The sequence below is a fragment of the Suncus etruscus genome, chromosome 3, assembly GCF_024139225.1.
Source record: "Suncus etruscus isolate mSunEtr1 chromosome 3, mSunEtr1.pri.cur, whole genome shotgun sequence".
Classification (NCBI taxonomy): Eukaryota; Metazoa; Chordata; class Mammalia; order Eulipotyphla; family Soricidae; genus Suncus; species Suncus etruscus.
The window spans coordinates 91,793,163-91,913,732 of record NC_064850.1 but is presented as its reverse complement, the minus strand read 5'-3'; the positions used below and the strand labels follow the sequence as shown (position 1 = coordinate 91,913,732).

The 120,570-nt window shown below is 48.8% G+C and overlaps 6 protein-coding genes and 1 pseudogene across 7 annotated transcripts in view; 1 reads left to right on the top strand and 6 right to left on the bottom strand.

Annotated features, from left to right (window-relative positions):
- Window positions 1–257: 257 nt before the first annotated feature.
- Window positions 258–364, bottom strand: LOC126005431 (uncharacterized; annotated as a pseudogene).
- A 16,025-nt stretch (window positions 365–16,389) lies between these two features.
- On the top strand, window positions 16,390–31,743 carry BIN3 (bridging integrator 3). Its single transcript, XM_049769501.1, has 7 exons — window positions 16,390–16,432; window positions 22,243–22,283; window positions 25,069–25,209; window positions 25,491–25,538; window positions 29,482–29,639; window positions 29,725–29,859; window positions 31,357–31,743. The coding sequence occupies exons 2-7, from the start codon at window positions 22,268–22,270 to the stop codon at window positions 31,501–31,503; spliced, it is 645 nt and encodes a 214-aa protein (XP_049625458.1). The 5' UTR covers window positions 16,390–16,432; window positions 22,243–22,267; the 3' UTR covers window positions 31,504–31,743.
- An 868-nt stretch (window positions 31,744–32,611) lies between these two features.
- Window positions 32,612–49,166, bottom strand: CCAR2 (cell cycle and apoptosis regulator 2). 2 transcript variants are annotated; one of them, XM_049769437.1, is made up of 21 exons: window positions 49,051–49,166; window positions 48,147–48,242; window positions 47,805–47,896; window positions 47,350–47,441; window positions 47,059–47,173; window positions 46,756–46,885; window positions 46,478–46,574; window positions 40,800–40,919; window positions 38,047–38,269; window positions 37,852–37,965; window positions 37,334–37,497; window positions 36,770–36,941; window positions 36,457–36,684; window positions 36,162–36,386; window positions 35,421–35,565; window positions 35,218–35,300; window positions 34,493–34,639; window positions 34,250–34,361; window positions 33,976–34,164; window positions 33,631–33,836; window positions 32,612–33,429 (listed from the first exon to the last, which is right to left on the bottom strand). In XM_049769437.1, exons 2-21 carry the CDS (start codon window positions 48,202–48,204, stop codon window positions 33,385–33,387), a joined length of 2,757 nt encoding a protein of 918 aa, XP_049625394.1. In that variant the 5' UTR covers window positions 48,205–48,242; window positions 49,051–49,166; the 3' UTR covers window positions 32,612–33,384. The 2 variants fall into 2 exon arrangements, with proteins under 2 accessions (XP_049625394.1, XP_049625395.1); XM_049769438.1 differs by having other exon boundaries at window positions 35,218–35,297.
- Window positions 49,167–50,302: 1,136 nt separating this feature from the next.
- Window positions 50,303–54,666, bottom strand: C3H8orf58 (chromosome 3 C8orf58 homolog). The gene is made up of 7 exons (XM_049769476.1): window positions 54,607–54,666; window positions 52,805–53,292; window positions 52,392–52,529; window positions 52,180–52,285; window positions 51,958–52,061; window positions 51,651–51,733; window positions 50,303–50,803 (listed from the first exon to the last, which is right to left on the bottom strand). Exons 1-7 carry the CDS (start codon window positions 54,653–54,655, stop codon window positions 50,692–50,694), a joined length of 1,080 nt encoding a protein of 359 aa, XP_049625433.1. The 5' UTR covers window positions 54,656–54,666; the 3' UTR covers window positions 50,303–50,691.
- Window positions 54,667–60,538: 5,872 nt separating this feature from the next.
- Window positions 60,539–70,348, bottom strand: PDLIM2 (PDZ and LIM domain 2). The gene is made up of 8 exons (XM_049769484.1): window positions 70,256–70,348; window positions 69,607–69,758; window positions 67,907–67,976; window positions 67,694–67,818; window positions 67,477–67,546; window positions 63,362–63,459; window positions 63,108–63,235; window positions 60,539–60,693 (listed from the first exon to the last, which is right to left on the bottom strand). The coding sequence occupies exons 1-8, from the start codon at window positions 70,346–70,348 to the stop codon at window positions 60,620–60,622; spliced, it is 810 nt and encodes a 269-aa protein (XP_049625441.1). The 3' UTR covers window positions 60,539–60,619.
- Window positions 70,349–74,342: 3,994 nt separating this feature from the next.
- SORBS3 (sorbin and SH3 domain containing 3) lies at window positions 74,343–93,585 on the bottom strand. The gene is made up of 21 exons (XM_049769445.1): window positions 93,329–93,585; window positions 91,464–91,599; window positions 91,109–91,226; window positions 89,876–90,069; window positions 88,900–88,963; window positions 86,728–86,766; window positions 86,267–86,378; window positions 84,618–84,708; window positions 84,308–84,391; window positions 84,180–84,233; window positions 83,355–83,447; window positions 83,060–83,145; window positions 82,733–82,872; window positions 82,612–82,661; window positions 82,485–82,531; window positions 82,250–82,364; window positions 79,866–79,991; window positions 77,669–77,977; window positions 77,126–77,238; window positions 76,658–76,764; window positions 74,343–75,079 (listed from the first exon to the last, which is right to left on the bottom strand). Exons 2-21 carry the CDS (start codon window positions 91,560–91,562, stop codon window positions 75,018–75,020), a joined length of 2,103 nt encoding a protein of 700 aa, XP_049625402.1. The 5' UTR covers window positions 91,563–91,599; window positions 93,329–93,585; the 3' UTR covers window positions 74,343–75,017.
- A 22,590-nt stretch (window positions 93,586–116,175) lies between these two features.
- The window catches only part of PPP3CC (protein phosphatase 3 catalytic subunit gamma), an 85,498-nt gene continuing 81,103 nt past the window's right edge, over window positions 116,176–120,570 (bottom strand). Inside the window, exons 13-14 of the mRNA XM_049769453.1 lie at window positions 118,294–118,323; window positions 116,176–116,660 (exon numbers count right to left, since the gene is read on the bottom strand). Of these exons, the coding sequence (XP_049625410.1) occupies window positions 116,476–116,660; window positions 118,294–118,323 (215 nt within the window). The 3' untranslated portion in view covers window positions 116,176–116,475. The remainder of the gene's footprint in view (window positions 116,661–118,293; window positions 118,324–120,570) is intronic.

The window sequence follows — 120,570 nt, the reverse complement described above, 5'->3', positions numbered from 1 at the left end:
GCACCAATCCCAACACCAGTGTAACATTCTCTCTACCCTTATCATCAGTTTTCCAACCTCCCTGAAGCCTGCCCCTTGTCACGTAGGAATAATTTACTTACTATTGCTTGATACAAATGAATGGAGTGGTTTATATTTTTAAAACTTCATTAAAAGAAATTTTGTGAAAATTGTCATAGCAATTTTGTCTTGCAATAGAATCTTTTGTCATTGTCTAAAGGTCTTCTAAACTGAATGTTGCTAGTTGAACATTATGTTTTGGTTTTGTTTATTGAGCTGTGTGGCTTCTATGAAAATTTTACAGATACTAAATTGATAAGAACAGATGCTACATTTGATCTTAGCCAAAAGGCCGAGAGTGATTGGTCGATTTACTTTTTTTTTTTTTTTTTTTTTTTTTTTTTTTGGTTTTTGGTTTTTGGGCCACACCCGGCGGTGCTCAGGCGTTACTCCTGGCTGTCTGCTCAGAAATAGCTCCTGGCAGGCCATATGGGACACCGGGATTCGAACCAACCACCTTAAATCCTGGATCGGCTGCTTGCAAGGCAAACACCACTGTACTATCTCTCAGGGCCTGGTCGATTTACTTTTAACAAGGATGCCAAAACTGCTCAAAGGGAAAGGGAAGAGTCTTTTTCACACCTGGCTCAGGAATCACTCCTGAGAACATATGAGGTCAAAGCCGGTACCTTACCTGTTCTGCTGTCTCTCTAGTTTCTGAAAAGAAATTAAGAATTAAAACTATACAACTCTCAGAAGAAAGCTTATGGGTGAATCTTCTGTAATCTTAGAATGACTAAGAACTTTTAGATATAATACGAAAAGCACAAACAATGAAAGAAAAAAATAAATCAGAAAAATCTAAAACTTTTGTGCTTCAATGGATCAATAAGAAAAAACAACAGGATGGGACCAGAGAGATAGCTTGGAGGTAGGGCATTTGCTTTGCATACAGGACAGTAGTTTGAATCCTGGCATCCCATAAGGTCCCTCGATTTCTGAGCATAGAGCCAGGAGTAACTCCTGACCACTGCTGGGTGTGACCCAAAACAAAACAAAACAAAACACTAATGAGAAAAAAATATTTGAAAGTCATGTATCTGATTAGAAACTTAGAACCAGAATGTATGGAAAAAAAACCTTTTATGGGGCCGGGCGGTGGCGCTAAAGGTAAGGTGCCTGCCTTGCCTGCGCTAGCCTTGGACGGACCTCGGTTCGATCCCCCAGTGTCCCATATGGTCCCCCAAGCCAGGAGCAACTTCTGAGCGCATAGCCAGGAGTAACCCCTGAGCATTACTGGGTGTGGCCCAAAAACCAAAAAAAAAAAAAAAACCCTTTTATATAGAAACTTAATTAAAAATAGCCTATTTTTTATTAGGCAAAGAATATGAATAGTTGTTTCTTCTTTTTGTTGTTTTTTGTTTTTTGGGTCACATCCGGCAGCGCTCAGGGGTTACTCCTGGCTCTATGCTCAGAAATCACTCCTGACAGGCTCGGGGGACCATATGGGATGCCGGGATTCAAACCACCGACTTTCTGCATGAAAGGCAAACACCTTACCTCCGTACTATCTCTCCAGCCTCGAATAGTTGTTTCTTATAAGCAGGAATTATGAATGACTGAAGAGCACATGGTAAGGAACTCATTATCACTTCTCAGTGAAATTGTCCTCAAACTCTTTAATGACAAGTAATGGTGAGGAAATGAAAATTTTGAAACTCTCCCTTTGTTGCTGGTAAGAATATGAAATGGTGCAGTTACTATGGAAGAGGGCCTGGCAGGCCAAAGTCAGCATATGAACTACTGATTTTTCTCTTTCCAAGAGCTATAAAAATATATATCCTCATAAAAAGGTATACATATATGTGAATTGCACTCATCATGGCAAAATTTGGAAATAACTCAAATGCCCATCACCTAAAGAACTAGTGAGCTAAATTAAATGTAATGTGCCCATACAATGAACAATGTCCCCAAATGAGTGAAAACATTTTGCTAAGTGAAAGAAGCTATCACAAAATGTCTGTACAGTTGTCCACCATGAACTGTGATTTTGATTTTCAAAATTTCAGCTGCCCATCACCAGTGGTGATTCAAAGATATTAATGTACAACAAATTTTGATGAGTGATATATTTATTGTACCTGATTTATAAGTTGTTTCCTTAGGGAAGTATGTATAGGAAAAAAAAGAGTGTATCCAGAGCTTGGTACCATCAGGTTCAGAGATCCATGAAGGTTCTTGGCCACCTGCCCTGTGGCACTAATCTACTATTTGTATTAAATGATCAGGATAGGCAAATTCATAGAAACAGAATGTAGATTAATGGTTTCCAGGGATTAGAGGGTGGGAGGGGAGGGAGAAATATAGAATGACTATGATTAGATTATGGGTTTCTTTTGGGGGTGATGAAAATGATCTGAAATTAGACAGTGGTGGCAGTGGTTGCACAACACTCTGACTATACACAAAACCACTAAAGTGTACACTTTAAAAGAATGACTATTATATTTGAATTAATCTCATTAAGGCTGCTTTTTTTAAAATTTATTTTGGTTTGGGGGCCACACCTGGTGACACATGGGTTACTCCTGGCTCTATACTCAGAAATTAGTCCTGGCAGACTCGGGACCATATGGGATGCCAGGGGGCAAAACTAAGTTGGTCACGTGCAAGGCAATCACCCTATTCGCTGTGCTGTCACTTTGGCTCCTTAAGGCTGCTTTTTAAAAGAAATAAGCCAGACTCTAAGTAAGAATGTCAGATTGGGGCCAGAAAAATATAATAGAGTAATAAATATAGGACAGGGTACTTGCCTTGCATGTAGCAGACTGGGATTCGATTCCCAGCACTACATTTGGTCTCTGAACCCACCAGGAGTGATCTCTGAGCATAGAGCTTTGAGTATTATCAGGTGTACCCCACCTAAAAAAGTCAGATTGATTATATACATATACTTTATCTCACACACATCCTATAAAACACACATAAACAAAGAGGAAGGCAAACTTCAAAAGATATGAATTCACAAATGGAACATCAACAGCAGCATTTGGGAAGTAGATGCTCTCCCCTGACATCTCTGACCTAGCAGTTCTGAGAAAGTCACATCCTAAAATGACATCTGGGTACACCACAAACTGACCCAGCTAAATCACAGACTCTTGAGAAGGCAATCGGCAACTTGGGGACCTGCAAAGTAGTAGAAACCAAGTGTCAGCTTCGGTGGGTTGGCTACAGCTGTTTTGGAATGAGTTCGGCACTTTTTATCTCTTCTCCAACTCCATTTTACTGGGTCACTGTCCCAGCCTCACCCAGGCAGAAGAATGTAAGTGCCTCACCCCGGGGAGTGAAACAGGGAGTTTTTATAGTGGGGCACACAGAGGTGGATTTACTGTGTGAAACTAATAAAGCTTAAGCTTCAGGGCCTCTTGCTTACATGGAGCTTATCCAGATCTCTGGAAGGAACTGTAGTTGTGTGTTCACATGTGCCTGTATTATTGTGAACTTGGAACAATGTATTTAAACTATGCTAAGTCAAAAAACTTCCATTGACCATACCTCTCAAGCTGTTTTGGTGTAGTCTGGCCCATTGGAAGAATGGGGCTAGAGGAGAACCAGGGAACAAGCTGTTATAACTGGGTTGTAAAGAGACAGAAAAACATTAATAAAACAAGTGAAAATTACAGACTGTATATAGGAATATGTAGAGGCTAGCTGCTTTAGTCATCTTTTAATTTGTTTAAAACCTAATGGAAAAACTAGATAAATATTAATGGAACAAAAAACAAAAGGGACAAGAGTAGTGAAATCAATAGGCTATTCTGAAAACAGGTGCAGTGTTACAAAACATTACCATATTGGGGATGGAGAGATAACATAGCGAGCGGTAGGGTGTTTGCCTTGCATAGGGACAACCCAGGGCTGACCAGGGTTTGATTCCCGGCATTCTATATGGTCCCCCATGCCTGCCAGCAGATTTCTGAGCACCGCCAAGTGTGACCCAAAAACCAAAAAAAAAGACCAGATTGTACCAAAAGGTAGGAATTCATAAGAGAAAGAGGTGGGTTTTCAATAAGAGTGATGAGTACCTGGTAATCTAGTTAATGAAGAAAAGGAGCAAATCATCTGAAAACATTGATAAGACATTTAAATTTCTAGTGAATTTAACATGAATAATAAAGATACCATAAAACACACAATATACCCTCCTACAAGGACATCACTGACAAACCTGTTATTTTCCTTAATTCAGGGAGCATTTAAGATTAGTCATTGTATAAAATATCTTGACGTGTGCCCTGAATTTTGCAGTTGGTTTATGAAAGAAGCATAGGATTTTCCTAAATTTTATATTAATCCTAAAATTTATATATTAATAATAAAATAAAAAAATTTCTGTCAGTAATTTTTAAAATTCAATCAACTACTCAAGGAAAGAGTAAATTATCTATCTTTTCTCTAAGAAAATTGTGTTACCAGCTGTCATAGGAAGAGGCAGTCGGCTAGAAACTGGGGGAGAAAAACAGAGGAGGTATGGGAGGCAGCTGATTAATAAAAATATTAAGTTATTCTTGATTCTCAGATGTCCAAACTATTGTCAGTTTTTCTAAGTTGTAATTTGTTGTGCTTTTTCTCTAAACATTAATTTTCATGCCTACTGTCATATTTGTAATTGTTTATTCTTAAAGTGTTAAACTTACAAGGTTATGCAAATGGCATGAGCTTCAGGCATCAGAAAATGGAGCAGCCTAAAGAATCATTAAGGGCAGAACTACCACAGAAAAGCAGGAGGTGAAAGGGGAAGAACACCTACACACAGCACACAGCGCAGAGACATATCCCTCCCTTCTGTGGCCAATCCCCACAGACCTATTCTATTTCAGAAGCTAGAATGCTGAGTTGGGCCTTAGTCCTGCAGGCACGGGAGTAAGAAAAGTCTTGAGATTTTTGAGATTCCTCAAAAAATTGGAAATTGAATTCCCATATGATCCAGCTATACCACTCCTAGGGATATTCCCTAGGACAGTGATGGCTAACCTTTTTGAGCCCGAGTGCCCAAACTGCTGCACAATGCCCAGTCCTCCCCATGGCCACTCCAACCCTGTTGCCAGGTGAGCTGCAAAGCAGACATAGGCATACTCGCCTTCCACCTCGCCGAATATCTTAATTGTGGACTCCTTCCCGCGTGCCATAGGTTCACCACCGAGGCCCTAGGAACACAAAAATGCAATACAAAAATCCCTTCCTCACACCTATATTCATCACAGCACTATTTACAATAGCCAGACTCTGGAAACAATCAAGATGCCCTTCAGTAGATGAATGTCTAAAGAAACTGTGGTACATATACACAGCTATCAGGAGAGATGAAGTCATGAAATTTTCTGTACATGGATGGACATGGAAACTATTATGCTGAGTGAAATAAGACAGAGGGAGAGAGACACAGACAAAATAGTCTCACTTACCTATGGGTTTTAAGAAATTGGTGGTGGGAATGTTGCACTGGTGAATGGTTTTTTTTTAATTATTAATAATTTTTATTTTGACCAAAGTGGATTACAATCATTCACAGTACTATTTCAGTACATAGTGACATTGAATCAGGAGCATTCCCTCCATCCCTGTTCCCAGCCTGCATCCCATATCACCCCACCTTTGCTCCCTCCCCCACCCCCTGGGCTGCTAGTGTAAGTGGTCCCTTCTGTGAATTTGAATTTGGTGTTCAGGTCTGATCATTTTTTATTTCTACTCGGTGTTCATATGACTGTTTGGTCTTGGTGCCCTCCATTTTATCCCCCCTCAATTTGTGAGGCAGAACAAGGTGGTTCAAGTTATGTGTTTCTGTTTGAAGGTTAAAAAAAAAAAAAAAAAAAAGAAGGGGGCCGGAGAGATAGCATGGAGGTAAGGCATTTGCCTTTCATGCAGGAGGTCATCGGTTCGAATCCCAGCGCCCCATATGGTCCCCCGTGCCTGCCAGGAGCAATTTCTGAGCCTGGAGCCAGGAATAACCCCTGAGCACTGCCGGGTGTGACCCAAAAACCACAAAAAAAAAAAAAAAAGAAAAGAAAAGAAAAAGGGGGGGCAAAAATTTGTGACTAAGACCCAACTACAGTTATGTTTGTAATCACAGTGTTTAAATAAATATAAAATAAATAAAGGAAGAAGCAGGTGAGAATCTCCAGCTATTCTGTTAGGGTTGTGGGAGTTGCAAGCAATGAGGCTTACCCCTGTGCTTGTAAAAAAAAAAAAAAAAAAAGGAAGGAAGGGAAGAAAAAGAAATAGAGAGGAAGGAAGGAAGGAAGGAAGGAAGGAAGGAAGGAAGGAAGGAAGGAAGGAAGGAAGGAAGGAAGGAAGGAAGGAAGGAGGGAGGGAGGGAGGGAGAAAGGGAGGAAGGAAGGAAGGAAGGAAGGAAGGAAGGAAGGAAGGAAGGAAGGAAGGAAGGAAGGAAGGAAGGAAGGAAGGAAGGAAGGAAGGAAGGAAGGCTCTTGAGGGTCTTCCCTTCTCAGATAGTGACTTCAGGTTCCCCACAAAACCACTCAGCCATATTACCAAACCTAGGAATACAAATTTCCCTCTCATATACGAGCTTCTAGTCAGTTTTTCATTTCCATTCACTTATCTGAATAGACAGTTGAGTAGTGACACTTGCCCAAAGAGGTGTTTTGTGTGAAAAGTGGAGACTAAAAATGAATGAGGAGAAAGGAAAAGGACAACTTGAAGGGAACTCAGATTATCAAGGAAAAAAAGTTAGTTTAGAAGTTCTCATTAAAATTCTCTGATAAGGGGCTGGAGCAGTAGCACAGAGGTAGGGTGTTTGCCTTGCATGCGGCTGATCCAGGACAGACACAGACACAGGGATCCCCAGCATCCTATATGGCCCTCTAGCCAGGAACTAGGAGTAACTCCTGAGGGCTGCCAGATGTGGCCTAAAAACAAACAAAAAAATTCTCTGATAACACATTTGTGAAATTGGAGCCAGATTCATAGTATAGCAGGTAAGGCATTTGCTTGCATATAAACAACCCAGCTTTGATCCCAAGCATCCCATAGGGCCCCATAAGCACTACCAGAAGTAATTCCTGAGCACAGGGCCAAGAGTAACTCCTGAACATCATTAGGTGGACACCCCCCCCCCAAAAAAATGACATCCATGAAATTAAACCAGGTACCATAGAAGGACATCTATCCTGAAAATAAAAAAACAAAACAAAACTCTGAAATGAAAAGAATAATATTCTGTAGTATTTAAAGATAAGAAAATGTTGAAAGGAACTGTAGCAATAGCACAGTGGTAGGACATTTGCCTTGCATGCTGCTGACCCAGGTTCAATCCCTGACATCCCATATGGTCCCCGAACCTGCCAGAAGTGATTTCTGAGATCAGAGCCAGGAGTAACCCCTGAGCAACACAGGGTGTAGCCCTAAAATGGAAGGAAGGAAGGAAGGAAGGAAGGAAGGAAGGAAGGAAGGAAGGAAGGAAGGAAGGAAGGAAGGAAGGAAGGAAGGAGTGAGGAAGGGAGGGAGGGAGGGAATGTTGAAAAAATAGACAGCTTTAGCATTATATGAATTTTATAAAAAGAAGGAAGGCGGGACCGGAGAGATAGCATGGAGGTAGGGCGTTTGCCTTGCATGCAGAAAGATGGCGGTTCAAATTTCAGCGTGCCAGGAGTGATTTCTGAGCATAGAGCCAGGAGTAACCCCTGAGTGCTGCTGGATGTGATTCAAAAGACAAAAACAAAAAAAACAAAAACAAAAAAAAGGAAGGGAAGAAGTCAACAAAAAAAAAACACTAATATTTGTTTTGATTTTTGTTTATCTGGCAAAACCCAGCAGTACTAGGTGTGCGAGTACAATAAAAGGGATTTTAATTGTGCCATCTCAGAAATTATCACCCACATACACCTTTTCCCTGCCCAGATGAAAAAAATAAACCAAGAAATAGGAAGATATCGAATTCAGGTGTGAAAAACATCTAGGAGAAAGGTTCCAGGAATCGGTGTGAGGATATTGGAAGCAGCTGTGAACCACACTAGGATAGTGGCACACATTCAGACTGCAGCAGATCAAAATACCTAGCAGGCACTACTGCCAAAGTCATGAAAATACTTGAATGGTGAATGAACACATCAAAAGTAGCCTTAGACAACTGAGACTAAATTAGAGACCAGTACATAGAAAATTGAACTAATTTAAAGAGGTGAGGTTGATTCATTTTAGGCATAGGCAAAGCCCGGCTTTCTGCATTGTTACCAGTTTTGTATTGCTGCACAACCAATTTTACGCACAACTTAGGACTTTGGGCTTGGTAGTGGGGACTGTGATGGGTTATGTACTTGTATGTGTGTGAGAGTATATGGTTAACTTGTGGACCTGAGACTGAACAAATTGTATCCCACAACTTAGAACTTTGGATTTGGCTTGGTGTGATGCGCATTGTGGGTTGGTAGTCTTGGGTTCTCTCAGAGGCGGAATAGTCTGCTGGCTGCCACATGCAGAGAGGAAGGGAAGCAAATCATGTTCTGCTTCTGGTACTCTACTCAGTGTTGAACTAACCCAAACCCAGCTGAGTTGTATGTAGGTTATGCCATAGTATTATCAGGGTGAAAACCAGGAGCCTTTTTGTTTTCTTTAAATCTTCATCTTCTAGAATAAAAAGCCAAAGCTAGTGCCTAAAACTTAACAGTCAAGAAGTAGTAGTGCAAGAGTTTTATTTAGAGGAAGTAGGTATCGTACCCTCATCCTTCGAAGATACAAGCAGAGTTGAAAAGGCAGTGAAATGGGGCCTAAATAACCTTGTTTTATTAAGATATGGGTAACTTGCCTGGAACAATAGTATAGTATAGTGAGTGGGGTATTTTGCCTTACACACACTGGCCCACGTTCTATCCCCAGCATCCCATAGAGTCCACTGAGTTCCTCCAGGAGTGATTCCTGAACACAGCCAAATGTAAATCCTGAGCACTGCTGGGTGTGACCCAACAAGAAATGTGAACCAACCAAAACAACAAGAAATATGTGTAACTTTGATAAAATAGCAAAACAGATTACAAAATCACAAAACTAGCAATGTAAGTAGGAGAAGTTTAATATGTTGTGTGGAGGAAGCAGTAAAGACGCAATAACACACACAAAAAAAGAAATCATAAAAGGAAAGACTAAATTTCATACCACTGATAGCATCTCGAAGTCCCCATCTACAAAAGAGAGAAGCAAAAGCTAAGCCAGGAAAAAAGCCCAGACAGGGTTAGAGAAATATAAACTGTTTCAAGCTTTTGGAAAATGTAAACTGATTTAGTCTGCCTGTGGGGCAGTTTCACAAAATGTATCAAAGCCTTGAACATACATACATACATATACATATATATATATATATATATATATATATATAATCTTTTGACCCAACAGACCCCATTCTTAGAATCCATGATTAATCCTTGAAATGTGCAAAGTCTTAGCTATCAATTTTTGTTTATAATAAGCCAAATAAGGGCCGGGCGGTGGCGCTAAAGGTAAGGTGCCTGCCTTGCCTGCGCTAGCCTTGGACGGACCGCGGTTCGATCCCCCGGTGTCCCATATGGTCCCCCAATCCAGGAGCAACTTCTGAGTGCATAGCCAGGAGTAACCCCTGAGCGTTACCGGGTGTGGCCCAAAAACCAAAAAAAAAAAAAAAAATAAGCCAAATAAAAACCAGTTGAAATGGGGCCGGGAAGGTGGCGCTAGAGGTAAGGTGTTTGCCTTGCAAGCGCTAGTGTAGGACGGACCATGGTCGGATCCCCCGGCGTCCCATATGATCCCCCCAAGCCAGGGGCGATTTCTGAGTACATAGCCAGGAGTAACCCCTGAGCGTCAAACGGGTGTGGCCCAAAAACCAAAATAAATAAGTAAGTAAATAAATAAATAAATAAATAAATAAATAAATAAACCAGTTGAAATGAACACCAGTAAGTTCACAAGAATAAAATTAGCACGGGTGTACAAGAAGATATAGTAAGGTAACTCTAGTCAAACTGAGGAGCCAGAACCATAGCACAGAGGAAGAGCATTTGCCTTGCACTCCGCTGATCCAGGATGGACGTTGGTTTGATCCTGGCGTCCCATGTGGTCCCCCGAGGCTGGAGAGATAGCATGGAGGTAAGGTGTTTGCCTTTCATGTAGGAGGTCATTGATTCGAATCCCGGCACCCCATATGGTCCCCTGAGCCTGCCAGGAGCGATTTCTGAGCGGGGAGCCACGAGTAACCCCTGAGCGCTGCCGGGTGTGACCAAAAAAAATAAAAATAAAAATAAAATAAAACAAAAAACCCCATGTGGTCCCCCAAGCCAGGAGCAATTTCTGAGCTCATAGCCAGGAGTAACTCTGAGCATCACAGGGTGTGCCCCCCCCCAAAAAAAAAGTCAAACTGATTGGGAAACTATTCACATGTAAAAAATCATGATGTAGGGGCCAGAGCGGTGGCACAAGCAGTGCCTTGCACGTACTAACCTAGGACAGTCTGAGATTCCATCCTCCTGAGTCCCATATGGTCCCCCAAGTCATGAGTTGCGTTACCGGATATGGTCCAAAAATTAAAAAAAAAAATCATGATCTGTGTAAGTACCCTATTTTCCGGCGTATAAGACGACTTTTGAAACAAAAATGTCAACTGAAAATCGGGGGTCTCTTATATGCCAAGTATATCCCGAAAAATGTTTCAATATGCCACTAAACGAAATTGTCTGAATATTGCCACAAAACGAATTTTCCAACTCGATCCTGCACCAATCACAGCAAGGCTGCTCGGACCGCCTCTCTAACTCAGCCAATCCAAGCAGGCTTTTTATGCATGCAAATTAGACAGTGTTCTGGACCCGAATCTACACTGTCAAAAGCCTGCTCAGATTGGCCAGAGTCAGAGAGGAAGTCTATTACAGTATAACCTTTGAACCTTTGCTTGTTTGATTGGCTCACTGTGGTACATACAATTGCAGCACAGGAATGTTCTGTCTGATACAGCGAATATAGGCCTAAACCTATGTTTTAACTGCAAAAATTAGGGGATCGTCTATACGCCCAGTCGTCTTATACTCTGGCAAATACGATAGGTGACATAAATATTTGTATACATACTGTACACATACATACACACTGATATGTGAGCATTAGTATTTATTTTTCTATGTGTTTGTCTTTTGCGTTTTCCCATATTTTTCAGAGTTTTTTTTTGCCACTAATCGGGTTATTATTTTTGTAATCAAATAAAAAAGGGATTTTTATAGCTTATTTGAAAACTATGGAGAGTGCAAAGAAGAAAACATTTATTCTCACTACCCAGAATTAACCACTACTAATAGTTGGCATATTTGCTTCATTTGGTTTTCTTCCTGCAAATTTTAAAAATATAATTAACACCAATGCAGTTAACTTTGGATATTTTTTAGGTATAAGGCTCTAAGTTATTTTGGTTATATTTTTTCCTCTCTTTATTTCTCAAGTTTTCTCTGATGAGCATTTTTTTTAACTTAATGCTTTTAAAGAGATAGACTTTAACTTGCTATAAAAAGGTAGATTTTTATTTAAAGTGTTAAAAGATTTTAATTTAAATTGCTAAATAAGGGGCTGGGCAATAGCACAGCAGGTACGACACTTGACTTGTACATGGCTGACCTGGGTTCATGTGATCTCCCATGTAATCTCCCATATTATCTCTCATATAATCACTCCCATATGATCTCCCAGGCCCTCCAGGAGTGATTCCTCAGTGCAGAGCCAGGAATAACCCTGAGCACTGCCTGTATATAGCCCAAAAACTCAGAGGGAAAAAAGTGTTAAATAAATCATGGATTTTTTTTCCTCACCCTATTGTTTGTTGATAAGTTCTGTAGTCCATGATCAAATGTTTGTCATTGTCCTATACTATCTCACTCCCAATTTTGACACCCCAAATGCTGACTTTAAAAGATTCTTCGCCAATTCTAGAACTGGAAATTTTTTCTTTATGGCTCCCAAAAGTAAGGAAGTACAAAATAAAAAACAGATATGATGATGTGATCTGTCCTAATAGGAACCCACTGAAAGAGCTTCTGGTGGCAAAAGCTGGAAGAGTTAGACCAAGAAAATAAGTAATTCTGGATTATAACACAAAATATAAGATTAGTATTTGTGAGTTCATATTGGGATTGAGAATAAGTAAACAAGGAAGAATAGACATGAAAAAGAATTTAATCTATGTAAATTCTAAGAATTTTAACTTTATCCTTAAAGAGGCTAAAGTCTAATTCCTTCACTCAAAGTGTAGGCTCTACCAGTGACTTCCTCCCAAAGAGGGGAAACTAGGACCCTTGCCCCACTGATCAGGGTTAATCTGCACAGTCTTAGTGAAGCTCCATGTTATGATTGATCACTCATCCCCTAAGTACTCAACCTCTTTTCCAAACCCAGTGAGTCATGAAAATATATACAATAAGCAAATCTCTACTGAGGCAAATTCTATAAAATAATTGATTAACTTCCTTAAAATGGCCCAGGTCATCCAAAGCAAAGGCTTTCAAAACTCTGAGAGAGCCCATAGAGACTAATAATGTAACAACATAATGGCATGGAATGTGGTAACTTAAGCGAGGTTTTGGACCTGAAAAGGGCATTAGGAAGAAGAAACTAAGAAACTCTGAATACATACAGACTCTTTTTTTTTTTTTTTTTTTTTTTTTTTTTTTAGTATTTTTCCTCTTTGACGTGATGTGTTTGGGATGTTTCAAACCTCAGTTTTCATGTTCTTGGGTCACTGGAATCTTATCCTGTGCAGGGGCTCACTGTGCTGCTTACACATGTGCTCACTGGGGGCTCACACTCCAGTCAGCTGTTTCTTACTCTGTTCTGATAGTTCTTCAGCCTGGATTGCATGCTTTAGTTGCACATTGGCTATAGTGCCTAGAGGTCCAACACTGAGCTACAGCCCTGAGGTCATTATAGCTGCCAGGTGCATGTAGGTGGCACTGGAACTTGAACTTGAGGTCACATGTTTGTGAGACAGGTACTTTTGCCACCAAGCCAAAGTTCACTGAGGGTAGACTTTAATAGGAAATGTTAATTGGTTCATTAATGGCAACAAATGTACCTTAACTAATAGAAGATTCTAGGAAAGGAAACAGGATGTAAGAAATTATGTACCATCTTCCCAGTTGTGCTATAGAGCTAAGACTTTTCAGGGGGTCAGACAAGTAAGTCAGGGGTTAGGGCACTTGCATTGCATGCAGTGGGCCCCATTTCTATCCTAAGCACAACAGGTCCCTCACTGTTTGGTCAGGCCTCAAGTACGGCTGGGTATGACTCCAGCCCTCCCCTAAAATCTAAATAAATGAACATATTTACTCTAAATAAGTCAATCTAAAAGGTTTTTCATTTAAAGGTTTTTGTGTTTGTTTTGTTTATGTATTTAAGATTTTTGAAAGATGACTTTTGAAGAGGCAAGTTGAAAAATCACTAGAATAATGAAAGAAGTTGCCTGGGCTGGTCAGTGGCTACGGCACAAGCTCAGGGAGGGAGAGAGCTTGTCTCAGCCCAGGACTGGCGGCCATCCCCTTGCTTGAACATCTGCTCTGTGCTCCTGATGCTCAGCCTCCTTTATGTATCCAGGCTCTTAAAGAATAGTGGAGCTCTACAAAGTTCCATAGACATTTTATTTCTTGTGATATTTTTTCTAGTTCCTTCAAATATATATAACGAGGTCACATAGATGCAGTTTAACCATTGGTCCCTAGAGCAGGCGGGTCTCAAATTCAATTTACCTGGGGGCCAAGGAGGCATGAACATTGGGGGGTTTGACCCAAACAACTAAAACAAAACAAAATAAAAAAAGATTCTTCTAGGGCAGGATCACAAATGTTGTATGGAGGGCTGTTTTGCGACCCTCAGGGGCCGCGAGTTTGAGACCCTTGTTAGAGAGAAGTGTAAATGGGAGTTAGCAGGCCTGATTATCCGAGGTTCTGAATGACCCTGGACTAGTCACTGAACCACTCTGTTCTGCTTCTCATCTACAGCTCAAGAGGGGTGGAACTGGGAAAAATTTCTATGGTAAACTTGCTGTTCTAAAAATACTGTAGTTCTAAATTAAGATTTTTGAGAGAGTCCTGTGTGCACCATGAATAATGGAATCTATATCCTGACTTCTCAGTACCATTGTTCTGTAGTACTAGACTCCAAGTTAGTTCATTCTGAATGACCACTCAGAATCCTCTAGAATTTCCCATCTTACTTTCAGTGGACTTGAAGATTCCTTTTGGAGCTCCTATTTTTAGACTACCTTTGTCTACAGCCTGAGAAGCTGAACTCAGAATCTAGGGATATGGGCCCAGCATACATTCCTGCCTTGCAGTCTGAGGCCCTGTGTTCAATCCCTGACACTGAAAAAGTCAAAACCATTTCAATGAGAAACTGAACTTCAATGAAGTTAGAATTTGTTCAAATCAGAAAACTAGTCCATGGCAGAAACTAGATGTACTGATTCATGATTGAACAAGCTGATCTTACATCCTGCTCTATAAGGCACATGCAGGTCTCACAATGCCCACCTGGACCTCATTTGCTGCCATCACCCAAAATGGTCCTTGAGGGCAAACTGTCCACTGTCTAAAACCATTGTGTCACTCAGTTCCAATCCCTGATTTGGGGAAAGTGACTGGGGGCCTGGGGGGCAAAAGTGGTAGTGCTCATCCTCCTCATAACCCTTGTTTCCTCTCTAGGCCTGAAAGAGGTCCATTTCATTTCCTTTCCTTTTCCTTTCCAGATTTACCTTTCCCCATAGTAATTATATGGCCAGAGATTATTTGTTTACAGAAGCCACGTAATCAGCCAATCCCCAAAGGGTTAATTGCTCCCAAATTATGGGCCTGGGTTAACAATAAACAGGATGTCCTCCAGAAATTAAATTTTAAACCCCTGTGACTCAGCGCAGCCCATCCTCTCAACTGGAGTAGTTTGTCTGGGGTTTATTATCGAGTGGTTAATTATACCACTGGGTTTTAGCAACACGTTGGTCAGTTTGGGCCAAGAGAAACCTTGGGGGCTTTGGGGAAGGGTGGGGTGGTTGTGTGTGTGTATCTGGTCTATGGCTGAAGAGCTTGGAAAGAAGGTGAGAGAGAGGAGTGACTGCCATTCTGGACCCTCATATGCCCCAACTCTGCCTTTTCCCCAGGCAACCACTGGGGTGCTTAGCACCCTTTTCCTACCCTGCGAAGTCTCCTAGAGCTTGTGGGCAACTCATTTGCTCTCTAGTCCTCAGTAGGAACGGTAGAATCCTGGCCTTTACTGTGCATCAAGGGAGCTTCTATGAGCATTCATTTAAAACTAGACTCAGTGCACTGAAGTGGGAGGTGGTGGAGGTGGTCCAGCCCGGAAGTGCTCAGTTGGCTCCTGGCCCTCACCTGTCATTCTAAACCTGAGGCTTCCCTAACCCTGGGAAGCTGAGTTGGAGTTTCCCTCGAAAACTTTGGTGGGTTCCCCTTCCTCTTAGTTAGCCACATTTAGGTATTGTTTGTTTTCCTGGCTAGTCCTAATTGCCTCTTGATTTGTCATCTCTCATTAGCCACCAGAAAAACCCATCAGATCCAGTATGTCCATGGCAGATAAGTTTATAAAGCACCTAATAGGGACAGCAGGTGGCTCCCGTAGTGCTTTTCCCCTTTGCTGCTGCCCTGCAATGATGGTTCAAATAGTCCTGGGTGGACTGAGGTGGGGCTATTTCTGTGCTCATTGAAATATCACATCATTCTGCTCCTGCATTGGAAATCATGTGCATTTGAGACACCATGGATTGAACTTGAATTTGCCACCTCACTCTTATGAGTAGGTACTCCTGGCTGCCCAGGGCCCTTCCCAGTGGTTTTTTATTTTTTATTTTTTGTTTAGGAGTCACACCGGGCGACTCCTGGGATTTCTCCTGGTTCTGCAACCAGAAGTCAAGTTCGGGGGACCATGTGGGAGGCTGGGATTTGAACCGCGGTTTGTCTGGTGTTAGCTGCATTCAAGGCAGTCGCCGTATCCGTTACACTACACACACTCTCCCAGTGGTTTTTAAAGGCAGGTTTTCCACTATCCAGGTGAGCTCGTCACTTCATACTATAAGGTTGTGAATGTCTGGGTTCCTACTTTAGTTCCTCTTTGCTTGCCTCCACTTTTATAGTGGATTTGAAGAATGAACTGTTAGTGTGGAAGCTGCACAGGCCAGAGGGTGATTTCCTGTTTGGGAGTCCTCAATTCCCCTGCAGCCCACCCTGCTTTGCTGTGGCCTAGGCATTGAGGGACAGGCCCTGGGTTTAGCTGCTCCCACTCCTCCTTTGCTGAGCTGCAGAAGTGACACATCCTCCTCATCTCTCCTCACTTTCCCTTTGTCTTTCTTTTGTAGATACCTTTCAAGCTTGGGCAGCCCAAAAAGCAGATTGTCCCCAAAACAGTGAGTATCTGACTCTCTCCTTCCAATCGCTTCTTGGGCCTTTTGGCTAAGATCAAGTTTGATTTCACCTCCTTCCAAGGCTCAGTTCTGTCCACTCATTGCCTTTGCTTCACCAGAATTTTGACTGAGCTATAAGGTTATCTGTAAGGAAGGCAGCACTGGGCTTTACGGATCCTGGTATAATCAGTAGATCTGTTACACAGAATCCTCCTCTCAGACCCTCACTCAGCACCCACCCCCCTAAGATAATTTTCTCCCTCGAATCTGCCTGAGCTCCCCATTCTCTTCTCACAGTCAGATGCTAATGAGGTAGATTACAGGGGCAAAACAGACCTGCGTCTGAACTCACGACCCTGAGAACTGCTGTTGCAGCCTGAACTGTCCTGAGAGTCCCAAATCCTTGGAGCTCTCTACTAAGGGATATTTTCCCAGACCACTTCCTTAGCCATTCAGCTGTGAAAGATGCAGGCAGTGTCTCCAGAGTCCAGATCTCTTTCTCTCCAATCCCATAATTTGTAGCATGCAGGTTTGGGTTGAAGCCCCTTTTTTAGGCACACAGCTTCATCGCTGCTTCTTCTCCCAAGGGATAGAGGAATAAGAAGATAGAGCATCATAGAAGGTGAGTGCTGAAAGCTCTTCAGAGGTTATTGAACTAGCCTCCTAGTTTTTCCTAGAAGAGAAATCAAGTGACCTTCGAATCAAGTTGTGGTGACCTTCTAAAAACTTACCAAAAAAACCTTACACCCTCAGAACTAGCATTTAGTCAGGTTTGAGTCCCTTCCTGTTCTTCTTTTCATTGCTCTGTGGTTATCTTAGCTGCCACATTTAGGGGGTCCAAGAAGGATGGCTTCTTCAACCAACCCTTTTCCCTCATAGACCAAGACTCATGCTACATGTGAACCAACACTTGCATGATGTCTCTGATGGGCCCAGTGGCCATAAAGAGCTGATGGAGAGTCATGTCATTCCAGCCCTGACAATCCTCCTTTGTCTTTCCTTACCTCAACCGTCCGTGGCTCAGGGCTCAGAACTGCAGGAAAAATGTTGTCTTCAGTTGGAAAGACAATCCACACATCTGCCCATTGGCCTTCTGTCTCTGGAAATCCGTTAAGCCACTGAAAGGAAATGGGTGCGGTTCGACAGAGCCCCCCCCTCCATGTTCAAGGTGGAGGCATGCAGACACACTCAGCAGCGTACCTCCCATGCAGAGGCAGACCATCTGCAAGGCTCTCGGCCCTCTGTGTTCAAGACGGCCGGTATTTGTTGGGCTCTGGCCACTCCAGGAAGTGGAAAGGTGTGGCTTTGAGTCTCCAGAGTTTAATCCAGGCAGATTTAAAAGGGAAGTGGTTTTGAGACTGGTCCTTTATTCCCCACACTCACTCACCACTTAACCAACCAACCAACCAACAAGCTTCCCAGCCCCACACCCTAAAACTTTGATCAAAATGGCCTTTGTTCTCTGCAGAAAAGTATTAGCTAGAATTGCTCTTTCCAGCTTCAATGCCAGTCTGTTAACAGAAACATCTCTAGATCTTTTAATCTGAGGGTGATTAATCTGAGGCTTCAGATCTAAACTCCGAGAGTATAGATGCGCAAACCAAGCAAACCGTTTGTGCCTGTGGATGATCCTCTAGGGACCCCTTCTTCCCTTGCTAGCATCTAAGTTCCTCATAGTCTGGGGATCCCCACCTGGATTTCTCTCCTGGTTCTGCCAATCTCATTTCTGTCTACCCTCTCTCCAAACCCTTCTCTGTGTGAGGCAAGAATGATCTAGTGCCTGCACTGATGTGTGATGTCTTGTGGGAGGCAGTATGTGTGAGGGCCCCTCCAGGTGCATTAAATTGTATTTTCAGAAGAGAGTTGAATCCAGTCAACCACCTAGGACTTGGCCTGTCCCAGACAGCTAGATGAAGTGGCCTCTGGGCCTTTGATCTCTTGCCCGTACGCGAAACGCAACCACTAACTTGGACTACAGAGATCCTGCATCCTCTGTGCTTACTCCCCAGGGCCCCTGCAGTAGCTTCAGCAAGACCCAGCCTCCTCTGTGGAATCTCATTCCAGGTGCCCCCTCCTGCTCCCCAGCCCAGGCTAGGACCCGGTGATGCATGCTTGCTTCTTGCCCCAGACACCTTCAGGGAGAGGAGCAGAGTTGGCTTCCAGGGTTACTCGGAAGTCAGGGCACCCCTGTCATGGGAAGAAACGCTCATGTTATCTTGAGAGAGTCTAATCACAAAGGAAGCATTGTGTGTCTCCTGTGCCCAGTTATTGGCATAGGGTCCACAGTGGGCAGGCTTTGGTGGGCAGGTTTTCTGCAGGAACTGACCATTGAAGTGGAAATGGAAGAACAAAAACTCCCACCTCCCAACCACATTCCTTCCTGCTTTTCCTTTCCAAAGAAGGGAGCACTGAGGTGTGGTGAGAATCTGGGGGGTTCTGGAGAGCTCTCAGAAGTCCTCATGCCCATGTTTTAGGTAGCTGTGTGTCCCCCAAGAGTCAGAGGATCCCCCCACATTGAGCCTCACCTGAGTGAGCCTCATACCCACACAGTGCAAGTACCCTCAATCCACCTGTGCCAACCAAGAAAGGCTGTGAGCCTCCCAGCAGCCTTCCTTTCTAAGAAGGAAGTACAAAGGCCCAGGACTCCCTCTGCCTAACTCCAGGCTCAATTGGTGTGGCTTGGGATTCAGGCCCTGTCCCTGCCTGTCCTCTCCTGCCTCACTTCACCGCAAGAGTAAGGTGTGGTGGAAACTCAGTCTGCATTCATTTCACAAACTCTGAGCTTCCTACTGTGTGCCAGGGCCTGAACCAGGTCCCCTGGGACAAAGCAGGGAATTTTCAATGCCTCTTTTCCATCAGGTTGGGAGCGGTGAGTCAGCCTTCCTACATGACCCCCTGGCCCTGACCCTCTGCTGCCGGCTGTGCACATGTGTTTACACTTGCATTGCTGATTGGGGTCCAACTGCCTTCTGGCAGAAGCATCAAGCATCCAAACTGTTCAGATCTTCTCTCTCTGGCTCCATCCCTACAGGGATGTGCCCAGGACAGAGACCTGGGTGTCTCTGAGGGGCTGGGACCTGGCGATGCTCCCCAGTGGAGGACATCCCCCTCAAACCCAACAGCTGTAGGAGCAGCCCACGCCAGGCTAGGGGGAGGCTGGCTTCCTGTCAGGAGCTGACTTGGGGCATGAAGTAAAAGGAGCATGCGCCTACCCTCACCCCTGCTCAGCTGCCAGTGTGAGTGTGCGGGTCCTTAGCAGTGGTGTGGCTGCTGGAAACCTGCACCCTCATCCATGCAAGTCCCAGCAGTCCTGGTGGGGACCAGGTGTTTGCTGGCATCCCACACACAGCCACACACTGCTTGCGCAAGGCACAGGCAGCCCAACCGGGCTCCCCTCTCCTCCTACAACACCCGCCAGGGTCTGGATCTTCAAGAGAGCTGGATTCTGGCCAATGCTTCTTCATGATCATTTCATCTGTTCGGAGATAAATACCTTCATATGTAAAGACTCCACTTCCCCAAGTGGGATAGACATGTGTGCCTCTCAGGGAGCAGGCCTTGGAGGATTACAAGCAGAGCCAGAATTGGCTTCTTTTGGCCTCGGTTGACCAGGGCCACCCTCTGAGAGAAGTGCTATGTGTGTCCCTAGCACAGGAGAGGGATAGCAAACCCAGTCCTCATCAGCCCTCTCTGTGGACTGTTAGACAAGCCAGTGAGGTTAACTCTGGGTCTCTTCACATGGGTATGTGGAGGGGGGGTGGAGAAATTGTCAGCCTCAGCCTATGACCCAAAGAAGAAAACTGATAGTCCCCCAGGAGGTCAGCATTTTGGCAGGATTGGGGGAGCTGTGTAGCACTGTTGGGGGACCGGGGACCTGGCCGCTCCTGGAAATATTAGAGTTGGCAGTTCAGTGCTAGGACCTGGCAGTTTGGGGGGCCATGGGGCTATACACAGTGCTGGGCTAGTCCTTAGGCCCTCAACATGTCAGCCTGGCCCCACCTCTGCATACTCTCTTCGTTACACTCCACAGGAGTCATTTCTGTCCAGCCTTGTCTAGAGCTGCTTCTGACATTGCTGTGAGCAGGGCTGGGCCAGCACTTCATTTGGATCAGACAAGGTCCCCTGGTTCTGAAGCAGCTCCTACCTCCAGGCACCGATTTCTGTTCCCCTCCAAGGCCTCTCAAAGAGCCCACACTCAGTTTTTAGTGGTGCAGTCTTCGACTTTTTGCATAAAATCAGCTTTGGGGCATCTAAGGAAGGAGATGATGAGGTTGTTGAGTTCTGGGTGGAGAAAGTCTTGCAGAGGGAAAAAGGTTGTCAAAAGGTTGGGACACATACCACCACCCCCATGTGAATTTCACACCATAATTGTGTCCAGTGCCAGAATCGTAAGGTAGAAAAATCTTCTATTTCCTGCCATGTGATCCACAAAGCCTCCATGACTGCACCTGGAGAGCTGACAGTCCCAGGTTGGCAATGAAGCATGGTCTTCTGCCAGAGCACCCTGATTTCCAGTAGAAGCTGTGGGTCCTCACAAGGTGCTCGCTGGAGGACCAGGGCATGAGAGGTTTTGTTTGTGGGAACTGGGGATTTGGGGGGAGGCCACACCGGAAAATACCCCTGAGCCAGAGAGATAGCACAACAGTGTTTACCTTGCAAACAGCCAATCCAGGACCTAAGGTGGTTGGTTCGAATCCCGGCATCCCATATGGTCCCCCGTGCCTGCCAGGAGAGATTTTTGAGCATAGAGCCAGGAGTTACCCCTGAGCACTGCCTGTGTGGCCCAAACCCCCCCCCCCAAAGAAAGAAAGAAAGAAAATACCCCTGAGCAGTGCCCAGGAGATGGGCCTTGTTTTATTGCTAACTACCCTTGCCTATGCCACTCTGGCTTCCTTCTCCTTGCAGCCTCATCAGCCTGAGTATTGGGCCGAACCAGTCACTGTGCTGAGTTAGGCTGTCCAGATGGTCAGCAGGAGGAAGTTGGGGCTGTGTGTATGACTGATATGTATGCTGATGAAGGCAATGGGACTTGGACTGACTGACCTTCAATCTGTAGCAGAGTGAGAGGCAGAATTTGGGGCTGTCACAGCAGGTGTCTTGGGATAGTAACCGAGGAGAGGTCCCTTTTCCTGAGGTCATGAGCAAATGCTGACTTCCCCGGCTAGTTGAATGACAGGAATCGGCTGTCACCAGGTTGCCTATGTTCATATCCCAGCCTGAATTAGGTCACTGTACAGTGAAGCTAACACCCCTCCCCTAGATGGGGCCACATGGTGGAGGCAGTGGCAGAGACTACGAAAGAGAAGGAACAGATGTCCTTTCCTCCCCCACCTGCGGTGCCCTTGCCCTCAGTTGCCTTGTAGGACCAGGTGTGGCTTGGGACCCCCTACAGGGTGTCAGAAGGCACAGAATTTAGCCCTGTGGCCTTGTGGCCCATCCTAATCCAATCTAGGCATCAGCCTCAGAGCCACCTAGTGGCAGAGTTGGTGCCCCTCCAGAGCTCGGCCCCCTGCCAGAGGTTTCCATGGTACCATTTGGACACCTGCGATGGGAGGAGACACAGGGAGACCCACTCAGCACCTCAGCTCCTCACAGGAGGAGCAGAGCTGGCACCTGCCCATTTGGCCCAGCTGGGAGGGCCACTCTTTACCCTAATTAATTGGGAACACAGGGATTGTATGTCTTTAATGAGCCGCCACTACCTGTAGGAACTGGACAGTGCAGAGTCCCGTGGGGAGAGCTCTAGCAGGCTGGCAGGCTTTTTCCAATGTGCTGTCATTTCTGTGATGACTGAGTTATCTCTTTGGTTGCAGGTGGAGAGGGACTTTGAAAGGGAGTATGGAAAACTCCAGCAGTAAGTAGTATACCCCAGAAGGAGTTGGGGGAGAAGGGCAGGGGCCTCTGCCACTTCACCATTCTTCATTTCCCATGCTTACCCCCAGTTTCCTGGGTGGACTTGCAGCCAAGAGCCCCTGAAGGAATGCTGAGACCAGAAATTGCCCTGACCTATAACTGAGGCCATCATTAACTTGAGGTGCTTGGCTTCATGAGAACTAGAAATATTCCTTCAGTCCAGGAGGGAGCTTCCCACAAGAGAGACTTTGTCTCCCTTCTGCCAACAGAGTATCGGGTTGGGCTTACTTTGGGGTGCAAAAGCAGCTGAATGCAGGGTCTCAGGTCCACACCCTGCCTTGCAGGCTGGAAGAGCAGACCAAGAGGCTCCAGAAAGACATGAAAAAGAGCACCGATGCTGATCTCGGTACGTGGTGGCATGCACACGCACACACAGATTCATACTTAGACTCACACACAAACTCATGTGAGTTTTCACTTGCACAGACACAACATGGACTTGCACATACATGGACTCACGCACATGCATACATGGTCTTACGTACGTGACTCATGCACATATACACAGAATCTGACTCACTGAGTCATGCTCATACATACTGACTCACACATACACAGAATCACATGCAAGGGCTCACATGCACACATACATGGATTCACATGCAGAAATACCGACACACACATGTGTCAGGACTCATGCAAACACACATATACATGCATGGGGTTCTATGTACACACTCCATTGCCACCAGCCTTGCTAGATTGGGCAGAGCTGACTCCTCCTTGATCATCAGTCACCTGAGGACTGGCTGTGAAGGGAGTGCCTGAGTAGGTGTCTGGCAGATGTCCCTGAGAAAGAACATAGCACATCACCACTTCTGGGAGCAACACCCTGCAGCCAGGCTGCCCAAATCTAGAGCTCAGTGGTGGGCCCAAGCCCCCCAGGCCCACCACAGCATTTGTTCCTGGCTCAGGAGATCACGGTGGCCCCAAAGACCTGTCAAGGCTATATCAGGGCTGCTAGTTTGGAACCGACACTACCTAATGGAAATGAAGAAAAGTCTTCCCTCCATTTTGCCTCTGGGTTTTTAGTGTTCTCCGCCAATATAAAATGTTTAATAGAGGTAGGGATGGAGATATAGTAGCATAATGCTGACACCCATTTGATCGCTGGCACCTCATATGGTCCCCTGAGCCAGATCCAGGAGTACCTGAGTACTTCCCATCTCCTGAACATACTGGGGCAGCCATAGAGAGAAAGAAGGTAATGAAGAGTACCTTCAGCCGGTGTGACATGCACCAGCTCTCTGGTGCCTACTTACTGCTCCCAACAGAACAACCACTAGACAATAGTACCCAGTGGCTAGTCTTGGCGCAACTCTAGTATCTAACTCACTTTTCTGAGCCTGAGGAGATGCCTCCCCTGGGACGCCTAGGTCAATACCAGCACTGCACAGTCCCCCCAGCAGTAGGCCTCTGAGAACCACCAGGTATGGAAGCCCCCAAAACTGAAAACAAAGAAAATTACCCAGATGTTTCTGGTTGTTTGAAGCAGTGGTCTCGAAACTATGGCCTGGAGCCAAATATATTGGGCTATATTTGTGCCTGTTTTGTTTTTTCACTTCAAAATAAGATATATGCAGTGTGCATAGAATTTGTTCATGCTTTTTGTTTTCACTATAGTCTGGGCCCGCCAATGTCTGAGGAACAGTGAACTGGTCCCCTGTCTAAAATGTTGAGAACCACTAGGCTTTGAAGCTTAAGCAGGAAGTGGGAGTGTAGCATCCCTGGCAGAGGCAGGATGCAGATTTTTAGCAGCTTTTGAGTTCTGGATTCTTTGAATTCTAGTTTAAGTTTCAGGTTGGAAGCCAGAAAGAACTCAACAAGCTGAGTGCTCACTTTGTAAGCAGGATACTCAGGGTCAGTCTCTTGGCACCATGAGGCCCCTAGACATCACCAGGGAGCAGCCACTGAGCACTGAACCAGGAGTAGCTCATGAGCATCATTCAAAAATAAAATGAAAAAAAAAAAAAGTTCTCAGGTTCTCTATATTTGCAAGCCAAAGTCTGGAAGGAAGAGAAATTAGAAGGGCTGAGCTTGTTTGATGATGTCTGGAGTCCAGGGGGAAACAAGTTGGAAGTACTTCCTAGAACTCTGGCTCATTGAAACTGGGGTGGCCAAGCTCTGCCTCTCTCTGCCCCATCTGGCCACAGCTTGTCAGTGAAGTTCTCTTGTAGCACAGCCACGCCTGTTCTTCAGAGTAGTCTGTGGCAAAGCGAGTTGTTCCAACAGAAACAGCTACAAATAAACAGCAAAGTAGGAACTTTGGCTGTCGCCCTTCACAGGAAGTTTGTCCTTCAGTCCCACAAACTGTGCTGGCCCCCAACATTGGCCCATACCAAACTTCACTTTCCAACAGCCTAGAGAGTTTGTAAGTGCATTTTTTTTCTGTAAGTGTATTTTTTTTAATTCCAAACTTTCTGAATTTAAATCTTTGGAACTAAATTTGTATATTTTATAGCTTTCCTCCTGATTCTGTTAGAACCGGAGTTTAGAAGATTAATTCATTGTTACAGGTAAAGCTGCTCCAAAAGAATTACTTAGAGCCACATCAGAAGGCCAGGAGAGGACTAGTGTTTGTTACTGTCACTGATATCAGGAATGCTTTCTCATTTCAATAGCCTGTGATCCTGGGTGAAGGTTCCCATGTATAGGTTGTGGGGAGGGTGCTGAGAAAATCTTGAGGCCTCTCCTTTTGCCAACTGGCCAAGCTTTGACTTCTGCAGCCATGTCCAAATCTGCTGTGAAGATATCCTTGGACTTACTCTCCAATCCACTCTGTGAGCAAGATCAGGACTTCCTGAGCATGGTGACGGGAGGCCCTGGACACTGCCATGAAACGGGGATGGATGCCTTCAATCAGGAGAAGTGACTAGGGCCTTGGCCTTCTTGTTAGTGTTTTCTGAATGGGTGGAGCAGCACACAGCCCTAAGTAGGACACATCCCGAACACCTCTTCCCTGGCACCATCCTGAACGCTGCTATGTCTATGGCCATGAGCTTGCAGCTTTCTCTAGTTGGAACCCAACAAACCACAGGTCCTCACTGGCTTAGCCAGTCTCAGTCAGCAAACCATCTCTCCTCCAGAAATTGGCCTCACTCCCCTTCTTAGGAAGATTCTAATGTCCTTATTGGGTTTTATTTTTGTCAGGTGAACCAGATTCAAAAGACCGTAATTGAACCCTTTGAAAAGGTGAGTAAAATCTCAGGAAACAGTAGCATTGGGGCACTGGAGTCACTGTTCTACCTTGCAGGAAAGGTCAGCTGGCAGCTGGGGCCAGATCTCTTCTAGGCAGTGTCTGGTCTGACAGGAAGCCCAGTAGAAGTGCCACCTGACACCAGCTCTGACCTCATGCTGGCCATGCCTGGCACTCAGGCCCCTGTGGTCCAACCCTGTAGTAAGTGGCTGCAGGGTGCCCCAGCCCTTCGGCAACTGATGTACTCCTTTCCCTCTGTTCCCTCTTGAGGGGGCCCTCAAGCAAGTATGCAGCGCCCTAGCCAGCCCTCTACTGAAAAGCAAGTCGCAAGACTTTCATCAGCCATGGGGTCCTGCTGGGGGGAGGGGGGGCGCTCTAATTTGTGACCTATTAGGATCAGAAATTCTGGGTAACTCCTTGATGTCAGGGCAGGCTCTTGGTCAGCGATCAAGGGTCAATTCCTATGTCTCTGAGGAGGCGAGTGTGAACCCCTTCATCTCCTTCCCTGCCTCTCCCCAAAGGCTGTGACCTCGGCAGCCGCACCGGCAGCTGCACTTTATTACCTCTTCTTGGTGGTCCCATCTCTTGCCTGGTGCTGGCAGCTGATGAGGCCTGGACAGGACCCAAAGGGACAGGCAGGGGGAAGGGGCTGATCCTCCAACTCAGATCCCAGGGCAGGGGCTCAGGAAAGTTCTGGAGGCTACACCCTGCTGGGAGTGTGACTGGTGCAGAAAGAGAAGGGGCCTCCACCCACCATGAGGTCCTGGGGCTGGCTTCACAGGCCAAACTTTCTGAGCCCATCTCTAGGGGCACAGGACTAGGGCTGGCAGATGGATCTATGTCTGGGACTGCCTGCCATGGCTGCTGTGGACACCTGTGGTGGGCAGAGCTCGGCAGGGACACCAGCTCAGACTTGGGAAGATAACTTCTGTCTTGATTTCACAACCAGCAAGGAGGCCTTGAAATCTGATGCATGGCTTCTGCCACCAAATGGACAGAAGCCTAGGCGCTTCCCACCACTGTTGCCCACCACCTGCCAGGAAGGGGGGCGTGTGGCACAGGGGGCGGCCCCATCTTCACAGCAGATCCAATGACCTCTGTTTGAGCCCCCGGGCCGCCTGGCTCCCCAGCCAGCTAACATGCGATCTCTGACCACATAAAACCAGCCCTTCTGCAGTCTCCTTCTGCCAGAAGAGCAGCTCCCAGGGACCCCAGTACCGGAAACAGGAAACTGCAGCTTTCCTGTCCTCTGATGAAGAACATCTCCACATGGCCACCCTGCCGCCCCCAGCCTTCCCGAGGGGCTCGGCCCCTAATCCCATCTCTGGGTTGTGTTCACATGGCGGATGGGGATGCTTTCAATTTCCTTTTCCTGGTGGGTGGAAGATCCCGGCTGTGTGGGCAGGCATTCCCCAGCAGGCCGGCTGCTCCAGCCCACCACCCAGCCAGCCCCACACCCCACCTCTCTGTTCCACACTCCCAGAGGCAGCCTGTGTGCCCCATGCAGAGAGGGCTGTGGCCTTGCCTGTTCCCCTTCTTTCAGGCTACCTGGGTAACAGACCAGTACCAAGCAGCCTCATAATGTATGTATGTGTAGCATGGTCCCCAGCAGTCCCTGGCCACTGAGCTGCTGGAAATGGTGGCAGCAGTACTCAGTCTGGGGAAGATGGCTGGGTGGAAGGCAGTGTGCACTCCAAGAACACTGAGAGCCAAGGGCAGGGGGTTCCACAAAACTTGGAGGGGCTACAGGGGCTATTTCATGCCTGGTTACTGTGCCTCCACCCTCGGCACCTTCAAGAGTGAAGATGCTGAGGAGACAGGCTGGCTTTCCACCCTGCTCCTTCCTCGTCTGCAGGCCCCAGGAAATGGGAGTGGGACAGCACTGCCGGGTGAGCCTCCTCTGTCAGGGTTCTTCTGGAGCTTCTGAGTAGAGAGCGGGGTTCTAAAGACTTCTCCCCATACTCTTCTTTAAACTCCCAGAAAATACTGCGAACCCAGTATCCCTATCTTGATATGAGGAAACTCCACAGTGGACCCTTACCCTCAGGATGTGCTTAATGACCTGTCTGGACCTCTTAGTGTGACAGGGACTCAGGCAAGGCTGCGACTGGGGGCTCAGGTGAGGCCTTGATTAGGGACAGGCCATTACTGGAGGCACAGGCAAGGCTGTGATTATGGTGGCTCTCAAGGGGAGCACTTATTCTCATGGGAGATCTGAAGCTGTGGGACCTGGTGGTCTTGCTCCTGAAAGACTCCGGAGAGCAGAACTCAGCTAGGTTGACTGCTTACTCTTTGGGAAGCAGCAAGGACACCCAGCCCCTCATTGTTCCATCCATTGCACCTCCCCACTGCAGCTTCTAGCTACCTCCTTCCAGCCTCTCTGCCTCTCACCTAGACCTAGGAGGTGTCTGTACACAGGCTGGTCTTCCCAGGAATCCAGGCTGGTACTGGCACCTCTTTCTGGGTTTTGATGCAGGGGTGTGGCCACCCCTCAGCTCAGCTGCACCTGCCACAGAAGCCACAGGCATCTTAGCTGCTTCCACCAGCCTCAGAGGGAGGGGGCTGGGAAGCATGGCTGGGATCCTCCAGCTGCTCGCCTGGCTCGCAGCTCATGCCCACCCAGGGCATGTGTCCTGAAGGTGGCCAGGACCCCCAAGCCGGCCCGACCCCCAGCTGAGTAGTCAGTCAAGTGCCGCCTAGTGCTGTGTATTGGTGAGTGACAATCTCTGGAAGTCAGGGAAGGTTCAATAGTAGTGGTGAGCAGTTGGGGACCCCGGTAAACTCAGAGCTGGCTTTAGTGGCTTTTCTTGAGACCCAGCCTCCCATGTACCCAGCTCACTGCCTGTGCCTGGCACTGCTTTGGGATACCAGAACTTGGGTGGGGCTCTTCCTCTCACCCTTCCAGAGAAAACTCAGTGTCATGGGTGCGCTGCACTGGTTGGGCTCAGGAAACCAGAATCATAGTTGAGAAAGTGCTGTGGGCTCTGGGCACTAGGGCTCTTTCAGAGAAGCTTGGGGGCCATCTTTGTCCTCTTGGACTGCTTGATACTACATGGGGCTCAGGGTTCAAGAGGAATCTACCTGTCCATCTCTACCTCCCTGTGATTCACACATCCCAACAAGCATGGCCCTGCTCCGTGGCAGACAGCATTGCCCTTCTTATTCAAGCCCTGGGCAGCCCCCTGAGCTCTTTACTTTATAGGGGTCTTGGAGTCTGCTCCCTCCTTACAAATGTGGAGTCAGAATGTGCTGTCTGGGAATGCCCAGGGCCTGGCTTCAGCTGTGCCTGTCACTAGAAAAGCTTCCTGAGGGATGTGGGGTCCTAGCAAAGGTCAGGGCACTGAGTTCTCTTTGCCACAGACTGACCCCAGACAAACCCTGTCGTCCTTTGTTTTGATTTTGTTTTTCCTCTTAAAATGAAGATATAGAGGGCTGGAGAAATAGCACAGTGGTAGGGGGTTTGCTTTACATGCGACTGACCCAGGACAAACCTGGGTTTGATTCCCAGTATCCCCCAAGCCTGCGATTTCTGAGCACAGCGCCACCAGTGTGGCCAAAAACAAACAAAAAAATATATATAGAAAAAATATATATAATGTGGCAGATGTAGCTCAGTGGTGTCTGCTGTGTGTGCAAAGCGCCGGGTTCTATATCTATTGGCACCACAAAAGGAAGTTTGAGATGGACGTGAGGGGCAACAGACCCAGGCCCACATAGCCTGTGTGCCAGTGTCCCTGTAGTCACCTCACTGCTTACTTTCCCCTAGATAATTCCCAAACAGCCTGGACCTAGGGGGTCGGGGCCACCTCTATTCCTTTCACCCTCACTTATTGGGGGCTCAGTGTGTCTCTCGCTGTTAGCAGGTGGGAAAACAAACCAGGCCTCCTGCATGCCAAGCATGTGCCCTGCTGAGGTCCCCAGCCCTTGGCTGCAGGGACTGCAGCCTACTTGTCCCTTAGGTTCGGCAGTGTCTTTCCCAGCCTTCACATGGCTGTGAAGCGGCGCGAGCAGGCCCTACAGGATTACAGGAGGCTGCAGGCCAAGGTGGAGAAGTACGAAGAGAAGGAGAAGACAGGGCCTGTGCTGGCCAAGCTACACCAGGTACCGCAGAGAAGGGAACAGAGGATATGGGCCTGCTGCCCCATGAGCTCCCCTTCACCTAGGGGCCACCCGGACTTCTCTCTAGGCCCGAGAAGAGCTTCGGCCTGTGCGGGATGACTTTGAAGCAAAGAACAAGCAGCTTCTGGATGAGATGCCGCGATTTTACAGCAGCCGGCTTGACTACTTCCAGCCCAGCTTTGAGTCCCTGATCCGTGCACAGGTGGGGCACCCTGGCCTGTCAGAGCCTCTGTGGTACCTCCTGCTGGTCCCACAGCTCTTTCCATCTCCTGCTCCTTGAAGACACTAGACATTTCCCACTGAAGAACCTGAACCTCTCCCATGCACCAGATCTCTTCTCCCTGCAGCAGTAGACAGGTGGGGTAGTGAGCCCATGTTGCCCAGGCTGAGGAGTAAGTGGTCCAGAGGAAGCACCACCCTCCCCTGTTCTCCACTGTCAGTTCTCCCCATTGCCCATGCCGGCCTCCTGTTCCTTCCCACTCCCAGTAGGTGACATCTGGCCACTGCCCATAGCCTGACCAGCTGGCCCCTCCAGTGCTTGTCATCATCTGAAGCATCTGCTGTCGCCCCTGGGGCAGCAGTGCAGCCTGAGAGCAGGCTGAGCAGGACAGGGCTGGCACTGTGGTGACTGGGCCACTTCCTTGGTGCTGGGCATGGGACACAGAACTGCGAGTAGGGGATGCAGTAGGGCTCCCAGACTTGCCCTGGAGTCTGGAGTCCTTCCACTTTTAAGGAACTCTGCCTCCCCACCCCCCATGCTTCAGCTCCCAGCTGCTGTACTGGAGGAAGCTCCGGGCGGGCGGGCGGGCACCTAGGCTGGAGCAGTCTGGGGGCGAGGGATGCCCTGTAACCAGGCAGCAGGGAGGCTGGGGCTGTTTACTGCCGCCTCAGCACCAACCTCCCCCTCCTGCGGCTGCTGCTGCATTAGTCACTGGAGAAGTGAGCATCCCAGTGACTCAGCTGCCTCGCAGTGCCACTGGGCACCATGGGGAGCTGTGCTCCTCCCTCAGCACCAGCCCTGACCCCAGATGCTAGAAGCCCACTAGCAGCCTGGCTGAAGGGTTAGGGGGCAACACTTTGTCGCCCTGACCTTGATCCAAGTTTCCAGAGGAGTTTCTTCTGCAGTTTAGGATTTGAATAATGTGGACTCCTTGTATTTGGCATGCAGTGACACTGTCCGCCTTCCTTAGAAAAGCCTCTGGCACAGGTCTAAGCAACTCTGGGTCATCTCAGTCATGTCTCCCAGTGCTGAGCTGGAGGTTCCTCACCTTTCCTCTAGGAACCAGTTGGGTCTCCCTGTCCTCTTTCTCCTAGCTGGGACAAAGCAGTGAGCTGGCTAGCTTGACTCCTTACCTCCCAGAACTCCCGAGCTCTGCACTCCCACGCCAAGCACACTGGACTCCCCAGCCTTGCTTCCCTGTTTGGAGAGCCCTGAGGCCAGAGTGTCCCAGCATCTCCACTCCTCTCCCACTTTCCTCCTTCCTCCTGGGCAGGGATGTCTCTGAAAGGCTTCAGGCGATGACTTCTCTCCTGCCAGGAGACCACCGTGCATCAGATGCCGGGAAGGGGGGGGGGGCAGAGATAGAGGGCAGTGAAAATCATCCCTTGTGCAATTGGTAGGAACAGCAGCATGTGGGTCTGACTCCTGTGGTACCGAGATTCCCAGTTCCTGTAACAGCACCTCCTACCTCCACTCTAGGTCGTGTACTATTCGGAAATGCACAAGATCTTCGGAGACCTGACCCAGCAGCTTGACCAACCTGGCCAATCAGATGAGCAGCGGGAACGGGAGAACGAAGCCAGACTGAGCGAGCTCAGGGCCCTCTCCATTGTGGCCGATGACTGAGCCAGCCCCACTCGGGGATTCCTGGGACATGCCAGCTATGCTGATGATCTTGGCTCTATCAGGCAGAGCCTGAAGCAGGCTACGAGTGGCAGTGGCACCAGGAGCCTGTCCTCTTACAAGGGCTGCAGGGATACAACTTGCTTTCATCCTAGAGAAATGGCCAGAGGTGTACGTGCTGCTGTCCTCATCACTCCTCTGGAAATGTACTTTCATACTTTAATACCAAGTTTTACTTCTCTACTCTGGAGAAGCCCACATTCTCTCAAGCTCTTGCCCTTCCTCAGAACATTCAAATAGGGCCAGAGTGATAGCAGAGCAGTAGTAGGTCAGTTGTTTGCCTTGCACATGGCCAGCCCGAGTGGACTCAAGTTCAATTCCCAGCATCCCATATAGTCCCCCAAGCCTTCCAGGAGCGATTTCTGAGTACAGAGCCAGAGTAACCCAAGTGCCACCAAGTGTGCCCCCTACCCCCACAACATACACACACAGGTCTTCCAAATAAAACCTGGTTTAACAATTTTTTTAGAAAACAAGAAAGAAAAAGAGATGGCCAAAGTACATCCTGGGCAGGGCAAGAGCAAGCTGGCCTCCTTTTAGGTCCTGGTCTCACTGGCTGGAGTCCTTTACCGCCTAAAGAGCCATCCTGGGGAGCCAGCCCCACCCTACTTCAGATTCCCCAGTCCTGACAACACAAGCTCCTAGCTCACTTCTGTCCCTTAGGTCAAGTGTAGTCTTAACAGGTTGCCTAGGAAACAGGACTCAGCATTTACTCATGGAAGTGATCTACTCAGTGCATCTGATTCACAGGTCTTGAAGCAACAGTAGTGGGTTTGTGTCTCACCCGAATAGCTGGAATTTTATTTTTCAAATGAAGTTTTCAATAAAATTTCCATAAATTATTGTGCTATAATAATAGGAGACGGAAGAGAAGGGAGGGGCAGGCCACCATTACTTCTGAGGTTATACTGCCCCCTGTCGAGCGGGCAGGAACTGTACAGCGTACAGCGGTCTCCAGGGCAGCCAGCTCCACCTTCTGGAGGTGGGTGGAGCGAAGAGAAAGGGGTAGGCAGGCCTAGAAGAGAAAGGAAGAGCTATGGAGGACACTTGATTTGTTTTTGACTTTGGTTTATTTAAAAAAACAAAAAGAAAAAAAAAAAAAAAAAAAAACAACTTTATATACAAAGTCAAACTGAAACCACGGATCATGGAAAGAGGTGAGAATTATGGGGAACTGGGAAAAGGCTGGGCCAGAGCCAATACCACATTCTGAACGCGGGGAACCAGGGACAAGGGGCAGGTTTCTTCCTGCAAGCCTAGGGTGGCTGGAACACAGCATTTGCTAGTAGGCACAGCCCCACAGCATAGTGTGCCATCCTGCCAGCCTGCCTCAGTCCTATAGGGGCAAGGGAGGCCCTCCCCCAAGACCCTGCTCTTGACACTGGCAGTATGCACCTTCTAGAGGAAGGGCTCTTACCCCAGCCAGAGTCCACATCTGTTTCTTCAGTTTATTGGCATCACACCTTATGACATACTCAAAAGCCTTTTCCTCCCCCTGTCTTATTCTAAACTGAGAGAGGACAGGAGAAAGTCAGCACAAGACTAAAGGGGTCCCAGGAGAAATCCTCAGGTAGAGGGCAAAATGACATTCGAGGGGTGCAAAAGATGTTGTATTTAGCTGGACTGGAACCAGGGTTCCTCACTTGTCCATCCCATGTAGCAGAGACCCCCCCCCAGCCTGGCCTCCCCCTAGACTGAACACGGGTCAGCCATCCCTGCCTCTGGCTCCCAGTCCTGCTCCAGCTTCTTTCTGGGACCGAAGGGCTGTAACTTCTGCAGGCTCCATTGCTGACCACCCAGGCTGGCAGCTCCTGCAGTGGCCCCTCAGTTGCTAGGTGCTGGCTCTTCCTTCTCTACCCAGCTGTCAGCCTGTTTAAACAGATTTAAAAAGAATTAGGACTCGAGGAAGGTAGCCCAAGCGCCAAGGGCCAATAAGCCCCTGTTCTCGAGGACTGGGAGGCCAGCTAACTTAAATTCCATGAGGCAGTCATGGGTAGAGAAGGTCAGGGAGCCTGGAGGGGCCAAGTCTCCTGATGGGACAGGATTGGGACAGATTCCCGGGGGCCTTACCTTCTCAACCATCCGCTGCATCTCCAGCTGCAGGGGGTTCAGACGCCTCCGGAACTCCTGTAGCAGCCGCTGTAACTGGCTCTTCTGGCGTTCGGCTGTGCGGGCCGTTTCCTCAGCCTCAGCCAGTCGCGTGCGCAGCTCCTGCATCTCTGTTGCCAGTGTTTTATTTGTCATTTCAGTGGCTGAGAAGCGGTTGTGGCTCTCCTCTGGGGGTAAAACAGTAGAATGACTGCTGGTGAGTCAAGAACTGGAGCAAGAGGCAAGCACCCAAGGCGTAGGGCAGCAGCTCCTCCACTCCTCTCGACAGACCCTTGGACCAGGTCCCTGTGATTGCAAGCTGCTCACCCAGCTTCAGTTCCAGTGTGTGGATCTTGTTCTCCAGGTAGAGCCGCCCACTGTCTTGCTGCTCTGCGCGTTGCAGCAGGCTCCCCACATTGATCAAACTGCCATTGTGGGACACCAGGCCTTTGTGCTCCACTGGAGTGGCACTTGGCTTTGTACTTTTCTCAGCAGGAGGTAGCAAGTCCAGGTTTCCTAGAAGGCACCATGGAGGAGATTGAGGAAAGGGAGCCCCATGCCCACTGCCCTCAGGGAAGACTTATGTGCAAAGAGCACACACCAAAGAGCACGTCCTCGGGGAGGCTATTGTCCATGCCCTCCTGGCGGCTGTACTGAAGGCTCCGGTACTGGCAGATGTTCTGGGTCACCACCCTACTGACCAGCTGCTTGGCCTGGAGAAGACAGACATCCAAGATACCCCTGGGATGTACATGAACTAAAGCTATTAAGTGCATGCCTATACACTCAGGTGTTGGGTGGGGCCACTGGAAAAGGGCCAAGGGGCCCAGGGGAAGAGGGTTACCTGCTCTGCACTGAGCCGGAGTCCAAGGGTGAGCAGCATTTTCTCCAATTCCCGCCGGTGCAAGTAACCACACCAATTGGAATCAAAGAAGACAAAAGCAAGAAGACAGTCCAAGGGAAGCACAGCAGAGGGGTCCAGTTCCTTGGGCTGCATGAGAAGAAACCAGGATAAGGAGGATTTAAAAACACCAAACAGGATTTGTCATCATCTTACTGGCCAAATCACAAGAGTCAGAAGGACCCTCTGAGGCCCACCACCTAAGAGTGACCCAAGAAATGGGTGTCCATTTGAAGCATGACCAAGAGGGCCCAAGCCAAAGGTCTGGCCAGAGGCAACCACACACAGGACCCGGCACCAAGTGTCTTGCTCAGATTCTCCATCATCTAAGGAAAATGTCACTTTGTGAGCAAAGAACCACATGATGTCATATCAACTGAAGGATACCAGGGGGCCAGGCAGCAACTCAAAGGGTTGCAGCACTGCACGCACCGTCCCTAGTACCACTTCATGATCAGCAGCTTCAGAACCAACCCTCAAGAAACAAACTGGGAATACCCTGAGCCCCATCAACTGTGGCCCAGAAATATCGAAAGCAGCTCATATAAACTTAAACTTAAAAGTTAAACCCCAGAAGTCATATGGCAGAATCACTCCTTACCCAGGAGTGAGAGACCTTGCTACATTCACTCACTATCACGAGAACTGGGGGAGCAGAGCCACCTCACCATGTCCTGAAGTGCAGAGAACTCCATCTCCGACTGATTTGAGGCAACAGACCGGACCTCTGCTTCTTCCAGCTTGGCTCCTGCTACAAAAAGCCTGAGATAAGCTTGAAGCAAGGACCACAAAGACCCAAAGTGACCCAACACTCCTGGAAGAGATCCCAGCACAGAGCCAGCCCTCGGCTGAGGCCTGAATACAGACATACCAAATTCCTCCTCCCCATCATCTCTCAGGAGCAGCAGCTCAGGGTCAAGGGCCATCTCACAGAGGTCCTCAGACGCCTCCCCCTGGGCTTTTTCCTCTTCTTCTCCACCAGAAGACAGGGGCTTGGGCAAAAGCCCATCTTCCTTCTAAGGGAAGCAGACCAGGGTGATGAGAAGGCACCGTCACCTGCAGTGACTGTACTGTAACAAAAGAACAGGCATATTTAGTATCAACCATGTCCCATGCATCACGCTGGGCTCAGCACACAGCGTCTTGCCATTCACTAATGCCTTTCATTATACAGCTTTAGAGCATACCAGGGTCACGGCCAGAGACCCAGGGTCTCCTTAGGAGTCAGTCACAGCTCCATGGGAAATGATTACTTTTAAAAGTGCATAGGCAAGGAAATGCATGTACTTTAGGAAGGGTTTCGGAACTTCAGTGTTCTAGTTAACGCTCTGATAATATAACACCTTATTCCTCCTCAGAGAACCTTAGGAAGAGATTTTTGTGCTTCTGTGGCATGTCAGCTATGCCTCCTTCCCTTCCCTTCTCCCAGGTATACCACTGAGTGACTGCATGGCAATGCCCAAGGATGTAGCAGGGTCACAAGGCACATGCAGTAGAGGTGCAGCCAAAGAAGACCCATAAAGCAGAAGAGGCCTGCTGGGACCATGCAGCACCCAAGTTCTGCTCGGCAAGAAGTGAGGCCCATGCCTAGGCAGGGCGCTGAGGTACTCACCGGTGGGGCGTCTGACTCGGCAGCTGTGCCCTCACTCTGTACCTCATCCTTGGACTCCTTGGCTGCCTCTTCCTTGACTGCATCTTCCTCCTTGGCTACTACCTCCTCCTTCTCAGGTTCAGGTGGAGCCACAACCTTTTCAGGAAGGCTCAGCAACATCTTATAGATCTTATAGCCAAAATCCCTCTGCAGCATCTCCAGAAACAGCTCAGCCAACACAGTCACCTGGCAGGCCAAAGGAATGCTAGGTCAACCCGATACCAGCGACCCCACTGTCCCCCACCCCTATTCCTACCTCAAAAGAGATCTTCTGTTTGGGCCTCCGATCCTCTACAATGTAAGGAAGGGACAGGCTGACACAGCCAGGGCGCGCCATGACAGCAGGCTCCAAAGGGGGTGGCGGAGCCTCTGGAAGCTCAGTGTCCATTTCCTGCTGGGCAGTCACCTCCGGATTCTCTGCATTCTGTTTAGAAGTCTCTGATGCCTGTTCTGATGCATTGGCCTGATCTGTAGGCTCTGTTTCCTGTGACAAAAGTCAAGGCTATGACCAGCTGGACCCAGGGCTCAGGGCAGCCACATTCCAGTTTGCTTATGAGGCTCAGCCTTACCACTGGCACCTCCTGGGCCGGAGCAGCTGCCTCCGCAGCTTTCTGCTGGCACAGGGCCTCCCACTCCTCCAGAGTGGGCATGATGGTCCACACATCTGGCAAGTACACCACTACTGTCTGGAGCTGCCTTGAGGGTCCTGGCTGTAGGTACTGAAACTCGGCAAAGCGCCACCTGCTCACAAAAAAGGAATATAAAGTGGTCACCCAACAAGTGCTTCCATTTGCACTAGCATTTACTCCTATGTAATGCATGTGAAGCATTCAGAGCACAAAAAAAAGAGACCAATTCCTCAGGAAACAGTAAGTTAATGAGGAAACACAGCAAGCAGATGGTATGTAACTACCCAATGCATTCGGGCAATGATGAGATAGCACTGAAGGTGGTCAGAGATTTCATGTGAGGAAAGTAGAGGGTCAGAGGGTTTTGCACATATATACCATTCCTCCTCATGCTCAGGTCCAAGATGACTATATATTTGCCAAGACTGGAGAAACGGATAGAACTAGAGACAAAAGGGGCGTGGTCTCCTGAACTCCAGACTGCAGCTGAGAATCTCCACTCACCATTTTGTGCAGGCGCTCAAGTCGATGCCAGTCTGGGCTTGTACACAGCGGATAGCAGTACGCACCAACACCTGCGGGTCCCCCTTGGGGTCGAGGCCATCCAAGGCAGGAGACCACTCACCCCCTACCAGTACTGCCTCCTCTTCTTTCTGGCCCAGCAAAAACTGCAAAAAGAGAACAGCAATTAAAAAAAACTAATCACCTTGGTCTCTCACTATAGGCACCCTATCCTCGTGTGGAATGCAGAGATCAGGGTTATGTCTGCTTGTAACCGGGAACCAAATTCACAGCTTCTGCTGCAAGGAGAAATATGTCTGAGCTCTGCTGTCCTCTCTGTTAAATAAGTAGCAATTCTGGGGCCATATCAATAGAACAGAGAAAAGAGCATTGCCTTGCAAGTGTGCACGCACACACACACACCATCATTATCATCATCATTCCTAAAATGTCTCACTTGAATTCATGAGCAGGAGAACCATGTTTTCAATGAATGCACCAAACCTCAACTCAGCTCTTACCTTGATCTGCTTCAGGGGGTGTTGTGGCGTCTCCCTCGGCTCAGCCATGTCATCCACAAAGAGCATGCAGCAACGATACAGTTCCTCCAGTCCTGGAGATGAGAGCAGCAGAACCTGCACAGGGTTGGGAGTGGGGAGGCTCAGTGCCTTGCCAGCAGCCACGACAGGACAGCAACATGATTTCAACCAACTTACCTTGGAACTGTAAGTGGGGTCACTGTCTGCAGAGCTGGGCTCAGCACCAGTGTTAGAAACTAGCTCCTTCTCAGAAGACACTTGGATCCGGCTTGGATAATGCAGGGAAAGGGGTTGGCTCAGAGGAAAAGCTGACAGCCAGCTCAGATGAACGGCCAGGAAACTGGGGGGCACCTGGAGGTTGCGGTAACGACGCTGGAGTTCTAAGAAGTCACAGGTGGGGCTACCGAAACAGAGCAAGAGATTCAGATTAAGCAAAGACTAAATTAGTTTTTAAATAAAACCCTAAGTCTTGAAATAAATGGAAAAATAATTTCATTATAAGAGAGAGGATATTTTATGGAAAAGAAATGACTCGAGCATCAAAACAAAGTCAAACTGAAAAAGAAATTAAAGGAGAATTTTTGAGGGATGGAGGGGTCTCTACCAGCTGTACTGGGGATTTACACCTGGCTCTGTGCTCAGGTAACTATATGCAATCATGAGAGAGGAAAGGGTTGTTATCTCAATATAAAAAGAATCCACCTATCTTTTTTTTTAAAGTTATACAGCTGGATATATAGCTCAAAGGACTAAGTACATTATTTGTATGTGGGAGGTCTAGGTTCAATACCTGACACCACATGGTCCCTCAGCACCACCAAAAGTGAACCCCGAGAACTGAGTCAGGAGCAGCCTAATGTGAATATTGCCTGTTGTGACCCCACAACAAACAAAGAAAAAAGGTAAACTGAGCAAAAATAAATTTTAAAAGATGGTAAGTCTGAAGAAAATTGAGTAAACTGACATCACTAAGCACTTCACAGAGAAAGAAAAACTTTTCTTTTAGCTTTTGGGCCACACTCAGTGGTGCTCAGTGATCACTCCTGGCTTTGCACTCAGGAGTCACTCCTAGCAGCTACAGGGAACATATACGATACCAGGGATTGATCCAGGATTGGCCATGTGTAAGACAAGCACCTTACTACTCACTATACTATTTCTCCCACACAGAAATGAAATTTTTTTAAGGCAAAAAAAAAAAAAAAAAAAAAAGGTCAACTTAGGCTGGAGAAATAATTGGGAAGTTAAGGAATATACTTGGCCTTGCATGCAGCTGTCCTAGGTTCAATCCTGAGAACCCTATATAGTCCTCAGAGTCCTGCTAGGAATGATCTCTGAGTGCAGAGCCAGGAATAAACCCAGAGCATAGGCAGGTGTGGTTCAAAAGCAAACCAAAATAAACAAACAAATAAAAGTAACAGCACTTGCACTCCAGGTATGAGACTGCTAGTACACAGTCCCATATCCCATTCCACATGCAAGTGTGATCCCTGGTACAATAAAATGTGGCATAAGCACAGTGACCAAATATACAATCCCAGGCAGCACCATAGCTCCAGTGTGTGACCCCGGTCTTCAGTTTGAGAAGGGCATTGAGAAAAGACACACAAATCAGAATATCATTTTTCACCTATCAGCTTAACAAAGATCAAAAGTTTGATAAGATGGTGTTGGCAAAGGCCTAGGGAAACAAGTACTTCATGCCCCGTGAGAATGTAAACTGATACAGTCTCTTTGAGCAAATTGACAATATCTATCCAAACTTACAATCAACCACTCCATTCTAGGAATATCTTGGTAAAATGCACTATACTTTAAGATGTACGCAAAGATGTTATTACAACAATATTTAGGATAATTAAAGACTAAAATGGCTAAAGACTGATTAACTTAATGATTCATCTATTCAATGAATACACTGAAGTTGAGAAAAAGGAAGTATAATAAATGTTACCAAGAAACAAAGTCTAAGAAATATAAAGTAAGGGGCCGGAGTGGTGGCGCAAGCTGTAGGGTATGGGCAAACCTAGGATGGACCATGGTTCGATCCTCCAAGTCCCATATGGTCAGTCCCCCAAGCTAGAGCAATTTCTGAGTGCATAGCCAGGAATAACCCGAGCATCACCAGGTATGGCCCAAAAACCAAAAGCCAAAAAAAAAAAAAAAAAAAAAAAGAAAGAAAGAAAAGAAAAAAAAGAAATATAAAGTGGACGGAAAAGTACTAAAGTACTAAAAATCATGTACAGTTGGGCTTGAGCAATGGTACAGCAGGTAGGGTGCTTGCCTGACACATGGCTGACCTGGGTTTTATTACCTGTTTTATTATATGGACCTCTGAGAACTGCCAGGAGTGATTCCCGAGCAGAGCCAGGAGTAAACCCTAAGGACCACCAGGTGTAACCTGAATACAAACTGACAGCAAAAAAAAAAAAAAATATATATATATATATATATATATATATATATATATATATATATATATATATATATATATATCCAGTATGTACAACAGGCATCCTTCCACTTGTGTTTTTTTTTAAAAATCAGAAAGGTCAACAGGGGCCAGGGCTGGCTTAGTAATAAAGAAAGGGCTTGCCTTGCAGGCATGAGATGTGTCGTTGATTCCCAACTCTACTCTATGTGACTAGTACCACCCAAGCAGAATAGCCACTTGCAATTCCCAGCACCATAGCCTAGTATACAGTCTTTGGCTTACATAACAAGTAGATAAGCACTACAACTAATGCAGAACTCTGTACCCACATGTGAGAGCAACACAAGCAAGTACCTGTGACACTCAGTTACTGTGACAACAGAAAAAAGGGAGGGTATGCACAGGCAGGCATTCACCATGCATCCTAGAAGATTGTTCTCTCACGTATAGAACTGAGACCAGTTTTAAGTCTCAACCTGCCCACCTTTCAGCTCACCTGTCCACCGTATAGGGAGTGAGTTGGACCCTGTAAGAAGGTAGCTCGTGCCTTGGCTTCTTAGCACCCCAAGGCTCTCCACCAGCCCGCTGTTTGCGTTTCTTGGAGTCATAGTCATCACTAGAAGTTGATCCATCACCAAAAGAGAAAAAAAAAGTTATATACAGATTTGACAGACTGGCAAAAATAGAACTATAAATAAGCTGAACCCACAACATTAAAGAACCAAAAGACCAGAGGATCAGTGTGTGTGATTTGCACATAGAAGTTACTTTTTTTTTTTTTTTTTTTTTTTTTTCAATTTTTGGGCCACACCCGGTAATGCTCAGGGGTTACTCCTGGCTATGTGCTCAGAAGTTGCTCCTGGCTTGGGGGACCATATGGGACACCGGGGGATCGAACCTCGGTCCGTCCAAGGCTAGGGCAGGCAAGGCAGGCACCTTACCTTTAGCGCCACAGCCCGGCCCCCAGAAGTTACTTTTAATAAATGGAGGAAAAATACAAATGCAAACTAGTATGCAACAGTATACATTGTTTGCCAAAAAAGTTTTAAAAGTTAAAAGCAGGGGACAGAGAGAGAGTGCAGTGGGTAGTAGTGTGCTTGCCTTGCACGTGGCCAACCACCCCATATGGTCGGTCCCCTGAGCCCACCAGAAGTATTCTCTGATCACAGAACCAGGAGTAAGCTCTGAGCATTGTTGGGTGTGACCCAAAAACAAAACAAAAACAAAAATAAATCACTAAAGGTATGTTTCTAATGAAACTTATAATTTTTCTTTTTACATAATTTGGACTTTACAAATTAGTTACCATGCAAAAAATTTTTAAGTGAGCAAAAACAACAAAAAAAGAATAAAACATTTTAAAATAAGAGACATACAGAAGACAGGCACATACAGAGCTACTGAGGAGTCAGGGCAATGTGCCCTACATGAACAAGGACCACCCAAGTTCTATCTACAGTGTGACACAACCACTGAGCATCGTTAGATGTTTTCCTGGAGGCTTCTCAATATAGGTGCATGGGGTCTAGCACAATCTACAGATTGGCCTGATTGGCCTAGTATTGCTGGAAACAACATGGAACCCTAAGTACTGTTTAGGAATAGCCTCCCTCAGAAAAGAAGACACATACATAGAATAAAGATACATACATGGAAGATACAGGCTGAAATATCTAGAAATTCAGACTAGTTGTTTATTAAGAACAAAAACTTGGGCCAGAGTGATAATTCAACAGATAGGGCATTTGCCTTGAATGCGGCTGACCTGGGTTGGAACCTCAGGATCCTATATGGTCCTCAAAGCATGCCAGGAGTAATTCCTGAGTGCAGTCAGGAGTAACCCCTGAACAATACTGGTTGTGGTCCAAAACAAAAAACAAACAAAAATAAAAACTTCTCCTTAACACTACACATCAAAGTTATAAAAATGCTCAAATCCAGGGCCAGAGCTGTAGCACAAGCGGTAAGGCACCTGCCTTGCATGTGCTAGCCTAGGACAAACCATGGTTCAATCCCGGCATCCCGTATGGTCCCCCAAGCCAGGAATGATTTTTGTGTGCATAGCCAGGAGTAACCCTTGAGCATCATCAGGTGCGCCCAAAATCCAAACAAAAAAAAAAAAAAACCCTCAAATCCTTTGATCCTATAATTCTTTTTGTTGTTGTTGTTTTTGGGCCACACCCATTGACGCTCAGTAACCACTCCTGGCTATGCACTCAGAAATCGCTCCTGGCTTGGGGGGACCATATGGGACGATGGGGGATCAAACTGCAGTCTGTCCTAGGCTGGCAGTTGCAAGGCAGACGCCTTAACTCTAGCGCCAATGCTTCGGCCCCTGATCCTGTAATTCTACTGTGAAAAACTATATAAGAAGAAAATGAAGCAGCATAACCTGAGAGCAAAAAAAAAAAGTTCATATGCAGTAATACTTGACTTTTTATAGATATTCAATCATGCAGTCATTAAAACATCACAATGAAGGCTGGAGAGACAGCTCACAGGTATAGACTCATGCTTTCCATGGATGACCCACCCCAGATGCAAGGTAGAATAGCCCCTAACACCACCAGATATGGCCCCAGAACGGTAAGATACAATTATTAAAGTATGCATGGGACAGAGTTCATGCTTGGAATGTAGGAAACCTAGTTTGAGTCTTAGTACCCTGAACATCACCAATGTAACACCAAGTAGTGTCTGAAGCGGACTCCAAGTACTGCCATGTACGGCACAAAACATCCCCAAATTTTAAAATAATGAATGAAAGTAGGCAGATATGTAGGGTAAAGATGAGAAAAAAAAACAGAAAAGTAGCAATGGGCTGGAGAGAGAGTAAGTAAAACAGGTAAGATGCTTGCCTTGCACGCAGCTGACCCAGGTTTGATCCTCAACATACCATATGATATGGTCCTCTGAGCCCAGTCAGGATTGATTCCTGATCACAGAGTAACCCCTATGCACTGCCCAGAGTGGCACAAGGGGAAAAAAAATAAAAGAAGTAGCCAAGTAAGGCCGGTGAGGTGGTGCTAGAGGTAAGGTGTCTGCCTTGCAAGCGCTAGCCAAGGAAGGACGGTGTTTCAATCCCCGGTGTCCCATATGGTCCCCCCAAGCCAGGGGCAATTTCTGAGCACTTAGCCAGGAGTAACCCCAGAGCATCAAACGGGTGTGGCCCAAAAAACAAACAAACAAAAAAAAAGTAGCCAAATATAACTTCTCAAAATTATTATCTACCAGTTTTTAAGAATGGTTACAACTTTCGGGGCCAGAGTAATATTACAATGGGTGTTGGCTGACCCGAATTTGAGTCTCACCACCCCATTATCTCTAAGTTCTGCCCGTGTGGCCAAAAAACAAAACAAACAAAAAGAATGATTACAATTCTAAAAGGATACATTTTTCTCACACATATAGTGTGGAATGACACATTTTTACATTATTGTAACTTTAAATGTAACACCACTTCATACATGTTTGTAAGTATCTTCTATTGTATACTAAGGTATGCCAGAAAGAAATAAAGTAAAAGAGAAAAACCCTAAGGCCATTACAAAGTGCCAGACTGATAAAGTTGGAAAAAGCCTGTTATTTCAAGAGAATAAAATCAATAGCAAGGTAACTAAGATGATCATAGCTACGAGAAGTGCCTGCTCTTAGTTACTACACCCAAGTGATTAAGCTGATTAGTTTAACACTGTTTCTATTCTTTTTGCTTCTGTAGGTAATTTCTCCATTTATAAGTCTCTTCGAAAAACTGCCTTATCATCTATCTCATCCTTATAGGATGCCACAGCCACCACATTTATGAAAGAGGAGCTGTTGTTTGCCTAGAACCGAATTTAGTAAATACTGTCAACTTCCAGTTAAACTCTATGTTCCACGGAATGCTGTATATTCAACAGCCAATTTTCTCCTTCTGGTTATGGATCAGCACCAGAGGAAGACATCTCAAAAATCTCAGCAAGTGTTGCTTACTAAGGTGCTTCTGAGAAAGCACATCCAGCTCAAATGACTAGTCTAAACCTCATAGTTTTCACATTCATAGTTAACTGGAGACACTGTTCCCTGTATCCCTAAGGATACAAAGATTCAAAATAAAACTTGGCATCCAGTAAGAATACTAGCATGGCCAACTCATACATTAAATTGATCTCTCCTCCCCAATCATACCTACTTCCCATTTTTTCCTTTTCTACGAATTCAACAAACTTATTTCCTGTCTTACTTTTTTTTCTGTTACCTCCTGTCTTTAAAAGCTCTAGCAGTAGGCTTGCTCTTCAAGCCCAACTTTGAAGAAGACCGTGTTTTCTTGAACATGATTTATATATTTCTTCCTCTTTCTCTCCTCTCATATCATTCGAAGCAAGTTTCATTTAGTAAAAATTATCTTTCTTCACACACACATTGCGCATGCACACAATAAGCCACACTGTGACAGTGAAGCACCGTGGCCAGAAATGTAACATAGGGCTCGGCATATCCAGAAAAACCAAATACAATGGCAAACAATGTAAAGCTGAATATGAACCTGTTTCCACCCAGACCATGTTATCTCTAAGTGTACTTCCAATGATATTTGTAATAAGGCCTAAAATACACTCAAAACATGAGAGGTGAAAAGACCTTACAACTAAGACAAAGAAGAAACACAAGTTAGAGTCACGTAAGTCTATCTAAAATATTTCCCAGTGATTTAGGAACGGGAGAAATTGCTTCTAAACATTTTGGCAAATAATCCCAAACAATGAAAACTTCAGTTATTCCAAATTCAAGAAGACCTGTATCTGGCCTGAATGCCAACCTTTGGCAAAGACAAGCTAGCAATACTTAGCCTAAACTTTTTCTAAACTTCGAGGAAGTTTTCACAGCATTCTTAGTCCTTCCCCATAATCTACTATTGGTAAAGTGGGTCATTTTCTTCTCAGGACAGTTACAATTTCAAAAGAAAACTACTCCATAAGAGATCTTCCTGAAACAATGAAAAATTTTTGTATCTAAATAGGAGTAAGGGTTAAGTAGGGTATTCCATTTGTCAAAACCATCCACTTAAGATTTATGAACTATACACCACATATATTTTAGCTTGGGGGGAAAAACAATCTAGACTCGGAGTAGATGGAGGTAAAGAAGAATGGCAGGCAGATGTTGAAACTATACACTTATCACTTGTTTATGTTTACTTTGCATATATAATTATAATGCTACTATATAACAACAACCCACAGTTAAAAGTTAAAAGACCAACAAACACAGCTAGGATGAGTCTTAAGCAAACTAGTTTAGAGCTCTGCTCCTAGGAATAGGAGTAAATGCCTTTAAGGAGAGAGTTGGGTAGAATGAAGAGTACGTGAGCACCAGAGAACAGTTCTGAGTATGCAGGGCATATGGTATGGCGCACCCCAGACTGCAGTCTCCAATCCTGCTCCACAATGGGCAGAAATGCAGTCAATATCAGCAAGGGACACTTGAGAAGCGAGTACCTCATCTACATTCTAAGACAATGTACTGATTATCCAATACATATATATATAAACATGCTTTCTTCTAAGAATTAAAATTATGCTGCAAGTTTACTTTTAATGATTTTTTTTTCTTTTTGATTTGGGAATCTCAATCTTAGGGACTAGAAATAAAAAGGAATAACTCAAGATACCAGAGCGATAGTACAGGCGGTAGAGCATTCGTCTTGTATGCAGAAGACTCAGCTTCAATCCCTAAGCATTCCATATGGTCCCCCAAGCACTGCCAAGAGTAATTTAGTGCAGAGTCCAGAGAACCCTTGAGCATCGACAAGCATGACCCATAAACAAGCAAAAAAGATCAAGAAGTTGGTTGGTTGCAGCAAAAGCAGCATCTCCAAGAAAAAAAATCACAAATAAATAATCCAAGAATGATTAAAAGGACCTTTCTTTGGGTAGTATGCACTAATACTTTTCCTTCTAACCTCAATAAAGACCCAAATTCATTCAAGAGAAATAATTCAAAATATTCTGACAGATGAACTACACATAAAATCCCTGCTTTCTGAGCAGTTCATAAAGTCCCTTTAGTTGTACAAAAATCTCACCATATCAGCTTTTTTTGTAGCAAAAATGTTAATGTCAACATGTGACAAGGAAAAGAATGTTGCTCCAAGAGGCAAATCAGTATGTCAGTCCTGCCTGATCATCCTCTTACCTTCGACTCTGATCCAGTCGTCCATGAGGACCCCGAGCAGGGAATCTGTTCAGGTGGCTCAGATGAAGTGTGTGGGATGTTTGGAAGAGACTCAGAGCTGCAGAGAAGAAATGGCAAGTAACTCAAAAAGACCTAGAACTCTTTGTCCAACCTGTTTCTTTCAGGGCACACAAATACCCATTTTTCTTCTAAAACAGCAATTACAAGTCTGATAATTACAAGTCTATCAGAACACTCCAAAAAAACCACACCCCAATATCTATGTCATTGGTACTCACGCTTCTGAGGAAAGAGGGGGGGAATCCGGTGAGGCTGGAAGATCAATTGGGGCTGAGCTCCCAGAATCCCTTGCTTCTGGCCCAGGGCTGCCACATGCAGAAGGGGAGGTGCTGGGGATTTCAGTAGGGGCTGCAACAGTAGCCAGGGCATTTAGGGTATTTCATGGTTAATATATTCACTACTTTAGAAACAACCTAACCCTGCCCCCTGAACAAAGGTAATAAGGTTCTTGCCTAAGTTTCAGGGCCCAGGGGCTTCCCTCCCTCCTTGTTCCATTGCATATGCCAAGGAGACATGAATACCTGGTTGGAGAGCGTTTGCACCTTGACAGCATTCCAGGGTACTGCCTGGCCTGGGTTGTATGCAGCCTTCACCAGCACTTTCTCACCCAGCTGGGGCAGCCGACCCTTCACCACACTGCCAGCACATAAGCCAAGAGTCCAATCAGGAGAGAGGCTCTGGCTAAGCTGTCCAGACCATCACTGCGAGGCCATTCGAATTTCTCACCCCTTGCATTAAAACAGCAAAGCAATGCCCCACCAGCATGGTGAACCCAATAAGCATTTCCAGAAGAGGACCAGCCCCAAGCCTACCTTAGTTGAAAAAAGACCTCTTCATCCACCACCCCAAAGTAGTCGTGCAAGCTGGTAACAATGCCAGTGAAGACCCGCTGCTTCTCCCCACCCTGAAAAAGAGGCATGCAGTTTCAAAGGAACAGGACATAAGCTGGGCAAAATTCACACTGCATCTCTATTCACCCTAAGGAGAATACTACTACTCTGACAATGATAGGAAGTAAGCACATGTGTATAGGGGCATTAATCAACTTTATTGTAGGTGAAGCTTTGTGACCATTATTGGGTTACAGATTTCTTCTAGGAATTCCTGTATTTTAATTCCAAGAATGATCCTCAAGAGTTCCCTTGAGCCAGAACTAAAGATTCCCTTGTCAGAGGTGTCTGTGGTGTCAGAAATGAGCATATCAGGCATCCAAGATGCTGGGGCAGTCCCAAGAACTACAGCTCACTAGAAAGGATGCCCGACCTACCTGCAGGTGCCTGGCATTCTGAGACAGGTCTGTGGCCACAGGAGGAGTGAGCAAACCAGGAGGAGGACCCAGTAGCGAAGTTGAAGCTGCACCTATGGGACAGAGACGTCAAGTCCAAGATCGGCACCTCCCATCCTGGCTGCACTCGAGGTGCAAGTGGCTCCAGACAAGGTCTCAAGGGTTTCACTGGCCACCACTATGGTCTTCTCTTGGCTTGTTTTAGACAAAGCAGCAAATTACCCTCTGCCAGGGAAACCCTGAGCGCCCTATTTTCTTTTAAGAGGCCAATTCCAAAGTACATACTTCCCTGCATGAGGCCAAGTAGGGGTTCAAAGTGTTCACCTGAGAAGTTGCGTCCCCCTGGAAGCGGGTTGATCCGCTGGCGCTTAAACTGGGACATTGGAAATGCTGTCCTCCTTCAGAGTCTTAGGGAAAAACCTTCAACCAGAAAAGACGAATTAACAGCTCAGAGGGAAAGTTTCCATCTGTCCCCTGCCCCCCAAAGGAATCGAGGAACTTGGATCCTGGGTCCTGCAAATGAGTGGAGGTGATGGATGGGGTTTAGAGAAAACTAGGTTGTTTCCCCATTGCCAGGCCAGTCACCTAATGGTACTAACTAGACACTATAGGCAATATTCCCAAAGACAAATAAAAAAGAAAACTGACGTTCAGAGACAGAGACTTGCCCGAGGCCACACCGTGTGTCAAAACGGGCATTCAGACCCGGTCCCCCCAACAACTCAGGGAGGGCTCTTCTCACTGGACCTGGCCAACCCCAAGTGACTGGAAAGTCTTGGGAAGAGCCTCGGAGATGTCCATTCATTCAAACACCACCGCCCAAAAATAAAGCTCCCACGCAGGCCCGGGAAAATGGAGGAGCAGGAGCCAGGCGCGGCTGGCGCGGGTTCGAATCCGCGGAGGCCCGGGCCCGTTGTGCACCGGACGAGCTGGTGGGGAAGGAAGCTCCGGGGCCCGCTCGCTCGTCCTCCCGCCCGGCCGCAAGCCCAGGCCCTCCCGGCGCTCCCGCCCGGCCGCGGCGATCGCCCGGCCAGAGGACGGAGGCGCGCGGTTCCTCCTCCTCCTCCCGCCCCGGGCCGAGGCCGAGGCCGTTGCCAGGGAGACGCGGGCCTGGCAGTCCGGAGGGGGCTCGGCCTCGTCGCTGCCCGGAGCCCGCGGCCGCGGAGGGAGAGGCAGAAGGGGAGAGGGCAGAGGGCAGCGGGGCGGCGGGGGGCCCCCGACCACCCACCTGCGGGCCAGGGCCGCGACACCGGGGGGACAAAGACACCCGGAACCACCGCAGCCGCTGCTACCGCCGCCACCGGAAGCGCCTCTCCGGAAGCACGACCACTGGTCGGAAGCCGCCGCTCGCCCGGATATGGTCCCCTCCCTCGCCGCCACCGGCTCCCCTTCCCCCCCGCACACACACACGCACACACTCGGGCCTGGCCCCCGTCGTCAGGCGCGGGGCGGAAGTGAACCTTCCCCGAGCCAGTGCGCCTGAGGAAGCCCGGCCCCCGCGGTGTGCCAGCTTAAGGAGCCCCATTAGAAACGTTGGCTCCAGGGCATTGGTTCTCGGATCAAAGCTATCTAGAGCTGGACCTCTAGCACCCCCACATTGCTTCATCTGGGCACTTCCTCGCAGGGGAGGATGTCTGAACTGTTCCAGAAGATATTCCAGGATCCCACTCAAGCCCTAGCCCGTCCCTAAAAATCTCCCCTGCAGGGATGAACTCCCCCGCCCTTCTCAATTAACAAAGAAATAGGGCCCTTAGAGACTACAGGAAGACATTATCCTAACAAAAGTTTAAGACTTTCCTTTAGTCTTCACCACACTCCTTAGAAAGAACTAACAGGTCAGGAGTTAGTGCCCTAATTCTCAGAGAAGAAAAGTGAGAGACCTCTATGAAATCATTGCCCAAAGTCTAGACACTGTTCTTTTGTCCTCAGAGTTTCCATTAGCGATTTCAGTCCCCCATTAACCATTGATCACTCACTGCCTTCGGCTATTCAATCTAAGCTTTTCCCTCTGAAACCCTCATCCACCACTTCCCTAATTCATTAATAAATCCACAATGCATTTTAAGACAAACACAAAGCACTTTGAATTTAATATCATTTTATCCTCATAACAAGGTATGTGAGGTAGATAGGCATCATTACACCATTGGGAGATTAAGTAGGAAGCCAAGGTTCAGAAGTTAAGGGACTTTGTTGATGTTTAAATACTAGTATGAGCTTCTGAATACAGTTGATATACAAGACTTGTAGGGAGCAAAACAACTGAGATTCACTGTGAAGGTTACTCGTTTTTCCTATATTGTCTGTAATCCTCCCATTCCTATGAACAAGACTTTAAACATAGCATCAAGACCCCAGAACAGAAACTGAGGAATGAAAGCCAGTGTATTGTTCTGCACTAAAGGCAACACACTTTTGAGCGGATGATTCAGGAAATGGTTGAATTCAGCCATTTCACAATGGAGTCTCACTGTAAAGACATGTACACACACACACACACACACATACACACACATACACAAGCACACACACAATATATACATGAATGTAACTTTGCACAAATATACACCTGCAACATGCTGGGCCCAGACAGATCACCACACCAGACACTCTCCATGGATGCCTGATAAATAAGTTCACATTGTCTAAACCCAGGGATTTCTAGCAACAAAGGAGGAGTCTGGGAGCTGTAGCACCTTGGAACCTATCAGGAAAGCAGGGCTCCTGTGCCAGGCGGCTGGGAAGACTCGGCCCTCACTCAGAGGCAAGGACAGGCAGTGGCAGCAGCTATTCCTGGCAGTGATGAGAAGCAGCAATAGGGCAAAGGGCAAGGGTGAAGATTTCACAGCACACCAAGCACCAGGCAACTTCAGCATACAGACAGATTTTTTGCTCGCTGCTTCTTAACCACTAATGATGGCATAAAAGTCTTCCGGAGAAGGCGGTGTGGTGACCTTGAAGAGAGGTTCCTTGATTCAATTCTGTGGGAAAGGATAAGAAAAGGTGTAGGGTACCTATCTGAGACCCACCCATTTCTGGGAGGGGTCTTGGGAACCGGATAATAGGTGTGACCTTACTTCCAAGACCCGGCCCATTCCTGGGAGGGGTCTTGGAATAGGTAGATAAACCCGGAAGCCAGGGGATTAAAGGTCTTTGCCTTTTGGCCCTGCTGGGCTCTCGGAGGAAGATGACTGAATTATAAGATGCAGGGCTAAGAATGGCCGAATGCTTAAAAGGTTATGAGATAGGCCACACACACGTGGTGGCTAGGGCCTAAATAAAGATGATTCTTCCTGAAGCCTGCCTGTGAGTGAGTGATTTCGCGTTTCACCTGGGCCTGGGACTCGCCGGCTGCATGGGGGATGAAGCCACGTGGCTGGGGCCTAAGCACAAAGGCCTCCATCCATCGCCATCCAGCCCCATCCTTAATTATTTCATGCTACAAAAAGGAAATGATAGACACAGCTGGCAGCGCTCTGTTATCTGCTATTGGGCAACTTGGGGTAGTAACTGACATGGAGCTTTTTCCCCATTAAGAATCATTCAGCTCAACCCCCAAACATGATGGAGACACACTGTAGAGTTCCCATGTGCCAGTCCTGGCTCTGCCACTAACTCACTAAGTGGCCTTAGGTGAGTTAGTGTGACCCTCCCCAGACCAGCCTCCAGCCTCACCTCTAAATCAGGCACTTAAACCATGTTTAGTGTCTTCCAGCACCTACTCTAATACTATGTCTTCCAAATATCATGGGCACAAAGACCAGGGTATTGCAGTTCAACCTTAGCCTCCTCCCTCTGTCCTACCCTGGGCTGGGCCATAGTACTCACTCAGGTCCATGGTCCTCAGGAGGGGCGGGGGGCTCTGAGTGTGGAGGATTCTTCCAGCGGATCCGGCTAAACAGGACCTTGACCTGGTTCCCATGGGAGAGATACAGCTGAGGAATTGCTGTCTGGGGGTGGGGGGGTGTCACTACAGACACTCCCTACAGTATTCCCACAGACATGAAATAGCACAGCTGGAGAGCCCGCTGCTCCAAACAGCAATCCATTAACCTCTAAGAATCTGGCTTTCTGGGCCCTGTGAGTGTCTACCCACCCCCACCTGCCCTGGCCCCCACATGCACCCATTACTTACCCTGTGTCCCTGGGAGGGAGGAGAGGGGCACACTGGGTTCTCCAGCAGCCTGGGAGGGTCGGCACTGGGTCTCTCTCCCTCCAGCAGTGATGCTGCTGTCGCCCCTTTAAAAAACAAGTTAAGTTACCCAGCAGGATATGCACACCTTCAAGTCATAGGGCTCAGAGCAATATTGATGGAGCTCAAGGCAGAAAAATAAAAAGAGGTAAATTGAGTCCTCACCTGTCTCCACACTTTTGCTCAGGCTAAGCAGCTCCAGGGTCTTAGGCACTTCACTGCCAGGGGCAACAGAGGGCAGAGCTGGCTTGGCTGCCTCACCATCTGGATCCTGCAGACAGGAGACAGGAACTTAGAGCTTGAACAGGACCTGGCTGCTCTGAAGGCAACCTGGGTCCAGGCCTGCTTTTCATACTCCCTGCCCAAGGATCACTCACCACTGCAGGCCTCTGAGGCTGTAGCTGAAGGCAAAGCTGTTGGAGCCGTGCCATCTGCTCCAGCACCTGGCAAAGGTGCTCCAGGTAGCGGAGACCCTGCCCGGGGAGACAGGCCCAGGCTTCGGGCCAGCTCCCAACCTGTAGGACAGAGCAAGGTAGGGGAGATTCAGGCAGTGGAACCGAACAGGCACAAAGAGGACTGCACACCCATCTGGCCTTTCAGTGCCCAGCTAGGCATTGTGCCAGATGGGGCCTGTGCCTGCCCACCGCACGACTGGGAGTGGGATGAAGCAAGAAGTATGACACAGCCAGTCATTTAAGGGCCAGTAGGCCCCACCCCGAGAGAGCTTCAGGGAGAATGGGGTGCCATCTCCCTGGGATCCACTTCACCCAGCCCGCACATTGGCACTCACCAGCGCTACATCTGCCAGTCTGCCTTCAGGGTCCATGCCTACCTCCAACGTCTCTTGTGCCCTTGCTCCCAAAAGGCACATTTCACATTCAGGCTTATGTGATGGCTCCAGGGAGTGAAGGCATCTTGATGCTCGGGCAGTGGAAGCCGGAAGCTGGTGGGAGCGTTCCAGCATCTGCTCCAGCTTCTGACTAGCCCGGAGTCGACCAAGGTGGGCAGGAAACCTGGAGTCCCTTGTGGGCTCAAAGTCTGAAGAGTCCTGGCAAAGCCCCATAGAGGTGGCCAGGAGGCTGTCCCCAACAGCCATCTCCACTCCTGAGTCTCTAGAGGCCAGCTTGACAATGGGCATCTGCCTCCCAGGGTCTCTCAGAGCCTTGTCCCCCTGCTGGGAGGCCAAATTACTGCCCTCAGAGGTGTCTGGAATCCGTCTGTAGGTGCTGCTGACTCCGGACACCACACAGCCATGCGCCAGGTCCTCGCCAGTCCCATCTGCAAGGAGAGTCAGCATCAGGCTGGCAGGTACCCCAGCACCCCCAGCATTCCTGGCATGCTGGCGCAGCCAGGAGATGAGTGTCTGGGGTGATGGGAGGACACGGGACCAGGGCTGGGTAGTGTCTCCAGTCACCCATCAGGAGTGGGTTCCTTTCTAGCACTGGCTTGGTCAGCACAGTTACAATGAGCTGTGGACTCCTTAGGGGGAGTGCTACAATCTTGGGAGGGGTAGCTTTCTTTCTGGGGCCTGGGGCCCTGGAGGATGGGATGAACTTCAGCTCAGCGTACACAATGCCTGGGTGGCATCAGAAAACAAGAAGAAACCTCTTCAGAAGCTACTCCCAGCCTGTTCCTCCTGGCACCTCACCTCCTGAGCACTGCTGGAGCCCTACCTGACACCCCCCCCCCCCCCCCCCGCCCACACACACACACCTCAGCACCTAGTAATACAGCGTCCTCAGGAGCTAGTCCTGAGAACTGCCTAGGAAGGCCTCACCCACCAAATTGTAACTGCTCCAACCCAGGACCTTTGATTCTTCTAAGTGAGAAATGGAGAAAATTTTGTATACAGTTTAAAAAATAAAAATAAAGGTTAGCAGGCGCGTTAGCACTGCACATAGGGCACTTGTCTTTCACACTGCCCACCTGGGTTCAATCCCTGGCGTCTGAGGAGAACCGCCAGGAGCAATCCATGAGCATTGCTCTGTGTGTGTGTGTGTGTGTGTGTGTGTGTGTGTGTGTGTGTGTGTGTGTGTGTGTGTGTGTGTGTGTGTGCAGGAGCAATCCATAAGCATTGCTATGTGTATGTGTGAGAGAGTAATCATGAGCATTATTGCTGCTGGGTGTGTGTGTCTGTGAGAGAGCGAGAGAGCGAGCGAGCGAGCGAGAGAGAGAGAGAGAGAGAGAGAGAGAGAGAGAGAGAGAGAGAGAGAGAGAGAGAGAGAGAGAGAGCCACAGAGAGAGACAGAGAGAAGTAAGAAGAGAAGCAGCCACCGGCCCACCCCCTCTGAATGCCACCTCCAGCATCTCCCCCAAGATCAGCCGCCTACCTGTTCCTTGGGGAGCTCCTTGGGGTGGGGGAAGGGAAGCGCTGCCCTCTCTAGCCCTCTGGGAAGAGCCCTCGCGGGGAAGACCTAGAGGGAGTGTCAGGGGCACCCCGGCTGAAATGGGATGAGCGTGCTGGGGGACCCCCAACTTGCAAAGAAGGGTCGCGGAAGAGGGGCGGGAGCCAAGGCGGCTGCACCCGGGGATCCGGCGCCGCAGTCGGGTCCAGGGGACGCGCCCCGGCCGGCCTGGGAGTGGTCGACTCACCCCTGCAGCCGAGTGGCTCCACGGTGAAGACGCGCCTCCGGCCCAGCATGGCCCGGCTCCTGGACCCCGGCACGTTCCGGCCCGCGGGCGGCGGCCAGCCGAGCTGCAGCGTCGCGACCCCGCAGGGCGCGGCCGTCGGACCCTCCCCGCGGGGTGGAGCGCCAGGTACGGCGGAGGGCCGGGGCCCGCGCTCCGGCGAGGACGGCGCGGGGGACGCCCTAGGGCTCAGCGCGCCGAGCCACCCCGCCCCCGACTCTCACGCCCATCGCCCTTCCTGCCGCCGCCAGAAACGAGCGGGAGGGCCGGGCGGCGAGGAAGGAAACGGAGCCCCACGTGCCGGCCGGCCGGGGAAGCGGCGTCAGGACCCCGCGCGCCTGGCTCGGCCTCCCAGCGCAAGTGTGGCTTCGGGCTGAACCCCGCCTGTGCGCCCCGGGAGGGAGAGCCCGAGGGAAGGGGAGAGGTGGTCAGCCTGGCTACGCTGAGAAAGCAGAGCAAAGCAAAGCGCGCGCTTCCCCGGACCCTGCGCCCCACACTGGTCCGGGTTCCACCGCCAGGTAGGCTGCGAGCCTCGAAACCGACTCCTCTGGCCGACTAAGTCCCTGGCGCTGGGGCCGGCTGGGGGCGGGAGGGAATCTGGCGCGTTGGCGGAGGGGAGTGGACGCGGGCGCTGACCTGGTGTTAGGACATTCTACGCCTTGAACATCTTGAATGAAGTCACTTCGTAATGCACGGTGATTCAATACATGTTTAAGAGACTTTCTTTTTAAGTCTCAGGATAATGATCTCCAAAATTGTTTCTGCTGTTCTTGAAGATGTCTCGGGTCCTTTTTTGTTTGTTTGTTTGTTTGTTTGTTTGTTTTGGGCCACACCCGGCGGTGCTCAGGGGTTACTCCTGGCTGTCTGCTCAGAAATAGCTCCTGGCAGGCACGGGGGACCATATGGGACACCGGGATTCGAACCAACCGCCTTTGGTCCTGGATCGGCTGCTTGCAAGGCAAACGCCGCTGTGCTATCTCTCCGGGCCCTCGGGTCCTTTCATTGGGAAATTGCCCATAAAATATTCGTAGTGAAACTTTCAAAAAAAAAAAAAATCTCAGCTCCTCCTCCTCCTCCTCCTCCTCCTGGGATAGGGGTTCCGGAATTCCCGCTGCGGGCCCGACGACGACCAGAACCATAATAATGGAGCTGCTGCGGACGTGCAAACTTGCACCTGAGCGGATTGGGCGGGCCCAGGCGGGGTGGAGGGGCTACTGGGAGCCGCCGACGAGGATGGATCTTGGGGGTGCTCAAGGCACTTCCCACCAGGCCTCGGACCCCGGGTAGGGCTGCCACAGAGCCACTGACTCCGTTTCTAAGCGATGAGGCATCACATCTGGATTTTCAGGTGTCCCTTCCTGCCCTCTTGTGACCTGGGGCTTGTCCCTTCAAGACCGGTCTTCCGCCTCCCCAGCCTCTTCCCACGCGGGAACCCAGAAAGCTGGCCTGGTGCAAGTCCGACAGGATGTGGGGCGGTCTGGCCGGCTGCCCCAGCCCCCCCTGCAGCGGACTGGAGGCCTAAGGAGGCAGCCAGCCCGAGGCTTCCTCCCAGGGAGGGTGGGGAGGCCAAGGGAAGGAACCTGCGCCAGACCAGCTCTCGGCCTGAATTTAGAGAATGTGGGGCGGATTCCATGCGGTCTCCTGGTGACTGCTGCAGGAATGCATGTGGAACCGGAAACAGGGCCAGCAGGAATGCAGTGTCTCAGCACAAGGCTTTGTGTGGACTCCAAAGAACCGTCTCAGCACAGATTCCCTTCACCCCTGCAGAGTTGTCTGGGCTTCAGGGTGGTCTGGGAGAACCATGTACCCTCTTCAACTGGGCCCTCTCCAACCAAGGAGGCTTTGTGGACGAGTGTGACCACCCAGACACCTGGCCTTCACCTGGGAATGCCTCGGTGAATGGAGGAGTGTTTGAGGCCTTGTAGGGGCTACACTGCTCCCTGACCATTGCCTAAGGCTTAACACTGAGCAGATTCACCCTTCTGGCCCTCGTTTCCACCTCCGCTTCTAGAAGTGCATTTCCTGCAAGCTTCAGGGCTGATTGGACCCTGTGGGAGGAAATTAAAGACCTAGGGATAGCTCTGCCAGGCTGAAGGGGATAGGGACCATGGTGACTGTCCAGTGGCCTGGGAGGGAAGCTGCCTTTGACTGAAGGGAACAGCACCCCAGGTATGCCAGACATCCTGCACTCAGGTCCCTATCCCCTGCTTCTTATCCTGACCCTTCTCTTTCCTTACCAGCTAGCAGCCTCACCTGTATACCTGTGACCTGAATTTCTTTGTCTCTCCACAAAACAGCCTTTCTCAAGCTACTTCAGAAATCCAAGGCTAGGGCTGGAGAGGTCAGCAGGCTAAGGGCAGATTTTGCCTGGGGAGACCCCAGGTACAATTCTTGGCACCATATGATCCCCCAAGTAGCACCAGGAATGACCCCTGGAGTCCTGAGCTGGAAGAAGCTTTTTTGTAAAATCAGGTGAGGTCCAAAAGCCAAAATAATACACATAACATGAGCATTAACCTTAAAGCACTTAGAGGTATTCCTGCTACAGATTTACCAAGCTGTGTGTAACTCGGAAAGAAACTCATTTTTATTTCGTTTTGGTGTTGGGGTCACACTGGTGCTGCTCAAGGATCACTCCTGGTGGCTTTAGGGGACCATCGGGGTTGCTAGGGATCAAACTTGGTTTGGCTGTGTTCAAGGCAAATGAAATGCCCTACCTGCTGTATTATTATCTCTCTCAGGTCAAGGCTTTCTCATTTGTAACAGAAAGGAAAGATGTTAGATGGTCACTTGTAACTCAAATCTGTCATTTCTAAAACCATTTCCTCAAAAAAGGAAAAGACAACTCTGTTGGGTAAATGCCAGTTGCATAACTGGGTTATCTGTTCATCCCCTCCCAATCACATCCAGATGGGCACTCACTACCGGTTTGGGGGGGGCTTGAGACTACACCCAGTCTTCTCCACTGGCAAACAGCTTTGCCTAATAACCTAAAATAATAAAGTATGACTGCAGAGAGTTCTAGAACTAAAATCCTCAGAGACCTGGACAACCGCTGGAGAGGTAGAGCTGCACTTAAACACATCCAGCTGTCAGCAACTCCCGGCATGCTGGCTTATATGTTCCCCATTTTTAACAGTGCTGGTTTGTTACAGGTGAGATCTGGACACATACATACCCACTGTCCATATTCAATGGTTTTAGTGTCCCCAGTACCTCAAGATAGAATTCAAAAACAGTTCTCAGGGCCAGAGTAATAGCACAACAGTAGGGCATTTGCATTGCATGCGGTCGACCCAGGACAAACCCGGGTTCAATCCTCAGCATCTCATATGGTCCCTGAGTCTTCCAGGTGTGATTTCTGATTTCTGAGGGCAGATCCAGGAGTGGCCCAAAACCAAAACACCCTGCATTTCTCTGCTGAACCCACCCAACCCTTCCTATTCTGTACAGATGTGTTCCAAGTTCATAGGACACTCTATGTTGGGTTTTAGCATTGTTACAGATCATGATTACAATTATGCTGACTCAGTCCCACACATTTGGTTGTGGTTCAGGAAAGCAAGAAAAATGCTCCCAGGGCCAGAGCGGTGGCTTTAGAGGTAAGGTGTCTGCCTTGGAAGCACTAGCCTAGGACAGACTTCGGTTTGATCTCCCAGTGTCCCATGTGGTCCCAAGCCAGGAGCGATTTCTGAGTGCTTAGGCAGGAATAACCCCTGAGCATCAATAGGTGTGGCCCCCCCCAAAAAAATGCTCCCACTTTAAGTTTTCTCCACCGACTGACCAGGATTTTTGTTGTTGGTGGTGGTGGGTTTTTTGGAGGGGTCACACATCCAGCAGTACTCAAGGGTTACTCCTGGCTCTTCACTCAGAAATCGCTCCTGGCAGGCTCGGGGGACCATATGGGATGCCAGGAATGGAACCAGGGTCTGTCCTGGGTAGGCTGTGTCCAAGTCACATTCCCTACCAATATGCTATCATCCGGCTTGACCAGGATTGAGAATGAGTGGCCCTTTTTAGAACATTCTCCTGGCCATGGGCCACTTCAGACACTAGGTGGCGTCAAGAAGTCTATCCCTTAAAAAAAAAAAAAAAAAAAAAAAAAAAGTCCATCTCTAAGGGACCTTGGACTTCAGGCCTTGACTAGTCTGGAGTCCCAGAAAAACTTGCTTTTTCGTCTGCTTTATTTTTTAGATTATACCCAATGGTTCTCAGGTCAGGGATTACTTTTTCCAGCCACATGCAAGGCAAGTGCCCTACTCAATGTATCATCTCCCCAGCTCATACCTTCTTTTTTTTGAAAGGAGGGGCGGGGAGGGCATACCCAGGACACTCAGAGGTTACTCCTGGCTATGCGCTCAAAATTGCCCCTGACTTGGGGAACCATATGGGAGATCAAGCCGCGATCTGTCCTAGGCTAATGCTTGCAAGGCAGATGCCTTACCTCTAGTTCTACCGCTCTGGCCCCTACATTCCTCTTTTCTATGAAAATCAAGGCAGGTGTCATGGCAAAGTAAGATTAACTACATCAGGGGCCGGGCGGTGGCGCTCGAGGTAAGGTGCCTGCCTTACCTGCGCTAGCCTAGGAGACGGACCGCGGTTCGATCCCCCGGCGTCCCATATGGTCCCCCAAGCCAGGAGCGACTTCTGAGCGCATAGCCAGGACCCCTGAGCGTCACCGGGTGTGGCCCAAAAACCAAAAAAAAAAAAAAAAAAAAAAAAAAAAAGATTAACTACATCAAGGTGGAAGTTATACCAACAGATGACTAAACAGACAATAGTCTACACCAGGATTCCTTCCCAATCTGTGTGAGACCACAGAATTGCTGGACTGGACCAATTGAAAAAAACTTTGTTCTTTCCTGTAAAAATAAGAATGGGAGCCCTTATAAGAAATACTACAGCAGGTAAGATACTTGACTTGCACATAGCTGACCTGGCTTCAATCCCCAGCACCCAAGCATTGCCAGGAATGATCCCTGAGTGTAGAACTAGAAGTAACTACTGAATATGGCCCGGCATGGAACAAAAATCAAACAATAGTGAGGGTGGTGCCTACGCCTGAGGCTAGGCCTTAGACTGGGCTCAGATTGAGTCTGAAGTACCCCTGCAACTTTCCAAAATGTCCCCAAGATTAGGACTTGGGTGGTGGATAACTTGGACCCAAAGCAGGGCAGAGACAGCCCCCCTAGGGTGAGGGTGCCTAGCAGGAGTTCAGCCTTGCGTTTGCTACAAATCAACCAAAAATGAAGCCATGCAGGACCTACTTAGCCACAATGGATGGGGTGCTCTTGGACACTGGACCAAGGTGGCAGAGACCCTTCATAATGGGTGCTCCTAAGTCCAACCTGGCAATATTGCTACCAAGCAGAGCGAAGGATCCACCCTGCCAGCCCAGCAGCTGCCAAAGCCTGGCTTACCCAGGCAGGCCTGATAAACCGGGTGCCAGGAACATGCTGTCTTTGTGCTGCCATCTCCAGACCCCTTCCTCTGAGCACCAGTTTAGCTCAAAGGGTATCTCTAGCCAGGATCCAGGAGAGCATGACATGGGCCTAAAAGGAAGTCCCATCAGTGCAGTGTCAGTAAAAGCTCTGGGGAGGAACTGGGAGAGGGAGGAGAGGAGAAAGGACTGTAGCATCTACTTTATTTGCTACACATATACAAGTGCCTAAATTGAAAACTTTACAAACACTGTTTCTTGATATCTTGTCTCCAGCCCTGGAGCTCCCAGGACCCCACACTTGGAGCAGTCCTGTCCCTCCCAGGATATGGGACCACCTCATTGAGGCCTGAAAAGTTCATTGTCCTGGTTGCATTCATCCTCTCTCCTCCTCACCACCCTCGCCTCATCCTGCCTACAGGCTACTGGCAGGCTCAGGTCTGGGAACTGGAGGGGCTGGCGCCACGTAGCGCTGGCGGGCATGCTTCTCACAGTACAGCTCATCACCCACCCAGAAGTGGCCCCGCATCTTCAGGTTCAGGCCGCAGTCGGTGCAGGTATAGCAGCTGGGGTGGCGGAACCGGCCCTCCTGGATACGCACAGCCTGGGTCCTGGAAAGCAGAGCAGGGCACCATTAGCAAGATTCTGGGTCTCAGTGCAGCTACCCAAACCCTAGATATCTCAAACCCTGCTTGCCTCAGGAGCCTCCTCTCTACCACAAACCCAACATGGTAGGGGGGAGTTGGGGTTCAGGGTTTGCCCCACCTAGCAGCACATCTATCCTGAGTCCAGTTCATTCGTCTCAAGACCAAGACTGAGCCCTGGGACAACTTCTGGGCCCAGAGATTTTTGACTGGGGAATCCATGGGCCTGGCCCATGCTCTTATAGATATCCCTCAACTTCACTCTGGTGGCCCCAGAAATGACGGTTTTATTTCGGTAAGTGAGATTGGAGGATACATCTCTGACTTCCACATCTGGAGCAGAAAAAATAGACTTGGACCGTGGGGTTGGGAAAGGCCTTTAGTTTCCAGAGCCCATAGCATCATTTATCCTGCTCTGGAGACTGATTGCCTGGCAGAGGGACAGCACTCAGCACATGGGGGGTGGGCGGGTGGGGGGAGGGCTTGTCCTAGAAGGTAGCTCCCAGGTGAGTGACAGAGCTGGTGTGAAAGCAGGGACTGATCCCAACACTGCCCTCAGCACTGAGCCAGGTGGGCCCTCCAGGAGCTGGCACATCAGCAAAGTCCCCATAGTACACACCAATCCCTGGCTGGCAGCTCTCTGCTAAGCCTCCTGAAGCAACCCGCATTCCCATTACAGGACCATGTACTCACGCAATGCTGGTACCACACTTCTCACATGTGTGGAGCCTGGGTGGGGTGGCCAGAGCTCGGGGAGCAGGCAGGGAGGATGGGGGGGTCAGTGAGCTGGGCAGGAAGGCAGGCGTGCCACCTGGGGGTGGGGATAAACAGATGCCTTAGATCCCCCAGCTGCACCCTGCAGTGTCTTATTCATTTCTGGGGCCAGATGCTGTGCTCTTGGAGAGCCTCGGGAATCCTGAGATTGCGGAGAGGATGCTAGAGGCTGTGGCCCCCTCTGTCCTCACCCCACCACCTCTCTGCAGATATCTTGGTTTGGGGGCAAATTTGTTTGAATCTAATCCTGCTGCCTTAGCAAGCCAGAAGCACCTTTCAAACATGTCTCTGGCCTCTCTCTCACCAACACCAACACCAACCATTGCCCTGAACATGACTACCCCACTAACAGTCTCTCCTACCATTCAACCCAACATCTCCTATACCGCCTGCCAAAAGGGCACCTCTCATCCTTGCACCTGCCAGGACTCATCCTCAAAAGCCACAATACTCCCTGCCACCTTAAAAGGGATCTTTGTTAGAGTCTTGAGATTCTTTTCAGGTCAAAGCCAATTTCTTCTTCTTCCAGGAAGCCTTCCTTCAAGCTCCAGACCCCACAGGTTCTACTATCTGCCTTTGTCTGGTCCCTGGCATTTTCCTTTTGGGTGCATCCACATCCCCAGACCTTAATATTTCTCTCTCTCTCTCTCTCTTTCTCTCTCTCACTCTCTCTCTCCATTTGTTTTAACTTTTTAACTGTTAATTGTGGGTTCTTATGCAAATTATTCTAACATGCCCTCCCTCACTCCCTCCCTCCCCCAAAGACCCAATACCCATTTCAATACCTTCCCTTACCAACTCAATTGTGTGTACTGGTTCCCCCTTTATTGCCTTTGAAATCTTTGTTGCTCCCTCACTGGATAAGATCATTCTGTATCTGTTCCTTTCCTTATGACTGACTTCACTGGTTTTCTGGCCACATCTGGTGTTGCTCTAGGCTTCCTGGCTCTGTGCTTATGGATCACTCCGGTGGGACTTGGGGGACCATATGGAGTACTGGGAATCAAACCCAGGTGAGCAGCATGTAAGGTTCCCTGCCCACTGTGCTATATCTCCAGCTCCCAGACTTTAACCTACTGTGGTGCTGGACTTGCAACCTCTGTGAGGGCACTTCAGAAATGCCATATTTAGGGGCCAGAGCGGTGGCACAAGAATTAGGCATCTGCCTTGCCCACGCTAGCCTAGGATGGACTGCGGTTGGTCTCCCTGCGTCCCATATAGTCCCCCTAGACAGGAGCGATTTCTGAGTGCATAGCCAGGAATAACCCCTGAGTGTCACCGGGTGTGGCCCAAAACAAAACAAAAAAAGCCATGTTTAAAAGCATTCCAAAGCATGTTTAAAAAGTTTGAAGCATATCACTCCATTAGGCCAGAGGGACAGCACAAAGGGTAGGACGCTTGCTTTGCATACAGCTGACCCAGGTTCAATCTCAGCACCCTATGTGGTCCCCAGAGTATAGCCAGCTGTGATCCTGAGTGCAGAGCCAGGATAACCCTTGAGCGCCACCAGGTGTCCTCAAATCCAAATCCAACAGTTATAAATAACTAAAATTAAAATTAAAATATAGCCCTGGAAGCCACAGTGGTGTCTGACTCCCTCCTCTCACCTTTCTCCTCAGCCTCCAGAGCTTCCTGCAGAAGTCGAAAGGAACTGGACTGCCGGGGGGCCCCTCGCCCCTCTCTGTTCTCCTGTAGCATCTTGAAGACTTCAGAGTCCTCTTCCAGAAGGTCCACGCTGAGGCAGAGGCAGTTAGGGGGGCAGCAAGTAGGGTAGCAGCAGAGAGCAGCAGTTAGGGAGGATGAATTCTGGGACTGGTGTGGACCCTCCCTGTCCCAGAGGCCAATATCTCCCTCCCAGAACCCCCGCCTGCCCTCCAGGGTCCAGTACCTGAGCCTGGGGGACCGGGACTGGGGTGGTAATACCAGCACAGCCGAGTCTCCAGCGCGGCCCAGGCCAGCCTGCAGGGAGAGGCACAGAGAGGAGGAGTCAGGCCAGCCTCAAGCCAGAATCCGCCCTGGTCACCAAGTGCAGCTCTTCCCCAAGTCTGACGCCAGAGGGCTCTCAGCTGTCATCCGCCCTGCCTGCCGGGCTTCAGCGCAAGGGTATTGGGACCAGAGGGGACAGGCAAGGTCTGACTGAAGAGATCACAGGCGCAGGCACTGCTCCTGGAGACCACAGCTCGGGCTTGCATCCAGCAGCCTGGTCTGTTCTTGGCTATGACCCCACAGAAACTGCGGAGAGGAGTAAACTGACCTCGTCTTTGAGGAAATGGACAAGCCTGGGACAAAGCTTTCCCCCTACCCCCACTGAACAATGTGCCCCACTGGGGGCAATCCAATCTGCTCCCATACTCTGGGGCCCTGCTCCCCAGCAGCAGCACCCCGTCATGGGCAAATCTCTACTTAACATTCTTACTCTGGCTCCAACAGATCATGCCTTCAGTCTCACTGTTGTTCCAACCTCCCGCTACACCTCCTTCCCTGCACTTTGCCCAAAGCCTGAGGCAGCCAAGGGAAGGGGGTGATTTACAGATGGCTCTTCCAGAGACTCATGGAAGACCAAATTGTCTCCAATTTGGTCTCCACTAATGATGAGATAAAATGAAGAAAAGAAATAAGGCAGGATTTTTACAGTAAAAGCAGAAAGTTAAGGAGCTGAAGAGATAGCACAGAGGGTAGGGTGTTTGCCTTGCATACAGTCAACTCAGGTTTGATCCCCTGCATCCTACATGGTTCCCCAATTACTTCCAGGAATGCCCCTGAGCACAGAGCAATGAGCAACCCCTGGTGTGATGCACTCCCAAAAGGCAGAAACTTGGAAAGTTTAAGACAGGGGCCCTTATCTGCATCTGCCAGCCTGGTCTTGGAGCCCAAGTTCACCAGGCAGTGGGAGGCAGGTGAGAGCATAGGCCTGAAACCTGAGTGCCCACTGATGCTACTACAGTTAGCTGAGGACCCGTGAGCAGGTTCTCTGGGAAGGAACCATGTCCGGGTGCTGTCCAAGCCATGTGCTAAGGGACCTAGGGAGAGGGGGACTTGGCAGCTTTCCCTCCAGGCCACATTCTAGGGCAACCCCATGTGAAGTTCTGCCCCAAAGGTCTGCCCATGCAAAGGGACCAGCAGCCACATTCCAGGAGGTGCCACCAGGGCTGGCACTATGCTGTGTCCTGACCCATCTTCACCAGCTCAGGACCTAGGGGGTGTGGGGCCTCATAAACACTCACCTCTGCTACTGCCCCCCCCCCCAAGAGAACATGCCCTGTTCTTTACCCTGAGAAGAGGCCCCAATACCCACCAGTCATAGAAGCGACCTGGACTTCCGAAACCAGAAAACCTGCTTGCTAAGGGTTCAGCTATGCCAATACCTCCCAGAGTGTGTTCTGGAAGCCTAGGGATATTGTCAGTGATAATAGGCTTGGGGGGGGGGGGAGGGTAGAAGTCGGTCCTTAATCTTCCAGGGCATCTGATGTCAACAGTTACTTAGAACACAAACTAGTGACTTCCTCTCAAGGAATGGAGCCAGGGAAGGGAGATGCTGAGGAAAATTTTGCACTCAGATTAAGGAAATTAATAAAATTCAATGTATTTTTTTCTCTCCTTTTTTGGGGGGGGTGGGAAGGGAATATGTGGCGGTGCTCAAGGGTTACTCCTACTCTGCATTCAGAAATTACTCCTGGGATAGCACAGCGGTGTTTGCCTTGCAAGCAGCCAATCCAGGACCTAAGGTGGTTGGTTCAAATCCCGGTGTCCCATATGGTCCCCCGTGCCTGCCAGGAGCTATTTCTGAGCAGACAGCCAGGAGTAACCCCTGAGCACCGCCGGGTGTGGCCCAAAAACCAAAACAAAAACAAAAAAAGAAAAGAAATTACTCCTGGCAGGCTCAGAGGACTATATGGAATGCTGTGGATGGAACACAGGTCAGCCACATGCAAGGTTGCTGTGCTGTTTCTCTGGCACCAAAATTCAATGTATTACTTTCTCGTGAAACTTCTCAGAGCCCTTAAGGTACAGAAGTGAAGCTGTGCATGCACCTCAGAGCTGGAGCGCCTGCCTACCTCAGAGGTCTGAGGCTGTCCATTCGCTCCCTAGCGTGCCTCACACATCCCTGTCTCCCACCCAGGGATATTGCCACCTGGCACCATCACCAAGTGTACAATCCCCAAACATCACAAGAGTACCACATTGGGGCTGGGATATGAATGATGCATGGAAGCACCCAGTGACCCCCAGGAAGGAGCTGTGGGAGCTCTAACACCCACATGTGATCACAGTGCACAGAGACCTGGAATACCATGTGACCACAGCACACATGGAAACCAGGACATGCTATGTGACCATGGAGCACACAGACCAGGACATGCCACATAAACACAGAGAATAGGGAGACTAGGACACGTCATGTGACCACAGCACACTTGGGGACCAGGACACACCATGTGACCATAGCCCATGTGGGGACCAGGACACGCCACGTGACCACAGCACACTCGGGGAGACCAGGCTGTCGACCTCCTTGCATTAGGAGCATCTCTGCTTTCCCACAGATGTGTCTCCAGGGCCTGGACAGTGCCTGACACCAGGGTGCTTCTAGGTAAATATTGTCCAAAGCTCAGCCACAGGGATAGGCTTGTAGTGGAGGGCGAGACACTAAGCAGGTGGGAACTGGCTGGAGGGGTGTAGGGAGGGCATCTGTGCAGGTCCACAGCAGAAGAGGGCCAACCCTGGGGCCTCACTACAGTGCATGAATTGAGGGCATCCTCAGATCTCCCAAAGCACAGAGACTGATAGTTCTTCAAGAGTTCTTCAAGGCACAGGCCAGTGCCCCCCCCCATCCTCAGGAAGTCCAATCTGTGAACACACAATCTGCTCCCTTGGCACCTCCTCTCTCCTGCCTGATGGAGGAATGACAAAGGCCAGAAGCCAGAGAAGTAGGCGCCCACCACCCCTCCAGCTTATTCCCTCTTGTTCTTGGGCCTGCCCCTTCCCTCATGGTTTTCCCCCACCCACCCACCCCCGTTCAAGCCCACTAGGGCTTGTTGTGCCTTTACTGGGTCAGCTCTTGGCTCATTGCTCTCAGATCCAAATCGTACCCAGCCTCTGATGTCCAGCAAATTCCTGCTGAAACCTCCCCAGGCCACCCCAGCCCACACTCGCTCTTCCTCCCAGAATGCCACTGCTCTCATAATCAAGACCACACTGCTTAGCACTTAATTGTTCCAAAACCATTTTTGCATGTTTGCTTTATCTCCACAAATACAAGTTAAAATTCTTAAAAGGCTGGGAACTCGTCTAAGACATCTATGCCCCCATAGTCTGGTTGCCAACAGACCCACCCAGGGATCCTGCACTACAGAGGCTCTTGTTCCTTCCCTCTCCAGAGCCCCAGTTTCCAGAACCCCCCACCCCCACCCCACCCAAGCAGCCTTTCTGGAATGCAGAGTCAACCCAGAGGTAAGTCTTCAGCAGCTGAGCCTTATCCCCTTCACCCCAAACACGGAGAAATACTGCCCTCAGCAGCTGTGGCTCAGGGCTTTTGGTGGCCTGGCCAGCACCCTACCCAGTGCTAGAGGAGAAGCAGTGACAGCCTGCTAGTGAATAGTGGCTGCCCCTGGGAAGGGGGTGGGGGGAGGGCAGAGATAAGGGTCAGTGTGAGCGGTGCCCTTGTGCAGCCCCCAGGCCTGTGTGCGCTGAGTCAGAGAGGAAGGAAGGGACAGACACTGGAGCTGGGGGCAGGCAAGGGGAGGAATGTACTCAGGAGATGCCGCCAGAGCCAGAGGGAATCATCCCAACAACAGCAGCACAACTATGTCAGCCAGGCCCAAGAGAAACACGTGGGAGGAAGGCCGCTGGCAGGGAGGGGGCGCCATGGGGAGGAGGGCTGGGGACACAGACATGGCACCCCATAAGTGCTGCCCACAGGCACTCCCTGGCACCCACTAGAATGGGAGTAGAGTAGGAGCCACCGGGGAGCCTTACCTGGCGACTTCTGGGGCAGCCCTCAGAGGAGGCAGCCGGGGGCCCTGCAGTGTGTGCCAGGCTCTGGAAACTGCAATAAGGGGAGTGGATGAGGTGTGTGCTGGGACCCACCCTGCTGCACCTACAGAGAAACACAGGTGCTCTCTGCCCTCCCCTGCAGTTACTGAAATGTCCAGGGGCCCAGCACAGACCTGGTGAGCCGTGCATCTACACTTACCTGCGCCCAATCGCTGCTTCTCCAGGCAGCAGGTTCGGGCTGCCAGCGCGGGGGCTGTGGGGGGTCAGGCTGGAGCAGGAGGAGTTCAGGGAGGATTGGCTGCCGGTGTGGGTCCTCGCAGAGCCCTGTGGGTACAGGAGTCAGAGGAACAGAGCTGTTGTGCCCAGCATCCTGCCCATGGGCCCTCACAGAGCACAGAACACACCATCCTACCTGGAAACGAGTTGCCCTCGCCTCCATGGAACCATCTCCATTGGTACACCCTGGAGAGGCAGCTCGGGACCTGTAGGGGAGGAAGCAGAATGGGAGGGTCATGGCGCCTGTTGGCTTTGCCCAATTCAAAAACCAGCCCCGCCAGCCACACATCCAAAAGTAGAAAGGCCTCATTCCAGCGAAAGGTTCAATTGTCCACTTTATGTTGAAAGAGTTTCTGGTGTTGCCCTCAGCCTATTCAGGAAGATGGTTGATTTCATATAAATACCCCCCCCCACACACACACACATTTCCCCTCATCTTTCACCCATGGAGAAACTGAAGCCCAGATAAGAGAAGAAGCTTCCCAGAGAGATGCTGCCCAGAGCCCCAGACAACAGCTGGCCAGGTGCCTGCACTGTTGCTAGCTGGGATGCTGGCTGGTCCCTCCAGGCCTGCTGTGAGCTTTGCCTTGCTCAGACTTCTCTCTGCTTAACTCAGCAGCCACAGGACTGACTAACATGCAAGCCCAGCTCCCCTGACAAGCCCCGGGAACCAAGGAGAGGGTCTTGCCTACCCTCCTCCTAAGGTTCCCCGGTATGAGGGGCTGAGAGCTGACTGAGGCTGGGCACAGAGTCTCAGCCTCTGGCACTGCCTGGATGTCTGGCAATTTCTAGAAATCAGCAGAAACTTTGGCCACCACATAGAAGGCCAGTCCCAAGGCAAGGGTGCGAGGTCAGGGGAGGGAGCTGGGCTCTGGCTCCAGCCCAGACCATTGCTTCCTGCCCTTGGCCCTGGGGTGGTGACAGTGACAGGAAGGGGCTGGATGGAGGAGAGGCAGGGAGCCCAGACCTTCCAAAGGAGCCACTGCCAGACTGGTCCTGCCAAGAGGGAGTAGGACAGAGTCATAGCTCCCCACCCGCCACAGCCTCTTGTGGACGGTTCCACTCCCAGATGCCACAAGGTCCCACCCTGTCCTCCTCCTCCAGCAAACACTCGAGGCCTAAGAGGCACTAAAGAGCCCACGAAGGGCCCCACAGCTGCTAGAGCACCATGGGAGGCAGAACCAGAGGAGGAGGAAAGGGGGCAGATAGGTGCGGGAGTGAACCAGGGCCCGCTAGAGAGCCTGGTGGCAGGGCAGTGCCAGGTGATTGCAGGCTCTGACGGGTACAAGGCCAGTCTGGAGGGTTCTCCTGGCTGGAGGGTGTCCCAGATTTCCTGCCATGACTCACTAGGGTCCCACCTGAGTACCTGTTCTCCCAACCCTGGCATCCACATTGAAAACCAAGTGAGTGTAAAGGGGAGGAAAGGGGGCATTATGGGGAGAGAGTCCCAAACGGTCCTCCACTGAGACCAAAGGTCATGCCCTCTAGGGGCTGAGAACTCAGCCTAGGGCACACCTTTCCTCTTCAGTGCACGCCAGCTCACACCCTGTGTCCCACATACACACACACACACACACACACACACACACACACGGAAACCAGTCAAACCCGGGCATCCAGGTAGCCCATGCCAGCCCGGCCTGCCTGCAGCTGCACGCCCAGCTGGGTAGGGCACAGGGACATCTCTCTGCCCACCTGCCCTGGGCCTAGTGCCCAAGACCAGCTCACAGCTGGGCTGAAAGCCTGGCAAATGCCAAACTGGCATTATGGAGAGAAAAGTGGCCACATGGTGGGCTGGCAGGGGAGAAGCAAGACAGCCAGCTAGGGTGTGATTACCGGTCCAACTGCAGCCGCAAGGGTGAAGGGCTCTGGCGGATCTTGCTCTGGGCTTCAGCATGAAGCATGGTCCCTGTGCTCACGCCATTAATGGCCATGATGATGTCGCCAGGCCGGAGGTCAGCAGCCTCAGCCTTCCCCCTCTCGGTCACCTGGAAGGAACAAGGAGCCACTAGAGTAGCCACTAGAGAGAGCTGACCCCAGGGAGGGAGCCCTTCCACCCAGAAAAAAGACAGAGGGTTTGAACCAGACTGGCTGTGTGTCTCCTAAGCATCCCTTCTATGCAACTCATCCTTCATCCCACACAGCAAGGGTGCAGCCAATCAGTATTCCCCTCCATCCCTCAACACTGGCATTCTCACAGTGGCCTTCTTGAGAACATGTAATGACAGAATTCAGGAGCTGTGCTCAGAAATGCTGCTGGATAGCAATCTCTCCATGCAGGCAGCAGCCTGCACCTGGCCCTCTCTGGCCTGGGTCAAAGCTCACAGACATCACCTGTGGGGCTTGTGCTCTAGACACCACCAAAATGGCTGCCCACAAGTGTTGGCTGCTGACTGTGGACCATTGAGACCCGGCTCCCTTTCATGTCCTCCAACCCTGCTCCAGAGATTTTCCGGAGTCAGGTGTAACCCTGGAGACCCCTTACCTTGGTCACCACGATGGGGGTGTGGAAATCTCTGCCCCCTGAGATCCGGAAGCCCCAGGGCGCCGGGCCCACCAAGTCCACTGTCTTCGCCATACCTGAGTAGGACAAAGGAGGAGGCCGTGTCTGCCCCAGGGCCACAAGATAAGCTGTCGGGGGGGGGGGGGGGGGGGGGGCAAGAGAAAGGCAGAAGGTAGGGCAACGGGTCTCCCGGGGAGGGTGGAGGAAGTGACTGAATGCCTCCCTCACCCAGTTTCACTTCCCTCTAGGCAGTTATGACTCTGAGCACCCTTGAGGTCTTAGACAAAGGGGTCCAGGGAGCAGCGGCTGGGATGCCAGTGGGCCCAAGCTGGCTGGATGGAGAAGGGGTTCGCCGGCGTCTGCTCCCCTTCCTCCACCAGCAGGGCTAAACCCTATTCACTCTGCTTCCTGTCCCTAAAACCCACAAGGTGCTTGTGCTCAGAACTTCCTCCCCACCCTGGGGGAGGGCAGGGCCTGGAAACATGGTGACAGCAAGAAAGGGCAGGGCTGGGGACAGCTGAGCTTTCTGGCGGCTCGTTGAGAGGACTAGCCTTCTACCTCCCTGAGCTCTGCTGCCCTCCCAGAACCCTGGTGAGGCAGCTCCTCTGCCCAGATGAGCACCCATGGGCGCTGGCTAGCAGAGCCTGCCCATCGCACCCCGAGCTCCTCCACTGGTCAAGGACTTCCTGCACCTCTAGTGCTGGAGCAGGGGCCAACCCGAGCAGGAAGCAGCCGCGCCATCACCCTGCCCAGTACCCACGCTGGGGCAGCCCCTGGGGAGGTCCAGAGATGCCTCAAGGCCTTGCCAGCCTGTCTGGGGGCACGCCCCAGCACCGTGCCCCGGCCTCGGTCCAGACGCAGCAGACCTTTGAGCCTCGGCCACTGGAGGTGACCAGCCCGTACGCCCGGCTCGCCCAGCTCCTTTGCCTTCCAGTTCGAGGCCAAAGTGCCTCGGACTCGGGTTGCGAGCACCCGCGACGGAGCGCCCAGAGCTGGTGCGGCGAAGGTCCGGGCGCCCCAGAGCCGCGAGGGCATCCCGCCCCGCGCTGATGCGCTCACCTGTCACCCGGCCGGCACCGCGCACGGAGGGGATGGGAAGGGGGCGGTCGAGACACGCCGCCGCTCCCGCCGCCGTCTACACGGCTCTGGGGAGAGCCCGCCTGGGGCTCCGGGACCTGCCTCCGCCCATGTGATCCCAGGGCCGCCCCCGCCGCCGCCCCGGCCCGGGGAAGCCGCCTCCTCCGCGCCGCCCTGCTCGGCCGGGCCACCTGGCCCGCGCGCTCCGCAGGGGACCGGGATGCTCCCTGGAGCCCTCTAGAGGGCTTCTCGAGTCCCACCCCCGATTGCCGTCAAGGGTTCTGGGCACCCCCGGACCCCACGACGTAGACAATCTCCAGTGGGCCCGCAGCGTGGCCCTGTGCAGACCACTACCCGGCCCAGGCTGAGGAGAGGCGGTGCCAGTCCCTTTCACCCTTCGGGGCTGACACCTTGCCCTTTCCTGGCTGCCCTCCCCACCCCTGCTACCTCACCAGGGGCCTTAGCAGGGCTGACACCCACCATTGTCTATGCGCCCAGCTCTCTCTCTGCCAGCCGAGACAGCTGAGAGCACCCGGTGTGACCCAGAACCCCACCTGGTACCTGATACCTCACCCAGAAGCTCAGGGCGCACCCAGCTCTCGGCTTGGCAGGGCTAGCAAGCAGGCAGCGGCTTTAAGGTAAGCACACCTGTAAGCAAGCACACAGCTGTACCTGCCTCAGGTGTGACTCACACCTTCCCACCCTCTGCAAGGCTCAAGGCTCGTGCTCCTCGGGCCCGGGTGTGGTTGCTGCTTTCCCACTCGCGAATCACCGCCTGCTTGTGGGACACACCTGCTCTAACTTCCCGATTCGCTCAGGAGCCCTGGGAAGGAGCCGAACACGCACAGCCTCAGCTCACCCCAGCCACAACTCCTGCCTCTCAGATTGTGGAGTCTGGAGAGTTCTTCCAAGCCTGCAATCCCAGTGTCTACAGTAAATAAGGGGTGTGGGCCATAGTAGAGAAAGGGATCTTGTCTTTCACCAGCCAACTTGGGTTTGCTATCGATCCCCTGAGACTGCCAGGAATGATTCCTGAGCTGGAGGTAGAGTAAGCCTGAGCACTGACAGGTGTGTTTCCCCCCAAAATATCCCAAATAATTAAAAAATGAGAATGATTCCTAGTTCATCCTATGGGGCCAGGTCTGGCTGGTTGGCTCCACAGCACCATTCCCAGAGCCTGGCACAGCGCCTGGAGCTAGTGAGCATTCAGGATGCTTGAAGGGACCTTACCTCACTGCTCTCCCATCTGCTTTGTGAACTTGCCTTTTGCTTTCTCTCCAGGAACACATGTGGGGGGCAGCGGGTGTGTACCCATATATCTCATGGTAGACTGCTGATCCCAGGACAGCTCCATGTGAGTGTTAGGCCTTCCCTACTCAGAGCCCTAGGCCTGGGCAGGCTGCTACCCTCCCCTCTCCAAGGTCAATGCACTTAAGTCTGTGGCACTGCGCCCTCTGGTTCTATGATCCTGGGCAACCCAATACCCCATTCTCCCTTCATTTCCCCTCACACTAGGTCAGGCCCAAGGAGCTGGTGAGTTTGCTCAGCGGTATGGTTTGGTTTCTGCCCCAGGAAGAGGCAGGCTTGGTTCCAACATTCGTGGGGTTCTAAGTGGACACCTGGGAGCAAACAGGAGGTGCTGGAATGGAGAGGAGCAGACCAGTGGGCACTGTGGAATGGCCACTCCCACCAAGCGAGTTCTGGACCAGAGCAGCGGCAGATACCTAGACCCTGTCCTTCCTGCTATTGTTAGCTGCCACACCCAGGTACAAGGAATGTGACAGACAGCTCTTGCACAGGCCTCTACCTCCATCCTATCAGCAGGAGGCACTGTCTCTCTCCCCTTCAGTGTCCCTAAAGACAGTTGCCAGAACACAAGGGGCCCAATGTGGGGCCAGCTCAGCTATCCTGACTTCACCACCTTTTTCAGGATCTCTGGACAAGAACGTCTGGGACTTCCTATAGATACTGTACAGTATCTATACTGTACAACAGTATAGGAGCATCATTGGACCCAATTTCAGCTATATTTGGGGGAGGTGCTCAGGATCCTGTGCTCAAGGATGACTCCTAGAGGAGATCAAGGATCTTCATGTGGTGCCAGGTCATGAACCCTGCCTGCTGCACTCTTTTTTTTTTCTTTTTTTTGGTGGTTTTTGGGTCACACCCGACAGTGCTTAGGGGTTATTCCTGGCTCCAGGCTCAGAAATTGCTCCTGGCAGGCACGGGGGACCATATGGGACACCGGGATTCGAACAGATGATCTCCTGCATGAAAGGCAAACGCCTTACCTCCATGCTATCTCTCCAGCCCCGCCTGCTGCACTCTTAATTTCAGCATTTGATAAAAGATGGGGCAACATTACCCTGTTTCCTGGTTTTTGGAGAGCCTCCATCTCTCCTCCTGTGCAGCCTGTCCAGAGTGAGACTTCTGCTCAATGCACGTATGTAGACACTGCCACACGTGGGACTCCCAGCAGTGCTTGGGAAGGAGCAGTCATGCCCAGACTGGCTCACAGCTGAGGCCCATAGGAAGCTCCAAACTCAGGACTCTGCAACCCTGGGTGAGAAGTCGAGGGGCACCCAGCTTCCCAAACTCTGTAAGCTCAGAGCCCAGAAAAACAAACAGGAGAACTCCAGAGAGACACTGATGTACTTCGAAGGAAACATTTAGAGCAGAACAACCAGAAATGCCACTCCTCATCAATCCACAGTCTCTCCTGCACTTAACAAACTGAGGAGCTGCAGCAGACTCCCCGGCTCCTCTTGCCTTCACATTCAGGATTGGCTGAGGACCGGTGATCTCCACACCTCTTAGCACTACTGGACAGACAACTGCCCAAATTTGCTTGAGACCTGAGGGCTGAGATCAGAGAGAAATGGTGCTTCTCTGGCCTCCCTCGAACACATACCTAGTCACACACGCTCAATCAGACTTGCAGCACAAACCATTGTGCCCACTATCATCCCAAAGGGAGGAGTGCAAGGCAAAGTCCCTGGTGTCCGCATTTATTTGATAATCTCTTCCAGAGTCACTCTGGGGGCTTTGGGTCAGCTGGGGAGCTGGGAGGGCGGTTCCTGCGAACAGCTGGGAGAGGCCAATCCTTCCTGGGCACTCCAGAACAGCCAACAGCTCAGGCCTGGTGGAGCAGTCTCAGGCTCATGCACGCGGGGCTTCTACCATGTCCTCCAGGCTGAGAAGGCACTGAGTTCACGGTGCCCCACTACGCCCCCAGGCCCAGCCGGAAACAGGCAGGCAAGGAGGAAGAGGAGATTGACTAGAAGGAGGGCCCTTAAGGCAGAGGCGGCCTTTGGTCTGTTAGGTTAGGAAGCTGGTTCTTGTTAGTGGAACCCCATGGGGTGTAGTTGGGGGACTGGCTCATTAGAGGAAACGCTTGGATAGGATGGGGCTGGGGACTCAGGGGTCTGGTCTCAATAAGGCCTGGAAACTCTTCCCACTTCAAAGCAGACCTCTGTATTTGGGGCGCCGGGTAGGGGAGGAATAAAAGGGCTGTCGGAGGAATGCTTGTGAGCGGTGGGTGGGAATCAGTCCCACTGCTGGGGTTAGATGCAGACGCCAGCAGCTCGGGTCCTGGGGAAGAAGTAGAAGGAGGGATCATTCCTCCCCACCACGTCCTGGTTGGGCTCAGAGTTGCCTCGGAGAACACTCATACTGGGGCTACATAGTTTCCAGGGAACGTCCCAAACTTCTGGGTCCTCCGGGAGACACCTGAAAGAGGAATGAGAAAAATGAGTGTCTCACTTGTAGGACTAGGGACTGCCCTCTGCTGGTTAGGTCCTGAACTACAGGTGGGTGCTAATTCCCATGAGAATTTGCTTCCTCATTCCTGCTCCCTCCAGTGGCAGAAACGTAAAATGGACAAAGCATCCTAAATTCAGTAATGATTCTTGGGTGGCGGCCGCACTTAAACACGGCAAAAGAGCAACTTTGCACACAGCACGGAATAACCGCGCCCTTCCTTGGGGAAGCAAGGAAACAGAAGGATGACTCATACAGCTTCAACTCTGTGTGACACCCTCATTTACAGATGAGGCCAGGAATGTAGAAGCCCAGCACTCAGCTGTTAGGGTGGAGGTGAGACTAAACTCCAGGCCTTTGAAGGCTACAGTGCCAACGAAATTTGTTATCAAACACAGGAATACGAAATAAAATGAGAACCCTGTGTCTTTCCTCCAGGTCTGGCTGCTGTCCTGAAGCCTGCCCCCAAAAGTTGTTACTCCCCCTCCGTCTCTCCTCCCCAGATTCCTTGCTTGTCTTTCAAGTCATTTCCCTCATCTCCTCCAGAGAGTTTCCCAGATCTGTACATCTAATGCATTGTTTCCCAGAGTGGACGGCACTGTAACAATCCTGGGGAGCATTAGCTTTGGATGTAACTGTGGTACATTTAATTTGTTAATTAATTTATTTATATATTTTTTGTTTTCAGGCCACACCCAACTATGCTCAGGGGTTATTCCTAGCTCTGCACTTAGAAATCACTACTGCCAAGTTCAGAGGACCATATGGGATATTAAGGATCGTACCCAGGTCAGCCGTGTGCAAGACAAAAAAGCCCTATCCACTGTGCTATTGCTCCGGCCCTGGTTTGCTCATTTAAATAAAAGCAGATTAGGCCAGAAACCTGCTCCTTTTTCTTCTGGTATATATAACTTGGATAGACTTCATTTATAGTTTTATAAAAAAAAAAAAAAAAAAAAAGGCAAAGGCAGAAAATCAGAATGTGCCTCAAACCCACCTCTCAGAGGTGACAAGTTGGCAAATGCCTCTTAATGGCAACTATGTCTGAGCTTGGCCAGGAGGAGCCAGCATGACCCAGCTGGCCACCCCCAGGCTCTGCCCTACACTGCAGGGAGTGGGGACCTGCTGCTCCATCTCTCCTGGAAAGCTAAGGGCTGGACAGGGCCAGCTTCCCTCTGGGGAAATGCCATGGAAACCTGCCAGATCAGGGTGGGGGGAAGAGGGTTCCTCTCATGCAGCCCAGGCCAAACTCAGGCTTCCTGTTTTGCTACTTTTCTGAGCATGAGTGTCAGGGAAGGGGGCTTAGCTAGACCCAGGACCCCATCCTTGCCCACTGGAAGGGAGATCTGACCCCTCCTTTTACTTCAAGCTATAGAGACCTGTGTGTGGTGGGGACCCCCTGCTCTGAATCCATCAAGGTCCACAGGCCACAGCCACCTGCAAGACCTGAGGGGACCCCAGGTTAGCTTTGTAGAGAAGTGCCTGCACCAGGCATTCTCAAAGTCTCAGCTGAGCTGTGGCCTCCACCCCAGCTGCCGGGCCACGCACCCACAAACCAGCCATCGTCGCACTGCTGCATGACGTCCACCCGGTCACCCTCACGCAGCTCCAGCTCATCTTCGTTCTGGGGCCTGTACTGGTACATCGCCCGGTACCTGCAGAGATGACCGCATGCAAGCCCAGAGTCCTGCCTCCCCACTCCCAGCACGGGCAATCAGATCGCAATTAATCAGGTCCCCATGGAGTCCGTGGCCAAGTGCAAGACAGGTGAGGCTGCCAGCCCCTCCCCAAAGTGCTCTGCCCCACAGGCCACAGATCACTAAGTGCAGAGCAGAGCAGATTGTGGCCCACAGCCCCCTGTGTATATGGGGTGGATATGGTACTCAGTGCCCCTCAGCCCCTCTCCTGGGGGGTTGTAAGAACAGCACTGTGGGGCACGAAAGAGGCATGATGCCTGCAGTTAGTGGTATCAGCTGCTCCTCTCAATCCTGACCAACACACGCAAATGGTACTTACGGGGTCCAGTGTATTTGAGTGGTGATGGGCGGGGAGGCCCCTAGGTCCAAGGACCGGGTAGAGCCTCCAGGATCTGGCAGAGCTGAGGCCAGGGTACTGAGACTCTGGGGGACCTACGGAGGCAAGGGAGTACAGTCAATTTGGAAGGGCTTGAAGCGGCCCCCAGGTTGTACTCCAACTCCCGAACATGCAACGGCTGAAGGACGGTCTTTCACCCCAGAGCTATTAGAAGCTACAGTGCCCCCTCCATAGCAGTCCATGCAGGGGAACTCAGACTTCACTTCTAGAGGTAGAAAAACCTGAGCACAGAAAAAGTGAGCCAGCATGACACAGTTCCTGACCCCAGTACCACTTTGTCCCCAAGTGGGGCATGGGGCTCAGGAGGCCTGAGATGGTTTGGAGTTCCCCCGGAGCTGGATGGTTCACCCAAAAATCTCTCTGGGCTATAGCTCCAACTGAAGGGTTTGGTTTGACACTGCCCAATGGGTTTGAGATGGGACCCTTTCTGAAAGAGGGCTATGGTTTGGGGAGCAGTGGCCTTACCTGGGTTTGGGTTCGGAAACCATGTGGAGGAAAGGAGAAGCCGGTGCGTCGGGGAGAGGTCCGGCCCCCCCAATCTGTAGGGTCAGCTGGACTGTGCAGTGCCGAGGGAGAGCCAGGGTGGCGAGCCAGACGGGCAGAGGTGGGGCAGGAAGACACGGGGAGCTGAGGGCCCTCGTCACACAGCCGGAGCCGGGGTTCCCGGGATACCTGCACGTAGCTGGCAGGGAAGATGCCCTGGCGGCTGGTGCCCGAGATTCGACCCTCGTACCAGTTCTCATTCACCCTCCGCGTTAGGCAGATGCGCTCGCCCTGCAGGGGGGGGAAGTGACAACATGTCCGTGGGTCTCTCAGCAGGACCCCTGCTAGAGTGCAGCCCCCACTGCACTGCCAGCACTCCCTCCGAGGTGGAGAGGAAGAGGACAGGCAGAACATTCCGCACATAACAGCCCTATGTTCAAATTGGCCCTGCCAATGCCCCTGGGCACTGGGCAAGTGGCTTTGCCTCTCTGTTCAATGCAGGATGACCTGGTACGGACTTGGAGGAAGCACTGGCCAGGCTTTGGCCACCTCTGCCATGGCCAGTCCTGTCTCTGCTCCCCTCAGAGAGCACCCTGAGAGCACCACTGTATCCCCAAGTTCAGTCTGGGGGTGGACTTGAGACAGGTGCTCAGGTCCTTCATGGTTTCCACCCCAAAATCAAGCAAAATGAGGCTATTCCCTGCTTTCTTGCTTTTCATTTTTGGGGGATGTTTTGGGCCATACTCCATAGTGCTCAGGAGATACTCCTGGCTCTGTATTCAAACATCAATCCTGGCAGGCTTGAGGGATCATATGGGATGCTGGGGATAAAACGTCCTGGGTCAGCTGCATGCAAGGCAAACGCCCTACTGCTGTGCTATCACTGCTGTGCTATCACTCCTGCTCCCTCCTTTTTTTCTTTTTTTCTTTTAAGTGAATCACCAGAATTACAGTGTTACAAAGTCATTCACGATTGTGTTTAGGGGCACAATGTTCCAACACCAAAACCTTCACCAGTGTCTCCTTCCCAATACCAATGTCCCCAGCATGGCTTGGCTTGACTTTTTCTCCCTCTCCTCTTTCTCTCTTTCTCCCTCACTCCCCACCATCGGTGCTGAGGATTAATTACTCCTAGTGGCTCAAGAGACCATATGTGGTGCCCAGAACTGAAGCCCAGTTGACCGAGTGCAACCCCCCATTCTCTCTGGTCCTACCCTTCCCTGTTTTAGGGGTTTTCAAACTTCCCTAACCACAATATAGAAAGAGCATGATTTTCGTATTTCTACTATTTTAATACAAATCACTCAGGTCCCTACCTTCTAAAAGATGAAGGACTTTAAAGGTCTTTAATACTCCAGGGCTGCTGTGGCCACAGTTAGAAAGAACAAGCATGAGTGAGACAAAGGCCAGTGCATCCACAGCTGCTGGGGCCAGAGCAGCCTCACAGAGGTGCAGCGAACAACTCAGTTCTTTCCTAGTCCTGACTCAGTTCTTTCCTAGTCCTGACCTCGCATGCACGACCATACCTGCCTTTAGCACCACACAGCCCTGTGGTATGTGCCACGGCCTCAGGACTGCCTACAGTGATGTCTGCTTTATCAACCATGGCATGAAAACTAGGCAAAAGAAACTGACCAAGAGAAAGGTACACATTACTGACCACCTATATGTGAACACACATATGTGTAAATATATTCAAATCTGCCTCACATTGCATAAGGCACCTGTCAATATACACTCCTTTCTATTTGTTCCAAATGTGGCAGTGACTCTCCCAACCCACACTGACAACAACGTGACACCTGCATTTCTCAGACTCCACTCCAGGCCCTGAGAGGGTCACTTCCACTGGGCAGCAAAAAGGAAACAGTATGGGGCTGGAGAGATAGCATGGAAGAAAGGCATTTGCCTTGCATGCAGAAGGACAGTGATTCGAATCCCAGCATCCCATATGGTCCCTTGAGCCTGCCAGAAGCGATTTCTGAGCATAGAGCCAAGAGGAACCCCTGAGCGCTGCCGGGTGTGACCCAAAAACCAAAAACCAAAAACCAAAAAAGGAAACAGTACAAGAGACGAGTAACAAATTTAAAATACAAGTGGAGATGGTACCCTAATATTTCTTACTGTACATATTACCAGCACTGTTTACCCTCGGCGCCCCAGTGCCTCAATTCCCCACCTTGCGGAAGGACAGCTCCACGTCTAGGTCTCCCTTGAAGTTATACTGGGCCACAGCTTCTCCATATTCAAGCACCTGGTAGGTGGGGTGCCTGATAGGCTTGGGGATCTCATCAGCAGGCAACACCTGTGGGGATAAAGTCCTGATGATGAGTCCTCCATACCTGGGGGTCTAGGATGGGGAGGTGTCACACAGAAGGTGGAACGGTCAGGAACTCCATAGACACCAGACTCCAGCCTAGGTTACTCTAAGGAGGAGAAGGGGAGTGAGTCCCACCAACAGAATGAGGCGTGGACACTGCTAGAGTTGTGAATGCTTGATTTTTTCAGAAAAATAAAGAAGCTCATAAACTATTTCACACTAAGATGTCACCGGCTGCCAGGTAGACTTTGTGGAACCTCATGTCCAGAGAGATGAGCCCAAGGAGAGGGGAAGTCCACTGATGCCTATCAAGTCCGGAGCATAAATTCAACATTCCAATAATAGGCCAAAAGAGAAGTCACAAGGAATTAAGAAAATAAATGATTTGGAACCAGAGAAATGGTACAGGAACTAAGGCTCATGCCTTGCATAAGGATGACCTCAGTATGATCCCTGACATCATATGCTCCCCCCCTCCCCAGCATTGTTAGGTTGGGTTCTAAAGGCCCCTAAAGCACTGCCAGGGTAACCCTAGTATTTCCCAGCACTTCAGGGCCTGAGCAGCCCCCATATATTGCACTGAACCCTCAGCCTTGTTGGCCAGTCATCACTGGAAGAGACCCCTGGGACTCCTGAGTTTTCCCTTGGAACTTTCTTGGAAGGCCGCCCCAAAAGAGAAAAGAAAAGGTTTTATTTGGACGGAAAAAATACTCAAAACATCAAAATCCATAGTATATAGTTAGAGCAGTGCTTAGAGCAGAGGTCTCAAACTCAATTTACCTGATTTGCATACCCGGAACAAAACTGCTCAGGGTATGCGAATGTTTAATGCGATTTTTTTCTTACTAATGCGATTTTTATTGCGATTATTCGGTAGCGAATAATCACGAATACTGTGATATTTGAAGGCCGGCCGCAGGCCACAAAATATTGTACAGAGGGCCGCAAATGGCCCGCAGGCCGCAAGTTTGAGACCCCTGGCTTAGAGAGAAATGTAAAGCATTAAACACATTAGATCAGAAGATATTTACTGATAATTTAAATCAGAATTTCTCCCAGAGTACTCCAAGGGAGCCACAGTGATAGTTGTTGTATAATAGGGGCCACAGAAATGTAGAGGGACACAAGAAGTAAACAAAGTCAGAAGACAGTCATGCTCAGAAAAAGACTGAGAAACACTGAAACTATCATCCTTAAATGATCAATTAAAATTCACACTCTAGCCAGAATAACAAAAGATACAAATGACCAATATTGGGAATGAAGAGAAGATACCACCATAGATTGGGGGAGAGGTAATGCCATATCCAGCAGTGTTCAAAGGTTACTCCTGGCTCTGCACTCAGGAAGCACACCTGTTGGGTTCAGCAGATCACATGCTGGGGATCAAACCTGGGCAAAGGCGTGCAAAGCAAGAGCTCTACCTGCTGTGCTCCATCACCACAGATGGCCCTATCACCACAGATGTTTGTGACTGGACACAATACGAAGGACACAGAACAACTAAGTGGACGGCTACCTTGTTGCCATCACTGGATTTTGTCTGAACTGCTAAATCTTAAGCCCAGGGCCACACACGTGCAAAGTATGTGCTCCATCACTTGAGCCACATCTTTGGCCTAGCACTGGTCAGCAAGAGTCAGCAGCCAAGTGGTCAAGCATAAAAGAACTGCATGAGGGACACACTGGGTTTGATCTTTGGTATGCACATCCCCCCAACCCATACCCACTCCAGTACAGCTAGGTTAGGCCTAAGCACTACAAAAAAAGAAAAAGAAACAAGGACACAAGTGCCAGAGGTCTAGTACTATCCCAAACAAAGCGCAAAGTTGTCTTTGGAAATCAGAAAGCCTAATTTCAGAGCCTGGGTTTTTCTACTTGATCACCTGCCTCTGGATCTCTGCACAGAACTAAAAATGGGAAGCTGTTCCCTCAGGGTAACTGGGTATGAAAGTCCACAGTCACACACTATACTTAGCCCTGCCAATTGGGCTCTTCCTAAAGACAGCTTCTGGGAGCGGGAGACTGGTAGCCTGCTCCACGCTGAGCAGCAGGGCGCCCCCTTAGCCCTGGCTTGACAAGTATTTCCTGAGTACAAGTGCAGCACTGGCCAGCCCAGACCCAAGGGCAGAAGGGGACTGTGACCAGGGTCCAGGGCTTGGGTGGGAGGCGGCGGAAATGGGCCTTGATAGAGAGAGGGGTCTCCAGGACAGGTGTCTGCCCCCATAAGCTCTGCAGCTCACCTCCACGTAGTTGGCGGGGAAGATGCCCAGGCGGCCGTGGTGCTCCCCCTCCAGCCAGTTCCTGTCCACCTCCTTGTGGATGTAGACGATGTCGCCCTTCTTCAGAGTCAGCTCCCTGGGACAGAGACCACAGGTAGCCAGCTGGGGTCCCCCTTTCCTGCACTCCCGGAGTCCCTGTCACCCAGAGGACACAGCCCTGGGTCCCACCCTCCCCCAGATCGCAGAGGGCACTTACTTAGGGGACTGTGCCTGGAAGTCAAACTTGAGCCTGGCGGCCCTCCTCTGGCAAGGGGAGAAGGAGCGTGTGAGCCGGGTGCGCCCCGCCCTCCTGCACCCCGACCCCGCACCACCCCGTTCCTTACCTTCTTCTCCTCCTTTCTGGCCGGGCTGCCCCCTCGGTCAGACGCGGGATCTGTGGGGAAGCACCAGCTCAGCCCGGGGCTGACCGGGGTGCAGGGGCGCGGGGGCAGGGCCGGGGCTCACCTCGGGCAGAGGACGGGTAGACGAAGTCCCTCCGGCCCAGGAAGGGGCTCCCTGCGTCCGCCATTCTGTGGGGGCTCAGGGACCGGGAGGGGCCCTGGTAAAGTGCATTCGGGGTGCTGGAGCTCCAGGCTGAAGACGGGCTGGCGGGGACAGGGAGGGAGCTGCTCAGCCCGAGTCCCCCGGGCCGCCGAGGGACCCCACCCACCCCCGTCTCCTTCCCCGCACCCCGCGCCACTTCCCGGGCCGGGCGGCCACTCGGTCGGGCGTGCGCGGGGTGTGCGGGGCCGTGGGGTCCCGGTGCAGCCCGGCCGGGCCTTCTTCACTCACCGGGCGGAGGGCCGGGGCTCCCGGTGCTCCCGATGCTCCCGGTGCTCCCGGGTTCCGCCGGGGTGTCGCAGCGCCCGCGCGCTCGGCTGCAAGACGGACCCGGAGACGGGCGCGGTCAGGCGGCGCCGCCTCCGGAAAGTTGTTGGCCGGGCCGGAGCGCGGCCGCGGGGTCCTAGCGGCGCCCGCGCGGGCAGAAGGGGGCGGAGGCCGGGGCGACCGAGGCTGGGGCGGCGGGCGTGTGTGAGGACCCCGCGGAGGGCTCCCGGGACAGGCCCGCGGGCGGAGCGCCACTTACGTGAGTCTTGGGGGACGGCAGCCGGGTCTCAATGGCCCGCAGGTCCTTGTCCAGCTCGGCGCTCAGCTGGGCCAGCTCCTGCTCCAGCAGGACCTGCGGGGCGAAGACGACGGGACACTTGGAGACTTGGAGGGGCGGCAGGGAGCCGCGGGACGTCGGGGACAGTCGCTCACTCTCGCTGTCGCTGACCGGTCCCCAACCTGCCTCACTGCTACCCACCTCTCTGCCACCCCAGAGGGCGCTTACGCACATTCCACTCCACTCCACGCCACACTACACACCACACAGTAACACAGATACTCACCACAGACACAGACACACCACATGCACTCTCACACAGATACACACACAAACATAGACACCTCCATGTACACACATAATACAACCTCACACACATATTCCACACACAAACACAGAAAATTGCACACAAATGCTAAACTCACATACAGATGCACTCATACACAAACATACAGACACATAGAGTGCGGATACACATGTGTGTGCTCACTCACCCACACACACACCAACACACACACACACACACACACACATACACACACACACACACTCCTTCCCATTGCCTCACTAAATCCTTCCAACTCTGTCCAGCCCAGAGTCAGGAATCATTCAGTGCATACCAACCACCTCGTCTGCTCTAGGGCCAGCACAGTGTGTTAAGTGCCACGGCAGCCCAACACTAATGTCTCAGAATGGGGCACAGTCTGTGGGGCCAGAGAGGATCACATCAATTGGGGCCCATGACTTTGTACATGGTAACTGACCCAAGGCCACCAATAATCCCCCTCGAGTGTTGTATGCACTCACCTCAATGGGTTGAGAGGGCTTCTCCACAGGGTCATCCACCAGAGGTTTCTTGGGCTAAGGGTAGGAAGGGTGAGTCAAGGAGGTGACCCCACATGCCCGGAGCACTTACCAGGGCTGCACCCACTCACCTGCCCAGTCTCCAGCTCTTGCAGGAACTGGTTCCAGGAGTCCTCTGTCCACACACTATCTGCTTTCTCTCGGCTTCTGCTCCCCTGTGCAGATATGGGTAGACGCCAGCTTGAGTATGGGGTGTGGGCACTCCCTAGTTCAGAGACCCATAGGTCCAAGCATAAGCCCCACCCACATGTCCTATCAGTGCCCACCTATGCATTCTGGACTCTCTGGGTGGCACAGTCAGCTCCACAGTGCTGTATTATGTGGTATGTGAGCATCGAGATTGGATGAGGGCACCATGAGGGGGCGCAGAAGGCAGATTACCTGGTTTGAGGTCCGGGGCAGAGTTGAAGATATTCTGGGATTCGAATTGAAGACGCTTTGAGGAAACTCTTCAGAGGAGTCCCAGTTTTTTCTAAAGAACAGTATATGTCTTCAGATTCCTTTTAGGGAAACTACAATCCTGGGGAGGGGGTGATCACCCCTCCCATTTTTTCAGGCTATAGAAGCAACTTTTTGGGGGAGAAGGGACATCACACCAGGTGTTGCTCAGGGCTTGATCCTGACTCTAATTCAGGGATCACTCCTGGCAGTGTTTAGGGAACCATAGGTGGCGCCAGAGATGGAACCTGGTTGATCCTGTAGAAAGCAAGTGCCCTACCCGAAGTTAATCTCTTGGGCTCCTGTAGCTGTCTTAAGGAGTGGAAAGTTCTGAACAAATGTATGTGTCTGTCCCACTCCTTCACTGTGTGGCCAGGCAAGTTACTGAACTCTGGAGCTTTGGGTTTAATACCTGTGATTGAAGGATGTCCACCACCTTCTTAAAGACATGATGAGTGGACAAATGTGGAAACCCAAGAGAAGGCCCAGCACCTCTGCTCTGAGGGTGCTGAACTCTGGTGGGAGCTGGTGAATGCTCCTCATTGTGCTTGGTCTGAGCCCAGGTGCTGTGTGGTGCTGAAGGCAAGATGGTCTTACCTGCGAGTTCCCACTACACCCCAGAGAAGCTAGGACTAGGAAAGAGGACCAGAAAAGAGCTGAACTGTTCCCTGTGCTTCAGCAAGGCTGTTCTGGCCCCAGCAGCTGAGGATACACTGGCCCTTGACTCCCTCGTGCTCACTCTCACTAACTGAGATGTCCAATCTCTGTCAGAATTAACATGCCAGAAAGAGCCATAGTGGGATGCTTTTTAAGGATGGGATGAGTGGTGGGAGGACCAGGACTAACTGTCCTCTTGGTTCTAGCATGAGAGCAGTAATGGTGTTTGTGAGAAGAGAATAGGGCTTTTCTTGTCCAAGTTAGACCCAGACCTGAATGTTAAGAATGTCAGTAGAGACCTGAGATGTATTTCATCTTCACACCATATGATCCCACTGAACAACTAGGCATACTGAAGTGTAGCTTGCTTAGGTTGCCACAAGTCTCATGGCTAGAAATGAACCAGAATTCTGGACCCAAACTTGAGCTGTATGTTCTCTAATTGGTGAACTGTAGAGCCACAGGCCTGAGCAGATGGAGGTCATGAGTTTCGTGCTCCCAGGATAAGTCACAAGATTCACTCATTCCTGGACCCTCTACTGCACACCTGACTGGAATCATGGAGTCACTCATTCCTGGCCCTGCCATTGCAAAAGTGACTGGAGTTGCCCTTCCGCTGCACGCCTGACTGGATCCTTTGGTAAGTGGGTCTGGGAGAAAACTAGGGTTTCTCTCTGGCTTCCAAGTGAATGTTCCTGCCCCTATCCCCCACCCCATGTAACCTGTGTATCATTGGGGGTAGTAATAGTGCTGCCATTGACAAATGCATCACCACTGTACTCAAGCAAGGAGGAGTACAGAGCCCACCCCGTGTGCTGTCTCCTGGACCTGCCAGTGCTGAGGTGATGAGAGCTGCGGCCACCAGGGGTGCCAGTCCATGAAGGAAACACCCCACCTCTGCCATCAGGTCTGTTCCCCTGCCCCCCAAGGCTCACCTACTCAAAGAGGAGGCTGGACCTGGCCTGGTGGCAGGTTTTTGCTGAAGTCCCGGATGCCTGAGGTTAGCAGAGGCAGACTGATGCCTGAGGTCAGGATCTGAGGAGGCCACTGAAGGTGAGAGAAGACCGGCAGTAATAAAGGGAAGCAAAAGCTGGGGTTGAAGGCACCTATGTGCCCACTGAAGTTCCAGAACCCAAGGACTACAGGCCTCTGAACCTTGTGGACTTCGCATATGGCTTCACAACACTCAGGAGAGGCAATACCCCAACACCCCCACAGTACAGTCAGGGGAGAAAAACCCAGAGAAACAGCCATCAGGCCCATATCCATCAGGGGTTCACTACTGCCTCCAAGGGCCTTCGGGATCTCTGGAAATGGATGGGCAGCTCCAAAGCCTGGTATGGCTGCAGGGAGGAGGAAAGGGTAGTGTGGGGCTGGACCACATGCATGCCCTTACCTTTGGGTCCTTCCTCAAAAGTCCAGTCCAGCTGCAGGTCTAGGAAATAGAAAAGCCCAGGTCAGGGAAGGGTGTTCCCAGCCTCCCAGCCAAGGGCAGGGCCCAGGGGCTGAGTCAGGGCCCAAAGAATGTCCCAAGAGAGGGAAGGAATTAGGAGAGCAGTTCTCAGGAGGACTTGAAATGCCTTTGACAGATCCAGGCTGAACCAGCCAAGCCAACCAAGCTGGCAGTGGTCTTGCCTATTCCCACACACCCTCTCCCTGACCTTTGTGGACCTGCCCTTACAATGTCAGGCTGGCAACATTCCCCTTCGTCCTCTCCTGCCCTCTGTGCACCCTCCCCTGAATGCTGCACTTTGCCTTAGCCAAGACGCCTTATAGCTCCATGCCATGCAGGTCTTTTCTGCAACCTTCTGGGGTGAGCAACTGACCAGTCTATCTGAGGCACTTGGCATGTTAAGACAGTGCCTCCCTCCCACACAAACCATGGACGATGGTGCCTCCCCCTAGCTTTCTACCAGTTCCTGTATGCTTTTTCCTTTGCAGCAACTTAAGAATAAGGATCTCATGGTCCCCAACTCCACATCCTCACAAGCAAGGCTTTCAGTCTTACCACTTCTGCCCCAGCTCTCTCAAGAGGCTGATGAGAGAGTCAGTGATGACCCTGTCACCAGACCGAGTGGTCAGTTGTACTTGATCCCACAGCAGTGTTTGTCACGATAAGCCACTCCCTATGGAATATTTTCTTTGCACTCAACTTCAAGGAGACCATGCAGAGTCCTTCTGCCACCTTCTATGTGCTGGTCATCTCAGTACCTCTCAGTACACTGCACCTCCTTGGGCCCGTCTCTCCCACACCCCAGTTGATCTGACTAGTCACACTGCTTACAAAAGAACCATCTAGTTCAGGAACTCTCAACCTGAGCTGCAGCCTCAATCAAAATCCCTTTGAATGGGGCCAGAGTGTGCTGTGGCCAGCTTGATTTTATCCCTAGCACCACACATGTTATCACCCTATCCCACCCCACAGCACACCAGGTACAGCCCTGGAGGGCTCCAAACTTCTCAGTGGGCTGGGTTGCCTCTGGCACCATGGTGAGCAACACCACATACTTGGGTCCTGCTTAGCTGAGAATATTAGAAAGGGCCCCCAAGAAGGCCTCCTTTCATTTTGTTTTGCTTTGGGACAACACCTGATGGTGCTCAGGGCTTACTGATGGCTCTGTACTCAGGGGTCACTCCTGGTAGTCCTCAGGGATCCATGTGACATTGTGGGAGATTGAACCCCGGTAAACTGCATGCAAAGCAAGCACCCTACCTCCTGAGCACAGCTTGAGAGCCTCCCCATCCCTTTACCCTACACCAAGACTTTGAATGAGTTCCCATTTTTCACTCACCCCCAAACCAAAGACTTGTATCTTAACTGCCACTTACTTGACATGTCTTTCTGGTGGACAGTATGGCAACTGAGTGTCTCTTAAGCCGCCTGGTCTGGGACACTGCCGGCTCTAGGCCTCCCACCCTGTTCCCTGCCTGCCGTGCCCAGAGTCAGGAGCCTCCCAGCCTGCAGCTGTCAGTGTATGGAGTAGCACTGAAGCCCTTACCAGTCCTGCCCCTCTGTGACTTGTCTCCCTTCCCCCATTCTCTTTCATTTTGCTTGCTCCAGCCAGTGCCAGGCCAGCTTCTGCCCTCTGGTTCTCGAGTGCCCTCTGCTGGCGAGCTTGTCTAGGCCCTCTTGTCTTGGCCTCTATCTGCTTGGCTAAGGCCTCTTGACCTGCCAGGCAGCCCACACTGCCACCTAACTGGCAATATAGGCCCATCTCTCTTGCAAAGGGGTTCTCAGGTACGGCTTGGTTCTATTTTGGTCCTGTCCTCTTGGTTCTGTTTTCTCTTCCCTACCTAGAATAGTGCTGTCACAACTAAGTGCTCCCTAGAGGTGCAGGACTGAAGACAAACTCTGCCACTGAAAGGTTTTCCAGTACCACTGGGGGTTCTGGAGTTCCTCTTTTTTAATTTACTTTTTGTTAGGGGGTCCCTCTTCCAAGGAGTTATGAAGACTTGTTTTAGTGGCTAACATGGAAGAGCTGGGCTGGGTAGATCGACTCCTTGAGTCAGTGAATTCCTTTTCCAAACCCTACCCACAAGCCACTCTGGACCCTGAAAGGTATCTCACCTGGCATTTTACGATGAATCTGCTGGAACATTTTCCGGTACCAGTCCCTAGGGCTGTCAACACTCTGGGAATAAATAACAAAGGCAGAGAGTCAGACCATTCCCAACATCAAGGTTTTCCTCACTGAATCTTTTTCTCTAGCTACCTTGAAGCCCCGTTGGCTGGGCTGTGGCACTGACTATAATAATACTAACTTCATGTAGCATGCTATATAGAAAATAGATAAAGAGATATCCATCTGGAATTAGCCTTTAGCTGTGAGACCTTTGTGTACATTCTTTTGGCTTTGTTATCAAACATTTCTACAAAGAACCCGTGTTTCTATGCAACAACAACTAAATGCAGGGCTGGGGAGTTAGCTCCTGGGCTGATGGCACCTCTGCATGCAAGATATCCAGGTTCTTCATCTGGTTCCTCACGGTCCCTCAAGCACCATTAGGGGCTAATTCTGAGCACAGAACTGAGAGTGTCTCTCACCCTCAGCCCTATAATTGCCAGGGTAGTCTCAAAGCAACAAAACAGACAATAATTAAATATAATATATATGGGGGGTGGTATTTCACACCTCCACTTCCTAGGAGATTCAAGTAATCTGGAAGGCAGGAGGATCTGCCACCCAGCACAGCAGGCCAGAATTAATAGATGTTAAGATGGACCAGGGGCAGCCGGGGTGGGGGGGGGGGGCAAGACCTACAATGTCAGCCCTCTCCTTCCACACCCAACACAGCCCTGGTGCTGTAAACTTATAGGGGACCATTGCCAGGCACAGCCCTGCACTGGGCAGCAGTGGTTCACCACCCTTGAGAATGTGTGGTCTTCTAGAATCCCCTTTCTATACTTCAAGGTCCTCATGACCCTGGGAATCCACTGGAGTTGGAACTCTGCTATAGCTAGGATGGTTTGAGGATGTCCTTTACAAAATCCCACCACTTTCATAAAAATGGCAGTCAGCATGGACTCCCAGCACTGGACTCACAGATCGGGGGGCGATGGGCATGCCACTCTCGTCCACAGGCCCGATTCCCTCGTACTTGACCCAGCGCTTGTCCTGACGTTTGCTGTCCTTAGTCCATGTGGCTGACCAATTCTGGGCATGCTCGGGGGTGGGAGTTTTCTGGCTCCCTGGTTGCCGACTCCCGGGACCTGGCCAGGTTTGATACCAGGCAGCATCTGTGAAGAATGTGCAGGGAAGCATAAGCCAAAGGTAGGGCCCACCTGAACATGCTCAGGCCCTAGCAATCTAGAACGTTGATCCCTCTGGGTCCAAAAGTTTCAACATTTCCTTGTTTGTTTGAGTTGATGACGCAGAATCTATAAACCTCCCATTCCCGAGCAGGACCACAGACCTCTGTTTGTTTTTAGTTTAAGTGAAAAAAAGAAAAGAATTTTGTCTTGAGAAATCTGTGCCCATTCCCACCCCACTGCTTTCCTAGCTGTCCTCAGAGTTTGCAGAACATGGGCTGGGAATCATTACAGAGAATACCAGGTGACCTAGCAGAGGTGGCAGCAGGGGAGAGAACAGAAGATGAGTGGTTTGGAGGAGCAGACCCAAATTCAAACCCAAGTTTGTCCATGACAAAGACATGGGCGTCTAAGTGTGACCAACTACACTCAGTGCCTGGCACAGTTGAGCAGTCCTGGTGGGGACAGACACTTGATCTCAGACATGGCCATTCTCCCAAATCTTTGACCACAAGTCATAGGAGAGTCAGCAAAAGGGGCTTCTTGGTCTCAGTCTCCTTAACAAGAAGATGCTGCTAGCCCCATTTCTGCAAAATGCAGTGACAGTGAGAAATCGCATAATGTCCTCTTATGCTCATTTTTGGTCAAGTAAATAAACTTCCTGGCACAGTGCCAGGCTCGAGTGAATATTCATCAAGGGATGCTGCCCAGAAGATCCCAAGACCTCTGGACTTCATGTAGTTAGGGACTCCTAAAAACTGTGGCTGACAGACTCTTAGGACCTTTCCAACAAGCTACCTGGCAGTAAGTCTAGCCCAGAGCCACAGTTGGACCTACCAGTGAACCACACTGCCCTTCTCTCCACCGCCCTCCACTTCTCTGCAGCCCTGACCCCTGAGCCTCCTTCCCCATGCCAGCCTGTTCTCTCTGGCCATCTGCATCACCGGGCCAGAGGCAGAGCACCCAGAACAGGCTAGTACATATGGGGTGGCGAGCTCAACAGTTCAGGGTTTTAGCTTACACCCACCTGAGTATCGGGGAGCGTCTCTCCTTGGTGGATAGTGCCCATTGCACACAGTCCTGGGCGCAGGGTCATGGAACTGGAAATTAAGGGTGTTGGAGCCCCCATTCCGTATCACAGGCACCTGTGGGGAGGGGCCAGGAGCAGCTGCTCAGGCCCAGAATGTTCCGCAGAAGGGTGGGAGTAGGGCCAGGAGAGGAGAGCCTGAGCCCGAAACTTGGGGAGAGTCAGGCAGCCTGATGCAAGCAGCTCATCTGCCAAGCTCTCTGCAGCCTTTTCCTCTGTCTGGTCCCCCACCTTTCCTGCAAGCTCTCCAGCTGGGGGCCTAGAGGGCATCCTCCCCCTGTTCATGCTCACTCACCCGAGTCCCCCGAGAGGGCACTGCACGGGTCCGAAGGTGGCGGGGAATGAAATCGTCCAGACTGAGGCCAGCCGGGAGGCTACAGGGGGAGTCTTGCATGCTGGGGTCAAAGTTGGGAGGCTCCTCCACGTCTCCTCTGTGGGCAAGCAGGAAAGAAGGAAAGCCCCACTAGGCCCTCTGCTCCACTTCACGTGAGGGTGGGAGGCACGGCCGCAGGGTGGGTGCTCAAGGACCCAGGAAGCTTCTGTGGGCACCGCCTGCAGCTCCAGGCACAATGAGCTGCTTGTTAGGCCCTGGGCAGGAGCTGGGGCGGGCGGGGTGGGAGGCTGGCCCAGAGCATGCCTGCTGGACAAAGCATGCGGCCTGCTGGCCAGGCCTCCTGGGGCCCTCAGTGCTGCAGCTCCCCCAGAAAGCAGGCCCAGGGAACTGGGGCAGCTAGCAGGAGGGCTGGGCACATGGGACCTTGTTTCAGTTCCTCTGCCTCTCCCTGTCTGCTTGCCAGTGGCCACAAGGGGTTACTCAGGCTAGGGAAAAGTTGGCCAGCAAGGCCACCCGCCCACAGCCCAGCTGGGCCACAGTTCCTCCAAGAGGGACAGTGAGGGGCACTTTGGGCAGCAAGAGCTGTTCCTTGGAGGGTGTGAGAGCTCAAGCTCCCCTGGTCTCTCCTCCATGGATGAAGCAAAGTGAGGCAGGGTGGGGGGCAGAGCAAAGCCCATCAGGCTTGAGCTTACATGCACCCTCCTTCCCGCCACTCTCCAGGCTGTCACTGGAAAGCAGGGGATCCCCTGCTAGTGCTAGTCTTGGGGGCTAGTGGGCACCATTGCCCTGAGGCTCCAGGAAATGGAGAGTTGGGATGTCTCTCCCCAAGAGCCTGGACTACACCGGCTCTGCTTCAGCTCAGGTAAGCTCGCTCACCCATGGGGGAGGGGAGTGAAGCTGTGACAGGGCCACACTGTGAAGTGGTCATGTAAGCAGCAGGGGATGGGGAGTGTCAGCTGCATAGCAGGCAGTGTGCTGTGGTCAGTCATATGAGAGGCACGGGACAGAGGGACAAGATCAGATGAAGGTACAGTGAGGAAGGTTTGTTCCTGCTGGGCAGCTGGTCTGGTCTAAGTGGGATCCCCTTCTGGCTCATTCCTGCTGGGAAGGCAGTGGAGGGAGTGGCGGGCGGGGCTCACAGAGGGGCCGTCTACCAGCTAGATCCAACTAGGATGCTGACCAAAACACACTCCACTTCCTGATGCTCTCAGAGCCTGTCCTTGTGGGGAAATTGAGGCAGGGGAGCCTGAGGCAGGCAGACCCCTAGCGGCACTCCCTCAGCTGGTGGGATCCTTCCTGGGCTCCTTGACAGAAAACTGCCCCCAGAAGGCTGGGAAGCAGGAAGCCCTCCTTGGGGTGCTGATGTGGGTTCCTTTCTCTCCTGGAAACTTCTGCTGCCGGGCCTGGAAGGGTGGGTTGGAGGTGAGCAATGCATCCCCATCCAGCCCCAAACCAGCCATGCAATCTGACATTACTGGTCTTCTCCCAGCTGGCAGAGAGCAGCTGGTGCCAGGAAATCTCTGGGTTCTCAGGGATCTCAGGGAACCCCCATTCACCCTTGCAGCCTCAAGAGATGCAGCATCTTTGAGGTGGGCAGAGTCCTTCCCTCCTTCCCACCGCCGGACCCTGAGGGTCTCCGGTAACAGATGAGCTTTCCCGGAAATTTCCAAGTACTGGTCCGCGCAAAGGGCTCGCCTTTCCTAGGTTTGGGATTGAGGGAGGGCCTCTCGTCTCTTTCCAACCCCAAGTTTCGGAGGAGGACCCAGGGGAGGACACTGCCCCCCTCGCAAGCCGTAGGGCTCGGGTCTCTCTCCCGCGGCGCTTACCTTCCCCAAAGAGCAGGTGGCGCGGCCTGGGGGTGCCCCGGAGCGCGGGGACATCGCGCGCTCTGGAGCCAGGCGCAGTGGCGACGGCCTCGAGCAGGGGAGGCACCCAGAAGCTGGGACAGCGCGTCCCGTCCTCGTGACCCGGCCCGGACACACTCAGGATGGGGCGCAAGAAGGAAGTGGGGGGCCGCGGGGGTGGAAGGGCTTGGGGCGATGGCGAGTTCTTCTCCCTTGGAGCGCGATTGCGGGCCGGACGGGAGGCGGAGCGGGCAGGGGGCGTGGGGCGCGCGGTGGGGCGGGGGCCCGGGTCCCCGCTAAGAGGCGGGCCGGGAGGGCCGCGGCGCCGGGAGGGGCTGCCGGGGGTCCCCCGGGAGCTCGCGCCGCTTTCTCAGCTGCAGGGCTGGCGTCGGGGCGGGGAGCGCCACTCAGAGTTTCCAGCCGCATTTCCAGCGGCCGCTCGGCGGAGCCAGGACCCAGGGCAGAGCTGATCGGCCGGGCCGGGCGCTGGAGCCCAGACCCGAGACTGGACGAGGCACAAACCCACGGCGCCAGATAAGGCCAAGGAGGAGCCCGCCGACCCCACCACACGCACACAGGCTCCTGCACCGCACACGCGCGCGCACTTGGCTTCCATTGGTGCCAGCCCCGCGGGGGGCATCCCCGGAGGAAACCGGCCCCCAGGGCGTGCCGCGCCCCTAAGAGGATGAGGGCGCGGTCCCTTTGGCGGGATGGGGTTAGCTGGGTCTTGGTGTTCCCACACACCGTTTGTTTTTGATCTGTTGCTTTTCCGCTGTTCCTCTGTTGCCGAGGCTCTGACACCCGATCCCAAGGGCCCGCGCCCATCCCATCGCTGCTGAGCTCTTGGCCTTGGCCCTTTTAGCCCTCAGTCCACAGGGCCTGTTCCACAGGAGGAGGCGCGCAATGACTGTGGGTAGCTCCGGACCCATCTAACTAGTCAATGGTTATTGAGCAACTTTAGATGCATTTGGGGAGTGATCACTTCTAAAGTCTGAAAACATCTGTCGCATGCTTAGGTGTGTGACTTGGTGCTCTGACCACCAAATGCTCAGTGCTTTTCATAAACTCGTTCTTAGTCCTGCCTGCCCGCATCCTACGAACGCAGCGCGTGGTGAGGTGGGAGAGCTTGGAGCACCCGTGTGCTGCCAGTCTGGGGCTGCAGCGTGGCACGCTTGGGTACATGCTTGTGGCACATTCAGAGCTGTTTTATGATGTGGAGTCTCCGAGTTTGTTGCGGTGCATCTTTATAAGGGCCCCTGTGAAACTGGCTGTTCAGCCCATACCCCATTCCCTTCCAGAACGTGACAAGAACGTGATTCTCCAAACCAACTGGAGGTACCAAGCCTAAAGATGGCTGGAAAAGGAGTAGAGGTCTCAGGGGCTTCTAGGGGTGGGGAGATGAGGATGCATTTCCCACCCCACCCCAACGCCAGAGCTAATACCCACTAGAGCACTGCCCTCAAGGACAAAACCTGTGCCCATTTCCCTGGTCATCAATTTTTCCCACCTGATGGGATCCTCAGGTCTAAGATACTCCACGTTTCTTTCATATTCTTCCTTGGTCTCCAAAGGTGGTGAAGCTGAAGATCTTCCAACTCCAGGAATCCTGGTCATACCCCTCAGTAGCTTCGAGCTTCTTATTCTCAAAGGCTCTGACCTAAACTCCAAGATAAATATTTAATGTAGAGGGTGCAGCTGGGTTACAAAAGGTTCCCACTTCCTGGTCAGTCATGGGCAAGGAGCTGGGCACAGACTGCCACGTTCATCTCTGTAGGCAGAGAGAACCGACATCTCATGGGCTGGCAGCAGGGCAGGTACTGTACAGAATGGAGTCCTGAACCTGAGCTATTGGGATTCTGCCTGGCTTGTCTAAGAAGGCCCCTGCTGGGCTGATCTCATCCCATCTCATGCCAGGACCTGCCTTCCTTGACCAGCCAGACTCACTTTTCAGAGTTTAGTATATTGCACCAAGAAGGCACTCTAGCTGAATGAATCCTTCCAGCATGTTCCCTAGTGCAGCCTAAGATGAGAGGAGATTACTGGGAGCACTGACTCCTTTTTCGGTCTAGCTTTGGAGAGAAGAATCCTCTCCCTTTGAAATGTAGAAGATTAAGGGTATGGTAAAGCCCAAAGATTCAATCAAGATGCAGGTATCTGATTTCTCAGTAAGGCTCTCCTTGTCTTACCTGCTTGCTGGCCACTGGTTGGGCCCAGGGAATACAGGCACAGCCTAGGGTCTGAGCAGAGGAAAGGCTGCAAGGAAACCTGGCAACAGCAGATTGCCTTCATCTCAATGCACCATTTTCTCTTTTCCTGGTCCCCTACCAGGGACTTCGGTCCCTGCTACCTTCTCCAGCTCTGCTTTCACCAGGCTGCTCAGGCCTCCTGAGCCACCACGCAGTTACATAAGTGCGCCATTTCCCAGCTACCTGATCCTGTCAGCTGTGGGCCTCAGGCCCACCCCGCCCCTTCCTGGACTCTGTGGATTATCCCCCATAGCACCTGTCAACAGGTCTGTCCACATCTGCCACCTGAGAGGCCCATTAGAGGTGGTGACACTTCCCACAGAGCAGGGAGATGAGGAAGGCTGATCATGTCACTGTGAAATGATGACTGCAGGTCATCAAGAAGGATGAAGGGAAAGCACTTAAAGGCTTTTAATTTTGAGGAAAATGAACAGAGAATTTGAATTTTTTTTCCCTCTCAAGTGGAAAGAGAAACAAAAAAATCACATGTAACATTTTCCTGAGTTCCACTTCCTCAAGTGTTCACCTTCAGTGCCAGTGCCATTTAAATGCCACACTCAGAGCTAGTCTGAATTGCTCATGAGCTCCCAGGCTCTGTGGCTGTCCTGCCCCTCCCCAAGTTGGCAAAAGGAATGGCAACTGTTTCTTCTCTACCCCACAGGGATCTTGGGATACTATATTTGGGGGAGGTGAGTTGGGTCATATCCTATGGTGCTCAGGGCATATTCCTAGTTCTGTGCCCAGAGATCACTCCTGGAGGGCTTTGAGGTTCATTGACTATATGCAAGGCGAATGTTCTACTTGGTATGCTATGGCTTTGGCCCTGGGATATTCTTTAGACTTTGAATAGGGGGTTGTTTTGTTTTTGTGGCTTTTGGATTAAACCCAGTACTCTACCATTAAATTTACTAGTACATCCCTGCCCCCAAAACCTTTTTGGGGGGACCAATACGGTGGGAGCAGGAGAGAGATACCCCTGATATGCTTAGGGGACCACGTGGTGCTGGGGAACTCAGGGTTCCCACATGCAAAGCCTGCACTCGATCTCTGAGTCATCTCCCATGCCTTGAACCAGTGTTTTATTTGTGGTATCAGAGCTCATCTTCCTCCTTTTAGTAGGGCTGAGCACAGAGGGCCAGAATGGGTGCTGCCATGATGGGACATACAGAACCAAAGAATCCTGCATGGCAGCAAAGGCCGGCTGTGTTGGCCAGCTCAACTCCAAGCTTCTTAGCATATGAGCTCATGAGCACACCAAAGCACCTTTGCCTCAGAAGGAAGAATTGAATTGGACAGACCTTCTAGCTTTCAGAAAAGCAAGTGGCCTTCCAAGTAGCCCAAGCAATGCTCAAGAGGTCCAGGCTAGGATCCTCTGGAAATATTTTGACAATAAGGTAGACAGTTCAATGCAAACCTAATGATGCTTGGGAGTCCAGTGGTGCCTCAGTCAGGCATACGCCTGCCCAATGCCCAATGATGTCTGCTCTGTAGGAAGTGATAGATAAGGGTAGGGGAAAGAATGACCTCAGAGGGAACCCAGCCAGGTTACCTCAGCCATAGCAGGAGCTGGAAAACTAGGTCTGCAGCAGTCTCCTTCCCTGGCCTGGGACACTGAGATAAGGCAGATTAGAAGAGGCCAAGCACTCTGCCTTCTAACAAAGAGCCCCTCTGTCCTCCCACTTCCTTGATGTCTACACTGTGGCCCATCCTTGACCACAGCAGCATGAGAAAGATGGCCTCACTTATTAATGGGTTAGTGGTCTGCAAGATCAAAATCACATCTTTCTAACCACTGTCCTACCACTGCCCCATAACAGAACCCCCCCCAAAAGACTATGTAAAAGAATATGTAAGAAAAATGAAGTTACTGGGTTACTATGTACACTACAACCATACATGTCAACACCATCATAAATATATTGCCTTAAGAATGTGCACACCAGAGTAATAATACAGTAGGTAGGGTGTTTGCCTTACATGTGGCCAACCCTGGTGATCTTGCATCTCATATGATCTCCCAGAAGTGATTCCTGAGCATCATTGGGTATGGCCCAAACCATGATACACACCTCCTCACACACACACAAAAGGAAAAGAAAAAATAATTTCCCTGGAGATCTTAATTCCCTGGTTTTAAAATGACCATTTTTTACAATTCTGGTAATAAAGACATCTAGTGCCTCTTAAGGAAGTTTTAAAGACATCTTAGCTGCGTTAGAGCATATTGCTAACTCAGGACATCATTTGGGTTAAGGTCATCCCAAAATGCACACTCAGCTTGTTGGAAATGAGAACAAACTCTGGACTCCTTTTGGGTCAGCACTGTGGAAGACAAGATCAGTCAGTGGTCTTAGGCAGGCTGGTCCCCGCAGGGCTCGGACTCTCCACAGACACAACCCAAAGTGTTCCCTTCTGGACACAATTTCCTCTTCAAGGGCCCTATTCCTACCCCCAACCGTCTTCAGGAAGCTATTTCCTTGGTGTATCAACAACACCTCAGATTTTACTTATCAGGGGAGTCAAAAGGCTTGGTTGGAACTTCCTTTTCTGGGGAGTCCAACTCCATATTCAACTCCTCTCTGTCTTCACTCAAGTAGGAATTCATCCATGACTACAAGGGTCACATGCAGCATTACTAAATTGCTGTCATGAAAGTTATCTTGTCTTTGTAAGTACTGTTTTCTGAGATTCTTTCTTCCTTTTCTTCAAGTGGGTGCTTCTGCCAGAGAAGCCCTAGGCTTGTTCATGAGCTAGTGGCTGGCAAAGTGCCAGGCAGGCAGTGAATTCTGAGTGGGAGAAATAAATGCCCATGGCAGCCACTAAAGCCAGTTTAAACTGAAAAGATTAAAGAGATGACAGAAAGTCTCTCTCTCTCTCTCTCTCTCTCTCTCTCTCTCTCTCTCTCTCTCTCTCTCTCTCTCTCTCTCTCTCCCCTCTCTCTGTCTCAAGTGATGATGGGGGATTTCTTTGAGATTTCCTGTGTTATCTGAGACAAGAGCAGATCAAACAGTGAGCTTTCCCTTAACATCTGGAATTAAATGGACTAGTACATTTAATTTAAGTATCAATGCCACCACAGAAAATAAGGAAATAAAGACACAGGGAGACAATAAAGGCGTTTCATTTCAAGAGCATTTCCTTCTTTTCTTAATCATAAAAGATGACAAGAAACTTTCCAACTAATGTTTTGTTCATAAAAAGGCCCATTAAATAATTTTTGTCAATAAATAATATTCCCGTAATTTTCTTGAGTGTAACTGAAAGCCAGAAAGAGCATATAATGACTCAGAAGGAAATAATATGTCATCAGAAAAATCTTTATAACATTATACCTGCCAATCTTATACACTTGACCATCTCATTTAGGAAGCAAATCAGGGTCCTTAGAAAATGGCTGCTGATATTTATATTGGAAGGAAAAAAGCTACTGGGCCTGTATGAAAGGGTAGTCCAGGAATCTCCGAAAAGGATTCTGATAGACAAAAGCATGTACCTTTATTGTCCCAGATACAATTCTATGGTAGTTCCCTATTACTATTTTAACATGTAAAAGAATAAATGATCTAGGACAGCACATTAGGGGGTGAACTTACAGAGAGACAGTGCATGGCCCTATTCGCACTGCTCAGAGGGATGGTCCATGCCCACGTACACACTTCTTGATTTTAAGCCTTGACTCCTCATGAGGGTATACTAGAGGAGAAGATGTCCTGGATAAAGGTGTTATTTAACAAGCCTTGCCAAGGTTGCTGGGGTGTGAAGCCAATGCCTCCTGGAGGGAATATCCCTAGTATCATCTTTTCCTTTGTGACTGCATAGATAGATGAAGCTTGCCCTGACCCCATTCGCTTTGGCTGGCTGAATATAGGCAGGTCCGGCCACAGTCTCAGGTAGGATGGGTTCCCTCTTTCACGCCATCAATGGCACAAAGCATCATTGTTAACACTGTTCTCTGCTTGACTCAAGACTAATGACCCAGTTTGTTTCATTGTTGTTTTCTTTCTTTACATACAACTTTCTCCCTTCCTCTAAAAACCTGTGCTTTCTCTTAAGGTTTTTAAATAAGCATTTGGTCACAGTGATGCTGAAGAGGGACTGTGGCATGACCATACTTTAGAACTGTCCTGCAGGTAACCCACAGCTGTTTGGCTATTTCTGAGGCTCCCTATGCTGCAGTTTACTCCTTAGAGAAGAATTCTACTGAAGATGTATGCAAGGCTCCAGACAAGGTGGAGTACAGAGTTATAGCTGCAGATAATTTAGGATGCTGGAGACTTATCCACATAGTTGGGCTCACCCTTCCTCTGAAATCTTTTTTGTTTAGGTTTCAGAAAGTTAATGTTTTGGAAAAATACTGGGGTTCCATTGTTACTATAACAACTATAATTATTATTAGGTATTCTATAACAATAACTCACAAGTTTCTATGATTCTACAAATAATTTTCAATACAAAAGTTGTGGAGAACAGTCTGAGAATTAAAGGAAAATTAGGAATCAATCACTATAGACAAGCTCTTCCTGAAGCATTTTAACTGGTTACCTATTCTTTTTTTTTTTTCTCTTTTTTTTTTTTGTGTGTGTGTGTGTGGGGTTTACACCCGGCAGTGCTCAGGAGTTACTCCTGGCTCAGAAATCGCCCCTGGCAGGCACAGGGGACCACATGGGATGCTGGGATTTGAACCACCATCCTTCTGCATAAAAAGCAAACGCCTTACCTCCATGCTATCTCTCCGGCCCTGGTCACCTATTCTTAAGAATTTGAGTTCTACACATAATATGACATTGTCAAAAATTCTAGAGCCCACATACAGTATTTACATAAAACAAGACCAGAAGGGGAACCCATGTCAGTCTTACTCATACTGAAAGGCTGGAGAAATTTTTTGTTTTGGGACCACATATGGTGGTATTCAGGGTTTACCCCTGGTTCTGAACCAAGGGATCACTCCTGGCAGAGCTCAAGGATCATAAGAGGTGCAGGAAATCAAATCTGGGTTGGCTGTGCAAGACAAGCTTCCTACCTGCTGTACTAACACCCAGGACCCATACACATTGGAATGAGAAACTTGAGTCATGACCCTCAGCAGCAAGCCCAACCATACCGCATGAAGGCCTGCTTTAGGCAATAGTTTCTTCTAAGAGCAGGTGCTGCAAATATAGTGCTTTAAAATGACTCAAGAAGACTATCAATGGACTATTCATGGTCCAACCATAAACGAATGCAAAGTTGTCCAGTGTTAAGAAATCCTACACGTCCTTTTTTTTTCTTTTTTGTTGAATTTTTTATTTCTGCCATTTTTTTTTTTTTACTTTTTATTGTGACTGAAGTTCATTACACAGAATTATTTATGGTACATAGTGACAATGAATGAAGGGCATTCCCACCACCTCCACTCTTGTTCCCAGTATGTCTCCCATATCTTCCTCCTTTACCCTCTCTCCCCCCCCTCCAGAATACTAGTGTAACTGGTCTCCACTTTACAGCTTGCTGTAGGTTGGGTATCTATTCTGTTTGGTGTTCCAGTTTGGTCATTTTTTTATTTACATGTTCATATGACTGGTCCTGATATCATCCTTTCCCCCCCTCAATTTATGAGGCTGAACGATTCAAGTTATGCTATTCCGTTGGAGATAAAAAGGTTAAGGAAAAGAGAAGAAAAAAATTGGTATCAACTACTAAAAAAAAAGAAAAGAAAAGAAAAGAAAAAATCACCGAATAATATCCACAACAGTGAAAAAGAAAGAAAAAAGTGGAAAAAAAAAAAAGAGAAGGAAAATAATATCAAAAAACAAACAAAAACAAAACAAAACAAAACCAGAAAAAGGAATGCTGGAGTGGCAGGGTTTGGTGTTACCCCACCTTTTTTTTTTTTTTGTATAGGCACAGTAAGTATTGGGGAAGGAAGGAAATTCCCGTGGCCTAAAAGATTCAGGGTTTCTTCACTCTTGAAGCATATTGTCATGGGAACAACCACTGGCTCCATACATACTCATTGCCATATCCCGGGGATTTTTTTTGTGGTGTCAGGAAACTTTTCTCTCAGTTGTGGATGAGAAAATAGGCCACTGTAGCTAGCAATCTAGGTATTTGAGCAGGTCCTGGGACAAGGCCTAGGATAGAGTCTTTAGGATTCTAGAGGTTCTGTTCCAACATTGTTGGTGTGTTCAGTTTTCTGTATCATGTGCTCCATGTTTTTGCTCGTTCCCTAAGCCAAAGTCTAGGAAATTATGGTTCCAAAGATTCTGCTCAGTCTCGTTGTCAGAATTGGGCCTCTGTACTAAGAAATCTTGTTTTTTTGTAAGAGACCTAGGCTATAGCCTAGGGTAGGGTTTTCCTTAATGGTCTCAAAGTAAGTTCTGCCCAGTCATGGTTGTCAAAGTCAGTTTTCTGTAGTTAGTGCTCTTATTTTTTATAGTTCAAAGGACGATACATCTTCTGATTTCCACTTAGTGTTAGGTGATGTGATAGGACCTCCTGGTCTTAGGTCAAATTGTCATTTCCTCACTGTCCTTGTTGTCATATTAACACTGGCACAATTATATCTCCCAACGGAGCTTAGTTTCTGGTGTTGTTGCATGGGTTTGTTTCAGTTCTATGTCTGAGATCTGGGATTAGAGAATGAACTAACAATGTCCGATCTCGTGGAGACTGAGTTGTATCCACATGACATATGTCCAGGATGGGAGGCACCCTTGTATAAAAAGTGTGAGTTCTTATCCTTACAGGGGTCTTCAAACTACGGCCCACAGGCCACATACTGTATTTATTCCCATTTTGTTTCTTCACTTTTAAATAAGATATATGCAGTGTGCATAGAAATATGTTCATAATTTTTGTTTTTACTATAATCTGGCCCTCCAACAGTCTGAAGGACAGTGAACTGGTCCCCTGTTTAAAAAGTTTGAGGACCCCTGCAAGTTAGAAGATAAGATCTTGTGTCTGAGTCCGTGATTTCCCCTTATTTACTGTGCCTATACAAAAATGTATGGTGTCATTTTGTATTGCTGGTGCTATTCTGGTTAAGGATAACAGGCTACACATACAGTATCTGTGGTGCGGTCTGAGCTTTTATCCCAGGCAAGACGTTTTCTTGGTTTTTGTACCAAGCAGCACCAAAACTTGTGAGGATAGAGAAAATATGTATATATATAAAAATAGAACAAATAGATAAAACTGAGGTTTAAAAAAAAGTAAATTGAGAAAAAAAAAGGAAAAAAAAGGTACTTGAACAAAGAAAGTGATGGGGGAGGCTATCTGTATGTTTAGGAATACATATCTTAAGATGCATTATTCTAAAGGTATTAAGCTTACGTAAGCAATATAGGCCTCCCAATTAGGTCTTCTGAGATATTCTTGTGGGGAGTGAAAGCCAAGGCACTTTTTCGTATCACAGACTTTGGTCTAGAGTTTAAGATATGATTTGCAGCATTTCAGAATCCTGTAGTGTCCTTGAGCTGGGGTTTTGCTGAAGCTGATTCCGGTATCATGCAACAGTCCACGATTTGATGGGGGTGAGAGGGGTCACAAGCTTGAGTCAGCAGGCGTGTTGGTTGTGGTTTCTTGCTGGAACACGAGATGGGGAATCGAGAGGGTGTCTTTCATTGGGGAGCTGGATGGTGGTCTGTTGGGGAAGGAGGTCAGTCTTGGTGCCTAACGAGTTAAGAACTGAGGGAAAAGAGGGTTAAATAAGGGGGAGATAACAAATCCGGGTTGGGATATGGGGGAGTAGAAGGGTCTCTGGGTGCTACACGTCCTTTAATGATGGTCAATAATTATCTTCTTGATAAGGAGAGTTTTTGCCTTCTTATTTCAGAAATGCCAAAAATAATAATATCAGGGACCAGAGAGATAGCATGGAGGTAAGGCGTTTGCCTTTCATGCAAAAGGTCATTGGTTCGAATCCTGGCATCCTATATGGTCCCCCGAGCCTGCCAGGAGCGATTTCTGAGCACAGAGCCAAAAGTAACCCCTGAGTGCTGCCAGGTGTGACCCAAAAACCAAAAATAATAATAATAATTAAAATAATAGCTAAGTAATCAGGATGAGAAAGCAAGTTGGCTATAGAAAAACTTCATTGAGTAACAACTACTTATTATGGAGAAACTGAAATCATCAAATATAAACAGGTATAAAAATGTACTGCCATTTTTGGCCAATCTGATTTTTCTAGACTTAGGGAAGGAAGCAGAGCAAGCTCAGCTGGGGGCTATGCAATCTTACTTTGCAGGTCAATTCCTAGATCCCAAAGATCAGGGGTTCAGTAGTCTCTACACATAACTAAGGCACTTTCACCTTGAGGGTTGAAGAAAGAGCTTTTCGGGCCCGGAGAGATAGCACAGCGGCGTTTGCCTTGCAAGCAGCCGATCCAGGACCTAAGGTGGTTGGTTCGAATCCCGGTGTCCCATATGGTCCCCCGTGCCTGCCAGGAGCTATTTCTGAGCAGACAGCCAGGAGTAACCCCTGAGCATTGCCAGGTGTGGCCCAAAAACCAAAAAAAAAAAAAAAAAAAAAAGAAAGAGCTTTTCTCTTTTAGGGGGAGGTGGTATTGGGCAATATCTGCTTCACTCTGGGCTTATTTCTGATTGTTCAGGGATCACACATGGTGGTTCTCCGGGGAACATATGTGGTACCAGGGATCAAACCTGAGTGAGCTGCATGCAAGGCAAGTGCCCTACCCACTATCCTACCTCTCTGGTCCAAGAAAAGATTTAAAGAAAAATGAGGCTGCTTTTATTAAACACACACACATGCACAAACCCTTGGCTTATAAATTCTATTTTGTTTGAAACATTAGAACACAGATATTAAGAGGATGTATATTTTGAATTTATATTATATAAAATGAGCTTCTTTTGGTTTGTTTATGAGTCACATTTGGCAGTGCTAGGCATTACTTCTGGTTCTGCACTCAAAACTCACTCCTGATGGTGCTCGAGAACCATTTGGGATGCTGGAGATGGAAGTTGGGGTGGCTGAATGCAAGGCAAGCATCCTACCTGTTGTACTATTTCTCCAGTCCTGTGCTCAGGTGTTATTCCTGGCTCTCTGTTCAGTGATCACTCCAAAATACTTAAATATCAAACATATTTGATGTTTTTAATATTTTAAAAATTACTCAGTGGTCAGAAGGATAGTACAGGGGCAGTTGTCTTGCATGTGGCTAGTTTGGGTTAGATCCCAGCATGATCCCTGAATGCAGAGCCAGCAGTAACCCCCAAGTACCTCTGAATATGTGGCCCCAAAACAAGACAAGTCATCTAATCACCCAAAATGTTATATGATGTGGATGTAAACAAAAGCGGCAAACTTGGCCCACAATCAGTGTCATTTCCAAATGGAATTTCTGAGTTTACAAAAGGATCCTAGGAAGTGGTTGTCTTCCGCTCTGTGAGAGAAACTGAAAAATAAAAGTGGACCTTAAAAGAGAGTAAGATAAAACCATTTCTATAATTTGTGTTTTTTTTTTTGGGGGGGGGGTACCAGGTAGCGCTCAGGGGTTACTCCTGGCTCTACGCTCAGAAATATCTCCTGGAAGGCTCAGGGGATCATATGGGATGTAGGGATTCGAACCACCATCCTTCTGCATGCAAGGCAAATGCCCTACCTCCATGCTATCTTTTGGCCCCATTTCTATAATTTGTTGAAATGCAACTGAATAAAACAGAAAAGGCTCTGCTAGTGAGACCTGGCAAAATTTTGTCAGAAACAAAGATGTTTAAAATGGCAACTGTGGGAGACAGTCTGACAGCCAGCAAGCCCAGGGAAAGAGCCAGCTATCTTGGAGCTACCACTAAGTAAAACATTTTTGGTTGCTTGTTTTAGTTTTGTTGTGGTTTTGGGGCCATACTCTTCGATGCTCAGGGCTTACTCTTAGCTCTGTACTCAGGAATTACTCCTGGTGGTGCTCAGGGGGATCATAGGGGATGCTGGGGGTTGAACCTGCATGCAAGGTTGGCCTTACCCTCTTGTACTATCACTTCGGCCCTGAGTAAAAAATTAAAAAAAAAAAACAACCACCAGAAAATTGCTTGTCTGAGAGATACAGTGGATAGAGATCCCACTGTACTGCACAGGCTCCTTATCCCCTTCTCCTTTTTAATGAAGCTACTGTTCTACATAAACAATCTACAAATAGAATCCACTTTTAAAAGTTACAGTCAGACAGGAGGTGAGAAGCACAATTATAAATCCTTATAAACAAGAGATAGTATTTTGATATTTTTAGGATTTTTAAAACTGTCCTAATTATCTTTTCCAAAAGTATAATAAAACAAGTTTCCTTGACAGAAGCTAAGACACAGGTAGCCTCTGTGCTATTGAAGACTTAGTTTAAAGAAAAGGGGCAAGATGGCATGAGTTCAGAAAACTAGTGAGTTTATCGAGTACCCATAGATTGGAGGTAGGCTTGAGAAACTTATTGAATGGCACTTGTCATGTTTGGTAGGCTACTACTGTGTAAATGCCAACAGTACAGAAAGTCGCATGGTGATTGTCAGATGGGCATTGCATCTCCTTGAACATGTATTTGAATGGAGACCATGTGGAAGGTGTGGCCCTAGAACATATTATAACAGATTGTTTGTTCTTGACCTTTACTTGAGACTTCACTGGAAGTTTTTAAGTTTTGTTTGTTTAGTTTTCGGCCCACATCTAGCAGTGCTCAGATCAGGGCTTACTTCTGGCTCTGACTGCACTCAGGGATCACTCCGGGAGAGGTGGGCAATGGATGCTGGGAATCTAATCTGGTTTGACTGTATGCAAGGCAAGTGTCCTACCCATTGTACTATCTTTCCAACCCTAATAAACTTGTTCTTTATTGGGGGTAGGGGTTGGGTCACATCCAGAGATACTCCCAGGTGGTGCTCCGGGATCACTCCTAGAGGTATGAGATGTGGGAAGTGGGTTTTGAAGCTGGTTAGCCAGGTGTGCAGGGCAAGTGCTCTATCTACTGTCCTCTTGCTTTGGCCCCTCAATTTGTTCTTAAAGAGATAAATCATTATGATTAGTAAATACAACCAAGACTTCTCCCTTTCTTTATAGGTTTTTTCTTTTATGGTTTTTGGGCCACACCCATTTGATGCTCAGGGGTCACTCCTGGCTATGCGCTTAGAAATTGCTCCTGGCTTGGGGGGACCATATGGGATGCTGGGGGATCGAACCACGGTCAGTCCTACGCTAGCGCTTGCAAGGCAGACACCTTACCTCTAGCACCACCTTCCCGGCTCCTTCTTTATAGGTTTTACTCACAATCCAGAAGAGGTAATTTATCTTCTTTTCAAATATTCCTACATTTTTCAAGGCAACAGCAAAATAATGCAAAAATTCAAAAATGCTTCAACCTGTAATAAATTACTAGGAAAAGGTGTAGTGAAAGAGTTATATCCTCATTCTTCTAATGCTGTTATTATTTTGGAAAAGTTTTCTGGTGTCTCTGATGCTGCCGAAATAAAAGTGCTACTGAATAAGGTCCTTGCTTTCCTACTGAATCCCCACACTCAGAAGACAGTGAAGAACTTCCTAGATATGCCTTTCCAAATTTTGATATAGTGTTGCCCAAACGTGCACATTTGCTGCTGAGTTTATCAATGAATATTTTGACATGATACCTGTCATAGTATTTATTCATTTTGGCTAAAAAACTGCGAGGTAAGGATCCCCAAATTTCCTTCCCTAGATATTTATGATTTGAAAAATTAAAAAAAAAAAAGGTTATTCAGGGGCCGGGCGGTGGCGCTAGAGGTAAGGTGCCTGCCTTGCCTGCGCTAGCCTTGGACGGACCGAGGTTTGATCCCCGGACGTCCCATATGGTCCCCCAAGCCAGGAGCAACTTCTGAGCACATAGCCAGGAGTAGCCCCTGAGCATCACCGGGTGTGGCCCCCTCCAAAAAAAGGTTATTCAAACACTTTATCTGACCATTTATTTTTGGATTCCAAAAATGCTAATAAAGTATCTTATTCTTTTTGTATTACTTTATTTAAGCATTGTGGTAGTAACTGGTTATTCTAATGAGTGTTAAAAGATGGAGAAACATCTCATAATTGGTACAGAAGGAGGGAACTCCTCATTCTTCCAGTGCCCTTTAGCATGATGTTCAGACCTAGTCAGTTTCCATTACCTCAGTTCCCGTTTTGGGAAAGGAGTGTGTGGGGCAGATGATCCTGCTGCCATAATAATGTACAAGGCATAATACACTTATTGTTGAAAGGTTAAGAGACATATATAAAAGTTAGAAATGTAGCTCCCTTTCAATTCCAAAAAGAAAGCAGAAGGATCTGCTACTAGTGAAAGCTCTTTAAAAATCTTTTATCTCCTTTTCTCTTCCAAAATCAAAAGGGAGATCTTCCCAGCAGAAAAACAGCCTGACTCCTCCACCAAGCTCCAAAAGAAAATAATGGCTGTTAATATTTCCAGGTAGTCGGGTCCTGGCTGATTCCTCTTGGCCTTCTCAGAATGTGGGGAACCCTTTTTGCATGGACTACAACAATCCGATGCCCACCCCCATATTTTTTGACAGAAACAGCCCAGCTATGAGGCTTAACCTTATAAACTACTAAACTACCAAATTTGTTTTAGGTCTATAAATCCTGGACCAAGCAGCTACATACAGACACAAGTCATATCAATATCTTATCAATAGTAGTGTCAACCCGGTAAAATCACAGGAAATCTGATGGGAAAGTTACAAGAAATCCTCACTGAAGCCTAAATAGTAACACAGAAGGCTCAAATAGCAAAATGTAGCCAGGTAATTCCTTAGACACTGACTTTAGTAATGCCAGGGAGCTATATAACAATCATTTCAAATTGACTTATGTTGATCTAAATTTTGATAATTCCATATGCCTTTGTGTTGTAACAAACAATATGAAGTAAATTTGTCTGTGCCTACATTGAGACTGACAGACTATAGTGGTGGGTGGGAGATTTGGGACACTGGTGAAGGGACGCCATACTGGTGGTGGGTTTGGTGTTTGAGTATTTAATGTCAGAAATAACTATTATAAACAACTTACCATAAATCATGGCATTCTAATAAAGATTAGAAAAAAAGAATCAAGGGAATATTTTTTAAAACAGAAAGGGAAATTTAAACCATTATGTTCCTGGCTAGAGAAATTAATTTTGTTTCATTTTGTTTTGGAAACACTGGTAACCTGTACTTGGAGTTTACACTTGACAATTACACTTACACTTACAAATTACTCATGGAGGGCTTGGGGGACCGTATAAGGGTCTATGTATTGAATATGGACTGGCTACATGCAAGGCAAGCTCTTTATATGCTGTGTCATTTCTCCAGCCCCCATTTTAAGCAATTATTTTTTTTCTGTTTTTCTGTCACACCCGGCAGTGATCAGGGGTTACTCCTGGCTCTCTGCTCAGAAATCGCTCCTGGCAGGCATCAGGGACCAGATGGGATACCAGAATTCGAACCACCATCCTTCTGCATGCAAGGCAAACGCCTTTACCTCCATGCTTTCTCTCTGGCCCCCATTTTAAGCAATTCTTAAAAAATTCCTTTACTATTTCATATTTTGCTTTACCAGAACATAGTAAAAACAATTCTGAGAAAAAAAGGTAGCTTATTATAGAAAACATTCTTCTGGACACTTTTAGTACAATTTCTAAGCAAATAAATCAAACACTTAGAAACTGAGCTACAATTAACTTTTTCTTAAGAAAAGCCTTAGTCAATAAAATCTCAAAGATAATAACACTTCAATGGTATCCTAAAGAAAAAACAGATAAAATCCTCTTATAATGAGTCTGAAATGAAAGCTTTTTGGTTTGTTTGTTTTGGGGCCACAACTGGTAATACTCAGAAATTAGTCATGGCTGCTTCAGAGCTGCCTGAGACTGGATTTCATCAGCATTCCTTTCCTGCCTGCTTCAGAGGTGGGTCGGGACGTACACACACTGATTCCTGCTGGTTTCTGATGGGTGTCAGAAGGGCGCAGAAGCCATCTTGGGCCGTAGTGCTTCAGCCGCCTGAGACTGAATTTCATCAGCGTTCCTGAGGGCGATCCTGCCTACTACAGAGTTCTTGGCTGGCTCCGCCCTCCTGCTGTGCCTTGGATGACCCTGAGGACTTGAAGGAAACTCTTTGCTTTGCTTGTCTGTCTTCCCTGAACACTTGAAGCTCTACTCAGAGGCCTAGGAAGCGCATCCCCCCAAAATAAACTGTCATCTAGAGGCCGCAGAAGAGCGCGGCCACTCTGCGGCCACGCACTGTTTCTAACCAATGAACCCCACCACAACATGCAGGAGAAACCAGACTACAAGTGTGACAATGGGGAAACCTCGCAGGCAAACACCATGCACAGAGAATGAAGACAAAAGCTCAGACGACCTAATAAATTCCAACCACCCGATTAACCTCTCCGATCAAGAACTTAAAATAGCAATATGGAAGATGTTTGTAGAACTCAACGGAAGCAGAGATTGATCCGAACAGAACACAAAGACAGAAATCAGAAAACTCCAAACTGAAATAACAGATCTGAAAAACACAGTAGCTCAACTGAAAACCTCAATGGATGGCCTCACCAGCAGGGTAACAGTGGCTGAGGAGAGAATCGGAGTACTGGAAGATGTGATGCAGAAAAACTCAACACAGCTGAAGAAATTGAAAAAGAGCCTTAAGACAAACGAACAGGCAATGGAAAAAGTACTCAAGGAATGCAAACAGATGAAAATAGAAGTCTTTGATAAATAAAAAAAAAAGACCCCAGGGATGGTCCCCTGAGCCTGCCAGGAGAAATTCCTGAGTGTAGAGCCAGGAGTAACCCCTGAGTGCTGCCAGGTGTAACCCAAAAAAACCCCAAAAATTAAATAAAAATAAAAATAAAAAAAAGAAAATAGAAGTCTTTGATAAACTCAACAGAAACAACATAAGAATCATTGGAGTCCCAGAGACCCAAGTAGGAGATCTCCAGTAAGAATCAACTGTCAAAGACATAATCAAAGAGATACTCCCAGAGTTAAAGACTACATGCAATCAAATCCTGCATGCCCGAAGAGTACCAGCTAAAAGAGACCCAAAGAAAAATACCCCAAGACACATCCTCGTTACAAGGACAAATCCCACAGATAGAGATAGAACACTGAAAGCAGCAAGATGAAAAAGAAAAATTACATTCAAAGGAGCATCCCTAAAACTTACAGCAGACATGTCACAAGAAATTCTCAAGGCCAGAAGACAGTGGTGGGATATTGTGACAAGACTGAATGAAATGAACGCCTCACCAAGAATACTGCACCCAGCCCGACTCACGTTCAGGTTTGAAGGAAGAATACATAGCTTCATGAATAAACAACAGCTCAAAAACTTCACAGATGAAAAACCAGCCTTAAAGGAAAAACTGACAGGTCTACTCTAAGACAAGAAAGACCAACAAACACAGCAAACTTATCTACAAAGATGACATTAAATCCTATGACAATCATCTCCCTCAATGTCAATGGATTAAATTCACCAATTAAAAGACACAGAGTGGCAAAATGGGTCAAAAAGATGACTCCAACCTTCTGCTGCCTACAAGAAACACATCTGAATAGTCAGAACAAACATAGACTCAAAATCAAAGGCTGGAGTAAAATCATCCAAGCAAACAACACCCTCAAAAAAGCTGGGGTGGCCATATTAATATCTGATGACACCAACTTTATGCTCAGAAAAGTGGTAAGGGACAAAGATGGACACTATGTACTAATCAAGGGATATGTGCAACAGGAAGAAATCATACTATTAAACATATATGCACCCAATGAGAGACCAGCAAATTATCTAATACAGTTACTGACAAATCTGAAAGAAGAAATCAATAATAACACAATAATTGTGGGAGACTTCAACACAGCCCTATCAACACTTGATAGGTCAACCAGACTGAAACCCCAAGAAAACATAATAGTCCTGAAAAGAGTAATGGAAGAGGACTAAGATATATATATATACATATATATATATATACATATATATACATATATATATATATATAGAGAGAGAGAGAGAGGACACTCCATCCCAAAAAACCTGGATACACATTCTTCTCCAATGTACATGGTTCATTACTACATGCTGACACATAAAACATACCTCCATAAAATCAAGAGGATAAAAATCTTGCAGGCTACCTTTGCTGACAACAAGGCTCTGAAATTAGATGTAAACTACAAAGGCACACAGAAGAAAAACTTTAACAATTGGAAATTAAACACCCTGCTACTGAACAACCAGTGGGTCTGAGATGAAATCAAAAAGGAAATCAAAACTTTCCTGGAAACAAATGATAATGAAGACACAAACTGCCAGAATCTATGTGACATAAAAAAGCGGTCCTGAGAGGAAAATTTATATCTCTACAAGCACACATCAGGAAGGAAGAAGGGGCATACCTGAATAACTTAATGATGCAGCTCAAAAAATTAGAAAATGACCAATAAAAGGAACCAAAAATAGGGAGACAGAAGGAAATAACAAAGCTGAAGGCAGAACTCAATGAAGTGGAAAACCAAAAAACAATCCGGAAGATCAACGAAAGCAGAAGTTGGTTCTTTGAAAAAATAAACAAGATTGATAGACCATTGGCAACACTCACAAAGAAAGAGAGAGAGAGAGAAATCTGATAATCCGTATTAGAAATGAAAAGGGGGAGATCACAACAGATATTACAGAGATCCAAAGGGTAATCAGAGACTACTTTGAGAAACTTTATGCTACTAAACATGAGAACCTAGAAGAAATGGAAAAATTCTTGGACACTTATAACCTTTCACATTTAAGTAAGGAGGATGTAGCATATCTAAACACCCCCATCACTACTGAGGAAATTGAAACTGTAATCAAACAACTGCCTAAAAAGAAAAGCCCAGGCCCAGATGGATTTCCTAATTAATTTTTTCAAATCTTTCTAGAGGAGCTACTACCAATCCTAGCCAGGCTCTTCCATGAAATTGAAAAAATGGGAACACTTCCAAACAGCTTTTATGAAGCCAACATCACCTTGATACCAAAACCAGACAGAGATGCTACCAAAAAGAAAATTACAGACCAATATCCCTGATGAATGCTGATGCAAAGATCTTCAACAAAATCCTGGCAATTAGGATCCAGTGCATCATCAAGAAGATCATACACTACGACCAAGTAGGTTTCATCCCAGGAATGCAAGGATGTTTAACATCCGTAAATCTATCAACATCATACACAACATCAACAAGAAGAAAAATAAAAATCACATGATCATATCAATAGAGCAGAGAAAGCATTTGATAAGGTCTAACACCCATTCTTGATCAAAACTCTTAGAAAGATGGGAATGGAAGAAACCTTTCTCAATCTAGATGAAGCCATCTACCACAAGCCAATGGCAAATATTATCCTCAATGGAGAAAAACTAAAAGCCTTTCCTCTAAATTCAGTACAAGACAAGGCTGTCTGCTCTCACCACTCCTCTTCAACATAGTACTGGAAGTGCTTGCTATAGCAATCAGGCAAGAAAAAGATATCAAGGGAATCCAGATAGGAAAAGAAGAAGTCAAGCTCTCACTGTTTGCAGATGACATGATACTCTACTTAGAAAACCCTAAAGACTCCACCAAAAAGCTTCTAGAAAACAATAGACTCATTATAGCATGGTGGCAGGCTACAAAATTAACACACAGAAATCAATGACTGTTTTATACACCAATAATGATAGGGAAGAGAAGGAAGTCAAGAAGGCAATCCCATTCACATTATTGCCACACAAACTCAAATATCTTGGAGTCAACTTCACCAAAGACGTGAAGGACCTATACAAAGAAAACTATAAAGCCCTGCTCCAAGAAATGAGAGGACACATGGAAATGGAAACACATACCATGCTCATGGATTGGCAGGATTAACATCATTAAAATGGCAATATTCCCCAAAGCTTATACAGATTTAATGCGATCCCCTTAAAAAATACCCATGATATCGATCCCCGGCTTCCCATATGGTCCCCCAAGAAGCCAGGAGCAACTTCTGAGCGCATAGCCAGGAGTAACCCCTGAGCGTCACAGGGTGTGGCCCAAAAACCAAAAAAAAAAAAAAATACCCATGATATTCTTCAAAGAAGTGGATCAAACACTTATTGAAGTTCATCTGGAACAATAAAACACTCTCAAATAGCTAAAACACTCCTAGCGGAAAAGGAAAATGGAGGTAATTACTTTCCCCAACTTTAAACTGTATTACAAAGCAATAGTTATCAAACCAGCATGGTATTGGAATAAAGACAGACCCACAGATCAGTGGAATAGGCTTGAGTTCTCAGACAATGTTCCCCAGACACACAATTACCTAATATTTGACAAAGGAGCAAGAAATCCTAAGTGGAGCAGGGAAAACCTCTTCAACAAGTGGTGCTGGCAGAACTGGTTAGCCACTTGCTAAAAAGTGAACATAGATCCCCAGTTTGTTGTGTATGTAAATATTTTAGGGGATTATTATGGTTTTTTTTTTGGTTTTTGTTTTTTTGTTTTTTTGGTTTTTGGGCCACACCCAGCGGTGCTCAGGGGTGACTCCTGGCTGTCTACTCAGAAATAGCTCCTGGCAGGCACGGGGGACATATGGGACACCGGGATTCGAAACCAACCACCTTTGGTCCTGGATCGGCTGCTTGCAAGGCAAACGCCGCTGTGCTATCTCTCCGGCCCGGGGATTATTATGTTACTGACCTAACGTGATCGGTGATTTGTGCCCTACCCTAGGGTGTGACCTGGCATTCTGCCCCCACCCTTAGGGTGAGTACCTGATCTCTGCTTCCACCATTGGGTGGTATCTGATCCCACCATTGGGTGGTACCTGATTCTGGGGGATAAAACAAGGTCTGTGGAAAGGCGAGAGGCTTTGGCAGGAACTTGATGCTGTCTTTGCACCTTCAGTCTTGGCCGCTGAATAAAGCTAATATTTCCACAAGCCTGACTGTCTGCGAGCTGTTTACCCCATCATTTCACCTCAGAACCATCGGCTGGACGGGTGGCAGACGCGTGCTCTGAGCTGGAGGGTAAAAGACCTCATCCTCCATCTCTCCATCAGTCAACCTCTTCAGGGGTTGACATGCAACATCATGTACGAAGGTAAAATCCAAATGGATTAAAGACCTTGATATCAGACCTGATACATACAGGTATATAGAACAACACATTGGTAAAACACTCCATGACCACTGAGACTAAAGGCATCTACAAGGAGGAAAAACTGCACTTTCCAAACAAGTGGAAGCAGAGATCAACCGATGGGAATTACATTAAGCTGAGAAGCTTCTGCACCTCAAAAGAAATAGTGCCTAGGATACAAGAACCACCCACTGGTGGGAGAAACTATATCACCCAACACCCATCAGATAAGGGGCTAATATCTCAAAATATACAAGGCACTGACAGAACTTTATAAAGAAAAAAACATCTAATTCATCAAAAATGGGGAGAAGAAATGAACAGACACTTCGATAAAAAAAGAAATACAAATGGCCAAAAGGCACATGAAAAAAATGCTCCTCATCATTAATCATCAGGGAGATGCAAATCAAAACAACGATGAGATACCATCTCACACCACAGAATTGGCATACATCACAAAGAATGAAGAACATCAGTGCTGGTGGGGATGTGGAGAGAAGGAACTCTTATCCACCTGCTGGTAGGAATGCCGTCTAGTCCAACCTCTATGGAAAGCGATATGGAGATTCCTCCAAAATCTGGAAATTGAGTTCCCATTCAACCAGCAATTTCCACTCCTAGGGATATACCCTAAGAACACAAGAATACAATACAAAAACCCCTTCCTCACACCTATATTTATTGCAGTACTATTCACAATAGCCAGGCTATGGAAACAAACCAAGATGCCCTTCACCAGACGAATGGCTAAAGAAACTGTGTACGGATAATACTTACAAATGGAATATTATGCAGCCTGTCAGGAGAAATGAAGTCATGAAATTTTCCTATACATAGATGTACATGGAATCTATCATGCTGAGTGAAAATAAGTCAGAGGGGAGAGAGAGAGAGGATGCAGAATAGTCTCACTCATCTATGGGATTTTAAGAAAAATAAAAGTCATTTTTGCAACAATGAGAGGATGGCTGAACTTCAGCTCACTTCATGAAGCTCACCACAAAGAGTGGTGAGTGCAGTTATAGAAATAACTACACAGAGAACTACCATAATCATGTGAATGAATGAGGGAACTGGAAAGCCTGTCTGGAGTACAGGTGGGGGTGGGGTGGGATGGAGGGAGATTTGGAACATTGGTGATGGGAATGTTGCACCTGGTGAAGGGGGTATTCTTTATATGACTGAAACCTAATCACAATCATATATGTAATCAAGATGTTTAAATATAAGAAAAAAAAAGAAATTAGTCATGGCTCTGCACTCAGGAATCAGTGTTAGTGTGCTCTGGGGACCATACGTTATGCCTGAGATTGAACCCAGATTGGTGAGAAGCAAGGCAAATGCCATACACTTTACTATTGCTCTGGCCACGATATGAAAGCTTTTAACTTCTGCAAATAAAGGCTGGCCAGTCAGAAACCCAAGGTGAATGTTTGCAAGGCCCTTTTATTAGGGGAAGTCCCCTTCATAGAATAACACTTCACAAATGTATTGACATCAATTAAATCAGTTCCTAAAAATTAGGGAGGGAGGGAGAAAAGCAAAACAAATGCACTTTTCATTTTTACTGAACAGAAATCAAAAGAATTTATAAAATGGTTCTGAATTAAATGCAGAGTGTATTATTAATGCACCTCCAGGTTTAAGTTGTCTCCTTTTTCCAATAATAAATAAATATATTTGTTCATAAGTTTGAGCTCCACTTGTTTATCACCAGGACTCTCGAGTCATCATTGGCCTTTCCTCCCCGAGTCGCTCTTGTATGTGGTGTTTGTGTGCACAGGGGTTTCCAGATTCCCTGGCCTATCAGGGTTCTGGGCATCTTTTCGAGGTGGCATCCGCTCATTTATTCGGTCTAGACCTCGAGCTTCTTCAAAACTTCGGATTCTGTGTTGACGTGTATACCCTCTGATGGCTACAGGAAAACAGGAAAGGGAGGCAACAGTTAGACAGCAAAGAAACCAGCACAGAACAACAACCGAGAGAAAGCCCAGAGCTAGGCATTAGAACATATGTTTGGGGAGGATCACAGGAAAGGCCTGATGTGTAGTGTTCTGGTCTGAAGCTATGGTTTCTTTAAGGCTCAAGGTGTGAAAGGAAGTTTCCTAATTGCCCAGTAATTAATCACAGCAAACTACCTCTGACAAAAAGATAATACTGAGCCTAAATATATAAGAAAATTTCTCATGGACCAGAAACATGATCAATTTAAGAGCAATAAGGAAACACTAAAATCAAAATAAACACTAAAATAAAAGTTCGAGAGAATAGTTAGTTTAGCACAAGTATTATATTGACACATACATACAAATAACAAAAGTGCTAATCTTTTTGCTCAGAACATTTTTTAAAATCACTCATGGATCAGAATTAGTTTTAGATATTTTCTTTTCTGATTGGGCTTTTGTATCATTACAGAAACATATTCTCATTTTGAACCACTAATTAAAGCAAATTTATAATATTAATCCCAATTATTTTCTTCCAGATGCATTGATGATTTATTGGTTATGGTTGTTTTTTTTGTTTGTTTTGTTTTGGTTTTTTTTTTTGGTTTTTGGGCCACACCCTGCAGTGCTCAGGGGTTACTCCTGGCTGTCTGCTCAGAAATAGCTCCTGGATGGGGCCGGGCGGTGGCGCTGGAGGTAAGGTGCCTGCCTTACCTGCGCTAGCCTAGGAGACGGACCGCGGTTCGATCCCCCGGCGTCCCATATGGTTCCCCCAAGCCAGGAGCGACCTCTGAGCGCATAGCCAGGAGTAACCCCTGAGCGTTACCGGGTGTGGCCCAAAAACCAAAAAAAAAAAAAAAAAAAAAAAAAGAAATAGCTCCTGGCAGGCACGGGGGACCATATGGGACACTGGGATTCGAACCAACCACCTTAGGTCCTGGATCTGCTGCTTGCAATGCAAACGCCGCTGTGCTATTTCTCCGGGCCCTTATTGGTTATGTTTTGCTTTCAAAGAAACAAAGATAATTTGGTGTGACTGCTTTAGGGCAGGGGTTGGGAACTTCTTTTTCTGTCAAGGGTCAGCTGGACATTTGTAGCATCATCACAGTTATACAATATAAAATACAGGCAGACACAGGTTTGACCTCACAACATGATTTCTGGAGTTTTATGCCTGTGAGTTCAAGTTCCCCACACTTATTTTAGGGAAACCTTAGAAATTAATCAAACTACATTCCTGTCTGGTATTCTTTATAATCATAAAGAGGCAGATATGTTTTTGTCTTAGTAACCAAACAGATGTCTCTTGTCTATGGAAGGGACACAGGATTAAATCACTTGATCCTTTATGACCAGCTGCTGAAGCTTCAATCATTGATTTAAAAACTGACAGAATCTGGAAAGGTCTTGAACTGTGGAGAGGATCATTAAACTTAACACATATACCCATAACAAAGGAAGTTTCTGCTTTGTGAGCATGCCTAAAAAGGCCTATTTATTCTCACTGTGACATGCAACAGTAATATTTCAAATGCCAACAAAGCTTTCAAACTAACAGACAGACACATGATCACATCTATCATAGGAATATGGCCATACCTTCCTGGGCCTCTACCGCTTCTACTGTGGCTGTAAGAAGCAGGAGCAGTAGCATGCAAAAAGGAAGACAGAAAAAGTGAGTAACAGCACTGCTGGCACAGAATCCCCAGGGTCCCACGTTCCAGCCCAGTAACATCTGTTACACAATCCACTAGTCAGAGAAGCAAGAGGATTATTGCGAAAACTAAACTGGGAGAAATATGAGTGGAAGATTTCTACTATTTTCAATATTCCAGGTGTCCTTGTTTTTTTTTTAATGTTTGTTTTTGGGCCACACCCAGCAATACTCAGGGCTCACTCATAGCTCTATACTCAGGATCACCCCTGGTGGGCTTGGGGGACCATATGAGGTGCTGAGGATCAAAGCTGGGTTGGTCACATGCAGGGCAAGAGCACTATTACCACTACACTACCATCCCAGTTCTAAGATTTATTGAAGTTTCCATCCCCCACTTTTTTGGGGGGCCACACCTGGGAGTGCTCAGGGGTTACTCCTGGCTCTGCACTTAGAAGTCACTCCTGGCAGGCTCAGGGACTACATGGGATGCCTACGATTGAACCCGGGTCCATCCTGGATCACATGCAAGGCAAATGCCCTACTGCTATGCTATCACTCCAGCCCCTCCATTCCCAGTTTTTGGGGGTGGGAAAGGGTTTGTTTTAGGGTCACACCTGATAGTCCACAAGACTTTGGAGAAGCCTGTGCTCTCTTGAGCATATTACTCTCTCCCTTATCCCCTTCTTCCCCTTGCTCAAAATTTCTAAATAAAGCTTGTTTTACTTTAAAAAAAAAAAAGGAAAAAATAGTTAAATGTAAGTGGCTCTTGAATAAAAGCTTGACATTCAAAAGGAGAGAAGGATGGTTTGTAAGGGAAGAGTTATTTATTTTTCAGAGGTGAAATACCATGCTGGCAAGGGCATAAAACAAATCCTGAATACAAATCCATGTACTATTGGGATGGAGACAAAGTAGAGACTGGCATATTTCTTTTTCTTTCTTTCTCTCTTTCTCTCTTTCTCTCTTTCTTTCTTTCTTTCTTTCTTTCTTTCTTTCTTTCTTTCTTTCTTTCTTTCTTCCTTCTTTCTTTCCTTCTTCTTTCTTTCCTTCTCTCTCTCTCTCTTCTCTCTCTCTCTCTCTTCTCTCTTCTTTCTTTTGTTTTGGGGCCACACCTAGCAGTGCTTAGGGGTTACTCCTGGATCTGCTCATGGGTCATTCCTGGTGAGCTTGGGGGACCATGTGGGATGCTGGCAATCGAACCTGGGTGGGCTTCTTGCAAGGCAAACACTCTACCCATTGTGCTATTGCTCCAGCCTGATGTGACTGACCAACCCGCCTGACTTCAATGCTCTATGTGAGACAGCAGGCCATTTCTGAGGTGGCCCTCTTCTCCTTCAAGTACAGGAAAGGAAGCAAGTTAAGAATTAGGGTTGGGGGACTATATAGGATGCCGAGGTTGGGTACATGCAACCCAGGTTGGCCACATGCAAGATAAACACCCCACCTTCTATAATATTGCTCTTACTCCTTCTCATTGTGATTTTAGTATCAATTTCCCAGATGAGTAACAATATTAAGCATATTTTTATACATATTGATTATTTTTAATACTTTGGGGGGGGGGCACCTGATGGTGCTCAGGACTTATTCCTGGCTCTGCATTCAGGGATCACTTCTGGCATGCAAAGCAAGTGCTTTCCATTATCTCTCAGACTTCATGAAGATTTTTTAAAAAGTGGTTGCTTGTGTTTTTCTTTATGAGCTGAAGATCATGTATTCTCAGTATTAGTCCTTTATTAGACATACTAACAAATATCACTTATATTTTCCTTTACTTTCTTAATCACATACTTTTATAAATATAAATACTTTATTTTAGTAAAATTCTTTTTTTTATGTCATATGGATCCAAAGCCTACTCTTCATATCTACTTCTGGAATCTAATTATTTTTTAAACTTTATTGATTGATTGGTTGATTTTTGCCACACCTGGCAGTGTTCAGGGGTCACTCCTGGCTCTGCACTCAGAAATCACCTCTGGACAGCTGGGGGACCATATGGGATGCCTGGGAATCTAACTGGGTTCCTCCCAGGTTAGCTACATGCAAGGCAAAACCCTACCATTGCTGCTATCTCTCCAGCACCTGGAATTTTTAAATTTAAGATATAATTAATTTTGAATTAATTTGCATACAGAAAGAGAAATTAAGGACCAACATTTATATTTCCCTGAATAAATTTCCAATTGTTTCTGGGTTTTTTTTGTGTTGTTTTTTTT

What these genes read in the sequence shown, in the direction of transcription:
- SORBS3 (XM_049769445.1), bottom strand. Translation starts at nt 91,562, where the DNA reads ATGCAAGACTCCCCCTGTAGCCTCCCGGCTGGCCTCAGTCTGGACGAT. An exon ending in ACTCAAATACACTGGACCCC is followed by an intron (nt 76,765 to 77,125) that starts GTAAGTACCATT and finishes TCATCTCTGCAG; the next exon opens with GTACCGGGCGATGTACCAGT. An exon ending in CGACGATGGCTGGTTTGTGG is followed by an intron (nt 75,080 to 76,657) that starts GTGCGTGGCCCG and finishes TTCCTCTTTCAG; the next exon opens with GTGTCTCCCGGAGGACCCAG.
- CCAR2 (XM_049769437.1), bottom strand. Translation starts at nt 48,204, where the DNA reads ATGTCCCAGTTTAAGCGCCAGCGGATCAACCCGCTTCCAGGGGGACGC. An exon ending in CGACTGGATCAGAGTCGAAG is followed by an intron (nt 40,920 to 46,477) that starts GTAAGAGGATGA and finishes ATCAACTTCTAG; the next exon opens with TGATGACTATGACTCCAAGA. An exon ending in TTGAGCGCCTGCACAAAATG is followed by an intron (nt 36,942 to 37,333) that starts GTGAGTGGAGAT and finishes TTTTGTGAGCAG; the next exon opens with GTGGCGCTTTGCCGAGTTTC.
- BIN3 (XM_049769501.1), top strand. An exon ending in GGATGCCTTCAATCAGGAGA is followed by an intron (nt 25,210 to 25,490) that starts AGTGACTAGGGC and finishes TTTATTTTTGTC; the next exon opens with AGGTGAACCAGATTCAAAAG. An exon ending in TGAACCCTTTGAAAAGGTGA is followed by an intron (nt 25,539 to 29,481) that starts GTAAAATCTCAG and finishes CAGGGACTGCAG; the next exon opens with CCTACTTGTCCCTTAGGTTC.
- PDLIM2 (XM_049769484.1), bottom strand. Translation starts at nt 70,348, where the DNA reads ATGGCGAAGACAGTGGACTTGGTGGGCCCGGCGCCCTGGGGCTTCCGG. An exon ending in GAAGCAGCGATTGGGCGCAG is followed by an intron (nt 67,547 to 67,693) that starts GTAAGTGTAGAT and finishes CCCTTATTGCAG; the next exon opens with TTTCCAGAGCCTGGCACACA. An exon ending in GCTGCCCCAGAAGTCGCCAG is followed by an intron (nt 63,460 to 67,476) that starts GTAAGGCTCCCC and finishes CTCTCCCTGCAG; the next exon opens with GCTGGCCTGGGCCGCGCTGG.
- C3H8orf58 (XM_049769476.1), bottom strand. Translation starts at nt 54,655, where the DNA reads ATGCTGGGCCGGAGGCGCGTCTTCACCGTGGAGCCACTCGGCTGCAGG. An exon ending in GACTGGCAGATGTAGCGCTG is followed by an intron (nt 52,530 to 52,804) that starts GTGAGTGCCAAT and finishes TCTGTCCTACAG; the next exon opens with GTTGGGAGCTGGCCCGAAGC. An exon ending in CCTGAGGACCATGGACCTGA is followed by an intron (nt 50,804 to 51,650) that starts GTGAGTACTATG and finishes CCTTTCCCACAG; the next exon opens with AATTGAATCAAGGAACCTCT.